Source organism: Anarhichas minor, unplaced genomic scaffold (assembly GCF_050575085.1).
Source record: "Anarhichas minor isolate MPS153535 unplaced genomic scaffold, ASM5057508v1 ptg000017l, whole genome shotgun sequence".
Classification (NCBI taxonomy): Eukaryota; Metazoa; Chordata; class Actinopteri; order Perciformes; family Anarhichadidae; genus Anarhichas; species Anarhichas minor.
This window is the reverse complement of record NW_027466463.1, coordinates 4,296,659-4,440,837: the sequence shown is the minus strand read 5'-3', so window position 1 is coordinate 4,440,837 and position 144,179 is coordinate 4,296,659. Positions and strand designations below refer to the sequence as shown.

General features: G+C 41.7%; 1 protein-coding gene across 1 annotated transcript; it reads right to left on the bottom strand.

The window, feature by feature from the left end:
• Positions 1–27,379: 27,379 nt before the first annotated feature.
• On the bottom strand, positions 27,380–89,008 carry LOC142951484 (protein shisa-6-like). Its single transcript, XM_076093043.1, has 9 exons — positions 88,482–89,008; positions 86,606–86,766; positions 80,422–80,523; positions 47,126–47,164; positions 36,797–36,859; positions 35,574–35,594; positions 30,722–30,874; positions 28,452–28,555; positions 27,380–28,225 (listed from the first exon to the last, which is right to left on the bottom strand). The coding sequence occupies exons 1-9, from the start codon at positions 89,006–89,008 to the stop codon at positions 27,380–27,382; spliced, it is 2,016 nt and encodes a 671-aa protein (XP_075949158.1).
• Positions 89,009–144,179: the final 55,171 nt, after the last annotated feature.

Below are 144,179 nucleotides of genomic sequence, written 5' to 3'. Positions count from 1 at the left end.
CCTAGACAGAATCACAAAGTTATAGCTATTTTATAATTTAATAATTTTTCATAAATCCACTATGTATTATAATATTTTTCCCATTATCTTATTTTCTCCTACTGTCTTCTTCAGTTGCTCTGCTTCCAGTGCAGCTTGTTTTAAGTAGAGCTTTTATCCAATCAGATTTCACCTCTGTGTCTCTAGGTAAGAATAGAGGCCCGAGGCCTGCAGACTCACAAGTGAATCCCTTTGCAGTTTAAGTGAATGGGGACGATATTGTTGATTGTCATAGTGTTCAACCAATCAGATCTTTAGTTTGACGTGTTGGGCGTATTCTTTGACATGTCAGAGCCTTCTAGCTGGCCTAGCCATACGTGATTGGTCAGTGGGCTAGCGTGACATGTTGGGCGGTGACAATCCCAATATCTGCTGCCTCTGTCGAGCGGACATTTTCAGCCCTCAAACGCATTAAAACATATTCAAGAAATACAACTGGGGAGGCTTGACTGTCTTCACTGGCGTCCATGAATGGAGAAGGACTACTTACTGGAACTAAAACGCACGGATGTACTGAGCAACCGCGAGATTAAACTCTTTATTAACAAAGAAAGGAGGATGGACTTTGTCTTTAAATAGTGAACAGCAGCTTTGGTAAGTGAACTGCTTTTGTTTTTACATCTGCAGTAGCTTTAATATGCTTGTTTATATATTATTATTTGTACAACTTGTTTTTATGAAGATGGATTTTTGTTTGGTTTTATATGTGATAGGAACTATTGTTACGTCCAATGTTGCTCTGGGGACATATTTAGCCGGTGCCAGTGTTGCCAACTTGGCAACTTTCTCGCTAAATCTGGCGACTTTCCAAACCCTCATGGTGACTTTTTTTGTCAAAAGCTATAGCGACAAATCTAGCGACTTGTTCTGGTGTTGTTGGAAACTTTTGTGGTGTTTTGACTCTGACCTGAAAGCGCGTACGTTCTGCACTGTCATGAACGAGCAGCGGGTGCTGCCGTGGGCCGCCCCAAAGCACTCACAGGCGGTCACTCTCACAGCAGCCTCACGCAGCAGTCCCAGCTGCAGTCAGAGCAGAGAGGAGACGCACTCTCGGCGTATTCATGTATCTGCACTCTGCAGTTAGTGTATTTATAGGTGTTGAGCTTCATTTTTACACGAAACAAATAATAACCGTAGCTGTGGCGTCATAATGAGGTGTTTCAGCTGCAGGACAGTAGTGAAGGCCCAGGTATAAAATGACATTCCTTTCCAAATTTATAGAAATCTGCATTTCATGGTTGAAAATGGCTCAAAACTGTTTTAAATCGGCCCTAATCTTTAAGGCCAATTCTGAGATAGAGTCGACCATTTGAGACTAATCTATGTCATGAAATAAAAGAATGCTAGCTCCCTGTAATCAAAGCCCTCTCCCCGCTTCTCTCCATACAGCCTGGAGGAGAGCAGACGGAGACGGAGATGCTGGGTTCACGCTGACTAAATTTCGAGTTGCTACGATCAGTCTCGGAAGCTGGTGCCTGCTCTCCTCCTTGAAAAGTAATCTCTGTGATGGAAGATTTCTATGTTAATCAGGAGAAGAGAGAGTTGTTCACAAATCAATAACAAAGTCTTCAAAAGATTCAAAGTTGTCTTTGTCCATTTATTTGCTTGCAAGGGAAGAGTGCACCACAGATACTCATTCAGCTGTCTGTGGTGTGAGCTTCAACGAGATACAACATTCAACATCCTTTTATACCTACAGAGGCCTCCGCCTCCCATGACTCCCATGAAGGAAGTGTCTAGTCTAGTCTTATCTGGTTCATGCAGGTAGCTCAACTGTGAGTCAGTTGTGGTTTCTATGTTCCTGTTTTAAACTACCCTTCCGAGAAGCTGTTCCTGTTTCAAACGACCCTTCCAAGAAACAGAGTATGTGAACATGTCTTCAGTTAAGAAACCGGGTCTTTAGGTGCTGACATATGTGTCTTGCAGGGCCTGTTTTACTTCTCCATTATACCAAGATGTCACACTATGTTCTTTAAAAAATTTCCATAATGCTAATACATATTTTACCATTACATCTCACAGTGGCAGGAAGTGAGGCCTGATACCTGATACCTTAAACCTGGACAAATGGTTTAAAATGTTTGTATACTGTCCATGGACAGTATAAAGGCTGATCAAACCAGATAGCCCAGTAAAGTTAATCCACGCATGCTAGCAAAAACAGTTGGTTTTAAAACCTGACTTCCTTCTGCGCTCCATCTTGAAGGACATCCCAATTCCTAAAATGCAATTCGACGAGTGAGGAGACTTGCCGGAGGAGCTATGTGATGGCCATCCTCAAAGAATTATCTGCTGATTTCCAGCCATTTATTTCGCAATGTTAGTCCATGGGGAAAAAGTATTTTGGGGGCATCATGCGACGGACCCGGAAGTATTAATGGCATGGTTTGGCCACTACGTCCGTCAAAGCCCAGCACTGTTCCTGTATCCAGGTCTCTTTATGCATCCCTGTGCTGTTCCCTTAAAGGTAAACACTATTGATCGACGTCGCAAATTGTTGTGTCAGAGTTCGACAAGGTTGAAATCAATGTGAAAAATGTTCAGCAGTCAATCTGCTGATCCCAATTCCATTGATTTCAACCCCACAATTCGTTTTGTAAATGCTGAAATGACTGTAAAACCTAATGTTATTCTTCATGAAGCTTGTAAGACATTCTATTTAATTTCATCAATCCCTGTGTGGAATGTCTCTTTTTTTTCCTGCCACAAAGGAGGTCAAAGGTTAGAGTTAAGTGTCTTGCTCAACGACCCTTCAGCAGGGCAGAGGACAGTGTTTTTAATCAGTTGACTACACAATGCCCTCAAACCAACCCCTGTTGTCAACATAATGTTAAAGATATTGTTCTGTTAGACATGATTTTAGGTTTCTAGATTTCTGGCAGATGCAGGGTGGGCTGAGTTGTTCCGTGGAGGAAGAAGGTGAGAGAAAGAGAGCGATGGAGACAGAGTGAAAGGGAGAGTAAAATGGATGCCAGTGGCGGATTTGTGAGAAAGAAGATGGGGAGATTCCTTCTTATCTTTCACAACAGTTACACTTTGTGGATTCTTATCTCAGCTGGCAAAGAGACACGTGAGGCTCTCTTCATCTAGTCTTTAACTGATTATCTATTTGTCAACATTTCTCACCATTTCCCATTTCAAAGCACCGGGGAGGTCTGGGAATGTTGACTTCCACTCCTATAGAATGTAAAGTTGGATTCCGAGTTGGGTTCCTCCCCTCCTGCCAGGCTTGATTCCATACCTTCAAGTGTACACCAAGGCTCTAAATCAGCTGACGATTTAAAGATCGACCCTACACACAAGAGCACTGTGTCAATTACCAGACATTTCATGTATAACATGCTGGGAACAGCTTGTGATTGAGGAGAAATGCTGGCAGCAGAAGCACACCCAGCTTTCTGTTGATTTTCCATGGGTTGGTTATTAGCCAAAGTATCATGTCTCTGTCCTCCCAGAGACAATGTTTCTGGATGATTTGAAACAAACAATTTAACCAGCTGAAAGGCTTAATATGATTAAAAAACTATCAGTGACATCGGTGGCAGGAGCCAGTTTGCCTAATTGGATTACTAATGGAGAACACAAATGCATAGTGGCTGGGACTAGATCTCTGGACAGACCTGGATGAAGTGTTATTTCTATTCTGAAGCAGTGGGCATATTGTGGTGAGATCTATAAATCATGTCACTGTCCCAGATATAAGCAATTTTTTCAAATGAGTGAATTTCACATGAACTCATGTGCATGTCGCTTTACAAATGACTTCTAGGACAATAAGGCCATGTCTCATTAATTTGATGAAATTAACTATTGTCCAGTGGGGACAGTCCATTGCTGTGACCGCGGCAAAAATGTTAAGGGGTCAGCTCACATGAATTACAAAAATAATATTTTACCCCTAGCTGCATATAGCGATGCCGATAGTTTTGGGTTGATCTGGCCAGGTTTGATGCATTTGTCTCTGTGATTTCTGTCTCCTCTCCAATACAAGTGAATGGAATTCTGTTTGTAGTGCTCACAGCACTGAAAAATGAGGTTTAAAAATTCAACAGTGTCATGTCTTTTCAGAATTACATTACATTACATTAGTCATTTAGCAGACGCTTTTATCCAAAGCGACTTACAATAAGTGTATTCAACATCGGTTTTCGAGAGAACAACTAGTCACCAGAAGTAATAAGTGCATGTCCTTTCCTCAAACAAGCATCTAAGAGCATAAACCAGAGCCAACGTACAGTGCAGAAACAAACTAATGCAATAAGTGCCACAAACTAATATAAAAACAATAAGTGCAATAAGCTAGTATGAATACAATAGATGCTAAGTAAGTGCTAAGCGGAAGGGTAGGCCTTCTTGAAGAGGTGAGTTTTCAGCCTGCGCCGAAAGATGGGCAGCGACTCTGCCGTCCTGACGTCAGTGGGGAGTTCATTCCACCACTGTGGGGCCAGGACAGAAAACAGCCGCGACCGGGTCGATCAGCCGCAGGGACCTCTGAGCGACGGGACAACCAGTCGCCCAGAGGTAGCAGAGCGAAGTGGTCGGGCCGGGGTGTAGGGCTTGACCATGGCCTGGAGATAGGAAGGAGCTGTTCCTTTCACTGCCCTGTAGGCTAGCACCAGAGTCTTAAACTGGATGCGGGCTCTTACAGGTAGCCAGTGTAGAGGACGGAGAAGGCAAGTTGTGTGGGAGAACTTGGGGCGATTGAACACCAGGCGAGCTGCAGCTTTCTGGACAAGCTCCAGAGGTCTGATGGCCGACGCCGGGGCTCCGGCAAGTAGTGAGTTGCAGTAGTCCAGGCGGGAGATGACAAGTGCCTGGATTAGCACCTGCGCCGTCTCATCAGTGAGGAAGGGGCGAATCCTCCTGATGTTGTAGAGCATGAATCTGCAGGAGCGTGTAACTGATGCAATGTTTGCTGAGAACGACAGTTGGTCATCCAGGGTCACACCCAGGTTTCTCGCAGTCCGAGTTGGCGTCACCACGGTATCATCAATGGTGATGGACAGGTCTCGGTGCGGGCAACCCTTCCCCGGGAGGAACAGTAGCTTGGTTTTGTCCAGGTTGAGCTTGAGGTGGTGTGTCATCATCCACTTCGAGATGTCAGCCAAGCACGCAGCGATGCGTGCCTCCACTTGAGTGTCCCCGGGGGGAAATGACAAGACCAGCTGGGTGTCATCGGCATAACAATGGTAGGAGAAGTCATGCGAGCGAATAACAGAACCCAGAGATGTTGTGTAGAGCGAGAAGAGAAGGGGGCCCAGGACTGAGCCTTGTGGAACCCCGTAGTCAGCATGCGTGGTTTCGACACAGAGCCCCTCCATGACACCTGGTAGGATCGACCTGTCAGGTAGGATGCAAACAGGGAGAGTGCAGAGCCTGAAACGCCCATCCCCTCGAGCGTGGATAGGAGGATCTGGTGGTTAACAGTGTCAAACGCCGCAGACAGGTCCAGGAGAATCAGAACAGAGGAGAGAGAGTTAGATCTCGCTGCGTGAAGCGACTCCGTCACCGCAAGGAGGGCTGTCTCAGTCGAGTGACCCACTTTGAACCCGGACTGGTGAGGGTCCAAGAGGTTGTTTTGGTGGAGATAGGAGGATAGTTGAGTAAAGACAGCACGTTCAAGTGTTTTGGAAAGAAAGGGTAGAAGAGACACCGGTCTGAAGTTCTTGACATCAGAGGGGTCAAGTGATGGTTTCTTCAGAAGGGGGGGTGACTCTAGCAGTCTTCTTGAAAGCCGTGGGAAAGCATCCTGAAACAAGAGATGTGTTCATGAGGTGGGTGAGAAAAGGAAGGAGTTCAGTCGCAATAGACTGAAGAAGAGGGGAGGGGATCAGGTCAAGCGAGCACGTGGTGGGGCGGTTAGATGTAACAAGGTTGAGGACTTCGTTAGGGGAGAGGGGAGCAAGATAGGGTAAGATGGGGCATGGAGAGGGGAGGGAGAGCTGTGGGGGAAGAGCTGGAGATGGTAGAGAGGGAGAGGGTGGACAGGGAGAGAGTGGACAGGGGGGCTGAGAGAAGGAGGATCTGATATCGTTTACCTTCTTGTCAAAGAAGTTGGCGAAATCGTCAGGGAGAAGGGAGGAAGTAGGAGGAGGGGGTGGGGGTTGGAGGAGAAGAGTTTTTTAGGATTGGAAGCAGAGGTTAGGATTTTGGAGTGAAAGAAAGCAGCTTTAGCAGTAGATAGAGTGGTGGAAAAAGTGGAAAGAAGAGCTTGGAAGTTAAGAAGGTCCCCCGGGAGTTTGCCTTTTCTCCATTTACGCTCAGCCTCTCTTAGGCTCCGTCTGTCATTACGCACTGAGTCCGACAGCCATGGGGCAGGTGGGGTTGGCCGTGCAGGCCTGGAGGTGAAGGGACAGAGGTTGTCCAAAGAAGAGGAAAGGGTGGAGAGGAGAAGATCAGTAGCAATATCAGGGGATAGGAGAGAGAAGGCTTCAGGGTCAGGGAGAGCAGAGGTAACAGAAGATGAAAGATCAGCCGGGGAGAGGGAGCGGAGATGACTACGGGTAGAAACCATGTGGGTAGGTGGTGGAAGTACAGGGGCAGAGGAGAGGGAGAGGGAGTAAGACATGAAATAGTGGTCAGAGAGCTGGAGGGGAGTGACGGAGAGGTTAGCAGTAGAACAGTGTCTAGTGAAGATAAGATCCAGCTGGTTGCCAGCCTTGTGGGTAGGAGGAGAAGAGGCGGGGTAAAGGTCAAAAGAGGAGAGGAAGGAAAGAAGCGGTTCTAATTTATCAGTCTGGATGTTAAAGTCTCCGAGCAGGATGAGTGCGGAGCCATCATCATGGAAGTGTGAGACTAATGTGTCGAGATCTTCCAAGAACTCACCAAGAGGGCCTGGTGGGCGATACACAACAGCAATGGTGAGCTTGACCGGATAAGTGACAGTAACCGCATTAAATTCGAAAGAGGACGGGGAGAACTGAGGAACCGAGACAAGAGTGTATTTCCATTTTGGGGAAATTAGCAAGCCAGTACCACCACCCCGCCTCGCAGCTCTGGGAGTGTGAGAGAAAGAGTACACTTCTGACAGAGCTGCAGGCATGGTGGTATTTTCTGGCGTGATCCAGGTCTCAGTTAGAGCAAGAAAGCTGAGAGAGAGCAAGGAAGCGTAGCCCGAGATAAACTCAGCTTTCGGCACTGATACTAAGATACTCTTATCTTTGCAACATACATCCAATGCACACATTTCATACTTGAGCCATCATTGTTCTGCTGGTGTTATCATGTGTGTTACCACACGCTGCTGTTCTTCACATTTAAAAAGCCCCAGCACCCACCTGAAGGCTCTGGGTCCACGTTCCCTCAGAGGGACAGTTCTTCTTGTCACCCGCCACAGTGCTGAGCTGTGGTCCAGAGAAAAGATAATATGTGGACACTGAGTTAAGAAATCAAATTTTCCAGTACCATGTGGTGTATTGGCCCAACTCAAGCCATGCAGATAATGGAGAGACCTTGCTGTTTTCACTACTTTCTACTGAGGAAATAGTGCCTATGGAAAACAGCTCATCTCATGTCCTGGTGATTATCCTGACTAATGGGGAAACCGTTTCTTGCTTTTTAAAATTCTAAAGGTTATTTGACAGTGCTGTGAGAATCAAAATTCCATTCACCCATCTATTTGGGAAGCAGCAGAAACATGAAAAATACCAAGGCATGGATTACACATGTATGAAATACCCTCTTGAATTCAAAAGTGCAATATACTAGGCCACTACCTTTACTCCTGAATGGAAGCTCTATTCTATTTACTGTTCTCTTCGCAGAGGACAACACTGGCTATATTAGATGGTAGCTTATGTGTTTGGGGACCGGATATATGCTATCCTTATATCAACTGGGCTTTGTCTGCTGTAGGTTCCTTTTTTTTGGCCAGAAAGTGGAGATCTGTCTCCGCTCCCTCTGATTCGCTGTGCCTGCAGGCAGTAATAAACTACAGACATGTTTCATCGGCTCAAACTCCACCTTCACTGCCCCCTCTCTGCGACATAGGCCACGTCATTATCCTCACAAGCAACAAAAATGCCTCTGCAATCTTGGTGTTGGAGGAATTTTTCCTCCTGCCTTCTGTCAGCTGGCTCTATCAGGCATTTCTGCGGTCCAGACTTACACTGAATGCACAAAATCACAGAAAATCCACACTTGTGATGAATGAGCTGGTGTTTTTTTTTTTCCCTGTGAGGAAGAAGAGAGGATGAGAACATGTGAGGATTTACTGGGAGCTGACTGATACCATAAAGCTGGTTGAAAGTGTTTGTATTGAGAATGATCCTGTTGCCCAAAAAGAAAATACAGCCAGTATAGAACCCAGTATAACATGAGTATAGTGACACAGGTAGTGAGTGCAGACTATAGTGAGGATACAAGTGTCTCTGGCTGCGGCCACAGAAAGCTTTTGATCCTAGATGTTCTGTGCTATAGATTTCTGCAGTGCTTGTGTGCATCTGTTTGTCTGGCTGTGGACCAGATCAGGAAACAGACATGGCGACGATGACAGTGTAGTGTACAGTGAGCAGTCTGAAGGCACTTCTCTGGGTCTTTCATCCTTTGCACCTCCTGATTGCTCGTCTGCAGGCATCAGCCTCAACAACACTAGATGGCAGTGTTTATTCTGAGTAGGGAGCTTCACTTCCCATGCAAAATAAAAGTTGCACTCCCCCACACACAATTAACTAATAAATGCTCTTAGTTCAAATGCTGGTTACCTTTAGTGTTTAAGTAGCACAGTGTTTTTATGTATTGATTTTAGATTGAGTCTACATTGGGATAAGCGTTTTTCAGTTCTTATACAAACAGCAGAACCTTTGGAGGGGGTGTGATGGAGCGTCTTCGGCTGCTATTAGACAGACAAAGGAATGCAGACGGAGCTCGTCCTGCCAAGTTAAGCGAACCATTGATATGCTATTGCCTGGCAACAATGATCCGCTCGCATAAAGTGAAAATGGAATGCAGGACTTGTGATGAGAGTCTCTCTGTTCCTGCTATCACCAAGGTGTTACTGAGCGTGTTTAGGCTCTCAGCATCGCCGTGCTTGTGGGAACTTTCAGAACAAACACAGCCATACACACTCTGATAAGTGTCAACACGCTAATTTATGCCCAAGGGGGCGGGGTGTGTGTGTGTGTGTGTGTGTGGGGGGGGGGGGGGGGGGGGTAGGTTTGGTGTTGCTGTGGGTGTTAGTGTGTGTGTGTGTTGTCTGCTGTTATAGGAAGGGTCAAAGAGGAATGCGTGGGTTTGATTATTGGCCAGATACAGACAGAGTCCTGCTCTTACCCGCGAAGCACCTTAGCAGAACAAAATGCAATGCATGGCTTTCTATTGACAGCATCTCCAACTCTTGTTTGTCAGAGGAAGGCACTGGACCAGTTCTCAATCACTTTCTATGTATCGATCAGAGCAAATGGAATGACTTGAGTGGAACACAGTGCCCAGGCTTAATGTGATTCTGATATGCGTGTGTGTGTGTGTGTGTGCATATGTGTATGACAGGCATGTTGACGTGAAGCCTGGGGAAACCTGATTACACCTGACCTCTGTCCCTGTATAAGACAGGGATTCTGGCCTCGTAGCAGGTCCTTGATAAAGCTGTCACATCCACTGCACACACACACAAACATTGTTCACATTCGAGATTGGAGAACCACTGGTCCAACTCTAAATGTTATCCTGAGCTTGGAAATTCTGTAGAGCACCTTGTGACAAAAAGATAGAATTGTCTCCATCCTGTTGTCACGCTAAAGGACAGTTATCCTTCGTAAAAATTTTGGTCTTATTTTTGTAATTTTGTCCATGATTTATACTGTCTATGATAACACTGTACTCACCAACTAATTGCTAAGATGTATGAACACTAAGAACCAACATCTTTTAAACCATCCAACAGGTTAGCCAGATGATCTTAATCATGTTATTTGGTGTTCAGACACAAATAAGGTTTGTAGGGTAATCTTATTTGGCTTGTTTAAAACCTGTCTGATCATCAGACTGCTCATGTTTCTTGATCCATCTGACTTCTTTTTAGTGATATTGATAAAAGCTCGTCCTATTTCTCAGGGAGATTACGTACAGGATTGATCTGGTGTTCTTATGAGTCTGGTGCACCGGTGTGTTCACATACTGATGCTTTCTGGCCCACAACTACTGTTTTGATTCACTCTCACTGCTCTCAGAGCTACTTTTTTGGCAGCAACACATGGCTGTTTTCAGTGAAAACGCTCTTATAAAGCCACTGTACACCAGTTGCTCACTAACAGATTAGCTGGTGAACATTGTGAAGCAGTAAGCTGCTGAAAAGACAAATGTTTCTCTCAGGGTTTGGTGGACACTAAAAAGAGGGCTTAAAGAGAGAGAATATTGGACTTACATTAATCAGATGGTCAAACGTTCCAAACTAATGCTGCTGTTGTTCTGTAACTGCTGGATGTGTGAATAAGCAACCGTTTGCCGACATTCGGCCATATTAACTTTGTTGGAGCTATTTATTTGATACTAGTATTTTGTTATAAGTAGTATTGTTTAATTATTCTAGGTGTTTGATATATTAAGATAGCTTTTTCTCTTTAATAGTAATTTGTTTAGTTATATTATTTGTTGTTGTTTGGGTAATTACTGTGGTGACCTGTGGCTATATATACGAGATGGATAGGACCAGCATGCACCAGGGTGGGCTTATAGTTTTTACCAGCACAGGAGAGACAGCATGACAGGAGTTTTCTTTGTTCTTTTTGTTTGTTTGCTTGTTTTGTTTGCTTTACTAAATAAATAAGAAAATTGGAATCCTGCATGGACAATCTACTCTCTTCTCCCTGCGTAAAATACCGACCACGGTGCATCAGTGGCCTTTGATTATCGTTTGTTTTATTTTGATTTATACGACAAATGGCCACTACAAAGTTAAAAGGTGATGATATGTCAGTGTTGTGTTCACAAAGTGTTGTGTCTCTGCTGTGTACAAGTCCTTAAAATAATCAGCTACTGTAGGTTTAATGAAGCAGAGTGCTAAATCTGTCAACAAAGTGTTCAGATAGTTCAACAAGTGGTTTAATCATATATGTACACCTTCATTAGCAGAATGGTTGCAGAGCATTCAACAAGTGGAGCATTAAGTGAAGAACACCATCCTAATAATACATATCTAATATACAACAATGGCTCAAACCACTGAAATAATAGGCCAATGCTAAGATGCTTGCTCACAATAGATATTCTTTCCCTGCAACTGCAGGTGGTAATAACTTCAGACCAGTACTTGACAGTATAGATGGTCATGTGCTCACATACTCTATAACTGTAATGTGAAACTGGTAGGAGCACATACTAAAGAAATGTGATGTATAGATGTCTAGCACTGTGCCTTTTCCACCTTCAAGATTGTAAACTTACAACTACACAAGAAATATTGTTCTACAAAAAACTAGTGCACAATGTTACTTTAGTATTAATTATCCACAGGTCTGTTGTTATGGTCAAACTTTGAGATGAGAGAAATCCTGGGAGGTGATCTTTTTGAAATCTCTTTTGAAAAGTGTCAACACTGTTACCATGAGGAGACGAATAAGAACCCGGGAACTATCTTTCAACAGCACACCAAAGATAGGCAAGACACTCACACAAGCAAGCCAAGACCCCCCCCCCCCCCCCCCCTCATGAAGGGTAGTTATTATGAAGACAGTGATGCGGCCACACATTTCACCTCTGCCATGTGTTATAGGCAGACCGACATGGGCACGGCATCTCATTCTACTACCTCTGACCTCACGTCAGCTCCGCCAAGGTGGGTGTCACCTCATTCAGAAATGAGCTCACCAGAGGCAGAGGTAAGCGAGTGATAACTATAAAGAGGAAGTGCAGAAAGGAAGACGGGGGTGTAGAGGTGAAGGAGCACATCAACGCCCTCTGTCTCATCTCAGCATGACTGCAGCCTTGTTCAACCTAAGACAGCAGAAAATAGGCAGAGCCATTTATTTGTGTGTAGAACTGCGGAGACCAGATGAGCAAACCCGTAAACCCTGATCCGAGGTCAGTTTTTTGCTGTGAATGGCTGAGTTCAGAGGCGACAGATTGGAAAAGCTTCAACAAACAATGAAGACGATGCGTTGAGTCATTGGGGTTTCCGAATCATGGCTCAGCAAATCATAAAAATGATGTTCTAACAAAAAGAGAAAAATGTCACTATCAGCAGCATCTGTTTAACATCATTGTACACAAACAAGAAGAGTGGTTCCCCTTAAAGTGACAAAATCCTTCTATCAACATTACCTGACACTCTCTGTTTTTGTCCACAAACTACTGGATGTAAGTCTCAGTACACAACAAGTGACAAACTGAAAGTGATGCATATTTTATGATTGTCAGCCTTAAAAGGAAAATGTTTTCACTCTCATGAGCCATAGTTGCATCTCTTTACTTTTATATATTTTGAGAAAGGCTTTGCTAATCATAAATATGTTGTGTGCAGTTTACTGATCACATTCACGTCATGTAGGAGTTATAATACAAGTGCTAATTATGATGGGAAAACTGACCGTGAAAGGTATACTGGGCTAGACAGCTGGGGTCACTTTGAAAGCCATGGCAAACAACCTATTTCATTTAATAGTAGTAGGTAATGAAGAGTGTCTGCACACCCAAACTTATCATTTACAAACATTGAAGAGCGTGGTTTAAAGGTTATAGTAATGGAGGTGCAACAGGGCCAGCAGTTAATTAATCATTTACTGAATTTAAAGTGTATTATAGTCTGAATCCTTTCCTCTGAGTTTTGGATTCAAGCAAGTCACTGTATTTCTAATTATAAGTTATTCAAGGTACAAAATTCACATTTTTTGTCGGTACGCTACAACTAGAACTATGACTTTACCTTATTGCATTAAGAAGAAATACAACAAAGACAGATGAGCAAAAAAACACATTATTTGAACTATTACAAATGGAGTAAGAATATGAGCTGCTTACATTCAAGTTTTCCTATAGATCTCCCCCTCTGTCACCCTCTCAACACACACTTATCAGTTTCCATCCTTTTATAAACTACAAAAAGAGCCAACAATGTGGGACTGTGTCAACTATGTTCATCAGAAGTTAGCGAGGGAGAGCGAGAGCATGGGAGAGGCAGGGAAACAAACCAATTACAGGCATTGATTTACTTCCAGGCTGCCTTATGGGTGGCTTAGCTTGCCGGTCAGGTTCCAGGTAATTCAGGGGATTGCATACAATGCCATGTACTTCAGTTATCGCTGCAATCCTATCTCAGCCTCCATGAAAGCATGTGGTGAGACAGGAATATTAATAAGCAGCTGTGCCATTCAAAGTCTGGGCCCATAGATTCTTATATGATCCACAGTGACACCTTTTCCCTCTTTCTCCTCTGCGAAGGCCACCGTTTCACTCTTTATATTCTCCCCGTGTGTGTGGTGAGTTGAATACAAAGAGTAGCATGTTTCTTTTATACCTCAGAAACCTCCAGATGAAATGCTTTCAAACATGCCACAGCGCACTCCCTCTCAATACACAACTGATTAAGTGCCACACTCTCTAATCATTCATGTGAAGGACTTTTTTTGTTGGGCGTATCTAATTGTCGAGAACTGAGAAGACCTCATTCTCCTCATTCTGTTTGATGGTTGAACGCTCCCGTTAGGAAAAGCACTTTATACAGTTCTTCCATTTCAGAAGCTGAAGGACAAGATCCGAAGGACAAGATCCGAAGGACAAGAGACAAAAGACAGGCTTGTGCGTCTATTATGACCCCCTCCAGGCCAACTCAAACACATTCAAATGCTCTCTTCCCATGTCAGCCATCCACTTTTACACATTCCGTCTTCATCTTTCAAACTCGTCCGCTCACCTCTTGACTTTCTCTTATTTTTCTGTCCACCATCCCCTCCTCTGACACTTCAGTCACAAGTGTTTGGCTACCAGTGGGATCAAGCCACAGCGAGATGTATGAGCGGGGATGAAAATGGATGGCTAATTCAATCAGGTCTATTATTCCTGAGACAGCGCCGTGTTATCAGCGGCACTGCAAAGGCTTTTTGATGCATTGCCTTCATATTCAGCCTCGCCCCCTCCCCACTCCCACAGAAATCAAAGTTGTTGTGGTCCGGGTTGGGGGGGGGGGATGAGTTCACAGTTATCGGAGACCAGAGAGGGCTTGTTTCAGCGGGGCGACACGCAGCAGGGAGCCATTTACCTTCACCACAAGGTAGCTGCAGTCAGAAGTCGAGTGTCAGGTGTCAACATCATGTGCAAACAAGGAGTGAAGTCGTATCAGTCAGTGTTCAGCATCATCAAGTAAGCAGCTTGATGATTAGTTCAGTAAAAAGCATAAAACCAATGAACATAGTCTTTTAACAGCATAGATCATTTATGATTTTTGTATGGTAATTGACTGAAATTAATTGAATTCATCTTTTGCTTTGTATCTAACACTCTGACTCTACTCTAAACACTTCAACTAAATCATATGTTTATTCAGAGTTAAATACAGTTAATTCTAAACAAGACAATGTGTAGACGTTATTCTTCTGACCTGGACTAGAATTTAGTTTTTTTCATTGTTCAGGTGCACGGGATAGTGCCAATACTCCCATACAGCCTCCTGCTCACAATACCCATAATCTGTATCTGCTGTGTTGGCTCATTCACTGTGTGAAAGCATACAGAGGTACAAAACATCTAAAGCTAAGTATTTCAGGGGGTAGGTAGCTGCTGTAAGTCTCACAGATGAAAGCAGGGAGTATAAAGGAGGAAACACAATGAGATGTAAGGCTGTGTGAATGCAAGATGGGAAAACCTATGACTCTCCATGTCAATGTATTTTCAGCATGTTGATGAAAGATGTATGCAGCTACAGTCTAATGTTAATGACTGACAATAGATAGCATAGCGAACATATACAAAATACATATACTGTCTACAGTTTAAACAGAAGGTTGTTTGTAATGCTTTGAACTGCATGTGCAGTCATTTAAAGATATTACTTGGAGGAAAGCTTGACTCTGACTATAAACTTTGTCTAAAATCCGTAGACTCCATCTTATAAGTGCTTGCATCCTGCTTGTGGAAAACTGCAACTTGAAAATATATTTTCCCCTAATAGCCAATTTCAAAAGGAAAACATAGAGAAAAGAAAGTAATCAAAGTAATAGTTCAATATTTCGTGAAACTCGTTTATTTGCTTTCTTTTAAAAACTGAGAAGAGAAGATTGATACTTAACTCTTATATCTGTGTATTAAGTACAACGTGGAGCCGGGAAGTGATTAGCCTAGCTTAGCATAAAGACTAAAGGCAGTGGGAAAGACCTAGCCTGGCTCTGCCAAATGATAACAACACACCCTCTAACACCTTAAACTCACCATTTAATACACTGTATCTCTGTTTAATCCACACATAAACAGAACACACACCAATTTCAAGTACTGAGCATGTTGTGGATTTAACGTTCAAACTGGAGCCACACACCACCAGGAAACAAGTTTTCAATCACTTTGCCATTTATTTTGCCAGGACATTATTGTGAGGTGATTGTATCTGATTCCCACGGTTCTACATAAAAGAAGGAAAAGAGATTACAACATTTAATATGTTATAATAATAAAGTCAGCCTTAAAATCATAACAAACTAATTAAATCATATATAATCCACTAATTATCTAAAATACATCATAATATGGATCAAAGAAATAAAGTACTTACATTGAAATCATTCCAAAAGACACATGGAAACAGAACAAACACTCATTCCAGGATAAAGATGAAGAAGGCCTCAGCTAGGCCTCTATTTATAATGTGGGAGGTCCTACCATAAGTGGTGTAGTGAATCACCACTTGGGGCCTCCTGTGGGAAGGAGGGCAAACAGCATGCAGCCACAACACGTCCCCCGAAACCACAAATTATTGTTTAACCTGTACGCAAACAGAAGTGAAACAAATTAGATCCAGCTATTTTCACCTACTTCCAGTCTTTATGCTAAGCTAGGCTAACATCCTGATTACAGAGTCTCACGCTCAAAAAGAAAGTATTAAAATATAATTCCCATGATTTCTTCAAGTGAAATGATTAAAAACATATATTGTAATTTACTATTTGTGCACAGTGGAATAGAAAAACCTCAAGGTGTTGGACTGAACATTCCCCAGACAACAACCAAATGACAAGCTTAAACACATTGGATAACTGTACGTAAATGCCAGCAGTGTCAAGACAGTTGGGAATGAATTGACGGGTGAGCAACGTGAATGAAGAGACAATATGATTGTAAATAGTTTTGGACAGGGTAAGAATTGAGACTGGAGATGAACAGTAAGTGAAATATAGACTGATGGCTGAGTAAAAACAGAGAGGAAATCAAAAGAACAAAAAGACAGAGACGGGATGAGTGGAAGGGCGGTGACGTGCAAGTTCATAAACGATTTAAAAAAAGAAAATGATAAAAGAGTGAGAGAGACAGAGAAGACAAAGGGAGGAGAGAGCAGTAGATAGAATCTCATTTTCCCTCACGTCCAAACTGTGTTTCACTTAGGCCATTAATCACAGCTATAATGGAGAGTTGAGCCCCTACACACTCTCTCCTGACATCACACACACATTAATATGCATCAACCCAAACATGTTCTCACTGGCAGATGCGATTTATATTTATTTATTTATGTCTAGTTGAATATATGCTTCACAAAACTACACCAAAAATAGAAATATTGATTGTATATATATTTTCAAAAGGTGTCAAAAGTGAGGTTAGTTTCCTCACCTGCACACAAAACAGAGGCATTAAGAATTCATATTGTTACTGCTGTTACATAATACTAAAGGGGTTTATTTGAAAAGCATCTTCCATGATCAAATTTACTTTAGCTATTGACATACAGTAATAAGAAACCTTACATGGAGCTTTATGTAAATCCTGCATGTGTGCACCTTTTTTGTCATACCATCATGAAATTTCATGTTTTAAACTGCGTGCAAACATTAAAAATAATACTCACATTCACATTTAATACACAAAAGCGTATGAGTTGTGATCCAAAATGGTTTTCAGGATCCATACTACCCAAGCCTGAAGCATTGGCGTAGGGTCACAAAGAGCTCGCAAGTTCACAGGCTGCAATAAAGACGATGCAATTTTTTCATTGTAGTCTGCTCCCCCGTTGGATAGTGTTTTCCTCCCGATGATAGCGCCATGGTTAGGTTAGGGTAAAATGTGGTAATGAAATCGAATGTCACGAGGGAAACGGGCGTACAGGGAGCATCTGTCTAAAATAGTTTTGGAGGTTCCTTTTTAAAAAACAACAACATTGTAATGATTAAAATCCCTAACAAAAAAAAAAAAGAGAAATGATTGATAAGAGTTGGTTCAGGTTTAGGTCAGGGGACCAGGTCTTTGATACAACACTAGTTGTACATGCTGCCGTTGGTGAAGAGCATTGCTGTGCCCGCTGCTGACGGGCGGACAACTCGCTGACCAGGCATCCTTCATCAGAGGACTCAAGGTGGTTCTTCTTGACCTGTCACCTCTCCAGTATTTTGGCTACATGGTACACCTTATGTTCAGTTTGAGAGTGCGATGTTTCACATTCCTCCGATTGTCTGGAAGAGGTTGACTGCCTGATAACAGCCAGTGTGTGGTTGACCTCCTTGGCCACGTCCTCTGCAACTAACTGCAGCTGTTCAGAGACATCTCCTCTTCGACGCTTCTCCAAAAGTGAATATCCAAGGCTGGCTTGGATATCCTCCTCTGTCACTGTGTGATAGTCTCACTCTGTATGTGGACATTCAATCCCGTCCTTTAAGAAGAGTCATACTTTAGTCAACGGATTTGCTCTGGGTAGTGACATTTAAACAGTTCCCACTGGTATCACCCTCTGAAATTTTCCAGAACTTAAGGCGACCAAACTCAACACTGATCAACAGAAACACTAGAATCTGGAAAAAAAGGTTTCAAGAAGCAACATTGATCAATATCTGTATTTTATGGTGACTCAAGGTTACAAAATGGGAGTTGACATACAGTTATGATGTTTGAGATGAAGATGTAGGTTAATAACAGAGATACTGGGCAAGCTTCTGACTTACATTGTGACAGAAGTCCTGCAATACACCTGAGGCGCCACAACATCCAGGACCAAGATGCAGACCGTCTCTACAACCAAGTGACATACATTACATTACATTTCATTACAGTTATTTAGCAGACGCTTTTATCTATGGGGTCAGATCAGTCTCAATAATTGCAAATGCACACAGAAAGACTCACAAATGCAAACAGAAAGATTCACAAATGCGCACAGAACAATTCACAAATATATTCGATTTACAAATGCACGCAGAACGATTCACAAATACATTCCAATGCACATGTAAAAATCACAAATATATCACAAATATATTTATGCATTTGTATGTATTTCTGTGTGGATTTTCTATTTGTTTGCGGATCGCTACACATTTATTTGTGGGTTTTATGAGACTCCCCTGACGTCGTTGGATTCGCAAATGCGTTTTTTTCAACATTCTCATTTTCAACCAATCACATGAGCGCAGCTCCCCCCTCCCCTCCCCACGAGGCTGCCAGCGTTAAGGTTTCGCAATTTGCGGAGGCGACAGGTCAGAAGTCAAGAAACGGCAAGCTCAAATCGTGGCAGCGGCAGCTAGTAGAGGCCCTTCCTGTTGCAAGCTGCCACTGTTTTGGTGCGGATTCCGCGGTAGTTTAGCCTTTATTTGTCGTTATTTGACATTATGTGACAATACATTAAAGTCCTTGAAGGTATGACTGTTGGTAGTTGTAATTAGTTCACTTCACTTCCTGTCCTGCTACAATTATGCCCCCATAGAAAATAGTTATTTTTTAACCAAACCAGACCAATGTTATAGCTTTCTATGAGAAAGACGAAATTCAAGCTGCATTGCTTCTTTGTTAGTCAAAACTACATCCTCGTAATGTTACTGCAAAACTTTCTGAGCATCCGAACTAAAACAATTTCTTTTTATTTCCGATCCAGACATGACTCTCTGACGGCACCGCCTGGACTGTTAAAGCAAGGGACAAATGGTAAACTAAGGAGGGTGCAAATAAAATTTTCAACCAACAAAATAAGCCTCCGGATCATGTTTGCTTTAAAAGTGGAGGAGACGGGTAATGAAATACATTGTTGAAGAAATGTGTGCAATATGAGAAGAAGAAAAACAGTTTGAAAGCTGCTAGTTATTTTATGGAAAGCCCTGTTCTTGGCCAGTTTCCTCCTCCTCCCCCCGCTAGAGTTGCAGTGCTTTTCCCATGCTACTGTAGCCATCTTACCTCTCATGCCTCAGCTGTTCTCCCATCTATAGATTACTTTTGATTGCAGAGTCATATTTTCATTTAAATGCTGATGGGCTTGACGATCAGTGTAAATTGGAAGCCCAAACATATTGCAGGCGCCATTGCAGGCGCCATTGTTTGCTGTGAGAATTGTCGTTCGCACTCTTCTATTTCCATGAATTTTAAGAAGGTCTGAAATTGCACTGACCAGCATTAAAGTCAAGCACGGTGCCACATATCATGGTGAAACTGTAATTGAAAAATGTGGTACTGGCTGTGACATCCTGTCAGATAAGGTGTGTTACGCCCCCTGACTTAACGAAGCCTCTTTTCTAGAAGAGAGCTCTGTTTGTCTTTGCAGGTCTGCCACGCCCCTTGAGGATCACGGAAGCACCCACACCTGAGAGTCCTCATCTCGTCAGTGGAGCTGGATATCAACCCCCGAATCCAGTGTTTCCATCCCCTAGTTTGTTCACTCTGGGCCTGTGGTGCTGTGGGTTGGCTGCTGCTGCTACAAGAGCATTTGTGCTGCCCTACCTGGGTTTTTCAAACTTAGTGGAAGCTTGTAGGGGTTCTCTGCCTTTTATTTTGTAACGTTTTCTCCTGTTTTTGACTTGTTTGGTCGTAGTTCAGCTGATCTCTTCTTTTCCAGTTAGCATGGGGGTTTTGTTTATTATGTTGGCCTTAGAGACCCTGACGGCTACGCTTCCTTATTTAGTTGGTTTGTTTCTGCTCATCCATAATGTTAATAAATGTGTCTAATTGCCACTGCCTTATCCTCTTGGTTTTTGGTAAACTTTTGCCAAGGTTTTCTATCACCTTTTATGTTACTTCCTGTGTACCCCTAGGCACACTATATAGGCCGTAACAAGGTGTATGACCTCCCACTTCTGTAAAATCAAACCTTTGCAGTTGGCGGACTGGAGATGTAATTACATAAACATTTTTCTGAGAACTGTTCTAGAGGCAGAGATAATGGTTAATGATAAATGGACTGTACTTGTATAGCGCTTTTCTAATCTTTCCGACCACTCAAAGCGCTTTAACACTACATGTCATCATTCACCTATTGTGGAGGTGTGATTTAGTCTCAGCTGCTGACTAGCTTTGCTAATTGCAAGGGAGGAGCCTGCACTCCTGGCAGACAATCAGTGGATTACTGTCCTTAAGCACTTCTGTAGGTTGGAAGCGTCAGGCAAACGAAGGCAACAGGGTGACTTTTTCAAGCCCGACTTCGTCAAGCTCAGACTTGTCGAATGTGTAGCACTCAGTGCGTACTGACAGACCGGTTTCTCTTCTAACCTTTCTTTCCAAAACACTTGAACGCGCTGTCTTTACTCAACTGTCTTCCTATCTCCACCAAAACAACCTCTTGGACCCCCACCAGTCTGGGTTCAAAGTCGGTCACTTGACTGAGACAGCCCTCCTTGCGGTGACGGAGTCGCTTCACGCAGCGAGAGCTAACTCTCTCTCCTCTGTCCTGATTCTCCTGGACCTGTCTGCAGCGTTTGACACTGTGAACCACCAGATCCTCCTCTCCAACCTAGAGGGGATGGGCGTCTCAGGCTCTGCACTCTCCCTGTTTGCATCCTACCTGTCAGGTCGATCCTACCAGGTGACGTGGAGGGGGGCCATGTTGGAACCACGCATGCTAACTACGGGGGTTCCACAAGGCTCAGTCCTGGGCCCCCTTCTGTTCTCGCTCTACACAACATCTCTGGGTTGTGTTATTCGCTCGCATGACTTCTCTTACCATTGTTATGACGATGACACCCAGCTGGTCTTGTCATTTCCCCCGGGGACACTCAAGTGGAGGCACGCATCGTTGCGTGCTTGGCTGACATCTCGAAGTGGATGACGACACACCACCTCAAGCTCAACCTGGAGAAAACCGAGCTACTGTTCCTCCCGGGGAAGGGTTGCCCGCACAGAGACCTGTCCATTGTTAGGTTCATGGAACCTCTAGACTGTGTGGAAACCGCATGTAATCCAGCCTCTTACACAAAGAGAACCGGTTTCAATTATAAACAAAGCATTTAATACCTCTCATGCTAAAACAATTGCATAGTGGAGTACATCATTTACAGTTACACCGAATATGACCTGCTCACCCCCATAGTCGTTACCACCCACTCAGTGGTACAGGAGCAAGAGGCCGGACTCGCTTTCTTCCCCGCCTTACATAGTTCAAAAAAAATCCCCTCGTGTCCGTAGTTCCTATTGGCTAAATCCAGTTGGCTCCTCCTCCTCGCAGGACCCTCGCACGGGTATGACCTGTAATTGCCTATCTAGAAATCTATCTGTCCCTTACTCCCAACATACTATTCTTTACAGTTTAAAACATTCAATGACTGTATTTTATGGCTTAACACTTCTATGGTAAACATTCTATATAAAGATAAGGATTTGCAACTTTTGGCAAAAACCTTCACAAGCAAATATAAAGGTGCTACTAAGATACACTTCTAACTACAAATTCTAAAACTACAAATCCTAAAACACTTCTACAATTATGAATCTTCTAATTATGTATTCCAAGACACTTCTAATTATGATTTCTTAATTATGAATTATTAAACACTATTATAATTTCTTAAAGCACAGTTCTAAACCCAAATTTCCTACACCATCACCATTGACGATACCGTGGTGACCCCAACTCAGACTGCGAGGAACCTGGGTGTGACCCTGGACGACCAATTGTCCTTCTCAGCAAACATTGCATCGGTTACACGCTCCTGCAGATTCATGCTCTACAACATCAGGAGGATTCGCCCCTTCCTCACTGATGAGACGGCGCAGGTGCTAATCCAGGCACTTGTCATCTCCCGCCTGGACTACTGCAACTCACTACTTGCCGGAGCCCCGGCGTCGGCCATCAGACCTCTGGAGCTTGTCCAGAAAGCTGCAGCTCGCCTGGTGTTAAATCGCCCAAAGTTCTCCCACACAACTTGCCTTCTCCGTTCTCTACACTGGCTACCTGTAAGAGCTCGCATCCAGTTTAAGACTCTGGTGCTAGCCTACAGGGCAGTGAAAGGAACAGCTCCTTCCTATCTCCAGGCCATGGTCGAGCCCTACACCCCCGCCCGACCACTTTGCTCTGCTGCCTTGGGGCGATTGGTTGCCCCGTCGCTCAGAGGTCCCTGCGGCCGATCGACCCGGTCATGGCTGTTTTCTGTCCTGGCCCCACAGTGGTGGAATGAACTCCCCACTGACGTCAGGACAGCAGAGTCGCTGCCCATCTTTCGGCGCAGGCTGAAAACTCACCTCTTCAAAAAGGCCTACCCTGAGCCTTGCACTTAGCATTTACTTAGCATCTATTGTGTTCATACTAGCTTATTGCACTTATTGTTTTCTTATTAGTTTGTGGCACTTATTGCATTCGTTTGTTTCTGCACTCTACGTTGGCTCTGGTTTATGCTCTTGGATGCTTGTTTGAAGAAGGGAGATGCACTTATTACTTCTGGTGACTAGTAGTTCTCTCGAAAACCGATGTTGAATACACATATTGTAAGTCGCTTTGGATAAAAGCGTCTGCTAAATGACTGTAATGTAATATTCACACCCATTCATACCTTGATGGAAGGGACTACCATCAGGTCTAACTGACATTCACACATCGTAGGCACAGCTAAGGGAGCAATTTTGGGGTTGCCCATCGACATACCACTAGCGGAGCCGGGGATCGAACCGCCGATCCTCTGATTGAAGCACAACCACAGATCCACAGTCGCCTCTCTCTCATTGGCTGTGTTACACCTCAGTCGGTAGGGACAAAAAGGATTTTAACAGCTTGTTAACTGGAGGTTATGAACTATCTTTGTAACTATCCTCAATAAAAAAAACATCAGTCAAACTGCTTAAAAGTGCAAAATCCAAGCTAGGGCACATTTTGATTGCCTCTCAACGGTTCTCAACATGTCAAGTATTTTATGTAATGCCGTCGCTTTCCTGTTCTAATTCTGTTTTCTTTTCATTTGTTGATTTTACTAAATTATTTTGCTAAATGCAGTTGCACTCGATTGTTCGGTCCCGATTGCGGGTTGGGTTTGTTGGCGGGATTTGGAGGCTTTCGGCTGTTTCCGGTGAACGGCTCGGACGGGAGCAGTTTGAGTGGCTGGGCACGGCTGGTGTTGCAGGTGGTTTCTGCAGGTTCGGTGCGGAGTGCCGCTTTTGGTGACTGCAGTGGTCTCTGAGTTGTTCGGTCCCTTCATGGCGGGCGTCTTTGGTGCTTGGTGGAGCGCCCCTTTTGCTGTTGTGGCCTAGTGCGGGTGTGGGTCGTGGCCGGACGCCGGGTTCTGGCGGCGTTCATGGGGGATCTTAACCCATTAGTCCCGGGGTGGGCTGAGATTCCTCGGGGGCGCTGTCGGGGCCTGGTGTCTGGCTGTTTGCATCAGGTCGTGGAAACGGAGGGGTGTTCTGCCGGGTACTGGAGGTGCTTGTCATGGGGGGGTTGAGTGGTTTTGTGACTGCGATGTTCATTGGTGGTGGCACTTTGTGTTGGATTTGGGGAGACCGCTTGTGGCATTGGTTGTGTTGAGCTATTTGGGTTGTCCTTGTTTGGGTTGTTTTTTGGGAGCGGCTGGAGATTTGTAGATTTTGCAGATGGACCTGATTTGCAGTGGGGGTTGAAACATTTTGAGTGCAACTGTATGTGTGTGTGTGTATGTGTGTGTACGCATGTATGTGTATATATATTTTTATTTTTTTATTTTATTCCATTCATTTCTTAGTTTATTTTTAACGTATCCAACGGTCTCACAGAGCTTTCTGTTACTATTGCCTTGTTTTTGCTGCTTTGATGTAACATCCCGTTAGTCATGTGTGTCCTCCTGTGTTTCTGTGTCTGTGTGTGGCTCCGCCCTAGTCTCCTCCCGGCTCCCTGATTTTTGGAATTTTGCCTGCACCTTCTCGTTTTTGTTTGCTTTACGAACTGACTTCCTGAGTTTGACTGTTTTGGGTTCCAAGTAAAAAACCTTGTTTCTACCCCACCTTGCCTCCAGTGTCTATCTCTGCGCTTGAATCTCTGCTCTGTTCCAGAACCGTTATATTTGACTGTCAAAGCACTTTGTGAACTGTTTCTAAAGGTGCTATATAAATAAAGTTATTATTATAAGTCAAGCCAGTGGCTCATAGCTAATGGTGCTAATAGTGCTAACAGTGCAATCTACAGCTAAAGTGCTGACAGAGCAAAAGTGTTTACCTAAGGGAGACAGGTCTGTCAGTCAGGACAGTGTTATCAGCTGTAATCACCTAATGAGAGCAGTGCAGAGCAGCAGTTGTGTGATAACTTTACTTCTATGTCAAACAAAACCTACATACTGACGACCTGCAACTTCTGAATGTTAAACACAGAAAAAATATATTTTTTAAGTTATTGTACTAGGCCCCAAACAGCTTTGAAACACATTATCTGAAGACATTGTTACTCTGGATGGCATTGCCCTGGCCTGCAGCACCACAGGAAGGGATCCCTGAGTTATCTTTGATCAGGATATGTCCTTCAACTCCAACATAAAATAGACTGCAACAACTGCCTTCTTTCACTTAGGTAGCATTGCAAAAATATGGTGCATCCTGTCTCAAAAAGATTGAGAAAGACTAGTCCATCTATTTGTTACTTCTAGACCAAATTATTGCGATTCCTTATCAGGCTGCTCTAATAAGTCTCTTACATCTCTCCAGTTGATCCAAAATGCTGCAGCATGTGTACAAACAAAAACTAAGAAAATAGATCATATTACTCCTGTATTAGCTTCTCTGCACTGGCTCCCTGTAAAATCAGGATCACCTACAAAGCCCTTAAAGGTCCTGCACCATCATATCTTAGAACTCCACATTACCCCACTAGAGAGCTGCTCTCCTAGAATGCAGGGTTACTTGTGGTTCCTAGAGTCTTAAAAAGTAGAAAGGGAACCAGAGCCATCAGTTATCAAGCTCCTCTTCTGTGGAACCAGCTTCCACAGAAGAGGAGCTTCCTTTCAGTCCGGAGGGCAGACACACTCACACTAGGCTTAAGACTTTCCTCTTTTATAGCTAGGGCTGGCTCAGGTGAGCCCTGAACCATCCCTTAGTTATGTTGCTAAGACTTGATGCACTGATCTCCTCTCTCATCCTCTCCCTCTCTATACGCATTCTCATCCCATTAATGCATGTTAGAAACTTGTCTCCCATAGTTTTGTGCTTTCTCATCTCTCTCCTCTACCTGCTGTGGCTCTCTCTGTGCAGGTATTTCTACTTCTGGAGCTGTAGAGTCTAGCTCTCTGATTGCAAGTTCTTGCTCAACACCCTCTACAATGTGTCACGGACCTCTAAAAACCCTAACTTTAACCTTAAGTTCAGCCTGTAAACCTTTTGGCCTGTAAAGGACCAAATCAGTGGTTAAAAAAACACGCTAACTTGTGTCCAACCAACAGTTAACTTTGATTACTTATAGCCATGATGACAATGTTTCCCTTATCTTAACAAAGCAGTTTTTGTTGGCCAAGGTTGCTGGTGTGTCTTTATCTTACTAATGGGACACCAGGTCAGTGAAACACTGGTAAGTTGGTTGCTTACCTAGACCCCAACACCATTAGGTTGTGTAATTATTTACCTTATTTACAGTGACTCAGTCTGATTTCACTTTCTGCAGGAATACTGGTTCTTACTCCACATGCACAAATTGACTCAACCAATGAAGTTCTTTGACCTGCCACTTCAAAACATCTAACTGTGATTGTCTACCTAAAACCTAAATTGGAAATGAAGTGTATCAGTCTTTTGAAGTAAAAACAGACACAGAAATCTCTCAAGGAACCATGTTGAATGTTTAGAAAAATATGGATGGTTTATTTGACCCTACTATAACAAGCATTATAATCCATTTCTATGAATAATTTGTTGTTCAACTTCTCTGATGTCAATGGAACACAGTCTACATCCAAATATGAACAGTGGTAGAACAGTGGTAGATCTGTTATCAACAACACATTCATTCACTTCTCTTCCTACAAAGACACACACAGTATAGTATTCATTTATCCTGTCAAATACTTGGTTAAGTGGGTTTCTATTCTGAACTCACGAAATGGTGATGATTTATAGTTGTTTTTAAGAATCTATTGAAAACAAATCTAATACAAAGTCCATCCATCACAGTCTTGTCCATAATACTGCTTCTAGAATAGCTTATTTACAATCTACTAATCTACTGGAAGCAAAAAAAACAACTGCCATTGCTTTAAGGACAAAACAAGCTAGCCGTGACTATTCAAACTCAAAAGGAATCATAAACGGAACAGAATATTTTTTATTGATTGTGCTTTGTAACCCACAAAACCAGTTCATTTTTAGAAATGGAACATCTGTCAGTGGCACCAAATAGAAGTGCTAACAACATCCATTTCAATTTCTCTCATTGAGATTCACAACAGCTATGAGTAGGACAGGGAGTACAAATGGTAGCTTTTTATTCATTTATTTATATATTTATAAAGTTATTACAGGCTCAACCTAGTTCATCTCCTGTGATGGCGTTGTGTTGCACAACAGAAGTCACGGAAGAGTCGTGTTTGTTTAACCATGCAAAAGCCCTTTAAGATTTGCCAGAATAGGTCACAGGATAGATTTGTTGGACAAAGGGTGGCGATAAAGGCTTTAACAGACAGTCAGTGTTTTCTCACTAAAAAATACAAAGAATGAGGCCGTAGCCTGTGGATGAATAGGGTAATCAAGACAGTGTAAATAATAGGCAAGTTAGCTGGATAACACCAGACCCCCCACACCCGACCCCCCCCCTTATCCACGACCCTCTCTGGCTTCAGATCTAACTGGGCCAGTGTCTGCAGTGTACAGTGTAGCGCGTTTTCCCGGTCTCTCACTGTAAGCTAGTGGATGTTCTTGGTCCTGGAATCTCTGACTTTACCAGAGCAGTCAAAGACAGTGATATCACCACCATCCTACTCTAAAAGAAAGCCAGTGTACCCTTGTACCTCTATTAACCACACCCCCTTGCACACAACAGTGCTGCTTCTAGTGCAGTTCAGGAAGTCCTTTGCTGCCCCTACACAGTCACCTCAGTCTTGCTACCCGTGCGGTAGTGCTGTGGGTGTTGTTGTTGCTGGTGGTGTGGTGGGATGTAGTGGAGCTGTTCCATTGTGTGAGTCCGTCTGGAGGCAAACGCCTGCCTCTTTGTTGTTGTCTGGTTCATGGCTAAAGTGTTGGAGTGCCCGGTGGTTCCCGCTCCCGGCGCTCCATTGCCACCACCATTGTTTGAGGCACTGGGATGGGAATGCATTTTGGTCATCTTGTAGCGATCCATAAGAGGTGTGGTGGGTACGAACACATCTGTGTGCGAGATGGCGCGTGACATTGACTTGTCGCTGCCACGAAACCCGCCAGAGATGCTGCTCACCATGCCGCGCTTCAGCGACATCATCAGCTTGTCCGGCGAGAGCAGAGGATCGTGGGATAGGAGGTGGTCTTGTGAGTACAGGCGATCTTGTGAATAGAGGCGGTCTTGAGAGTAGTGGCGGTCTTTTGAGTACAGGTGATCCTGGGACATGAGTCGATCCTTAGAGTATATGCGGTCCTTGGAGTACAGCCGATCTTGGGAGGTGTGGCGGTCCTGTGGAAGAAGACGCTCCTGGGATCGAAGACGTTCAGCAGACAGGAGCTGCTCATCTGAGAGGATCCTGCCTCCGTAGGGGGACATACCATTAGAAGACATGCTGTAATCCTCCTGTGGGGCTCTCTCTGGGGACAGGACGCGGTCCTGGGACATGGCCCTCTGGACGCGACGGGGCCTCTGCCTTTGCTGAGACTGTTGCTGTGAGGATTGTGACTGGGGAGCGACTTGGGAGATGGAGGACTGTGGGGGCTGACTCTGGAGCTGCTGCTGTTCCCGGTGCTGTTGAGCAAAAGATGAATGAGGTGAGTTATTCACAAGCTGAGGGGTAAACGGCTCTGCCACCCACCACTGGCGGAAGAAAAGAAAGACCAGCTATAGCTTCTAACAAATTAAAATCTGGAGACTCAGAGATAGCACACTTGCTTTGCCTCTTAGATGCATGAAAAGCAAAGAACATGAACTTGTTTAGACACAGCACACTTAAATCAAGCACTTATGTACCCACCTGGTCTTGACCAACTTTGAGAACATGCAACGGAAGAGTGCCTCTTGCTGCCAGGTCGGGCAGGTGGCGCTTACGAGTGTAGTAGTCGTCGACGTCTTTATCTGCTGCAGAGGGGACGGGAATAAAAAACAGAAGCAAGAGGTGAAGAAGAGATTCAGGGAGTGAATGCAAGAGAAAACATGGGTAGGTGTTAGAATGCAAGGGAAGAAATCAGATAAAGCGGAATTTAAAAACATTGCACACAATGCAGAGAATAGTGTTGGCAGACCCATCTGTGTTTCACCTTTCCAAGCTCACAGAGGGGAATAGAAAATAGAGAGCGACAGAGGAACAGTCAGACTGTATTACATGCTAGGCACATAACATCCACACATCCAGGCTTCATCAGGGATTCTACAGGCAGCTCTGGCTGTGGAGGCAAACTTTTCAAAGGTCATGTGAAAGTCTATAAACATCACATAATACAGATATGGAGGGAAGCCCGCAGACACTTCGTATGTACATGCTGGAAAGCTAATTCTATTATTGAGCTCATTCTCACGTCACACCAAGAACTGTGTCTTAATGTTCTTGAGAGGATGTTTTATCGTTATTACATTCATGTGTACAAACAACTTCAACATGCATTTAGAAGCAGATCCCAAAGACAACAGTACATTTCCAGAGAGTGTGTAGGAGTGAATGTAGCATCAACTGCATGCCACAACAAACACATGCAGAAAGACTTGTCTTTGAGTACAAAACCACACACACAGTGACGTACATTCACAAAAACTCACATTTTACAAGTCCATTGTTATGAATACACTAAATCTTTTTCTTTTCTGAACACCAGCATCAATGTTTTACCATCATACTAAGTCAAGGTGTCATTTATATGGTGGTAATAAATCAGTGGCGAGCAGACCTCTCCACCTCGTTCACAATTTGTAGATGGCTCTGAGCCTGTCTTTGTCAATAATGGGTGCCACAGCGTTCACACCACCTGTCAAGATTACACTCAGCCAAAATCCCCTTCAGCAGCGAGTCATGGGTGCTTGCTGCAAATCAATTCATTATGAGAGATAATACAAACAAGATGTTCCTTTCTCAAGCATAACAGTCTTCAGGATTTGGGCAGGAGATTGCAAGCTCATCAACTATATTACCATGGAGTGAAGGAATATCTTGTGATGTATACTGTCCTGTGCTGCAATGAGCTAAACGCTTTTCTTCAGTTTGATACCAATTTGCATTAATAAGCAGGAGCATTCTTCTCTTTTATTATCCCGACAATGGAAACGCTGCTCTATCTTCCCTCCAGCACAATCCAACATGATCTATCAGTGTACAGACTCTAGTTGAGCAACAAAAAGAAACTGCAGAGCCTTTTGGCTATTTGCTGCAACAAATAATTTGCTCTGGAAGCAGAAAGAAAGTTGGGAAGACTGAAGGACACTGCTTAAGGATATTTTTCCTGTGGGCTTCTATCTCTGACAATTTAATTCATTTGGTTTGTTTTACAGCCGAAACTATTACGTTAATTCTTCCCGCAAAAACACGGTAATGTTTTTATGCTTTTTCCCCCCAATTCAACTGAGGACCAGTAAATAGCTCTGCATCCTACAAATGTTTTGCCATTTAGTTCGAAATGGTGCCTGGCAGCTACGAGTGGGAGCCAGTGTGGAGTGAGCCCTGACGGGATGAGTTGTAGATCGTCATCCTTCACTTTGACTGCACGCCAGCAGTGAAGTGGGGCAGTCATGATGATATTACACAAGCCGTAAGGAATATTTGCGTTCCACTCTGAGAATATCATCAGATGAGACCTCATTACGCAGCAGAAATCCAGCGTAGCATCACTAAATCAATACGGAGTTGGGCCGGGCGCAAGAAGCTGCTTAATGTACTTATACGCTCCAAGAGGAATAGTGGCTGCAGCCTTTAAGTGGAGACAAGGGGAGCATGGAATATCAATGTCTCATACTTCCTTGAGATGACTAGGCTGATATCATGAAGGATCAGAGTTGAGAAATTGGTATTCTCTGATTCTGATTCAAGGCCCTCTCCATCCACTGAAACGATCAATGGGGAGCGGCCAGAATCTCCCAAAAAATGTATAGGAGGACGTTTGATGTCCTTTGTACAGCAAGCAAATCCTTTTCACAGCTGAAACACTCAGTAAGTCCCAGTCAGGAGTAAGGAAAGCAGACTTAATGCAGTGTTTTTGTCATGCAGGGCATCAGGGCAGGGAGCCTACTCTTGCATTAGTGCAGTGAACTTGGACCTACTGAGTTTCTTCAGGGATGAGAACCGGTTGAGGTCGGCTTTGATGGCCGCCTCATAGGAGGGCGGCAGGTGTGACAGGCTCTGGAAGGAGCGTGAGAAAGACAGGTCGTAGGGCTCCGTCTGCGAGGTCAGGATGCCGCTTATCCGATTGTTTTCTGGAGACACAAACATACATATACAGACACAGAAGAGGTAAAAGAAAAAATAGGCAGGCTGGCTTCTCCTCCTACCCTCCTCCCCACAAAAAGCTAGCCAGGATCAGGTCATCATGGAAGACCACCTGCTGAGGTAGAGAGGGAAGGATTTGAGCTGGAGCTTTAGTGTTACAAATATTTCCTGCAGTCAGAGGTGCTCTGAACAAATATCAGAAAAAAAGCCTAATTGGTCTAAATGAGAAATCTCGGTGGTTGGAATTGAGGAAGTATACTTTTTGTTATGCAAGTAAATTCAGGTAAAATTATTTTAAAATGCAGAGACCAGAATTTCTTCAGACCTCTGTCAGGTTAAATAATTCATTGTTGTTGTCAGGGCTGTAGCTCTCATTGAGGGCACAGAGGACATGTCCTTGGTAGTATCTCTAGTGTTGTCAGGGTTAGGGTTTAACAGCATTTAATCTTAATTTTTGCACACATTATTTTCCAGGAGTTATTTGCTCTAAATACTGGACGTATTATTTTTGAACTATTAAGATGATTACTGATATAATATACAACTTGGAGATACCGATTCCTGAAATTCACTTGAAAGATCAGTTAGATCATTTCACTGGGGAAAACTCAACACGTTTGTCTGAACTACAAAAACACACTGTGATGTTATAGAGTAGTGCTTCATTTTCTAAAAGGATATTTGGCTGACCCAGTAACTACAAGTTGGCTACTTACAGTATTAATGTTAATGAGCCTCAGCATATTTTAGCACTGTCACGTTTTATTAGAAAAATTAAATATTCATCACCGTTCAACCGTTCAACCGATGCAGCATTGGGTTCAGCAGCATACATGGAAACATGGATCGAGATACTGTAAGGCTGTTTTTTAAAAACACAACTTACAGTAACGTTAGCTTGTCATTCAAGTGAGGCAGCAGAGGAACACCAGAAATGAACAGAACAATGTTAATTCTCCTAAGTATTTTAGAATAGGCTGGCTGGATTCGATTTTTTTTAACTACTAATAGCCCTAATTGACATAACAATATTCTGCCACTGCAAAACATTCTCCCCCCTTACTCGTCAAATACAGCAGCTTGGTCTGTGGCCCTGCACTTCAGACTATGACGCTCTAGTTACACCCAGTGTCAGTTTTGCCCGTTTGTAAGTATCACCTCATTAATTGCATACACTGTAGTCTCACAGGGAACCACGTGATTAGGGTTTGGTGTTGACAAGTTTAGAGTGAGAACGGACTGGCCGCAACACATGTCTGTCTTTTTGACATCCCTTAATGATCCCTGTTCTGCAAAACAGAACAGGGATCATTATTATTAGCCTAGAACTGTATCCAAAATGGGACTGGCAAAATTCAGTTTTTTGACAGTTTTTAGAATTAAAAACGAATTAAAAAAGGGACTTGGTACAGCCCCAACATAATTATATCCTTGCATTGTGGGCCTTGAAAATGCATTTAGACACATCATGCAGGAAGGCAGCATTTACAGACCTCAGTATTTCTAAAAGTTTGGCTCATCGTTCAGGTTGTTGGCTTTATATACAGTCTAAAGTTAGTCACAAGCACTAGTAATCTTGGTCGCTTTCCTCTTGCCTTCTAATTTTAACTTAATTTAATCAAAACAAAAAGTATTTGCCTGAGCTTTAACTCAACCAGTGAGTTGAGAGTGTCAGCCTTTGAGAAATGGTTGCATATCTAAAACTCCAACTTGCCGGTGGCAGCGATGGGGGGTAAAGGCAGTCACATCAGGCACCCAGTGACCGTTTGTTGTTGGACTGACTTGACAGGTGACGTGGTGTTTTGACGGGAGGAAACAGTGGTCCAAAAAAGAAAAGGAAAAAAACAAGACAACACACTAAACAACAGATGTGTTCTGCAGAGTGACCCTACTCGTGGCAGTGCTGGGGTGTGATCTGGAGCCGGGCGGGGGGCAATCGTCTGTCGTTGATTTGACATGATATGATGCCAGGAAGATGCACAAGGGGGGTGACTGGACCAAAGCCCTCTTTTATTTTGTGTCTACTCTTTATCTCCCTTTCTCACACATGCACACAAACATCAGCAGTGTGTCCCATTCACTGCGGTCTTCCTTGCGCCGTCAATCTTATCTGTCCTACCATGCTGCCACCCACTTTCCTTCACTCCTTAATTCTCTCTTGTCCATTCAGTATTCCCCTCTCTCATTTTTTTCCTCACTTCTGCTCTATCTCACTTTCCCCAGTGGGCTGTGAGTCTGTCACGCAGTGCAGAGCAATGGGCATGGGTGCGGCTCCACACCAGCCTCCCATGGACCGAGAAAAATAGAGCTTTAGTGACTGCTGCAGGATGGAGAGAAGGAAATTAAAGAGGAAAAGAGATGGAGATAAGAGAATCTAAAAGGGAAAAAAGGAGAGTGAAATACAAGGAGGAAAGAATATGGAGATGAAACGAGGAGGGAACTTTGGGCGAGTAGAATGGAGGGGTGGTGGCAGGGCTGGGCGACAGCTGAGGGTCCTGGGAGCTGCAGGGAGGGAGTTTGAAGGATGTGAAAGATCTGTGACTGGACTGTCTGCCACACACATCAGTGAGGGGGCTCACACTGTAGCATGCTGTTAGCTATCTCAGCAGAAAACACATTTCACTGCTTCATTACGATGGACATTACAACCACACAGACCTGACTCAAGAAGTCTTTGCATAACTCTATGTTCCTATGGTTCCTAAATTAAGATGAACATACACCTATCCTGATGATCAGACTGAATTGCCACGGTCGCTCCAAATTTGTACAATTTGGGGCGTCCGTGGCTCACTGGGTTAAGAGGGTTCTCTGGTAACCGCAAGGTCAACGGTTCAATCCTTGACTGGGACGTGTCGAAGTGTCCCTGAACAACACACTGAACCCCTAACGGCTCCCCAGGCACCTGTCATTGGCAGCCCACTGCTCCCTATATACAGGGATGGGTCAAATGCAGAGACAAATTTCCCCTTCTCGGATCAATATAGTATAATAATGCATTTTTTTTTGCTTTACTTCATTCATGCTGCCTGACATGAATGAAAAGAGGGGGTTCATTTGTTTTGTTTGGCCCTAACCTATCAGCACGTGACATATGATTCAGTCGTCATGGAAGCGCATGAGCAGTCGCTCGTACCAGTTCATGTTTGTCATGACAACTGAAGAAATAAGTCCACTCGAGGGTTTTCTATTCTTTATGTTGGCTGGAAGAAATCTACGCTCTACGATTTCATCCAGGGGAGTGCCGATATATATATATTATAGATAAGTAACATTTTTTGTAGAAATGTCAATTTAAAAGATAACGTTGCAGACAGTAACTAATTGTTGTTGTGATCAATCAATACCACGTCTTTATTTGTACAAATGTGGAATGACTTCGGTATAATTTGACTTTGAACAGAGGTAGCGCATTGTTACTAACGGTATTCACTTGAATGTTTAAATTATTCTTGTTTTTATTAGAAATTGCTGACAATGCCCTTGTTAATATGTAATTGCAAACATATTATGTCCTTTATCTTAATAAAAGATTATAAAATGTAGTTTGACAACAACAGTAGGGACAGTTTAACTGTCAAAGAAAACAACAGTAGGCCTACAACAGTGATTTAGTTTCAATAATACACACAGCTTTCATCCTAGGTATTCCAATTAAAAACATACTGTGGAAGTTTGACGGAAAAATTTCCACTTTAAAACCACAGGTCCAGAGCGGCTTCCCACGTAAAACAATGCGACGGTATGATGCATCAACAGCATTTTCCACAGTGCTGGTAAGTGTTGTCTGCTGTACGTGCTTGCCGAGTTAGGCATGTCAGACTTGTGTGGGCTCGGACCCTGCTTGTTGCCATTTCGTTCTGTCACTATTTTTCATGGTTTTAGCCAGGTAACTAGCAAGCCAGGAATGTTGACTCTTTACAGCAAAGCTCTGACTGGTCGACTGTTTCTCCATTCAGGGAAAACAGACGTCAGTGAGCACAACACATTTCTGAACTGCAGAGGTGGGCAACCATTCAAAAGTTGTACCAGGCTAATCTATACAGTCCTGGTGCCTTTAATTCTTACTAGTGCATGGAATGTGTATTCATCCAAGGCTAAATATAGTCCCGACAAGTGCACTATTTCCTCCTGTTTAGGTAAGGTTGGCTAAAAACTACAGTGCCCAGCTGGTTTAGGACATTTTTTAGCATTTTTGTTAAAAAATTAAACTATGTTCGTGACCCCTGTTCAAAGATTGAGTCTTCATAAGGAACCAATGGGCTTGGGTCTGAGTGCCACGGATGGGTAGGGAAGTCAGAAAGTGGTGAGACACTTGTTTTTTGGCTTTTTTGTGGGATTGTTTAAAATAAGAAAACTATAGAATAATAATAATTAAACTTTGTCGTGTCTTTCACATAAAAAAAAAAAAAAAATGACAATTTACTTTTATATACTTTCATGGCTCAGGAGGATTTTTAATTTTTTTCCACACATGACAAACTGAAACAAATTTTCTTGTTCAAACAAATTATTAGCAATAAACGAATTATTAGCAAATGCTACTTAAATCAGGTCTGAAAGCACACCAATTCAGGTGGAAGACAGGAAGCCACAAACAAAGGGATCGGTTTGTGGTGCTTGAGTACACAATGTGCTGGAATGTGATGATTGAGTTTTTTCACTTGTTGTATGTGTATGACTTACCACGTCTCAATGATCGGTGAGCTACCAACCCAAGTGAAAAAAATACATTTCAGAGACACGTTGATGATGAGAACAACAAAACCTACAAAGACCTTCTTCATATTCAGCATGCCTGCCCCCCCTCCCCCCACAACGAAAACAAAATCCCCAAAATTACCTCCTGAGGCATGTGGTGTAAACTTGTGTCTGTGATAGTGCAGTTTTTCTGTAACTGCATCTCCTGTTTGTTTAAGTCACAAATGGTGGGGGGGCTGGAGTCAGGGCGTTATCTAGAAAATACACTGCGTGCTGAAATTGGAAGCCTTTCAGGGGGCCTGTGATCAAAGTATTTGTGTTAGATGTGTTGTTGAAATATATTTTTTATGTTTTCCTTAGATCTCCAAGGCATATCTCCATAGTTGCAATTTGCTTATCTCTCTGTGTCTGTGTGTGTGTGTGTGTGTTTGTGTGTGTGTGTGTGTTTGTGTGTGTGTGTGTGTGTGAATGGATCACATGATCAATTCTGTCCAGAAACGGGGGTCATTCTTGCTGCAGTATTCAAGCTTAGCCCTTGAATGCCTGAAAGCAAGCAAGTCCTTTTATATTTGTGGCTGAAACAAACAGAATATAAATCAAACGGCAAGATCAGAGTGATTTCATAAATACAGAAGGTAGTGAATATTCAGTGTATGGCCTCCTTTCTTTCCTTTTATCTCTGCTGTCTTTCCTCTCCCCAGCCTCCACCTTGCATCCTTATAGAACCTTGACTCTCCACATCTGCCAGTCTGCAACCTCGGGCGAGCCTCGGCTCGCTCAAAAGAACTGTTCAAACAAACGGCTGCATGACATCAGTAATAAAAACCGATTCACGGTAATTCTCCTTACGAGGTTACGGTGATAACTTTCACATGTTTTGTCAACCAGAGGACTGAATGACCCCGACAGCACATTAACTTGGTACGCCAATTGTATTCCCTTTATAAAAAGAGTAGGCCAGCGACTGTGGTTTGATCCCACTCAGAAAAATGTTCATGACTATGGGAAGTGACACTTCTACGATTTAATGTTCAACAAAAAGCTTAATTTTCAATAACAGAATGGATTTGCGGTGGGGCGAATTGAAAAGGTGGACCGTGTCAAGCATTTTTTCACACATCCATATCAAACACTAAATTCAAGTTAATGCCCCGGTCCAGGCTTCATCTACAACACTGAACGCAGCTGTAAATTCTAGCTTGTCTTACCATTCTTAGGTGTGCGTGTAGGGCTACCTAGAGCCACATGGTTATAGTTGTGCTGATGAGTACCTGCAATGACAAAAGCAATGAAAGATCTGATCAGTGTCCATGAGGACGGCTCTGTATCAGATCAAATACAGTCTGTCAGCAGTGTGAGGGTGACAATTAAAGAGATCATTCACCAATTTAGAGATATGCTTTTCATATAATTCACAAAATACAGATTCATGTAAAGAATATTGTCCATTTTAAAATACCTTTTATACTGTACACAAGTCACAAAACCACATTACTTATATTACTGACAAACTTAATTGTGGGTAAAATATCCTTTTAATTTAATATTTGATCCAATAAAGTGAATGGACATAAAAGAGATGAGAGACATTTTAGGATGGGTGAAAGTCCGCTCAGTGTTACCCTGCAACACCTGTTCATATCATAGAGAATCCATAAAGTCATGAGGCTACAGCAGAAGCCTTACAGAAAACAAAAACAGGTCTGTTTACAATAGTTATGACATCCTGTTCTGGAACACAGAGTAATTCTACTGTGGCCAACAGAATTCAGCTGACGAAACCACAAGCAAACGTCAAAACAAAGGCAAATGATACACATATGTATCACATTGGCAACACACAGAAATTATTTTAAGAAAGATGACATCCACACATTGGCGGCAAACAGAGATGCATTGAAAATGAAGTTGCAAAGTGGATAATAGAAGTATTCATATTATTTTGCCAGCTCATTTGTTTTGCAGACACATCCTCTCCTCAGAGCTGTAGCCCAAAAAAAGCTGATCCAGAATCCGAAAGTCTCAGAACAGAATTTCAAGGTCACTGATTGGATGGTTGTTATCCAGATGCACCTTGGGAGACGTAAACTTCTCTATCAAGCTTTCACCTTCCACTTTTGTTCAGAACCATGGAGTATAGGTATTTCAGATGCTAAGATAAACATCTCGGTGTGAAAAATAACTCAACGTTTAAAACAGCAGTTTGACGAAACAAATCTGTATTTGATGTTTGCATTTGTTTGAATGTGATTGGTGGATGTGTTTCTACATGTGCTGGTATTTCACTTATATGCAGCATTTTTCTCTGGTCATTGCCCTTTCTTCTCTGGCTCTCTGTGTGCATGAGGATGGTCTAATCAGCAGTAACAGTCTTCTGTGTTGTCATCTGGGAGAGCAGAGCCATTTTAATTTCCAACTCAGGGAATAAACAACAGTTTCACCCAATCATCTCTCCATCCTACTGTGCACGAGTGTTTGCGGTTGACAGGGAATGTGATGAGGTGGTACAGAGCTCTGCTGGGCACCGTAGTGTGGCGGTGATTTAGTTGAAAGATGGGACCTTTACTGAGCCCATTGTACTGAGAAAGTTGATGAATGACAGCTATTCTCAGCAGTGTGTAGGACCGTGTATGTCTGTGTGTAAGTGGGTTTGTATGTTTGTATGTGAGGAGGAGGCAGCAATAGATTGAGACCCAGTTGTAGAGTGTTGCCGTCGCGACACGTTCATTTGCTGTCTGCTGCTGTGCCTGTTTAAAAATGCATTAGAGCCAACTGCTGAAACATCCATTTACATCTGTCACAGAAGTGAAGGAGGAAAGGGAGGTCCTCAAATCACGGGTTTCAATATTTGCTCGGGTTATGGAGATAGATGGGATGTGTCTTCTGTGTGTTCCTTCACTGGCTTTCTCTGCTCTCATATTAATGCTTAACAGTGATTCTCACAGAAGAGATGATTCAAAGGGGGGAATTCATAGTGATCTGAGACTGTCTCCTGAATACATGAAATGAACAGCATAGTGATATAAATGTCTGTTTAGTTATATATGTTGTTAAGAAGACATGTACAAGCTTTTAGTTGCTGTTCCTGCAACACACGTGTTTTAGGTTTCCAACAGAAATAAACTTTTGCTAAAAGTGCTGAAAAGGTAGTTACACTACAACCCAACTACTATCTCCATCAAAATAGATTTAGATATTAGTTGGATGAAATGTAATCGTTGTAATGGATTGTATTTGAGTTTATTTTATTTTATTGTATATTTTTCAAGGAACAGCACACAAATATAAGTAATTGCACCAGTGTTGTTCCTGGGTAGGAGTCAAGTTGTGTGCATCAAGAAGCAGCAGACTACAAACATCCATCTAAATCCCAGAGTTTTCAGAAAAATACACACTAGTCTCTCCTCATCTCCCACTGCATTCACTGTGAACCTTAGAGCAAGAAAGCCTTCCTCATATTTTCTTCTTAACTCATTTATTGGTTAATTACCATCGGCTGAGCAGGTTGTGTTCGCCTCTGAAGCAACTACCCGAACCCAACCTGACCCGCAAACCGCCGACTCATTATTATAGCAGCACAATTATCAGAACTGACAGACGACTGAGCACCGCGGCACGAGGTGTTGCACAAGATGTAACACCTCGTGCCGCGATTGCTTGCCCCGTCGCTCAGAGGTCCCTGCGGCCGATCGACCCGGTCACGGCTTTTTTCTGTCCTGGCCCCACAGTGGTGGAGTGAACTCCCCACTGACGTCAGGACAGCAGAGTCGCTGCCCATCTTTCATCAGGCTGAAAACTCACCTCTTCAAGAAGTACTACCCTGAGCCTTCCATCTAGCACTTATTGTATTCATACTAGTTTGTTGCACTTATTGTTTGTATTAGTTTGTTTCTGCACTGTACTTTTGCTCTGGTTTATGCTCTTAGATGCCTGTTTAAAATGGAGATGCACTTATGACTTCTGGTGAATAGTAGTTCTCTTCAATACCTATGTTGAATACACTTATTGTAAGTCGCTTTGTATAAAAGCGATGTAATATATGAATATATATTACCAGTTATGTACAAGTATATACATACAAGTATATACATATGTGATGATTACCTTCAGTGCCACTAATATTTGAAGGAAAACAAATCCTACATTATGAAAATACATAAACTGTAAATAGACTGTACTTGTATAGCGCTTTTCTAGTCTTTCCGACAACTCAAAGCGCTTTCACACTACATGTCATCATTCACCCATTCATACACTGATAACAGGGGCAACCATCTACCTGCCCATCAGGACTATCTAACATTCACAGTCACACACCGTAGGCACAGCTACAGGAGCACTTTTGGGGTTAAGGGTCTTGCCCATGGACACATCGACATGCGGGAGAGAGCCGGGAAAGAGCCGGGGGACAGCCGGGGGACATCCAGGGATCGAACCGCCAATCCTCTGATCCCACGCAAACTGTGACGTGCCGGTAGCATAAACAAATTTAGTTGATGTACTTATTGTGCAACTTGTAGCTTCTCTGAAACCACTGAAAGACAGACTTCACAAAAACTTTACAGTCATTTAGCAGACGCTTTTATCCAAAGCGACTTACAATTCAGAGTCTATCACATTTCTACACCGTAGGCACAGCTACGGGAGCAATTTTGGGGTTAAGTGTCTTGCTCAAGGACACATCGACATGCAACTAGCGGAGCCGGGGTTCGAACCGCCGACCCTCTGATTGAAAGACGGCCCTGCTATCCACTTAGCCACAATCGCCCCCAAAAACAAAAAATAAGTCACGAGAACTGGCAAGTGAATCTCCCAGACTTGATCATTAATAGATATTATCAGCACAGCTCCCTGCCTTTCACTTAACCTTGACATGGACCGATACTATGCAATGTTCTCCATCTGAAGTTTTGTCTCAATCTGGTGGTTTCCACTTGAAGCCCGGTCTGAGGGGCCCAGAGAGACGGGCCGAGCTGAGTAGCCCACTGAGGAGAAGCAGAAGACTAAAGCTAATTAAGAACCTGGACAGCCATGCTCAGTTCTCCCCCTGCAATCTGGGGACCAATTAATCGCATTCAAGAAAAGAGTCCCAGTACAACCAGCAACCCCAACCTCTCAGAGCCACGAGGCTGCTTATCGGCTCGGACCACCCCACCGCACTACCACCAGCCTCGCTTCTTAGAGCTGACATCGCAAAATAGCCTCGACACACATGTTACAATGAAGCAGCTCCTGAAAATGCCGGTCAGTGATGAAGGGAGTTTACAGTGAGGGTGAGACCCCCCAGATACACTTTTGACTTTCATTATTGCTTTCATCGCCTTAAATTGGCATATTGGAATAGATGCAGAGCCAGTGCTGTTGTCTAATCACACAGTGGGTTGATTATTTATGATTGACATGCTCGCCAGATTGTTGGGTTAAACAGGGTTCCTATCTAAATTGCTAAATGGATGTTTTTCTGTCAGTATGTTGATGACACAGCTGTGTGTTTGTCAGATGGTGTCAGTCAGATTTAGTGTCTGAATCAACCATGTAACTACGATGGTCTTAGACACATTCTTCTGTATACAGTGGCCCTCACCTCCGCGGGAACTCACATTATATTTCCCTTCGTTTATAATCAATCTCCGGAGAATACCTCCGTGGCGAGTTTGCATAATAGCATCCAGATGGCACACAAGTGACTCAGTTAACTGACATTTGGTGTGGCATTTTGTTTCACATCACACTTCCAAACATCACATCTACATACAGCACACAGGGGAGGCAAGATAAGGAATGCTGAGCCGGCCAAAAAACACCTTCAACCCAGTGCCACGGTTAAATGAGCATTTGCAGAATCAATCGCAAGTGATTGGTAGATTAGAGATGAGGCAAGTCTTTATGAGAACTACATGGGAGCAAAAGAAAACTAGAAACAGACAAACAAGGTCTTCATAGTATTTGCTTGAACAACTGATCAACCTCCAGATGTGACCTCTCAAATGTCAGACATGCCAAAATCAACACAATAGGCCACATACATGTACAGACAGGAAACCGCAGAATAAATGAGTGGTGAAATGAAGAATGCAGATGCTTGAATAACATATTCCACACGTCGTGATTCACACATTTTGAAAATGTTAAGAATGCGACTGTGGCGACTGTGGCTAAGTGGATAGCAGGGCCGTCTTTCAATCAGAGGGTCGGCGGTTCAATCCCCGGCTCCGCTAGTCGCATGTCGATGTGTCCTTGAGCAAGACACTTAACCCCAAAATTGCTCCCGTAGTTGTGCCTACGGTGTAGAAATGTGATAGACTCTGAATTGTAAGTCGCTTTGGATAAAAGCGTCTGCTAAATGACTGTAATGTAATGTAATGAATGTATACAGGGTTCTGCAGAACTGTTTCACATCAATATTCTTGTCTGGTGACAGGATTGTTCATGTGAGGACTCACTGATTGGTTGATGAGTATAAAGCCCTTATAGTCATGGATGCAATATTATTGAACACTTTTTGGAGCTACGTGCTCGAGAGCACTCTCCACCACCATCATCAAAACACCAAATTAATCCAGGAATCCTGTGCACTTGGCTAAGCAGCATGAAGTGGTTGTGTTTGATGCACTCCCCCCAACTCTGATGTTGGGAAGGTGTGGAGGGGTTCATTTTGTTGGAAGTATACTGGCCCTTTAAGAAACGTTATGTTGTTCCCTTTGATTTGACGCCAATGTGTTGCTTTTTCTTACAAGCCATTACCTCAAATCTTAGGCATTATGTTTTAACATGAGTATTCTTACTTTTATGATTTTATACTTGTTTATTTAAGTTCATAAAATAAAAATAAAATTAAAACACTTCATGCACCAGATGTGACTAAGCATATCAAGGCAGAAAAACTCTTCCTCTGCTACGAAACTGCAAACTGTTAGTAGATATGGTGGAAATCGAGGTGGACACAGACAGACCTCAAAACACTGACAATACAGACAGACAAGCACAACTTAATGGAACCCTAAAGGCTCAGGCTACATCCACACTAATACGACTTTTAAAACAAAAACATCTCCGACCACATGGCGTTTCAGCATCGTTTTCGAAATGATCTCCATCCAGACTAAAACGCCTGAAAACGAATATCACGTGACTATTCACGTACACTGGTCATGCGGGTGGGTGCCGGTGTAAACGGGAAGTAGATTGGTTGCTAAGCCGCTCGCTAATCGCTTCATTAACAGCTGCTTCCTCCGCAGAAATGCAGACTAATTGAACAACAGCCGCTATTAAAGACAACAAGGTCAGCAACACCTGTAATCAGTTGTCCATGTTGAATTAACCTGGTAGATGATCGGTAATCAAGACTGTTGTTGTTTGTGAATTACAAGTACAGTCACACAGACAGCAGATAAGAGGAGGAAAAGCATGAAAATGGAGGCTGTGTTGGGGCAGTGGGATGAAAAGAGGAGAGAGAAACAGCAACACGGGCCAGTGGTCACAAGGCAGCCCTCCACCCCCAGACTCCACACCGCCCACCCCAGATCTATTAGAGAGCCATCCTCAGCTCTCTGCTCCACTCTCCTCACGACATCCCTCTCTAAAACCAACAGCCCTGCTATCCCATTAGCCCTGCCAGGAGGAACTACTGGAGTCATAAAAGGCCCAGAAGAGGTGGAGGTGGTGGCAGTGGGGGTCCAGAGTGCATGTGTGCAAAATGTGTGTGACAGGTATGAATGTGGATGTCTCTATCCTATTGGCTGTGTTGACAGCCCAGTGCTACCAATACGTCCCGGTCCTCCTCTCGCAGCAAAGGAAGCGGAGGAAAGGGAAGCAACCGTGGGCTTGACATTTAACAACTGACAAAGAGTGTTCACATTTAATCGCTAAATGTTAACTGCCATAATAGCCCCACTTCACTCGGTTACTAGGGGACAAAGCTTGCCCCTGGACAGATGTATCTCCCACCTCCTCATTGATTTTACTGGCAGAGCAGGAGGCTTAACTCTGCCCCAATTGCAGCACTGCTGATAATGCTTATAAGCTATATTTATAGCACTTCTAGCTCTGCTATTTTTAGCTGCCAGTGCTCATTACAAACTGACTGACTACTGTGAGTCAGAGTTTGGACTTAGCTAAAAACATGAATTAACCCTGAGAAAAAGTTGAACATGTATCTTTAAATAAAGGTCTCACTTCCATCATAAAAATCTACTTTGTTGCTCTTAATGTTTGACATGAATCAACCTATAGCTATTTCAGAGAAGAGTGTGTCATGGCAACTTGTTTGGAAGACGTAACTGGGCAGTCAATGATCAGCAATAGCTGCCATGACAACAAAAAGGATGCCACCCACAGAAACTCAAAGTCATCAGCAGATATGACACAGCACTGTAAACCCTGCACAACCTGCTCCGGCAATACTGTATTTAACTAGAGCAACACTAATATAGAAAAATTGATATCTATATATCTATATATACCAAGCGATATCTGTAAGTGTAGTACGAAACTACTGTGGCATAGCACTGACTGCTTGTTACCAAAGGTGTCAATAATATCAAATGAAATACTACTCAATACTTAATACGTGCTATGAGAATGGAAAACAAGAATTAAGAAACTACTCAGCTACAACATCAGACCGTATGCAACTGCAAGACTGAAAAGACCCTCAAGTCACTTCCACATTCTTAACTCAGCATGTTGTCCGGCTCCTCAAAATTACAGTTTAAAGCCAGTGAACTTTTTTGTGTTTTTATTGCATTTTTAAAAATTATTCTGATGGCATTGTTTTTGTCTTTCGAAACAAATTAATTTGTGAAAATTGGCACAGCGTTTGTGTTGATTTCAGCGTGTTCATGTCAGGGTCTTTTTGTAAATAGAGCTAGGGACCAATGGGTTAAACAAGTGTGAGATTATCACATCCTGAACTCATCTAGGCAGGTTGGTGATGATCCTCTGTAGGCTCATCACTCAACCTTTTGCATAAAATCCAATTGTAGTTCATGTAAAAATATTGATTGGTGCAGCTTATCCAGTTTCCCCAAATCTTATTGTGCATAGCATTTAGTAGGACTGCAGGAAGATGGAAAGAATGTACTGAAACATAAGAAATACGCCAAAAAATACAGTTAAGACTTTATTATTATATTGTTTTGTATGCTGCCTAACCATTTGTATACATAAAGTCTGCATAGAGCAGACAGTACACTGCTAAATGGCTGTGCTTGTCGGTTCATCTACATCTCATGTCTGCTAATGAGTGAAAACGAATTAACATACATTTTGAATTGGTTGAAATGAATAGCTGAACACTGAACTACGGAGATATCATTATGCATTCCTAGATAACTCCAATAATGACACTCACTAGAGCTGCAGATTGCAAAGCTCCTGAGTTCTTCCAAGTGCAATACTATCCCAGTCCAGACTGTTTCTATCTATATTGCCAGTAAGTATCGCTCTTTATCTCATAACTCACGATCACCCCCAAGACACCAAAGACCAAGTACTTGACATGTCACTGCCTCTGCAGCTTGACAAATGTGTTGCGATAGTCTCAGCAGGAATGAGGAAGGGCCGGAGGATGAGATGGACTTCATATCCAGTTCATTTTGAAGTGTGATAGACAGTAAACCCACCATGGTCTATGGTGACCCTGTGTTTTAAAAGGCAATAACAGATCCATTTTATTGAAGTAATGCTTCATGATGTTTCTACAGAGCTCATCTGGTTTCACTCTGTTCTCTCACTACAAAGCCGAGGTGACTCTGGCTTTAAAGGTAATAATCTGTCCTGAAAATCAAACAGTGGAACAGTATGGCATTTTCATGGGATGTAACATCGAAGGAATAAAAAAGCCATTTCGCTCAACAGTTGAAAGACATACCAACCGACTCCATTTGTGGGCTGTTGAAAAGCAGACTTCCTTTGAGAGGAGGCAGAAGACGAGGAAGAGGTAGAGGAGGAAGAGGAGGGTCCGTATATCTTAAGCAAGGATAAGCACAGATTTATCTGATGTCTTCTTAAAATAGAAGAAGTAACATCATCAAAACTGCCTTTATCCATGCCTTTATAGACCAGCCCTCCTCTTTACTGAGACGGACACAGTCGAAGACCACGCACACCATAGAGGTTAGGACATTCATTTCAGTAAAGTGGGCAACACAGAAAAAGCTTCAGTGAAACAGTTCAACACATACATTTCAAAGGGCAGGGATTAGAACAGAGGAGTGAAATGGGACCAGTTTGGTTTTAAGGCACAACACGATGAAAAAAACAATAATGTAGGCCAGCTGCAACAAACATCAAGAGGTACAGAATATCTCATTTACATTCAGTATGTCCTAGTTTGGTTAGTTTGTCAATAAGTAGGCCCAAACTCATTCTATAGTAGAATGGAATTTTTGCTGAATACAGAACTCTAGTACAACTCTTTAGAATGTTTCCTTATAGGCGAGCCCACATCTCCACATCAATGATTAGAACAGAACCAGATAGGGGTGCAACGGTTCATGTATTCACCCAGAATTGTGGTTTGGTTCAGTGTAATGTTGAATAAGCTTAAAACCATTTCATTTGGTTTGAGTACATCGGAACTACAAATTCTGAAGAGCAAGGGTCTGACTGTGATGTTTGTCAGCTAGACCATGCTAGTTGGGTTAGCTGCTGGATGTAAAGCTCATAACATAAATTAGTTTATATTTAAGGCTAAGTTTCTCACTAAGCTACAGCAACACTGGACAAAGCTGGATTGGACACAAACTGTGTGTGGTACTGAAGTTGAGTGACATGCTAGCCTAAACTATTTGCAATGGCATTAGGCCATTGCAGGGCTAAATGCTCCTTGTAATATTCCTTAACATGTGCATTAGTCAGTCCGTCGTGCCTGCTCTGAAAACAAGCACGAGCTAAATTCATCCAGGAAATGTCCTCTACCTGGGCGTCACTCAACAGAGAGTGCATAAAAACAGTGACGTAGTGTAACTAATTCTTGACAAACAGTTTATAGACCTAGCCCTTGCAACCTCATTGTGACATTGCAACAGCTGTTGTTTGTTGTTGTAGCTCTTCGTAAAACCACGGCGTTGTTTTTACATTTAATTTTGTGTTTGTGTGAATTAAACATGAGGTCACTGTAATCAGTGTGCTTTAGAGGTGAATTTTTCTACTTGACGGACCCAAGCTGAGCCAATTGCGTTAAGTGTAATTTCTTCAAAAACCTGCAACGCTTGTCTTAACAAAACAGTTTTTACTAAACCGCAATGTTTGTGTACCATTACACACCTACAACCAGCGCACACAAACCAGTCTGCACACATGTATCATCACACAGACAGGAGAGCTAAATGTCAGAGGGAAAATACACAGGTTAGGTATATACAGTGTGAGGAAGGCACTGTACTACAATTAACAGCCCAGGTGAAAGCTGCCCCCAAACACTGATCAGATATTACTTTAGATTACCACTATTAAGGCTCACAAGAGAAATATAGAAATCAAAAGAAGTGGTAAGAGGCAACTTTGACCCTTTAACAAAGAACAGCCATCCCTACCATGGTGACTCTGGGAGCAGACCGGCCAATGTTTTTCTCCTAGAAAACAGAACCAAGTGGTTGTTTATTAGATTGTGCTGTTTGTAATAAAACAGAAAAATACAGTCAAAGAGCAACCGGCAGTTATTGTATTTGCACTGAAAAGCAGGGACAGGTTAAATGAAAATTGTCTATTTTTGTGAAAATGGGAAATTATGACACTAAAATATTCGACAATAAAGCTGAACAATAGCTTGATTTTATGCATAATATGTCTTTCATGCGTCAAATATGGTCCATGTGTCATTAACAGATGTGTGGAAACGTAGTACAGAATGCAGCTGGGAAAGAGAACAATTTTAATGTTTGGATATTTGTGTTACATTTTATCTTCCCATCAACTACTGGCTGATGCCACCTGACACCATGACACAAAGCATCAAATCCCAAGTGTGGGGTAAGTGAGAGGAGTTTCAAGATAAAAAGAGAGAATTGGAGTAGGAGGAGAGGATAAGAAGAAGAAGGGGTGAGAAGTATGAAGTCGCCGTTGTTCCCCACACCCTGACACCGCAGGACTCCAGCCATGCGGCACTTTGATCCATCACTATCGATTTACCATCAGCTTCTCATCGCCGCTGCCTCCCACACGGCTACACACAGCTACAGGGATGCGTTTCCCGGCTCTGGGTCTAAACGATACGCACACCAGTTTTGACCTTAAACCCAGGGACCACATAAATCTTTATAGTTTGGAGTACATTCATGATAAGCGGTGGGAGTGCTGCTGTAGATACACTGATGAGCATGAATTGCAGATTTTTCCACAACAGCGTACTGACAGCAGCCGAAGGTTTACATGAAATCCCCTGCGAGAGACATATGCAAACAGATCACATCTCTGTACCAGCATGCTACGGTACACATAACATCAGTAGTAGAAGAGTGAGGGCGCACAGATGAACACTGCAATGTTTTATTCCATTCACTATAGTTCACACTGTTTTCTAAACAAGAATATATTTTGTACATTAAAGTGAGAGCCTTTACAAGAAGAAATAACACATCTGCTTTCATATAATAATATTAATAATAATATAAAGTGATTTCAAGGCATACGTAAGCTCCTGAGAAGAAAATGCTTGCTCCTAAATATTGCAGTGAGTCTTCTTTTTTATTCTTGTTTGATCTTCATTTAAAAAAATATATAAAATTGCATTTAACACTATATGTATCATATATTTGCTGTTTGAGCATTTGTTGTCATTTTGTCTTTACCTGTTTTTATATCTCTAAAACACGTTGGCATGATTTTGTTGAAAGATAGCAATGATTGATTCATTTAATGGTTTTATTTTAATAACTTTGTCACACATTTTGAACACACAAATCTCAAATGAAACTCAAATTGACACAATTATTTTATTTCAATATTGGCAGCCGTGATCTTCCGCACATCAATATTGATTCATAGATCTTGATAACCCCTCCTAGATTTATTATGGTCGTTTTGACCTCATGAAGCAGTGAAATCTGTACTCATTGCACATTAGAGGAATAGGAAAGACCACTGACATGAACACTGTATGTGAAGCGGGGCTAATGGAGATTCCTACAAGATAACCTTGAGCATTATTCTAGCCAATAACTTATCGATGACATGATAAATCCATCAGACATGTAATGCAAGGCTGACATATAATGGAGTTTTTCCTCCAGAGGACACTCTCTGTCATCTCTTGCATCCTTTGTGTGATCCGAATGCCTGGTGAGGGGAGACGATGAGGATGATGCAGCTGTCCTCCTGTAGTGTAGGTCTTGGTGGACCCAGTGAACCCTACAGGCTTAAGGCTTGGGGAAAATCTGTGGCTGCCATAAACCCGCAACTTTAATAGTGGCATCTTCTTTGCTTTGGTTGAGGCAATGCAGGTAATTCATTTGTTAATGATCTTGTTACATGAGGTGCAAAATACCTGCTGTGACTCACTGGACTAGGCTAGGCTGTAGAATGTGGGTCAACCCTGCCTTTGGCTGCCTATTTCAGCCACTATCTGCTATTTTGCACTGTTGTGATTGGTGTTAAGAAATACAAACAACCCAGAGAGTTTTCCCCCTATAGCAGAGTGACAATGTGTGGAGCCAGACCTTCCTTTAGCACTGACATGGCGCTGTGTACACTGACATGTCTCGCTATGCAAGACCACAAATGACAAAGCCATCCATTTGTGGCCTGAATGTTCCCACGTGGTTATTTAGAACTAAAATATGACAAGAAACCTTGATGCCAACACATTAGTTCTCCTAACTCAACATTATGCTGTATATTTATGGTTTGTGCAGTATTTCATCCAACAGAAACGTGTAAGGTTGAAGAGTTCTCCAGGAAGATTCAGCATTTCCTTCAGCGCTGCACAAGAAAACAATTGTCTCATTTCACAGTGTTGCCATATAAAGCAGTCAGTTATTCTGATGCACAATTTTCTTGTAATGCAGGGAGAGGAGGAAAATCCAACTGTGTCAGTGTACGGATGAAATTGATCGAGATGAGACTTTTAAAGCTGGGCTACAAGTGACATAAAAGTGAAGTTAGCAGCTCAACTGTAAACAGCATTGGTTTTGCTCCTTAATTGGAATAGGACTGTGTTTTTACACTGCTACACCTCCATATAGTCAGCAGTGATGTTGGCAGTAACAGGCAGAAATCCCTGACTTTCTGGTATAGCACTACGAAGAGCTCTGCTGCATTTCCTTGATGTATCAGCAGGGCTATCACCTGAAATCAATGATACGGACTCAGCCCACTAAAATCTCAGCCGCAAATGGGTCATGTGTTCACAATATAGACAGAGCCAAGGTAAGAGTCTTCAACAACCAAATTCAGTCAGAAAGACTGAGGGAAAAACTTTGCTCTCTTGTAGGAATGTGTGTCCGAAACCTACCACTCTGATCTTTATTATTGAGCAGTATGCCTATCTAATTTGCAAATTACCTGAAAGAAAATCTATTTTTGCTAAAACTAACAATCCTAGCTGTGAGTTTTATTGATAATAATGCGCATTTTCGTTAAGTTTAGGATACATGTTGGGAAAAGTGACTCCAGGGGCTGCTGCCATGCTGTAATGTATGTCTTCAATGAAGCTAAATGCTATTTTATGATTCTAAGACTTCACATACTCAACACATAATGTCGCATATGTAATACCTCATAAACCATGTTTGATAATGGCTAATGCATTCAGCTCATGAGTCTGGCAGCTGAAACCGCATTCAAACAAACTGCTCATTAGCTCATAGCCACAAATGTATCATTGTAATATGCTAACTCTGAGCTTTCAATGTAGCATGCAAAGTTTCTGTTAGCAAACTTAACTGTTTTCCTGCCTTACTGCTACACAATCTGAGGAGGGAGAATCCCACAGTTGTAATTAAAGGATACTCCCAGTATATTACGGCTTGGGTCTTATTTTTGTAGTTTTTGGCCATCATTTCTCTTGGTTGTAATCAAGTTGAAAGAGATTTGAGAATATGACGTAATCACTAAAACAAGGTCAGAAAGGGAACAAAAAATATCCCAGTGCCTGGTGAACATATGAACATAGTGGAGCGCTTAAAGAGTCAGATATTGCCATCAGGAGTTGGTGGAGACCAAAAACAGAGCTAAAATTTCATCTGAAAAGGTGATGATATATCAATGTTGTGTCCGCTGTCCCCAAGTGCCAAAACAATCAGTTTCTGCAGATTTAAAACTGATATTGTTTGTTGTTAGGGATGCAAGAAGTACAAGCAGTCAGACAATCATACAGGGTTTTAACAAACTCATAAATAAAAGCGTGTTTAGAAGAGAAAATGAAGGCTATTAGTTCAAATGATTCCCACTTAACTGTCATCAATGATCAGAGATTTTGACCTGCTGTACTTGACATGGTTGGACACAGAGCTTTCCTGTGCAGATGACTCTTTCAATGTAGATATGACGTGTGGATTATATTATGATAGACAAAATCTGAATTTATTATTTACCCTTTGGGCTGTAATTACAATAATGAGTTCAAAGCTTTTGATTTCCAAAATGTTCATTTCTTTCTCATCTGCTACCCCAGTTGTTGATTTCTTTCAATCAATACCTCACTGAGCAAAGACACGCTCCGTTCTTGTCTTCGCTAATCATGGGCATTAGCATATTAACATATCAATTGGCACGAAAAAGGTGCCTCTCTCTGTACCTCTGGCAAAACACTGGGTGCAATATTATGTAGCGTACTGAATGTGTGTTTCACCCCTCACCCAACACACACACACACACACACACACACACACACACACACACACACACACACAAACACACTGCCGCTCCCCTGCTGGGTGTGTTGGATTGCTTTCAGTCCCTGAGAAAGCTGCTTACATAACCACGCTGCCAGCACCAGCCCACGTCAGCCTCCATATTAGATGATAGCATCTTAAATGGCTCTTTGACAATGTTGCATCTCACTTGAAGTTTATGAACACAAGGCCACTTATGAGCGAGGGCTGTGCAACTGCTAGTTTTGTAAATGAGTAAAGAAGATGGTGTATAATTATTAGGAATAAAAGGGGATTTTGCTCGGACAACTTTAGGAGCAGAAAATAGTTTGGATTCATTTGTGTTGAAGCTCTATTTTCAGGGGCTTGAAAATAAATGTTAAATATGTATGCTTAAGTGGTTCAGGGCTTGGGATTGTAAAGCATGAAAGCCGATCGAGACGCGATTAACAAAAGCAGAGTACAAAGTTGCCAGAGTTTACCAGGCTTCTTGCAGGGGAGAAAAAAAAGCTTTCTTCATTAACTCTCCATCTCATACAGCAATCCCCCAAGCTCAGATAGAGCAGGGCGAGTGAGCAAGGGAACGATTAAGAGAGGGAAAACAAGAGAAAATATTCGATAAATAAGGGGAGAGTCTTATTTCAGTGCTTCACACACTGCTGGATGATCAAAGTAGAAAATGCTGTTTTAATTCCAATAATCATATCTCATCTCCTGTCCACAAGCTCATTATGGAGAATAATGCTCCAGGACAGAGGAAGAGAAGAAGAGCAGGAGGGATACACGAGGCACACAGTGAACTCTCCCAAAGAACTCCCCCAAAATCCAGCTAGTCTACTACAGTGAACTTAATACAATTCTGCCAAGCACTGTACAGCTAACCTTTCTCCACCTGTTGTGAACGGGTAATGGTGACATTTGCTTCAACCCTGATACATTTCCCATTGGAGCAGCCCCAGCAGAGGGCCAACCTTGAATAGAACATAATTTGAAATGGACATCGTTATAGTAAGCTGAAGTAATAAGCTACTTTAGTCATTTCATTGCTCAGCAACCACACCCACACAAAGTGGTGCAACGGATCATAAAACCCGAGGTTCAGATGGTGTCACGGATCAGAGTCATGGATTGGATCACAGATTGGATCTGCACAAAAATAGGGAGCAAATATAACTTTTAGAGATCCCTGATCACGTTGTTTTACCGCCAATACTAATTGATGATCATTGATGATCCATATTGGCAGATACAGATCCCTTTGTTGTTTGATTATACAGCTTGTCCAAAAGGCTGCAGACAAATTTTTGGTTTTGCCTCAACCGCTGTCAGTGTAAACCATCAAAAACACAGAAGACTGTTTCAGCTGATTATGCCAACATGACACCAAAGATTAGTCTACTGTTTAATGAATGTATCCACATCTACAATGTTTTAATGACGTGTAAATGTCACATGGATTAGTTTGGACAGTCTAATGCCCCCAGCTGACTGAGGCCACAGCTTTACCAGCTGATGTCTGCCTGATGTAAAAAAATCACACTAAAACCAATCCCCTAAAGTAGATGAATGGCCACAGGACAAAACCTAATGTCAGGTTGTAAAGCAGCAACGAGCATTGAGGCATGACCGTCCCCGAAATCCACCCTCACAGTTTTGACACGGCACAGATATCTGCACACCGTGTGCAGATCCATCCATACTTTACTTCTCCAGCTCCCCATTCAACAGCACAATCAGGCTCAGCAGGGGCTCCTGTCTCCAGTCATTACAGCCAGTTAATTCTAAACTCATTAACAACGGAGCCATAACAATAGTGCGCACAAAAGCAGAAGGTGTGGGTGGACTGCCTTCACGTCGCAGAAAAAAAGAGAAGAAATGTTGGGTTTTTCATAATCAACTGCCAGTCATTAACTAAGATAAAGGCTTCTTTAAGTCTGCATAGGGGACAGAAGCCCACAGTTGCAATTTAATTACCATTTTGCTGGAGTTTTACAAAAGAAACATAAGTATGCAGTGTCATGACAATGGAGGATTGGCTTCATGAATAGAAATGTTTCTACAAAAGACAGAGGAGAGAGTTGAATTAAAACCCTGACATATTCATTGAAAGTTACGTTTTTTCCATCTCCTCTGGCCTCCTGGTTGAATTAGGAATAAAAAGACAAAAGATTGGATGAATATTAACCAGTCTTCTGTGTACTGTCGGGAAATCTTGGTGACCTTTAACGCCCTCTAGGATTTTTTTCACCGAGTACCACTTGGATTAGCTTTGGGTAATTTTTCAATTATCATAAGTCAAAAAGTGAATTCTTTTGGAGCTTGAAAATTCAAAAAAAATCTTCAGAGGCACCTCATATTCCTGATGTGACAGACATGATATCCTGCATCAACAGCAGCATGCTGCACAGCCTGAAGCACAAAAGCCGACAGCAATTGACAAGGTGTGCAAAACTTGCTTCAGTCGCGAGTGAGACAAATCTGAATATTGATTGAGTCCATTTAATCCACCTCGGTGCCTATTGATATGTCAATCAGTCTCACGAGCAGAACAGTGGCCCAAGGACACGCTCCTTTCTGCCGTGTTTTAATTGCTGTTGGCACTGCACGCCGTGACTCATGGTAATGAGTTAATGAAGTCATTGAGATTTACTGAGCAGCCACAGGCTACGGACTTCCTGCAGAGAATAGTGCTCTATTCAATATGGCTTTATTAACATTTCAGAAAGGTGCCTATAGTCATGATCACAGCAATTGTGATTAATTTCGTAGCCTGCCAGATCGGACCAGAGGGGGCTAGTTGGGTCGGGTAACTTGGGATGAGGTTTATGGCATATTATTGGTATGTTAATATTTCATCATGATTGAATCCCACAGAGAAGTAGATCCCTTTCTCTTTTTGCTATTTTCTTTCTTTTTGAATTCAACAATACATACCATATTCACTGCCAATAATAAGTACTTACCCTCCTCGGAAGTTTTCGTGTTTCATCCACCACTTTGATCTGGATTGAAATATCTCTATTTTTGCATAGATATCCATGATACCTAGACGATGAATCCTAAAGACCTTACTAATCCCCTGAATCTTGATCTAGCATCACCATCAGGTCAAAAAGAGAAGATGTATAGTACTTTACCTTATAACCAAATACCTGCAAAACTAATGGCATTCCCATCAGCCTCAGCTGCACTTGGTGCTTAATGCTAATTACCAAAAGTCAGCACGCTACAAGGCTAAACTAAGAGGGTGAACATGGTAAATATTATACCTGCTAAACATTGTGAACAAGTTAGCATATTCATGTTATTAGCACAAAGCACAGCTGTGCCTCAGTAGCCTCATAGAACTGCTAGCATGGCTGTAGACTCTTGTTTGACACTGATCAACCAAAAAAGATCACTACCGTGATCTAATTAATTACAAATATAAAATACAAGATCCATGTGTGCATATTTAATCCTTCCCTTTAGTAGAATCATCTCTGATGCAGACAATTGGTTTTAGAAGTCACATAATTAATTAAATGGAGATCACCTGTGTGTAGTCTATTGATTGTAAATACGGCTGTATCTAGAAAAAATGGGTGATTGAAAATTCATTGGATGGATTCCAGAACACCTCCAAGGTACAGAACATCCCTTGGACTCCAGTTAAACGAATAGTTAAGAAATAAAAAGAGTGTGGCACCGCTGTAAATCTACAGGATGTCCTTAAAACACATTGAGTGTGCATGAAGACTAGTGTGGGAGGACACCAAGAGACCTATGGCAACTCAAAACTGTCCTCTCAAGAAAAACCATCAATCATTTCAGCAGATGCCCCACAAAAACAAATGTTTATGTTTAAGTGGCAAAGCCCTCTGCAGCCGTAGGAATCACGACATGTGAGACCACTGCTACCGGTTTCCAACTGCGAGACGAAAACCTCAACACAATCGTTCCCTAACCTTAACTAAGTTGTTATTATTGCAACCATGACGACAAAGATACCTTCAAAAATGTTTCCCTAAATCTTCATATTGAACACAAACCTAGGCAAACCCATGCTACATTTTGTGGGAGAACTGAGCCTTTTGGCCAGAGCTAGACCCTGACATGAAAACTTGGAAAGAGGAGTGATTACTTCTTATAGTTTCTCCAAACTTGGAATAATTGTTCTTGAAATTCAGTGATCACTCACAGTAGTTGTGGATGATACTTTAGTACACTTTCTGTTCTGATAGAGCACTCTGTTCCAAAATTAATCTGCACACTTTCAGAACATCATGAGCATGCCATGAAGTGCAGGGGGATCCTTCCTTTGTTATGAAACAGTTTTATTTTTGATTGCTGTATTCTCTAATGAGCTGTAAAACTTGAAGATTTAAATTCCATCTAACCTTGCAAAACAGTGACTCACCCCACAGCAACAAGGGAATAAAGGTAAAAACAGGTTTTGTGGAAATGTATTCATGTACTATATCAGATTTGATGTCAGGTAATTGGCTAAAGCATCTGCCGAGCGATCAGTATTCTATGTGAGCGACTGAGGTAAGGCAGGCGGATATCTGACAGAGCCTTCCTCCGATCTAATTAAGTAATAACCTCGCTGAGAAAACCAGAATGAAGCAGAGAGGAAAATATATAGAATTAATTTCCAGAGATGCTGTAGCAATTTGTTTCAAAGTGACAAATATTGTATTCGTTAGATGTACAAAAACATAAATCATCATCTGAATTTGTTATGGGGTGAAGGACCACGTTTGCCATTGGTCATTTTGCTTTGCTAAATTGGTGCATTAGCGCTTGCTGAAAGTAAGCTTGTCTGTTTTCACTCCAGCTCTGCCTTGATGTTTTCGTCCAGCTTTAGTTTTCTCCTGAACTAGCACATCTAGGGCTCCTTGCGCAAATATGTTTGGGCACCTGTTGAGATTAACAACATGCAGCATCATGGAGAGGCACTTTGGAGAAGAGGCCAGTCTGCTGATTGCAAGGTGATGGGACTGAGGACTCCTGTGGTTGGAGAGGAAACGTTCCCCACTGTGTGAAATTACATGTGCACAACCAAAACTGCAACACAAACACCTTAAAATCTCCCAGATTTGAAAAGCAAACCAGGGAATCTGTCATGTTCCCCTTCATAATGCAAATCTTCAAAAGGATGGGTTAGTGGAGGAAACACATCAAACTCTCTGACAAATAGTTTTTTGATAGTGTGCAAGTTAGGCATTTATTTTGTCTGCTACCATTACTCTGTTGATATCATGTGGGGAAACAAATTGAAAGATGACTGAAGTGGAAAATGACTGTTAGTAGGCCTACATTGTAATTCTGTATAAACTGGTGAAGCATTGTAATTATGTACTGGAGCCAAGGATGAAATGTTTACCCAGGGAAACATCTTTAGAAATGTGCAACACGTACGTGTCAATGGATGAAATACAATGGATGGGCCTTTATTGGTGTGCTTAATTATTACATTCTGCAGCTCTGGAGCCAACGTGCTCCCTCTGCCTTTGACAAAGTGTCATATTTTACATCGGCATGCGTTTCAGTTAAATGAGAGTGAGTCGGGTTGATAGATCGAGGGTCTGTAGAGATGATGCATTTCCCCTGTGATTGCTTTCATAGCCATTACTCACAGCACAGGGTGATTAGTAGGCCGGCGGCTGACACCTTTGCTTGTGCTTGGAGCCGTCTCAAAGGAGGGTCCGGTTACCTCTGCCACAACACTGATCTTTGATTGCTGGGCTCAATCAATGGGCCAAAATAATGGATTATACGCATGACTATCAATCAGTCTGCCAGGGGAAGGACAGACAGACAGCAGCCGTGCTATTTATGAAAGAGCCTGCAGGACTTTTGGAAATATCATTCACATTCTGTCCTCCTGGATGTCATTGTGTTAGCTGTCAAAGGCATTTTGGGAGGAATATGTCTGTGCTGACCTTGACTAGCCTCTGCACGCGATGAGAGAGAGCAACAGTGACAAAGTGCTAGCTTCACCCTTTAACTGAGGTAATGTCCACTGATACCAGCCTGTGTGAGAGATTTATTCAACTGGGGCTGTCACTTTTTTAAGAGAGCAAGTTGGAGCGAATGACATTTAACACATACAATATACCATAGAGATTAATTTGTATGCAACCCATGTAGCCTTATTCTGAACTTGTTCATTCATAGAGCTTCTGCTCTATGAATGAACAGAAGCTTCTGACAGATTTCTTTTTTTTAAAACTTTTTTATTCTTACTGGTTTGTATGTGTGGGGGGCTCAGTTGGAAAGAGGTGATATCACTTACATCCGTGCACCAATCCGCATTTAACATTTGAATCAGACGACAGTTGAAGGGTTTTTTGGACAAGTCCCTATCAGGCAGATTACCTTTTGAGTGTAAAATAAGAAATAAATACAACCTGATTATGTTTTTTTCCATCTTTGATTGTTTCTTATATAGACTGTAATGGCTTATAAGTAAAACATAAATATAGACATGGGATAAAATACCATACACAATATACGTAAGTCTGCACATCTGTTTTTTTAAGTGCAATGAGGTGGAGCCAGTGAGGATAATTTAACAAAAACTCACAATTTAACAACATAATTGTTAACTCCAGCATGAAAACAAACTATCACTCCTGTTCTGATACTGCAGCTCTATTTTTTTTGCACATCATAATCATTAGATGGTGTAGGGACATGATAGTGTAAAAGAGTAGTTTTTCACTGCTCATCTGCTCCAATCAAATTGCATAGTCTAATTGAAATAGAACAAATTAGAGTACATTAATGATGCCCTATTAAATGATTAGGGGGAGTTACTTCAAAGAACACTTACATAAGACCTGTTTTTTAAAATAAATATATACTTTAGATCTTTTGGCATGCAAATGTGTGGCCTATCAAACTGAGAAGATTTAATTCTCTTAAGTTAATGGAAACATAACATTTCCTCAGTTAGCATTCTTTAACCTGTTACCACTCTTGTAAAATTTGCCTAAAACGCCTATCCAAGGCATACCCAAAGTAAATTGAAAGCTGTTCTTGAACCATTTGGAGTACATGCATGGTTTTGGTCTCTTTTGAAAGGTAACACTGAAGTTTTTTCTCCAACAGTCAGAATCATTGTAAGTGCTACTGGTATTGAGTAATAGGAGTTTGAACACACTGAAGTAGAAGGTTTGTATTTCCGCCTGAATATTTCTTTGCAAACAGATGCCTGCAGATGACTATAGCTGAGACTTATTAGCTGGAAAACCCAATGGGACCACAGCATGAAGCCTTACCTAGTCCAAGTTCAAATTTGATAACAATACCACAGAAAATGAATATTTTACACATGATTTACTAAGGGTATGTCTAGGCACTTTCCATAAAAGCCCATTTGGAGACCCATGGTAACCATGGTCACATACCTAGGCCTAGGCTGCGAAGTAATGTGTATTCATAATTCAATCTAAAGCTTATTTATGTCTAAATACAGTTATCTATAAGTTTTTTCACCATTATTTACTCTCACAAATTCCTCAAAACTCTCAAAAACCACACTTTGCATTTACCGCACGGACACAGCGACCTGACTCGTGGTTACGCAGGTTACTTCCTCGTTCTGCCTCTAAATCTAACCCCTGAATCTGCATATCGTTATTTTCGAAATTTCATTGGCTATACGAAGCGTCAGTCATCAGAACGATCGGTTGCAATTGGCTCGAGCGTTACACGAAAGAAGGGGGGCAGGCACTGTCCTTCAACGCGGACTCTCGTTAGCTGTGGAGAGGACATGGAAGCTCCTAATAGGTCAAATGAGGTGTCAATCGAAACGTCAGACTGCAGCCGCCATTTTGAGATACAGAGACCGGCAATATTTACATGTGAACTGAAGTTATGTTGGAATATACATAGAGAGTTAGGCATATCTGCCGGCTAATTTGAAATGATGCAACATCAGTCCGTGGGTATTTATGGATGTAATAATGTGTTTTGGACTAAATATTTGACTGGATTGGATCGTCTGGACCTTTGGCAATGTAACAAGACCATTTTTGTTGGAATATTATCCATGGGTGAAATACTATCAAGCTTTATTGGTGAGTTGCCTCGATTTTCTAATCGTTTATTTTTGGGTTGGTGGTCTGACAGAGGCGTTGAGTGTACCTGCTGTTGTGATTGTATCTTGGTTTGCATAAATCGAATTACAAGAATCTTAGCTTTCCAAAGAGATGTCGCATTAGTACCTACCTTTTACATAGCAGTTGTGTACATGACACAGATGTACACTAAACACTCCAACGGCCGCGGGCAGGCCGTCGGAGTGGTAACAGGTTTTAAATAGAGTCCAAGATGGCAGCCTTGGGTTATTGCATTGGATGACATTGTTAGACAGTTTAGCCGCAACGTTCAAAAAATAGGCCGTGCCCTTAGGTCCCTTTGCTCTGGTGGCTCAACAGAAACAACCCATGAAGTCATGTGACCCATGTGCATTAATCACTATCAAATTCCATTCTGTGTCACAACAATACACACTGTGGGTTTTGAGATCTTTTTTTCAGACCATTCATTAAAAGCAGGATAGTTTAACATCAGCACAACTATAGAGCCACCAGGATGCAGTCAGTAATCGCTAAAAGGCAAATGAGCTAGCTAAAAGGCTTGAAGTCAATGAGCTGCTGGCACCATAGATACAGTATCATCTTCTATTAACACTTTCCATCTTTTACTATATTTCCCAGAGGGCATCATGGCAGCTGCATGGCTAATTCCTCCTGGTTTAATTTAATATTGTCATGCTTCCCTAGATTGCTGTGTCTGCCAGATAAATCACCATACTCAAAGAGGAGATGGAGGAGGGAACAATGAAAAGTCAGGTGGAGTTTGGGACAAAATCTGGTCCAATTGTGTTCCAGACGACAGAGCTGGACGGCATCAACTCCCTTTGCTGCTCAGGTGGGTTGGAGTGCTCGGAGGTAATTCTTGAGATAATTCAATTTAACTTCCGGCGAGCAAATATTGACTCACTCTCTTGTAAACATTAAATTTTCTCAGAGCAACTCATTCCGGTTGATGAAAGGACCGAACACTAATTACCGAGGATTACTAATTAATGTTTTAGGCAATTAATAATGCAAAAGTCACTTTTTGCACAACCCAAGAGTATCATTTCCTCACCTCTTGGCACAAACAGAAAGCATCGGATTTCTTCTGTCCCCTGGTGTACAAAATAGAGCTATAAGGTGAGATCAGCTGCCATGTGACTGTCCTCGCCGAGGGTATGAAGACAGGCAAGGTTTTTATTACTTCTCCCTGGATGGACTGCAAAAGAGTTCTAAGCTGTTTAGACTGAACCTGATGCAATATTGATGGTGCTGGTCAGGCTGGCACAGACAATGCTCTGAGTAGACAGATCAATGCCACATCAAGGGAATAGAGGCAGTTTAGTGAAGGGAGTCAAATTGAAGTGGAGGAACTGTGTGGTTTAAAATGGACAGAAATTATACACGGTGGGCTACAACATAGAGCCTCAGTAGACTATGTATTATCAGGAGAACTCAGAGCCTTTGCAATGACACTGAGCTGACATGACTGAAAAGTCTCCTTTACATCCACCACCAGTCCAGTTGTTTATGTGGACAACTAAATTTTGCAACATCATAACATCTCACATCAGTGTCATGTTCCTGCTGTCTCCCTGCATTGTTTACCCACAATCAGCTGACCATTATAATTAAAAGACTGAGCAAGCAAACATGGGTTTGAGTAGCGGAGTGCTGTAGCATGGACACAGAAACAGTTGTTACACTAACACCTCGGGTGCTTTGCTGTCAGCCTTTGCGGTCCATTGCCCGCACCTGCAGGAGTCAATTCTCTCTGCTGGGTCTTTTTGTGCTTTTCCACTATCAACTAACTCAGAGAAAACACTGGCTGAATTAGTCTTTTATTTTAAGTTTCTACCTAACCGGAGTAATTAAATCGGTAGCACTTTATAATAACTACACACTATGAAGCATTAGTTAAGTATGAGTAAACACTTAATTCATCATTTATAAAGCATTGTTCCTACATTAATAATTCATTAGTATGCAGTTCATAACAACAGTTATAAATGTTTCATTCTTGATTAATAAGCCCGTCTATTATGTGCTTCATTATTGTGTTTTCATACTTATTATCCATTATTCATGCATTTATATATATAATGGTTAGGGACTATGTTAATATATGCTTTATAAACGCATATTAATACTGCAATTCATGATTAATTCCCGATTTATTAAGGTAGTTACTACTCGTTAGTAAAGTGTTTTATGTGACCTCATCTAAAGTGAGGACTATTTATGCCTTATAAAGCATTTATTAAGTATTTTGTGTGACCTCATCTAAAGTGAGGACTATCTATGGCTTACAAAGCATTTATAAATGACATTGAAAGGCCAGCAGTGAAATGTATTTCACTCAATTGTCCTTCACCTTTAAAACTCCTTTAACCCGACCGCGGACCATTTGGGGTTCTATTGAGAAAGTTTAGCGTACAGAGTGTCGTACAATGCACTTTTTAGGAACTAATAAAATGATGTTACACACATGTTGTATACCCAGTTAAAGAAAAAAGTCTGGGCTACAAGATCCCGTAAGCCATTTTTACACACTCCAAACACAATTCTACACAACTAAAACAAACAACTAAAAGAATGACCAAATTATCAGTCATATTTCGCCATGAGGGAGCCAATTCCACGCTCCGGTCGTAGCTACCAAGACAAAGCTAGAAGCTAACACGGAAAACCGAGATACCAGAAAGCAAGAGAATTCTACACAGATTACGGAGATATCTTCAATATATCGCTCCGTGAAACCATTTCAGATATATGAGCCAACAAGCACCAGAACCACAAACCGCTTTATTGATAATTATCAGAAAGGCAGCTCACCTTTTCGCTGTTTTCGTGGAGACAAAGGATAAAATCCGCGGGTATTGTTGCAAATATCTGTTCTACGGATGTTCTGTTTCCGTGAGGACAGGGGTTGAATTTGAGCCCGAGCGAGCTGGGGGTAGGGATTTTACTTTCAGCGTATCGGATTTTACACTTCGCGAGAGACGCCGCGTTTTGGATTCTGACTGGCTAAGAGTGCTGTCAATCTTTCCCTCGTGGTGTTGGCTCAATTCTATTGACTCTAACGCGTCGAACGAGGGGTCATCCATTTAAATCGACCAATGGGCTGGTGACTTACAGGTCTGCATAGACACAGAGCAACAGGATTCAGCCAAGCTCCATGATGACAGAGACACACAGAGAAGGCTCATAGAGGATTTTGGCTCCCAAAATAAAGCCAAACTGCTGTATTTGGATGTATTGAACACCATTAGTGATAAAACAAGAGAAATATATAGTTTAAAATGGAACAGATGTTTCCAAAATGACCATTTTGGAGACCTCGCCTGACCTCTCTGTACTAAAACCTCTCTAATTTTGTTCTGCTTCACTTTATCAAAGTCAAACTTTGCACAGATACTGTTCACATATTGTGCTATTATTTGGTTTTAGACTTGCAGCTGCATCATTAAAAGAAATAATAACAATAAAAGTGCTTTTTTTTCAGGCGAACCTGAAACTTTTCAATTTGAGCTATGTGTCATCTTCATTTACTCTTAACCAGTAACATATACACTGATATTTACATATCTGAACAAATCTCACAAGTGTTACCTTGATTATAACATCAAAATTAGTAAAATAGAACTTGTAGTTGCAGAAATACACTCTTTTTAGTATGGGTATGCAATTTCTGAGCAGAGGCCTAAAAATAGGGCTAGTGTTAAGAAGGCTAATTCAGGTGGGAAGTGATGTCAACTAAAAAACATATTATATTTTTCTCATCTTCTAAAAAGAGAAATGTGTGAGCAGGGACTTTATCTGTGGTAATTAAACCACTTGTTTCAGCTCTACTCCTCTCTGTTAACGTCATTGTTGTGAAGTGAATTCATGTTAGGATTCTGATCATATTGGGCTCTTAGATCGTTTATTTTTTGTGCTTTCATATCAGATGTGAGTGGGTACGTTTGCTAAAAAGAGTTGTGCTTTGTCTCGTAGTGGCGCTTCACATTAACGCTTTTAATAATCGCCACGGTCTCTGAACATATGAGACACACTGGTTTTAAAACTGCCTGTGTGAAGAATTAACCTTTACGAGTCTGTGACCCCTGACCTACATCATCAGTGGTCCCACAAAGTCATGGTAATGAAGGGATTGCTTTCAATGAAGGAAAATTATACAGTACAGTGAAGTATACATTTCTTCTTTTTAATAATTACATTTTGACCAAATAAGTAAACAAGCAGCAGCAACATGCATAAATGTGTGTGTGCATTAGGTAAATGTTGGTATGTAGTGTAAATATACAGAATATATATATAGAGAGAGAGAGTGAGAGAGAGAGATATGTTGGTATGTAATGTAAAAAAAGTTCGATAGTAGCCTATATTCTATAGCTCCATCTGAACACTGACCATGATATTGTAGTCCCAGTCTAGAGCTTCCCTGTTTTCCTGGGGGGGTTGGAGTTGTGTTCAAAAGCAGCCAGTTCACAATATCTCCAAAGAAAATAGGGAGCGAGAGACTGAAAGCATCTCCACACTGAATACCTTCTGTTTTACGCCGGCGTATGGATGTATTAATTCTGCCATGTATGTGCCTGGGGGGAATTCTCCCTTGAGCTAGCTCTTCCTCTTTCTTCTGCTTCTCCTCGGGGATCTCTGTCCCCCTCCACCACCTCTCCTGTCATCCCAGGCATGCTAGCTGGAAGCCTTTTCACCACTGCATCCTCCCCTGGCTTCTGTCACCAACCGCTGTCTGAGTGTCTCAGCTGAGTCCCTAACTCCCCGCGGCTCCCGCTAGCTCTGCAGTGCACTGTGCCAAATGTGAGGTAATTAAGACACAGAAAACTCCTCCACTCAGTTGGGAAGAGGATTGAAAAGCTCATGTCTGTCAGAAGCGGCAGCATGCTGCTAATTTGGCCTGATTTGAAAGCGCTTCAAGGGTGTGCCAATTACTATGTGCATATTCTATAGGCAGCGGCATGTGACGTGCAAGGCAGGAACATGCAATAGTCTGGGGAAAAGAAAAGCTGTTTTGCATCTTGATTATGTTCCTCATCTGCCACAAACCAGTGCACTACATACAGGTTACAGTTAGATATTTACCTTTTTACTGAACATCCGATAGCAGCCAGTCATGATGTCTATATCTTATTAGATCTAAGATATCAGCCATCATGTTGCCCATATCTGATAAGATGAAGGTTTCTCCCTGACAATACATAAAAAATGAAATGAATAAAAATGCAATTGAAAGATTTTATTTCTATTTAAATACCTCATGCATCCCACAGACGTCCTTAACAGAGAATAGATAGGGTGGGTCACTCTGATTTATGAGCTTTCTAAACCCTGAATAGAATTTCTTAAGCGTAGGTAATTTTAGTATTTTAGTGTCACATGATGAACTATTGTTGGAATAAAATTTGACAGAAATGTTGAAAATACTTTTATTTTAAAGGACCATACCAGTGTGACACATTTTAGCCCTTTAACTGCAAATTATGTATATACTTATAATACAGTACAATACATACAGTGATTGATTTGTGGATGTCCTTCTACCCTTTTAGGCAGCCATTGGTCTATATGCATTTATGTACAGTATTATTTTCAATAAGCAGGCTTTTAAAACTTTGTTGAGTTGTGTATTTTCATTCATTTGAAAAATCTGCATTTCAATACTGACAAATTTACGTTAGTGCTTGATGTTTACGGTGATTACATAATTGAAGCAAGGTTCAGCAGTCTGGTTAAACTGTCAGATAATGAATCCAGTCATTTCTGTATGGTATAAATTATAATTTTTAGGCTCTTGAATTTTAACTTGACTTGTGTAGTCTGTTACAGTGGACATAAAGTTTTCAGTATTTGGGACAGATGGCTGAATAGTGACCATTGGTTTCCATACATTTTTCTTACAATATGAATGAAAACAAATTGTTGGAATGGTAGGGAAAAAAACATTCAGATTTTATTGACCGTGTTTTAAAAAATTACTTATATATACTTTGTAGTACATGGGCTATAACAAACAAAACCACTGGTATGGTCCTTTAATTCTTAACTCATGACTGAAATTACAATGTCAGTAAACCTTAACACCTTAGCTCACAGAAATACCAGAGTTATGTCAGGCAAAGACTTGTTCATGATTCATAATGAAGCAGTGTGAGTGACTCCCTCTCCCTGGTTTTCACACCTGTATCATATTCCCTCCATGCCTCACTCAGCGTGGAGTTAACAGGCTGGCTCGATATATGTGAGAACACCTCCCTTTATCCGACACTCTCCTTTCCCCAACCCCTTATGGCCTCTAGGGAAACTTCATTATTTATAGTTATTGAAGGGGCCTTTCAATTATAATAGCTCAGCCCCCCTGTCTATTACCCCACAGTCGGGGCGTGTAGATTGAATGCTGGTAGCCTCTATTATCGATAATTCAAGCGACCCACCATGGGAAAAGTTCACAGAACCTGCAGACAATGTGGAGTAATGTGTGGTGGGGGAATGGAGTCAGTGACAGCCAGTGGTGTATAGTAACAAAGTAGAAATACTTCGTTACTGTACTTAAGTCGTTTTTTTGGATATCTGTACTTTACTTTACTATTTATATTTCTGTTGACTTTTACTTTTACTTCACTACATTTTGCAAAGAAAACTGATACTTTTACTCCGATACATTTCCCCCTGAAACCTTCGTTACTCGCTACAAAATCAAATCTATCTTAAGAAAAAAATGAATCATGAGACCAACGTCGGGGACTGTGGTAGAACACAGACTGCAAGCAAGCAGGTTTGGCGAATCAGTGGTCCTAGCTTGCAAGTTAAATCATTGGTTAATCACGTTAATGCGCAATTGCAAACAAGTGCTCTCAAAGCCGCGGTGTTTTGATTCCCAGTGATGCCCAGGATGCTATATGCTATAGCTAGCGAGCGACTATGAGTAGAATTCCACTCTACGATGACTGATTTCATGATGGAAGCAGAAATGGAAGCACCTGCTACTCCCGCAACAAACGACGGTGGTGACGAAGACCAACACCCGTGGCCATATTTGCGAGGAATGTTTTCTTATGTTGGAGTGAAAGATTCTTCGTACCGGATGAAGTGCCTCTTATGCTTACCCAAAGCTACTGAAATATTGGCATTCAAAAACTCCCCATCCAACCCAAGAAACACATTGAGGTAAATTAAGATGAATCCCATGAGCCGCAACGTTAATGTTTAGTTATCATAATTAGCATAAACCTGTTAAGATATCTACCAGTGTTTCCCACAGGATTGGAGTATATCTTTGGCAGGGGAGACAGGTGTCTGATCTTCTAATTTAGATATACATGGTGTATGTTAGGCTAACGTTCGCTAGCTATCGTAAATCAAATGAGACAATTAGTGTAGTAGACAGATCGCTGGCGAGTTAGTGAGCTGAGGAAGTGTTGACGGTTGTGAGATTTTGTTGATTTGAGTCATCTTAGCTATAATCATTGCAGCACTAGTTGGCTAACGTTAGCTAACTTAACGTTAGCTAGCCACCACACCATAGGATTGACAGGAGCCGCAAGAGCGCAGCATTACGATTTGAACCGCGTCGGAGTTGAAGATGCATGCAAGTGTGTAGCAAGTGGGGCTAGCTAAAGTTGTTATGATGGTAGCAGTCGCCCAATTGCAGATTCAGCTTGAGCAAAACCTTTGCCTATTGTGTTCAAATCAGGCCCATAGGAGTTTACAAGGCAGGTGTCCTTTCTCAAAACACTGACCTGATGCATCAAGTTGATATTTTTTGCTGAACACAATATTATGCATTTGCCCTCTACATCCTCTAGTCGGAATGAGCATACTTATAAACGCACTGTTACAACTCCTTCATAGTGTCATATTGCTTTTCGGAGAATTATGATGATAAGTTCATAGTAGATGCAAAAGTATACTTATGTACAATATATTATGTTGAACATTGTTGCTCCTGGATGGATCACAGCCAACACAATTATTTTCAACACAGCTCCATGTCCTTGGTGATGGTGGCCACAGCACTTAAAAGAATAAACTTCATAATTCTCAAAATTCTGACCCTTTGCTTTTTTATTAACAGCATTTACTTGTACTTTTACTTTCAATACTTAAGTACATTTAATATCAGAAAATTACTTTTGATACTTAAGTACAATAAATATCAGATACTTTAAGACTCAAGTAGTATTCTAATAGGTGACTTTTACTTTTACTAGAGTCATTTTCCAGTAAAGTATCTTTACTTTTACTCAAGTATGGCTTTTGGGTACTTTATACACCACTGGTGACAGCAGAGAGACATGTACACATGGCTCTGATTCCTCTCTTCAACCAGCAGCTCATGGAACAGAGCTCCTCTCAGCATGTCAAGTCTCTCACGTATCAAGTGAGTTTTCAAATTGGAGCTGAATGCTAAGCTTCACAAAATGGTGGTCCCTCATTCGTGCAGGGATAATAAAAAGGTATGTTTAAAAGTTTGGTCATCCCAGTTCAGGAAATTGCATTACCCAAGACTAATTTACTGAGGATAACAAGCAAAAGATGTCCTGTAATGGTTTACCATCTGTGAATGTGAAATTAGCCAATAGTTAGCCAAAGAAACAATTGCCCACTGTAAATTGATAATGATTGCTGATTATCACAATAACAGGAAACATTTATCAGCCTATACAATAAGAGCAGGGCTGCTAAACATGTTGTTAGTCTTTGCAATTGTGGGGGGGGGGGGGGGGGGGGGGGGGGTTGTTGCTTTGCGTGTAGGTGGGTGTGTACTTACTATGTATTACCCATAGTAAAGTGCTAGGGTTGTGGTTGTGGTCAGGGCATGTACTAGAAAATGGTTTCAGTAACTCTAGAGAGATTCAAAGAAAGCCTTTCAAATGTGCATGTCTTAACTGAAGAGATGGAGTCAACATTAAAATCACTACCTCTGCCCCAACAGACTCACTACTAACTACTCACATTTGGCCAAAATCATTCAAAAAATGAGAAAGGCTGATGGTGCAAATAAACACCGAACCTGAAACACACGCTCCCCCCCTTGCCTTTTCAATTTTTCATCTGCTGAAAATAGATTTGGAGATGGATCCCAACCCGGAGCTGATACATTTTAATTTGATCCCTCCCATGCATCATTATTTGCACAATGCAACTGGCAGTCATAGCTTGTGTGCTTTGAATAGCAAGTCTACATTCAAATTCTGCATAGAATGCAAAATTACCCCCCCCCCCCCCACACACACACACACCATACAACAAAAGGCAATCATTCCGTTTGTTTTCTTACACAATGGCCTCTGGATAATAGTAATACGGGGATGGGGGTGGATGGAGTTATCTGCCTTTCCCAGTATTCGTCTCTGCATCTTTGTTAAGAATAATAGATAATACAGATGAGAGCGGGAGTTTGCCTTGCAGGGAGGTGCTTGAGGTCAGCACTGCAAAGCCAACATCAGCCTCTGACTAGGCCTTTCCAAAACACTTGGAAGAAATATCCTTAAAACACCCTCAGCAGAACTATTTATATCGACTGTTTTGTCACTCAAAGCAACTCTGTGAAGGACATGGCTGCTCAAAACACAATGTCATGCTTTTCAATATGATAAACAGGGTGGGCCTGCTATTTATGGTGCTTCTGTTCCTAAACATTCCCTCCTGTTCTGGTCTTTATGCTTGCTATGTTGGATTCTCAGCTGATGGGGAGCGACAATGGCTGATGACCAGGTTAGAGGTACTCAGACTAAACACAAATGCAAATAACTGCCACCGTGTAGCTTAATAAATGTAGCCAGGACTGAGAGGCATGTTAAATAGGAAAGGCTGAAAGGAAAAGGCTGTTTGATCCAAAGGCTCTACACTTTCCTTTTAGCAGTGGATTAACAGCTCTCAGATCTGCACCCATGTCTCTAATCAGAAAGGGTGTTCACTGTTCGGTCATAAAAAATCAATTCAAACTAAACATTGGATTCAATTCCCAGTGCATACGCTGTGAAGCAGAAGAGGAAGAACGGGGGGGGGGGGGGGGGACCAGGGGTACATCCCAAGTCTCTTAATTGTCGTTTCCTCGATCCTCGCTTGAACCGGAAGTTGTTCTGCTCCGCCATATTGACGGCCGTCCCAAAGCTCTTATTTAGCTCGGAGGAGCGAGGATCGAGGAGTGAGGAGGGATCTCCGAGGAGCCATGAGCGAGGACCCACGAGAACAGACTTCCAGGAAGTGTTTTAACGGCCGACACGCCCCCTCATTGTTCATCAGTTATGTGATTGGATGCTGCAGCCGATCGGACTGACTGACTGGAGTTTCATACCAGAGTGAAGACAGATCACAGAATAAACTCTAGTTTTATATTTGATTAGTTTTCTGATTCAACATCTGGTTTAAATATATGTTCATTGTAGTCTGAACAACAAAACGACCACAAACAACTTTCTGCCAGCCTCCACCTGCCAGTGGATCACAAACTTCCTGATTGTCAGGACGCAGCAGGTGAGGCTGGGAAAAATTACATCCAGTACTCGGACTATCAGCACTGGCGCCCCCCAGGGATGTGTGCTCTCCCCACTGGTCTTCTCCCTCTACACTAATGACTGCACCTCAGAGGACCCAACGGTTAAACTCCTGAATTTCGCAGACGACACAACGGTCATCGGCCTCATCAGGGACGGTGATGAGTCTGCGTACAGACGGGAGGTTGAACAGCTGGTCCTCTGGTGTGGTCAGAACAACCTGGAGCTAAACAGGCTCAAAACTGTGGAGATGACAGTGGACTTCAGGAGGAGCCCCCCAACACTATCCCCCCCCCCCCTCACCATACTCAACAACACTGTATCCGCTGTGGAGACCTTCAAGTTTCTGGGATCCACAATTTCCCAGGACCTGAAGTGGGCTCCCAACATCAACACCATCCGGAAAAAGGCACAGCAGAGGTTGTACTTCCTGCGCCAGCTCAAGAAGTTCAACCTGCCTCAGGCGCTGCTGATTCTGTTCTACTCAGCCATCATCCAGTCTGTTCTCTGCTCCTCTATCACTGTGTGGTTTGGATCAGCCACCAAACAGGACAGGAACAGACTGCAACGGATTGTCAGGTCTGCAGAGAGGATCATTGGTTCCAGCCTGCCGTCCATCCTGGACTTGTTCACCTCCAGAGTCAGGAAACGGGCAGGAAAGATCACTGCAGACCCCTCACACCCTGGACACAAGCTGTTCCAACTCCTCCCCTCTGGTAGGCGCTACAGGGCTCTGTACGCCAAAACCACCAGACACAGGAACAGCTTCTTTCCACTGGCCATCACTCTCATGAACAATAAATAAGTTATACTAACTACACTATTACCACCACTTACAATTCATGCCATTGTCTATAGGTTTATGTTCACATGTATACACTTTTTCTCTTGGATATATATTTATACTTATATTGTATATAGCTAAATGTTTATACCTACATCCGTTCTACTTTTTTTGCTGCCCTTTTTTATTCTTTATACATATATTTTCTTGTTTATTGTAAATTTGTGTTTGTACATTGAGAGCGGAGTGGAAACCGGAGACAAATTCCATGTATGCGTAAGCTGATTTTGATTCTTCATTTATTAGAAATATTTGTCTTTTCATGATCTGATATTTCCCTCAATAACGTTTATTATGATACAATTAAAGTGAGAGAGAGCTGGAGAGACGAAACACTTTTTACATCATTTCATTCTGTCACGTGAGGCTGATCATTCCTGAGTGTCGGGTTTGATGAGTTTCATCATTTGAATTTAACCTGAAACATGGAGCCTAATACATTTATTCCAGTATTCAAGAGCAACCATAATCATATTTTGGGTTGATGACGTCACAATCTGAATTTCAAAACGTACAGACGCATTCTGCCGGTAGAAATCGATCCTGTGCTCATAAACAGTACAGTTTGTTAAAGAGGTAACAGGCTACAGAGAGAAACACCTCTACAGTGATGATAACTGTGTGGAATTCACGTGACGCAACTGAGGAAAGGACGTCTCGTGTCTCTTAAAACATATTTCCTCGTTTCCTCGCTCCTCGCATGGTTTCCTCCATGCATCCCTGGTGGGAGGGACTAAGACGCAAGGAAAGGACCCAAGTGAGGGAAACGGGGATGCAATTAAGAGACTTGGGACCAAAACACAATTCAGCAGCTCATGACAACCTCCTTTCATCTGCTAATGCATTCTCAAGGGAGGCAAAATGGTCCTCAAGGATGGATATTTCGGCCAAAGTTCACAAGTTAATTTTATTTCAGAGAAGACAATGGCATTCTAAGTCATGTTATCAGTTTTGGGTGGACATGCAGAAGTGAGTATGACGGTGGGGAAGCAGGGGGCAAAGAAGGTGTGGATTCAAAGTTTTTAAATGTTCTTTCCATCAGGGAATTGTCTCGGAGGAAGACCTGGAGGATAGAAACACACTGTTTGTTCTCCACTCTAAAGAACGATAGATATTCTTTTGTAGAATGGAGTTAATGTTACACTTCTTTAATTCAACTTTAAAGGAAAGTCTTGTTAAACAACTGGAGGACGGTTTGATATATTATACAGTTTTCATTATTCCTGAGCTTGCTAAATAAACTTAAGCTGCAGTAGCAATCCATAGATGTGATGCTTCAGCACATGGCGGCTTCCAGATTCATCAGGTCCACAGACTCCACTTTATTTGTATACAGGACCCCGTTGATCAAAGATGATGAATAACGAATCTATAGGAGGGAAATTAGCATGAAAAAGTCCTTGCATTCCAACTGATGCATAAAATATCTGCACTTACTTTAATGAGCAGCGATAAAAGTTGCCATGCTGTGCGATGGGCAGCATCTTGATTGATGCTGCACATTAAGAGTATGCTTCCGTGCCCAAGCAAACATCACAGCAGCATTGTCAAGCTATTGTCCCCGACTACCTGCCTGCTAGGACTTTCTATCTCTTCTCTGCCATTTTACCTGTAAAACTCCTGCTCCCAGAATCCCTTTTCTTGTTTTACTCTCTCACTTTTTACCTCTCAGATATTCTGTCTGCGCTACATTTCTTGCATATTCCCCTTCTCCTGTCTCTCTCCAAGATAAAAGCCCTCCTTCTCTTCCCTCCAGCATACCTCGCTGCCAGACAAATAGCTCCACTTGTTTCAAAGTGGCCACAACAGAAGGACAATGATAAGAGAGCTGTCTCCCAACTGTCATTTCCTCTGTCTGCCCCCACATCTCACATCACTGTAATTGACTGCAGTGAATCTGGAGGTGCTATTGTTCCTCAGGATACCCAAGAGTCTTGTCAGGAATTATAGGGTAGCTTGTCATTCACTGACCTCAACATATTTGAGTTCTGATGGTATTTTGAGAAATGCTACAAGGTGTTTGTCGCATGTGTTAATTTCTCAATACCCAGACAGTCATAAATTCAGTCCTCGGGATGCAAAGGACCTCTACTGGGTTGTTTGAATGAGAGTGAAGAATAATGCTATTAACTGTCAGTCACTCTTTACCAATTTCTTTTCCACTCCTCTCTGCTCAAAAGTGAATGATAAAATAGGCATGTTAACACCCTGTTAATCAAACTCATCAGACAGTTGTTTAGACCCTGCTCCTTTCCTCTTTCACATACAGAAGCACACTTCGTCACCTCTGTCCCTGGCATGGCACAGCCTGCATATTCAGTAGAGAAAACTCCAGCAACAGGGCGTGGGATAGAGATGTCCAGCCATCTCTCCATATCGTGTGCGAGAGAAATCTGTCTTGATCTGTCTTTTCGCTAATGAGTGCCCCGTTCCGTCCCTGCTCTCTCCAGGACCTTATTAACACTTCCTTATTGGTTATTCCGCAGAGTGCTTGGCCAGCAGGTCAGCCGGGCCACCTCCCCTAAACCTCACCATCAATTTGTATCGAGCAAGTACACTTGTGCCCGATAGGAGCGAGCTGCCAATCAAAAACAGCCAGCGAGCGAAAAGTGAGCAGCCTGGCCAGATTTTTAGCCACTAAATCTGATTTGGGGGCACAGATTGCTCCCTGAAGTGGGACCTGGTTTCAAAGTGTTTAGAGGGGAAGTTTTGTCAGTGAGGGAAGAGAAGAACTCTTTGTTCGGAGAACAAACAGTGATTTAAATGTAACTTATTTCCCAACTCTTCTTATCATCACAGACCAATGCCAATATCTTTTAAGATAGAGGATTCTATAATCTTATGGGAGACTTCTGATGGACTTCTATGACGTGTAAGGTGTTCGGCGGAGGCTACTTTTCAGCAGCCTTGCTAGCTTGACTACTTGTTCTTTAAAAAAGTAATAATGGGAGAAGCATACAATGCAACTCATCCTGAAATGTCAAATTCAGCAACTATTTGTGCAAGAAAAGGAAAATATTGTAATATGTGTTTTGTTTTTCCTAAATTTAGTTTTTGCATACAAATCAATGCCCCTTCTCTTTAATATAATCAAATGTAATCTTCACTTTTCATTTGCAAATGTTGTATTGTCATTATGAGAGAAACAAAGATGGCTGAATGTGAAATATCACCCTTCATGGATAGTTACGCTAACATAACCTCTACGTGTTCTGATTTTAAAAGCCTATAGATTCCTACTGTACATAATGTTTTAATCTTCAAACAAGCCGCCATCACTGTGGTGGTGTGTCGATTGTAAATAAAGGACTTTAGTTTTCACCAGTTACATGATGAAAACATAATTACTGAAGAAAATGACAATCCATAATATTCAGCCCAGTTTTAATAGACCTGCCTGTGCTGATATCAACTCCTCTAACAGTAACTTAGAAAAGAAGACCAAAATCAAATTAATTTCACTTTAATTTATCTTCATTGAATCCTTTGGTTCTGTCTTCTCTCTGTGTTTCATGGCTAAAATACATCGTTTTTCATGTGTGTTAGTGTGTTTTATTAAATGATCTGTGTACAATGATTACAATGCAAGAATGCATGGATTGCATGTTTGTTCATATGCAATCATAAGCCAGCAAGTAATGTTCACATTCAGATTGTGGAGGTCGGACAAAATTGTGTGTCATCAGCAGTTACACACTCTTATAGACTGAACTTCCACAATCAGCCAGGTTCCAGTGCTCCAGTGTCTGTTAGATGGTATTACTGACCATGATCAGGTCAGGTGGTTATTCTCTGCGGGTTTCTCATTACAAGCAACCACTTGCACATTACACAAAGTGCTTTTTTCCATTGTTCTTATAACAGTGAAAATCAATGCAGCCTTATCGTAATAATCTTAAAGACTTTCGTTTATATAAATGTCTGTTAAGTAATATAAACATGAGGTAACCCAACCTACTGAAGAAAGTATTTTATCTTCATTTATGTTTAGAGTAATATGAACTGGGTGTCTGTGGCAACATTCCCAGTAAAAATGTTTTATTAAGTTACTGCTAATGCAAACCCAACACATCCTACTGCTGCAGCTTTACAACTACTCAGACACCAGTTGGCTTTATTATATTAAGTAGTCACAGGAAAGGCAATGTGTTTGTCAGTGGGCTTGACACTGACCACTATGCGTCTTAAAAACAAGACAACGGTCATTTTGGTAATTCTGTGAAGTTTGAAAAATGTCAGGGAGTAATGGAGAGACAGAAGCAGCCATAGTGAGCTGCTAGAAGAAGAGCTGCAGAGAAGGTAACCCAACTACTTGCATTGTCAACCGCTTGTGCTTTCAGTGCATGTTAGTGCATGTGAGCGTGCCCCACTGGTTAGCTAACAACCGCCACTCTGCACTGCTCTCCTACAGCGGTTACAGCTGTTAACGCCACTGGCTCGTTGTCCACATGTTGAGAGCCGTTGAGAGGCAATCCAAATGCTCCCAGTCTGGGATAATGCAGCTGAACTCGGCATTATGTTGCTATAGTTAACTGGCACTAGCGGTAGCTCAGCAATCTCCATCTGCCAAATGACTCATGCAGCTGTCCTTCGACACTCTTCTGTATAGTATTATATAGTATACAATAATAATGTTGACATAACTTAGTATCATGTATACTGTAGTTTTATTTCATAGATATTTGTCAGTGTGAAGTCGAGGGTAAAAGGCTTTGCAAGTCTCAATAATGCAGCTAAAACCTGGCACATTCTCACACAGTCCTGGACAAATGCACAAACCATCATTGAGTCAATAGCAGCTGACAAAGTGAACAGAATGTTGAAGTGAGTGACTGGTACACATTTGATTTGCTGGAAAATGTGAGTTCTGCATGAGAGATTTCATTTTCTATCTCTGGTTTTATGAGGCGTAGGAGCTTTTGGTGGTCACCGTATGAATCAGTTCCTGTCTGGGCTTGTTTTTCCTTGTGTACCTTAAACAACACCAAAGGTTTTCACGGGCGGATGTTTTCATCTTCTGCCTCATCAGCCTGGAGTGTTGATTACACGGGCTGGAAATGATGATACTGCCTGTGGGCTTGTTGTTCAGGCATCTGATTCATTCAGAGAAACAGGAGATGACTGTTTCACAATCAGAGGGAAGTACTGAGACGCAGAGTGGAGCTTTTTATACCCTGTCATCAAGTTATTCACAAAAGGTAAACAGAAAGGACAAATTAGAGGCAACAGCTGTTAGCAGGCAACAGCAGAACCAAATGATCGGTGTGTGCTTTGTTAGATCCTTTCTCCTGATAGTCCCTACGGCCTCTTAGTACTGCACTGTTGTACAGTAAACTTGCTACATAAGGAGCACACCAATTAGTGGCTCTTGCACTCTTTAATGTGCTGAAATTGCACAGTAAATAAAAGTTCTCTGAGAACACTAATTCTGCTGCTACATCACCATATATCCACCATTCCAGACACATCATATTCATAAAAACAATAATTGCCTGCCATGAAAACCAATTTGACTTTTTGCACAGGGCAGAATTAAAAGTTGGGCTTAGCAAGGTAATAAAGTACGGCACACGCTAAGTCAAGGAAGGAGGCTTTGTCTGAAGTAATCACTTCTCCGGATGCTGTGGCTTTCATATCAACAAGACTGACATATGGAAAAATAATTAAAATGGACACATTCAACCAATAACAGCTGGCAAGCTGCATTTTAATACACTATTGAATTTGCATGATGGCTGTCAATCCACTCTCCTGTCTGAGGAAGAACATTCCAATCAATCAAGGTGTTAGAGTTGTAATCCAGCTACATCAACGGCAGGAATTCTCAATCCGAACCGCCTGTCGCTGAGCTTCGCTCTTCTTAAACATACAGAAATATGTGTGACAATGTGACAGTGATTTACTGAGCACAGTTCTGCTCCTGACATCGAGTGAATAGAAAAGTCCACCGCAGTTCTTCTGTGACAGGAACAATTAATGTAAGCCTGTGATTGGGCTTCAGTGGACGAAGGCTACAGGCCATGATGTGGTGTAGCATTGCATCACCAAAGCTGCTCCGGCTCCCTCTTGTTTATCTTCCACACAACTGTTATACAATCACTGGCAACTCTGAAGCTTAAAAACTGAGTTCTGCAGTTTTTACACCCAAGGCAGTGTAACAGTGCAGTCCCATCTGACAGCAGCACACACACACACACACACACACACACACACACACACACACACACACACACACACACACACACACACACAAACAGATCAGTGAGCATCCTCATTAGTTTGGCTCAGTTTGATAGAAACCTCAACATTACTGACTCCTGATTTTGGACAAGAAGACAACAGAATGCACAGGAGCAAAGGAATGTGTGAGGCGGTGCATCGATCTGGACAGATGGCTGAGGGGACAGGAGCAAGGTAAGCAGCTGTGCATGCTGAATAAAGTTTAGCATTACTAAAAGATTGTCACGCTGGGAAAAAAGAAATCAAGGCTGGAGTTAAAACATTTGGAGGAATAAAAAAAATGAAACATAATTTACAAACAACAGTGACCCCATGTGTTTGTGCCATTAAATCTCCCCTTAAAAATGAAGCACTCACATCCAAATACCAAATCAAAACCACCTCTGCAGCCAGGATTTCGAGATGTTCATCACTGTATGGACAGACCTGGGACATTGAGTAAAGGGAAACAATGCAGGGAACAGATGGCCACCCACCCTCACGCTGCACCTGACTCTTTACAGAAGGAGTCATGAAATTGTGAAAAATTAAATATTCTTGCACAAAAAGCTTGTCTGTGCTGGAGGATTGGTTCTCCCTCACGTTAATGGTCTTGGTCTCCTTCCATATAACATTGCACATAGTGATGATTCATTCAGAATGACTTGTTCTTGAAGAGTTGCGTTTTAAAAAAAGCATGTTACGTTTTCACATGTGCTCTTATATTTTACGTGATATCTCCGAAAATCATGTGAGCCTATTCAGCATATCTATGATTGTATCACATGTGAAATTCATGTTTCCACATCATCTACAGTGCTGTGTCCTAATTCCTAACTCCATTCTATAATTACAAAGAGTTCACTGTCTTCTACACACGTGCTGTAGTTTTAGAAGAGAGACAGATGATCATCACAGTCCCTTCAACGTGTATTCAGAATGAAGCGTTTTACAATGATTTCTTACTTTTTGGTCCAACATGATTGAACTACACACTATATATACCAGTTATTCTTATTATAGTATGTCAATTTTATACTTTGCTTAGATTATATTTATTGCAATGAAAGATTGTAGCTAGCGTCTTCTTCCTGAACTTAACTACTTTGTATGTTGCATTGTGGGATAATTTGAGTGCACTAGAGTGGACAACAATTCTTACTATTCATATTTAGACAACACTGCTCCATTGCTCTTGGTGACATTGCATTTCCTATAGCTGCTTCACAATAAAAGCTTAGTTTTGTCACTTTTCCAGTGTGAACACACACCGTGTTTAGAATCAGAATGCAGTAAGACAGGATGCAGATTAAAAGATGTTCAAGACAAGTTCATGACCCTTCTCTAAAGGTTGCTGAAAGGCATTTTGGAAAATCTAGGACACTACTAACTAAAGAAAAAGTATGCAGGGTAAGCTGAGGGGAAGGTTAGTTTACCAAAAGATACAGACAACAAACTCTCGTACTGCAATACGAGCAGATCTCATTTAGAGTTCAGGACAGGGTTGTTTTGTACCCGCCACACAGATGTGAAGCATCCAGCTGCTCTGACGCTAAGCAGCACTCATTGACCTCACCTGTTCTCCCCAAGGGCTGCACTGCAACACACACACAAACACACACACACACACACAGCTTGCCATATAATTAACAACCAAACACACTTTCCGCCTGTATAATTAAGCACCGTAAGAGACGGCATGCTTACCCAGGCCGGAGGACTACATCGTGACTCCTAAACCTTGTTCTGTCAGTGTGGCAAAAAAACATATAGAAAACAAGTGAGAAGAAGACAACATCTGTCTCCAGATTCATGTGGAAACTGACTGTTTGCACTCTTTTTTTCCAGTGTCGTTACTCTCTGCCAGAGCAAACCAAGCTGTGCAAACCTCTTCAAAAATAATGAGGCTCAGTATGATTTTTATTCAACTGGACTGTTTACTTGCTGTTAACCTTAATGTGACTCCATTTCATCACTGCCAGTTAACATCAGCTCACAGGTTCGCCGTGCTGCACATTAAAATCCATCCACAGATTTCAAATAAATTCATAAATCATTCAACTGGAAACATAAATGACAGTGTGTTGTCAAAAACACTGAATTTACTGTAGGTAGAAGCAAGTTATATCCTCCAATTAATCAGGGAGAGAAGTGCAATATAATGTAATTGAAGCCATTCTGCTTTTGTGCATATGAAGAGTGCTTGTGAAGAGACTATGAGAGAGCGGGGGAGGCTTGGTTAAACTGTTCGTTTCCCTCCACGACCCTGAAGTGATTGTACACTTGTGAAGCTAAAGATAATACCAAGCAGCAACAATACCCAAACCAAACCTCAGACCAGGGTTTTATTGATTTTAGGATTCAATAATACCTGCCTCTGGGCACAAGGCAGACGAACAGAGACGTTGGAAAGAAGAATAGTGTTAAGGAAGTGAGACCCTTGCACATGCTTTACATACTTTTTTTTGCAATAAATCTTAGCATCAGCAGACTTTTCCAAGATCTCAATCTGTCACGTTTCATTTGTTTTGCTGCAGAGGAATCAAAGGCTACCCGCTGCAAGAAAACACAGATTTCACTGCACAGATGCTGAACGCCAAACGCCAGATGCTGTTGTTGAGACAAGTGTATAGCCGGAGATGCTGTTGTGATCTTTGTACGGAGGGGGAAATCTATTTAAAAGAATCAGCATTCATAGAACCTAATCATTTTTTCTTTTCTCTGGTCGAGATTGTGGGGTATGGGGGGGGGGGGGAATGCTGCAAATTACATTTAAATCATGTAGATTTTACCAAAGAAGTCAGCCACCATGAAACATTACAAGCATTCTCAATCTGGCACACACACATTCAATTAAACTTTCGAAAGCAGTATCAGGTAGAGGAGTTCACCTCACAACCCCCGCGTGGTGACAGACACACACACACACACTCTCTGATTTGTGGAGCCAAAATGGATGGGAATAAATCACAAGAGCTCAGCCAACATCGCTGCATACTAATCAATGTATTACCCATGGGAAAACTCTGCCCCCTGACTAATGGCTGCATGTGTGTGTGTGTTTGTGTGTTGTGTGTGTGAGTTTGGAGTCACCTTCTCCCATCAGCAGCAGTAATTGTGTGTTTGCTTGCATTTAATTGCAAAACGCAGAGGCAGGAGATCATTTGAATTGTTTGGGAATTAACATATTATAACACATTTCACCTCTGTCGGTGTCTTGTTGATCACCAGTGTTGCAAGTGGAACAGTATGTTGGTCGCTTTAGCATTCAGCAAGTATATGGCACAGTGTTCGTAGATAAGTGGAGTTAATTCAATCTCCTGGGAGAGAAAGGAGAGGAAAGGATAGGAAGAAAGGGTACTTCACCTTTCTGATGGCCTCGACCCAATGTCACAAAGCCAGAGGAGATGAAGTTGTGAAGGTCAGCGCCTCCACTGCTGCGGATGCTCTCCTTCCCATAGTGGAGACCTGCTCTCACACGCACACACACACACACATACATAGGCATGCAGGGCAACCACATACACATGGGATTCGATCAGTCAGGCAGACATATGCACACAGTATCAGTATTATTATTATTATCATTAGCAACATTAGCAGAAGCTGAATCGGTGGTTCCCAAAGTGGGGGTCGGGACCCTCACAAGCAGTCACAACATAAATCTGAGGGTTCACAAGCAACAGAAACATGTATGCTGTTTTTTCATAAAACAGGGATGTCATGTTGCACTGTTCAGATTATTATTATTATAATTTATCAATAATATATTTATTTAATTTAACCTTTGTTAAAGAGTGTCCAGAATAGGATAGGCAGCAATAACAACGGGTAACAGACAAAAGACTGATAACACAAAAATATCATAAAATCATTCCATTAATATTTCTAATCCAATCGTGTAAATGTTTCCATCCTAAAAATACACAACAACCCAAGAGCTCCACAAAACCATCACAATAACTAAGATTAATTTGACACAATAACCTTTAGATCAGGGGTCTTCAACGTTTTTCAGGCCAAGGACCCCCAAACTGATAGAGAGATGGAGCAGGCACCCCCGACTATATATATTGTATAAAATTGTGTTTTATATTAAATGGGCCTAGTACCGTGTATACCTCTTTATTGTGCATTCAATACTAAGCTATTCAAATAATACACAGGTTCATATATTCATGTTTTTATTTTAAACATGTGCAAGGTACAGTGAGTAGGGTGGTCGTGTCACTGACATTTATAAACAGCTGATACCAATGCCAATATCAATATTGTCTGTCAATTGCATGATAATCATGCATACAAGCTATTCAAATTGACCTTTTCATTTTAAACATAAATGTGGAAACGAAAATGAGTGATGGCCTATTAGTGCCACTGCCATGCATAAACATACCTGTTATCTTACATACAATACTGAACTATTACAAATAATGGACAGATTCATGTTTAGAGAAAAAAAATTTAATTCTTTTTTTTATTTTTTAAATTATCTAATCAACCAAAAATTTCGCAGACCCCCTGTTGAAGACCTCTGCTCTAGAGCCAGAGAGACAAACCCCATCACAGGACGACCACCACCCACGACTCAAGACTCTTAATTCTGATGTCCTCTCTGCTCGGAGATAACCGGTTGCATGTTTGTTGATTCCCTTCAGAAATGGAGGCATGCTTAAACAACATGGAGGAGAAGCTGAGTGTCTCGGTCTACAGCTTTTATCAACAAATAGCGCAAAGCATCTAATCTGAACAACTAATTGGTTGTTTGACAGAAAATGTATCAGCCACTATTTTGACAATCAATTCATCCACTAACTGTTCCAGCTGTAATCACAGAATTCACCTTTAAAGGTGTTCTCGGTGGCCCCAGTCATATCTGTTTCATGGTGTCACAGAAAACTTCTCTGCGGTGTCTTTCCCCTCAGGCACAGATAAGAGGGAAAATGGTGGCAAAGTGAACCATACAAGCAAACACTGTGCAACGATCCTCAGAAAAAAAAGCAATATGTTTCAGCCACCCACATACCAATGCACTCTGAACTCAATCACACCTCTCCCTGCTCTGCTGTCACGGCTGCAGATAGAGGATCTGCTGGGGTTATTTTCCTATTCAATCATTCCAGCAATTTCGTGTGTGACACACGCTATTGTTGTCTTCCTCTGTCAACTCTGTCATTGGGAGGCCACGACCCACTGCGACAACCCTAGAATGTAAGAGACCCTTCAAAAGCAATCCCCTCCTTTCCTCCTGCTCCGGTTCCCAGCTCATTAAGGTGAGGGAGCATGAAGAGCCTGCAGGGGGAAGGCTATGCATTGTGAATTTATCGTCCTTGATACAAAGAAAATCGTGACTGTCACCTCAACGATGTGCCATGGAAATGAACGGGCGCCGCCGAGGATTCATATCGTCATACTTTTTAATCGGACTTCTTCACTGGACACCTACACCTCTGAATTACCTCTGAGAGTGGGAAAATATGAATAAAAGATAATTATGTGATGAACTGAGCTGGATGTGGTACTGTGTGACTGGCGTCAGGGAGGTCACCCGACTCCAATGTCGATTAAGCGTTAAAGCAGCCAGGCAGAAGTAATTTACATAATACACTAAGTTTATAGCATTAGCAGATGCCGATCAGCTGGAGTGGACATAGAGCTGTGTTCATCATGTGGATAAAGTCATTCAGCTCGCCATCACATACAGTATCTTATCATATCTTCTTATCTTCATCTTCCTCTCAGTCGGAGATACACACTGGAGCTTTTTAAATGCCATCTTGGCAAATGCATACCGCTTTTCTTTTAACCCTGCCTCTGCCCTCTCATGAAACTAATGGTGCAGTGCAATAAGTCCGGATCCACATCGGCCCATAATTAACTGGTACTGCTGATGGATCCCTGCCTCCACACCTGAAACCTCTTCACACACACACACACACACACACACACACACACACACACACACACACACACACACAGTCAGGGGCCGAAGGTCCAGCTGTATAATAAGGGGCAATAATGAGATCTAGGGCAGGAGACAATTAGGAGGGGTCTCTCAGATGCTGAGGTTTAACACAGGTGACCTCGGGAGGGAGCTTGTATTAAGCATGTTGATGCAGTCAGCATAGAGATGTTGTTTTAACATGTGGGTGATGATTATCTGGCCAATGGGGAGCCAGCGAGGTCACAGTGGAGATGTTATACCTGCACACTTTAACAATTAATAGGAGGGAAATTACAGGCAGAAGAGGGAGGTGTGTGTGTGTGTGTGTGTGTGTGTGTGTGTGTGTGTGTGTGTGTGTGTGTGTGTGTGTTTGTTTGTGTTGGGGCAGGAGGGCTCACTGAATATGATTTAAAATTGCCTTTTGGCGAAAAATTTGAGTATTAAATCACTTTTTAGTTTTTTAGGTAAAACTTCTTGTTCGGGCAACTCACTTCTCTCACACACACACACACACACACACACACACACACACACACACACACACACACACACACACAAAGATTCATGCTTTAAAATATCTGAAGGTCATGTCAAAGCTGCTACATAGCTGGAAATGTTATTCTATCATCACAACCTCTAATTGTCCACAGCAGCTGACCTTTAAGCACAGAGGCCACTCATCTCAAACCAGATCCCTCAAGTGCTGTATTGGAGCTCAGATACTGGCTCTGTCTGAGCACACACTGTAACATCGTCACTCTTCTTATTCTGCCTGCTCTCATTTTTCTGGTACAGTAAACACAGACCCATAACTAGTAATATAATTCTTTTTTTTTTTTGCAGAAGTGCTGTATGGGAGTAATTGTTTTTCTTTGCTTTCTGTTGAGTAAACTGAGACAAAGAAAATACAGCTACTCTCTTCACCACCTGAAAGCTATATTTCATCATTCTGCGCATTAAGAGGAAACCAAGCAACACTCTTTAAAAATAAAAAGGCAAATCTATGCTTGTGGTGTGCAATAAATAAATCAACTTCATCTGAAGAGAGCTGTGGGGCAAACTGCATTACTCAGAGAAGCAGTTATTGTTTGCTTTAACCGAAGGCGAACTCCTGTAAAGGTATCTACTCCTCCCTTTCAAGGTCTGCTCCTTGTTGTGGCCGTGGGGCGCTCTGTGTTTACACCCCGACCTAAAACAGGATCTGAGCCCACAACAATGCAGAGCGGTTGGGAATAAAAATAGCAGCATTTGCGCTGGTATCATATTATGCTGTCTGTACTGTTTGCCTTTAGGCTCTGTTTTTTTTAAAAGGAATATGTTGTTCTAAAAATGCAGGGACGTTTTGCAATGCACCAAGGGTACCATGTCACTACACAAGGCCTGCAATGGGAGAAAAAAATAATTAGCATGTATTTTTTGAATTGAGCCAAAACAAAGCATGAAATAAATGACTTTGGTAAGGAAGTGATTACTGCTGAGAGCAAGTGGGCATCATTGCATGTTGAGGATCAAAGGAGAAATGGATGTTATTCCCACTCTTGACATACGTTGATAGGATCCTCTTGGGCCCTTTAGCCACTTGCTTTATGTGGTCTCTCCACCTGATTTAAAAGTGTTTGGAAAAAGCCTCAAGATGTGAAGTAACATTCTTAGCAGTGATGACTCCAGCCGAGGACCCTCTCCTTAAGAGGCCTGCCTTCTTACTCTGTGACAAATGCCCATTTAGGCGCAGATGAATATGCATGTTCCATGAGAGCGTGTGCGCTCCCTCTCCACAGCACATTGGAGCCTGTTAAGGCATCGAGCGGAGCTCCCAATTTATACACACACGTTAACCATGCTTTGGCCTGTGCTGTCACCGCCTTTCATGTCCAACCCTATCAGGACTGGTCCCCTGATGAAGGGGGGCTTGGCTGTGGTACACTGAAGTGAGCCGGCCTGAGTTCTGTTCTTGTTGCAATGAATGATTGTGTGCACGCAGGCAAAGTAGTCTCAGCCGAGACAGATCGACAGATAAAGTGACGCTCGTCCTTTAATGAATAGAAATACCTGCAAGGTCGTTGTGAAGGCAGCCTGCCACGTGCAGCTGCGTAGAAGCCGTGTCCCCTGCATGGCCGGCTAGTGACCAGTAGGAATCGTCTGATGCAACAAATGAGTTGGGGGGACACTAAGTGAATGAAGGTAGAATGTGGTCGCAACCAACACTGAGCTGTAGGAAAATGTTCCCAGCAAGTATATGATGGACGGCGATGTGGCAGAAAGAGGCCAACTTTACATGACACACAAGAGTCTGCAGACCCGAACAGAGCTGAAAGTACGCACAATCTATTATTTAGAGAAGAAAAATATTTTTGTTGTCCTGTAGCTCCAATCAACTGTAACAACTATATGTACTGTATCAGGCGCTGTGATGTTTGGGTTCCAGAACTGGCTGCAGTTCAGATATAACCAGTAAAGCCTTTTAAAATATCTAAATATGTACACGTCTGATTAATCAAATAAGGAGCTGAAGTGGATATAATGTTACATTTTATGGGGGGGATAGCCCCTTATTCCCAAATGTGGCACACCGCCAGAAAGATAAATGCAACTATTTCACATCTTACATTAAGGTCACTAATTGTACTCAAGTATGTGTATGGATCTCTACAGGAGCAGGATTGTTGGTTGAAAGACATCGTTTATGTTATATATATATTTCTTAACGGTTTCCATTTGGCAATGATGTTCAATTACATCAATTATAGGCTGATGAATAGCATGCTCAATGATGGAGATGTATTACAATGTATGATGTCTACTGACAAAGATACATTTTATGGTCTACAGGGGAGGACGGAACCAGATCAGGTGGTTTTGGTCTTTTTAGAGTCATGAGAGTGAACAGACCCACTAATCAGGGTTCAGAGGCCCTTCTAGGTGTCACCGTAGTGCCAACTAAGTAGGGCTCACTACACACATATAGTATTGGCACTTTAACGGCTGCAAAATCAACACCTAAAGTTTTACCATTGGATTATTTATTTAGTTAGCCTGTTTGTCTTTCTATCACACCGATTAAATTGTGCTTCTAATATCTCATTATTTTAGAGTGTGTCTGCCTCCTTCCATCTGATAACACCTGCTTTGTTGAGGAACCTGCCGGCCCTGACTGACTTCCCCTGGACGCCTATTTTTCCTGCACAGTTTTCAGTAATTTCTACGGATTTATGCTCCCTGCCTCTTCTCTGAATTGTGGGGTTAAATCACGCCCCCTGATTCACCCACTGAGCGACTGAGAGGCCATCACTTCCAGCCTGTCAGAGACTGCAGGGCCGCGCTACTTTGCCAGCCTGTAATTATCTCCAGCAGGCCCCTGTTTCTCTCTGTCGCTCTCTCCCTCGCACTCTCTTGTTCAAATCGGATGATTACTGGATGTTAACATTGGAGATTACACATTCTGAAAGGTTGAGCATAGTGGGGGCTCTTCGGAGGGGAATGCACAATTTTGCTCAGAAATAATCAATGTATCGCAAATGCGACACACTGAGAGTGATGTGGGTAGGACCAACAGTCATGACACATGAACTAGTGAATGCTTGTGGGTGGAGAGAGGAGAACTCTTACCGTGGTTGGACTTGGAGGTGTGAACAGGGGTGTAGTGGTTCTTGGATGAGGTTCTGACTGGTGTGTTGTCTTTGGGTGAGCCGTTCATCGCTGCAAAATTCTCACAGTCATATTGCGATATGGGGATGGGCCCCTGCTGCCTCAGGATGTCTGCAAGGGCTCTGGAAACCGAAAACACAAGAGTGGCTGTGAATACTGCACCATGTTTCTTTTGTTGTACAGTTTTTCTCTCTTAGTGCAGCTGAACTCAGTTAAAAATGAAGTGATATCCCGTCTGTTGTCTGCACGCCGAATGGCTGCTAATTGTTAAGACAGTGTTGTGCTATTATGAGTAATTCAGGGCTGCTCTGTTTCTTCTTTTATTTTCACGTCTGGGAACATGATGAATGTTCATTTGCAAGAGAAACAACATTGGATGTGTGAGTATCTTGTCTAATTGGGTTGAATTTGAATGTTTTTCAGACCGCACCAGGTGCATATGGAAGGATGGAGCCCTTGAGGGGAGGAGAGTGGAAGAGAGGGAGAAGCAATCATGGTGAAAGAAAGTTCAAAAAGTGTTTGTTTGCTTTTTCTGGCATTGCTTTTGAAAAAGGAAATCAAATTACTTTTGCACCGCTGCAGCAGCTCAAAGCTTTTGTACGACAAATGTATCGCAGACTGTAACCTTTGCTTTTAAATTAATATTTTAGCTTCACCCCCTCCTTCCTGCTCCTTATTGAATGTGCAGTGGTGCATGTTTGTCACACGACCTTGATACAGCCAACGTTAACACTATCCATTATTCACAATCTTAAGATTGCTCAAGTGTTGAATAATGCATCCAATAAAAAAAGCTATTCAATCTTGAAGAAATAATGTGTCAGCATTTGTTCACTGATGTTGGTACAGTCTACAACATGTGATCCACTCTTGTGTGATAATTCTCATATGGTGAAGCCCCAGGAGGAAAAAGGAGCCAGCAGAGGAGGAGAGATTCAATCATTTGCCACGTTATCCCATCTCTGCTAAAGAATCTTGTCAAATTTCCACCTGAACAAAGCAGAAAGCCATGTGCTGATGTGAAGAGAGTGGGATTGGGGGAGGAGGACTGGGAGTAGGTCGCGAAGTACAATGTTTGACAGCTAGCTGCCTTGACTTGTGTTCGCCTCATGAGCCAAATATCTGGGCTGATTCTAACAATGTGAGACGCAATTTTTATAAAAAGAAAGATTGTGTCTTATTAACTAACAAAGCTCCAGTATAAATGTTGGGCATCAGTCCTTCTCACTCCAACACATAACAGATGCACACACACACACACACACACACACACACACACACACACACACACACACACACACACACACACACACACACACACACACACACACACTACCACAATCACTGTAGTTCTCTCTCAACTCCTCCGTAATTATTGTTATCTTTCATTCCGATACACTTCTTTTGGATTGAACATCTGCTGGAAGTCTAATAGAATCTGATCTGAAACGTGCTCATCAGTTTGGCTTTCAAACACATTGTCAGCCTGGTTTCTAGTTCATCATTTCTGATATATGGAAATAAACACTCAACATAAGATATAAATATAATTAGCCATAACTTTTTATGATACATTGCAAAGTACTGCATTTAACATGACCATGCTTGTTTCTAACATGAGGGTTGACCTTTGAATCCTGTCTGCTCAGAGGTCTATCTGTTTCATAGTCTGTCATAGTCTCTACATTCAGAAATGATGACCTCTTAGTAGGCTATGGGACTTTATATCTTCTTCTATCTTACATTTTAAAGAAGTGATTGAATACATATTTGTGCTGCAAATTCATTGCATGGATTCAGAAGTCATTCTCACACAACATGTCTTCTACCCACTCACCTATGTATGTTCATTTCCTGAGGCGGCTCTGTAGCTTTGTCGTACGCAACTTTGACCGACACTCCCAGCACTATGATGAAGGCTATGATCCCACAGGTGATATAGACGGCCGTGCTGGTCTGATCCATGCTCAGATCGTACGTTTCACCGGTCGGGATGGGCGACGGGGCGGCCGTCTGCACCCACACTGGCTTGTGGTAATTCGTACAGGCTTTCTGGTCCAGCCGATCTTTCTTGTACTCGCAGCAGAAGCGCAGGTAGCAAGTCCCGCAGCAGTACCGATGGTTCGTGTTGTTGCACTCGAACAGTTTGTCATACTGCCCGCTCACGTCGTAGTAGCCCTGGCATGTGTCGTGGTTGCTGGTGGGCGCGGGTTGCGGGGTCTTCTGCGGGACGACCGTGGGGACCGCCGTGGCTTTGGGAGCCTTCCTAGGCGCCGGTTTGGGCTTTTTGCCGCCTGTAGCGGCGCTCAGCACGCATAGCGGGTCCAAGTATATCAGCAGCAACAAAATGTGCCTTATCCCCATGGTGGTGTGAATAACTCAAGTCTTACGTTTTGGCAAAGACACTTCAACTCTGGTCAAACATGCAAGGCTTTAGTCTTGTGCAAGTTTCTCCACCGAGTCTTCCCTTACTCGCTCAGTCTCCTGTGCCGCCGTCATGCTGAGTACAACTCTGTGTAGACTGTTGTCAAAGGGCATTTCTCGGCTGGTATTATGCAGTGGACAAACTAAAGCCCATTGTGACCCACCGAGGAGCCGTGGCAGGAGGGCACCATGTCCTGACAGGGATGAGAGCTGATGGGTGCCCGGGCTCTGCGCGCTCTCTCCCTCGGCTGAGCGGTGTGTGAGAGCCGCGGTGCGTCGCTCTCCGAGGTGCTGAGTCCCAGTCAGTTATGCTCAAGTCAAAGTTAGGCTGGAGAAACAAATAAGGCAAACGGCTCATTAGCTATTATCCTCACGTCAGAGCCACGTCATTTATTCATTAGTAGGCTTCTACACGTCCAAATACCTTAACAGATTTTAGCCTTGAAACATCACGTTTGAAGACATTCCTGCAGTTTGCACGACGCATTATTTGGACCACCCACACAATACTAATATCTTCCAAATTAATGCTGTATTTTATCTTTATGTTAAGCATCACACAGTAACATCGCAGCACTCAACTGAATGTAGATACAGGAAAAAATCCGTGAATGTTTCCAAATCAAATTCAAATGGACTGTTTAATTTTTCTTGATTTATTCAAAGAGTGGGAGTAAGAAAAGCCAGCCTACCTCAGTTAGGATACCCGCTGGGGAGTTGCTCTCTGTCTGGGTCTCCGAAAGTGAGGAGAATATCAGAGCTGTGAACGCCCCCCAACTCCGCTCCCTGCTCTCTCTCCCTCTCTCTCTCTCTCTCCTCCTTCTCGGCTTTCTCCCTCCCCCCGTCTCTTACATCATGTCAGTGCTGGCGTCAGAACTCAGTCAAGTATCGGTAAATTTCTCCCCCCTTCTTTCCTTCTGCTCCTCCAAGCAAGAAAGCAAGCCTGGTTATTGGCACTAACACTTCTAAATTAAATGACTGCACGGACAGGATTGCAGGCTGTCTCCGGCGTCCATCTCCCCTCTCTGAGCGTCTTAACACTCGCATGTTTATTTGCATTCACAGCAGCTCGACCTTTTGTACAGCTGGCTGTTATCATGTTGTGGCTACATGCCCATAAACCAGCATGGTGTTCAGGATGAAACGGTAATTGGCTGTGCCCTCGACGTTAATACACTCATTATTTCAGATAAAGTCGTTCATATTGGTCTGTAGCCAAGCCATGGCACCTGTGGGGATTATGGAGAACTGATATGTTCAACACTGCTACCCTGAAATGAGCCAGAGCTGTATACCACACTCCTACACACAGTTCTGTCCTTGTTACACATGCCTGTTATTCTCCTTCTGTGGCCATTTATATCCATGGCCACCAATGAAACCATGTATATTTATGTGTAGGTCTTTCCAAATAAACCAATGAACACACCTGTCACCAGATGGGAAGACCAAAGCAGTAGTGCCAAAGTTGTGGCTTTAACATGAGCACATCAAAGGATTACTTGACTAAAAAACAAATTGCTCAATTTGGAGTGATTTCAGCTGCCAAGTTTATACATGCAACTGATAACCACTCTGCTGGATTTCAAATCAGTACTGAGGACATGATCTTTGCGTCGTGCTCCCCTCAAACAGTTACTAAACATCTTTGCGGTGAGGCAGTTTGCATTTGAACTGGAGAGCCAGCACTCAGCAGGTCAGGAGGTGAGAACACACTCATTAAAGCTGCTATGCGCCAACTGTCCATGATGAATAAGTGCAGACTCACCACAATCTTGAAAATCTGGTTATTTAGCCTTAAGGGTAGTGACCTGGTGTCGACCAATCACAACACAGTATTGCAACCATTCTATATTCTATAATATTCCTGTTCAGGCTTACATGTCATGTTAAAAGAAAAAAACCTGGTTGTATTCTTTATTTTCGTCATTGTCAATAAATTCCATGAAAAGCACAAAAACACCAAAGAATGTGTCTTTTATAGTGTGTATGGAAGCCTGACATATTTGTGACATAGAGCTCCATTGATGTCCACAGACTATTAACAACACATCAGTGAGCCACATTGTTGCACTGGGTGACATGTTCTTTCATTACCAGGAACACTGTATCCCACATACACTGTCCCGCTGCTACGAATACTGACTAGAGCACCGAATGTGGATTAATCCGCTGCTGAAAATAGTCCCCAAACAAATGCATTATATCCTCCTGGTTGTTTGCTACAGTGTCCAGCTGTTTTAGGAAATTACAGTTTGAAACTTTATATTTGTGCGCCTCTTTTAAAAATCCTCATTCTCCAGAGGAACCAGTGGGATTGGGGATGAGTGCCAAAGAAAGATTGTGAAATAGAAAAACATTTTTTTTTTTCGTGGTATATGCTTAGAATAGTAAAGAAATTGAGTAAATGTAGTCTAATCCTTAAAATAGTATTACTTACATTTATATTAAAAATATATGGGGAAAATGATTCTTATTGAGCTGTTGTACAATTGAAAACAAAAGAAAATTATTATTACTTGGCATTTAAAAGTTGCTTGAATCCACCTCCATCAGCACCGCCTGTCAAAGCTTTGCAGGAATAGCCAGCGGTGCCAGATCAGATATCGCTACTGCAGATGGAGGTCGCACAGCTGACCGCCGCCTTGCAATCATATGACATTGTCGATAAAACAGAGAAATCTCAAACCCAAGTACGACTTTTCTATAAGCTGAGAGCAGAGGACTTTTCCTGACTGTGGCACTTTCACTGCTGTCATCCTTCAGTCGCTAACCCTCCCTGTTTCCCCTCTGGAGGAAATACTGAACGAAGGTGGAATGTCAGTTCTCATTAGAAAATGGATTTCAAAAGCTCCCTGACAGGAACAGTAGGGGGAAAATGCTTTGCATAAGCATCTTTTTTCACTATCACCACTGGTGTGACTGGCAGCGGTTTAGGGTACCAAAAGATCCTAATTTAAAGTCTAAGCCTTCCCTATAAAACTTACAGTATCTCCTGAAAGGCTGATACACCTTCAGCACATCTGGCTGAAGTTGATAGACTGAATTAGAAAATAAATGAGTCCTTAAGGAGCCTTAGTTGAAAGACGTTTTGATTGAAAAGCATCTTTTCTTTTAATACTAAATGAATCCATTCAATAAAGGTTTTTAACACTGAGTAACATGCAGAGGAGGAAAAGAGAGTGTGATGATTGTCTGAATCTCAAACCAACAACACCGCTGATTGGGAGGCTGAGAAGCAGTTGCTTGGTAACCACGTTTTACGATGCCATCCATAGTCGTTGTGATAAAAAATTTAAACTCCTTACTACTGAAGTGTTCTCTGGGATTTCACCATGAGATACATATAGATGTGCTCTGAGACATATGGACCAGGATCAGCGAGGATGAAATAAGAGCACACAGTGGCCACGTTTCATGATTCATGTTACTGTATCTCCAAATACATACATGGCCTGCTGGTGTATAAGCAGCCAAAATGCATAAAAAGAAGAGAATGTTTTAGCCTGAGTCCTCTACATCTGTGTGCTGTGGTTTGTGACCGAGTGGGACGATGTTCCATTAATGTTTTAGATCCATTTCTGTTCCTGCAATAAACATGATTGAGGATGCATCCTGTATGAGGCTGCATTCGGTGTTATAACTACATCCTGTTTTTATCGTGTTGTATTATTGTATTGATTAACATGTATTTTTCTTGCATTATTTACATCACATATTCTATTCAACACTTTATGTTTACCCCCTCATTAGTTATCATTCAAAAGCATGATAGACACCAATTATAAGTGGGTTAAAACATACTATAAAGGTAGTAGTCAGAAAATAAAAGGACATTTGTAAAGAAACACAATGAAACTTTTCAAAGCCAAAGATCACATTCATCCTGCTTCAAATAAAAAGTTGCTCAGTGCTTGTGCTATTGTTTCACTACATGTTGCTATTATCCTGAAATTTGAATGGGCTTAGATTTGTAATTTGCTGACTAACCCCAGTAGCGTTGCTTATACTCTGACATTTGAAGGTTGGCTTGTTGGCTGTCTTACAGGAAGTTGAATGGAGGATTGATGGTTGATGTCAGTGGACACACTGGCCCAGCTTGGTGCAGCGGCAGGAGGGGGTGGTGAGCCTCCACCAGAAGATGAGAAACCTCACCCCTGGTTGTCACGTCAGTTATGTGATCCGTTAGTCATTCATAAGTACTGTGACTCACAGGAGTCGCTAATCAGTCAAGTGAACGTCAACTTTGCTCTTTTCCTGACTCACTAAGTGGTTTTCTTACCTAAACCTAACTTCCTGTGAAAACAGATGTTTACTTTAATGTAAACTCATCAAAGTTGTCTGCTTCACATGTTGTGTAGCTGGCTTTCTTCTATATTTTGTTAACAGTTGGAGAGTGTGTGACTCCCACAGCTGAGGTCAGGACTTCTGGAGAGCTGTGTGCAGTCACTGAGGCTAAGCTAGCTGCTGGATGGTCAGTAAATCCCTCTAAAATGTAAATTGTAAAACCAAAATGGTTTTCTATTTCTCTACTTCAAATACAAAAGATGTGACGTGTGGGTGGAGTTGTTTAGAGGGGTCTTTGATGAAGCTGGAATGAGGACGTAAAGGTAACACATTGCTTTTACTGCTTAGTAATTAGTAAAGTAGGGTAATAACCTTTTCAATGAGTATTTGATTACAGTTTTTAAGTAACTTGTCAAACTCTGGTCTATTTATAAACATTTTAAACCTGCCTATGCAAGATTTATACAGTTCACACATGCTCTATAACACACTTTAAGGATTTGTTCACGTTAGTAATCATGTATAAGAATGTTTCTTTGCTTTCTTTGTTACCCCATTCTGTTCTGCTCTATCCTCCATACAGGCAGGCGCTTTTCAGAATTTTGTAACATCAAGTTAAAGAGTAAATGATTCAAGGCACTACAGTTAAAAAGTTTCATTATTTCTGTTTGTGTAGTCATAACTGCAAGTTCAGAAGTAACCAGCTGAGCAGAATAAAGGCTTTTTAACTGATTTGAGTGCCTTAGATCTCCTTTTTGCCTGTGTAATTTTAAGCATGCAATTATGACTAGCCATGCAGAATAAAGGCTTCAGACACGTTTTCGGAGTGCCTTGGATTTGTTTTTTCCACATGAACACCAAAAGACCACTTTTCATCCAAAAAGACTCTGAACTTCACAATCATTAGATGCTAAGACACATTTTCAGCTTCTTATTTGTTTATCAAATGACCCAGGATCAGTGGCATGCGCCCTTGCTGCCCTGAGATGATGCAAATTACCTAAATGGGGGGGACATAAAGGCAGGCAGAGGAATACCAGCCTTTCAGCGGACAAGACTTTACTGTTGTGCCACTGACAAAGCAATAAAGCGTGGCCCCATCTGAGCCCGCCACCATTGTTCTTGACTCCTCTTGGTCTTTCTCCAGGGTCCAATCCTTTATACATGCCATGTTCTTCTGCCATTACTATGACCCAATTCCTTTTGAAAACTGTGTTTCTCAAATTGCAGAAAGAGCCGAGGCTGGTACAAGAGCTTTTAAGAGAAACTGTCCCCTTGAGTTTAACTATGCGTGCTGCTTAGTCCTACTGCAGAAAGTGCTTTGTCAAGAATTTCTGAAAATGCTCCATTTTTTGCCCACCGGGCAACAAGATTGAGCCACAGGCTTTGGGCTGGTGGAGTGTCGAGCTGGGCAGAGAATTTAAACCTAGACAGCCTATCTAATATGGAAACAGAGCACTTCCCAAAAAGGGTCAGTCACGTATGCTGTCCATAAAACTGAGTCATACACACATTCTACTCTCTGGATGGTGTGTTAATGTTCAGTAAGTACAATCATTTATTGGGTGTAATGTAAGAGTTTATTATGTTTCCTATGTGTTTATGAGGAGGAAGTGTTCATTGTAGTTCAAATTTAGGTTACAGCGTTATTTATCAGCAGCTACATTTGTAGGCAGTAGATCCAGTGGATTGCCAGTAGGTGTCAGTGTTGCGACATGAGCAGTGTCTGTGAAGTCTCGCGTGAATACGCGAGAGGATGAGAATCTCTGTGTACATGATGGAAGCAGAAAACGCTGTGGAGCGACTGTATATCTAAACGCATACTTTTGTATTTTGCAGGTAAGCTGGTGATGTTATTTATTTACCCCGGTAGTACAATGTTATACTGTACGTTGGTGGCACTGTGTTAGGTCTTGTAAATGTTTAATTGTAACAGTATTGTAAGTTTAGCTAGCTAGCAGCTAATGCAAGATTCCCGACCGCTGTTAGGTTCGAAAACCTCTCGAAACTGTGGGAGAGCCGCACGTCTTCCAGCCGTGCCAAAATGTCAGCCGGCTCCAATTATGATCAAAAGTATTTAATACTACAGAAGCTAAAACAATTGCAAAGTGAAGTACACTTTTTACAGAATACATAGAAATATTTACAGTATCGATATAGAAATATGATCCGCGGAAAAGAGCTCACACACGCTCCAACCAGGAAGCTTATTACCTGCTGGATGAAATGTGACGGAACTGACCGAATTCTACCTTTGAATTTCCTTTTATGGTCCGTAAAGCATCCACAAAATGTCTGTCTCGATTACAATTGGCTTAAATCCAGCTGACTCCACCTCCTGGCTTCAGTCAGCTGACCGCCCTCGATGGTCCATTGGCGCTGGTCTTGACGATCCTTCTGCACGTCCCTTAAATGCCTGTCTAAAAATCCCTGTCTGTCCCTTGGCTATTTTTCACAGTTTAATACATTCAATGATTGTCTTTTATGCCTTAACACTTAACACTTCTATGGTAAACATACTGTAAACATACTATACATTCGATAAGTATTTGCAACGTTTCAAACACTTTGACATATTTTACAAGCATATATGGCATTCCAAGTACTTGCTAACATTTTACTATCCACCTCTAGGGGTGCTATAAATCCTACTGAAAAACACTTCTGAACCTAAATTTCCTACACCGCCATTGTAGTAGTAGGGGCGCGGGGCGGCAGCCGTGGTAATGAGCCCTCGTGTGAGGGAGACCCCGTCGTTCATATCATAATTGTGTAATTGTTAATTTTGTGCATTTGTGATATTTTGAAACTGTAAATATGAGAGAGAATGAGAATCTCTGTGTTCAAGATAGAAGCAGAAAACGCTGTGGAGCGACTGTATACCTAAAGGAATATTTTTGTATTTTGCAGAACATTTTCATTAAATGTGTAGCACCAGATTGAGCCTGTGTGACATCATTATGTGCACCGCTACACTTATGCCAAATGAAACCAAGTGAATGGATTCCATCACTTTTGCGATTACCAAAACATTTGAACCCTGTCAATATTTCTCTAAGCTTTTAGTCGTTTGCCAGCTGCCTCAGAATGAATAGTGTGTCACGTCTGGAGTAATGACACTTGCCAGCATGCTGTCATCACTTCCCATAACTGTGTTGTTAGTCTAAAACCCTGTCCCTGCTCCTGTCCCTGGCACCGGCGTTGGCACGCTATAATTTGTCACTAATTTACAGCCCGACTTACAACTGAATGAGCCCGTTTGATGTTCAGTGTTGGCTTCTGATCAGGGCCATATATTCAGAGAGCTCAGTGGTTGGGGTTATAAATGATTATTACTGTAGTGATGATTTCTAGGATATAGTGAAAGGGAGTTGATGGGTGTAGTATGGGTGCCTGAGGAATGGTACCCTCATATAGGAATTAACAGCTTTTAAACTGTGATCAGTTATATAATATGTGTCTACGCTGTAAAAACATTACAAACAAAGGGTTTGTGGGATTGTCGTTGTGACAAGACATTTTTAGCCACAAAATTCAAATTTGGGCCACAGGATGGATTCAGGGTTAGATGAGGAAGTCAGAGCTGAATGGCAGGCTGGGCTACCTTTCAAACATCCAAATTAAACTTTTCTAGCAGCTTCAGAAATATTTCTTTTTATATTAACATGGGATCAAATGGCTATGTATTATGAAAGGGGTCGCCTGTAGTGATGGACCCACTGAGAAATATAAGCCAACCCTGCCGTTCCGCTAAAACACACAACGACACTAAAAAGCTCTACAGAGCGAAATTTCCTACAATACTCAACATAAGGGAGTGAGTCTGTAGTTTACTAAGTCTGTCCTTTTTCTTTAGTTTAAATTGTATTTCAGCATTTTTTGTTCTGGTGAATTATTGTGTTTATTATATGTATTTTTTTCCAACAGAAGGAATGGAGTTAGCTTTCGTGAGTTTACTCACATATGTACAACTTGTGAACTGCATAATCAGTTTGTTCTTCAGGCTTCACTTGGCAGCCCTGCATTTCAACCCTAACAGTAAATGGTAAATAGACTCTACTTGTATAGCACTTTTCTAGTCTTTCCGACCACTCAAAGTGCTCTAACACTAGATTTCATCATTCCTGTTCACACACTGATGGCAGGATGCCACCTGCCTATCAGACTAATTCATTCACACACTGTAGGAACAGATACAGGAGCAATTTAGGGGTTAAGTGTCTTGCTCAAGGACACATCGACATGCGACTAGCGGAGCCGGGGACATTTAGCCACAGTCACCCCCATATTGACAACATGGCAACATAATGGCAGCTGAGAGGTTGACCAACCAGTGATGGTAAGGTCTGTTATGTAGGTTGCTACCCAAGATTTCCCAAAGGCGTCTAGGTAATCAGCCCAATCAAGAAAAAGCCTTCGTACTGTTAGCAGTTTTACTCAGTCATTTAATATGTTCTATTATGAGTGCTGTCTCACTGTCCCCTTTTTCACATCTTGCCAGATGATTACTGGGGCAGCTGTCCTGTATCTTACACAGCCTTCACAGTTTAACACAGGACATTAGTGTGAAACCAGCACAGATGCTATGCCTCCAGTTTACAGGTTGAGATGATCCATTATTATTTGTAATTCTAAATTAATATTGATATTAACCTGGGATAATATACCTCGAGGTTGCGTAGTTATGTTTGTTTATTTGTGAGATTTCTCAAAATGATATTTTGATCAAATCAATTAGACCACAGACCAAGGATCGAGTAAATGTTTTCTCAACAGAGCAAGATAGAGCCTTTTGGAACATTTTCATTATTCACTTATGCTTATCATCCTCAGTTGAAAAAAAGAATCTACATCCCTTGATTGTCTATGTGTGTGTTTTGTTGGAAAGCCAGATGCAAATAAAAACATTTTCTATTAATAAAAACGGCTAATAGAGGACTGCACAGCTTCATTAGGAAGTATGCACCCCGAGTACATTCTAGTTTAAATGGGTCACATTTGGTACATCCATTTGCCTGCTCTCCCTTATGTGACCTCACGTCCAATTTGACTTTGTTGAGGTGAATATATAACTCCCTTACAAAAATGACTGTAGTGTAAATAGATGGTGTTTTCATTGAAAATCTGGTTTCTACATAGTTTCCCTGCACATTGATTCACTGGGGAAGTCAACCTGCTTGTTGCTCTTTAAACATATTTTCCTTTAATTCTTTTCCAGAAAGTTTGGGTTTTATTGGAGATAACATCTAGTGTTGATTTGAGGAATTCATGCTAATACAGTACCTCAGCATATTCTCATTACTTTTACTCACCCTTGAATGGGTTTGCTCCTAAATACGGCAAACAATTTAACAAGTTCACTCATTGACCGCCAGACAGAGAAAGCTGGACGGATCAATGTCACATCTTTTCCCTCTCCAACACTTTCTCGCTCCCAACTCATCAAATACGACACTTGGTCAGTGGTCCTACGCATCAAACGGTGAAGCTCTACGTGCCCCTCTAGCTTCAGTTTTGGGCAGAGAGTGACAGAGAGCGTCAGTTTCTGCTCATCACATGCATAGTGACTTTTTAAAGTAAACATCTGTCTTCACAGGAAGTTAAGTTAAGTAAGAAAATCACTTGGTGAGGGTCAGGAAAAGAGCAAGGTTGACGTTAACTTGACTGATTAGCGACTCCCATGAGTCACAATACTTATGAATGACTAACGGATCACATGACTGATGTGACAAAATATATCAACCTCTACTTTTTGTTTCACATGGGACAAACAGCGGTTTGGTGGGTGAACGTCCTGTGTTTGTTTGACCCATCCTTGACCTCCACTCCCAGTCACCCTGCATGGACCATCTTGCTCTTTATACTACGTCAGTTGTTCGGAGCGACAATAATCAGGTTTATGGTGGAGTTAGTTGAAAGCCTGGTAAGACTCATACAGATACTAAAGACCCAGAGGGACACGGACCAAGCCTCAGTATTTGATGAGTTGTGAGTGAGACACTTTGCACCCTTTGATATAAAGCATCACAGGGTTGGTAATCATCACCTCGCTGTGTGTACTTCACTGACATCACATTAGGAACTGAAAATCACATTTTTCAGTACTGTGGGAACTCTGGCCCCCTCATGGAGGCACCAGCATGTGAAGCACACTTTTAAATGGATAATTCATTCCCATTTATAAACTGCACTGACAGAGAGACTTATTAAGCATCTGTGATCTCGCTGGTTTACAGCTGGTGTTTGCAGTCAGATTAATGTCATCATCCTATTTCATGTCTTCTCTTCCTTCGTCACCTTTCTCACACGTACCGCCATGTCATTTCTAATACTACCACTGGGCGCACCAGAATCACACAATTTTTTATCTGACACATTTAAAACGCCATCACGAATGTGTGCATTGAAATGTGATTTCTTTCTTCGTGAGCACTTTATGCAACCATAACCTGAGCTTGCAGAATATGTTAGGGAATTTAAAAAAAACATCTAAAACCACAAAGTCCACCACAACTTGGATGACGTTTGTCGACTCAGCTGAGTCTCAAAAATCTTAAACGCCCCCCCCCCCCCCTCACTCCTGAGGAGACACTTAAACTAGAGTTAAACATTAATGTGCAATTATTTATACATTGTGTGGTCTCACATGCCTCCTTACATTACGGTACAGTACGTTCCTCAGCTCCCTATGCAGGTCTGCTTATGTGTTTCACCAATTAGCTGTGCAGCCATCAGTTACCACGGTGAACGCACTGGGAAGTCACCGAGCAGAGCACTGCACTACCAAAGTTATGGGAAACGCAGTGAGCCCCCGCAAATCATGTCAATGCCTCCCAACGGACAACTTTTCCAGATGCCTGTTTTCCTCTTCACTGATGCGTGTGGGTGTGTGTATGTGTGTGAGTGTGCTATCGTAGCTCGAGTATGAATGTGTAGAAGTGGGTCACAGCTGCCAATATAAGACCATTCTCTCATAGCAATGCTTTCCCAGAGCAGAGAGGAGAAATAAAACAAGTGCTTCAACCTTGTCCAGCCCGGTTTCTCACCGCATGCTCTTTCCCATGGAAGTGAGAGGAACATGGAGGCAATAATAGAGCGTAGACTTTCCAAATAGGCTGTCGTACTGATGTGCATTCTTCCCTTTATCTCTGACAGGCCTTTCAACTATCCCTCCATTTCTCTCTGATATCTGCTCTGTCTCCCAACCCCCAGCAAAGCTCGTTTCCCAGGTTGGCCTTATCTTTGTTGTTGAGGAAAATCCATTTCAGAGTCTTGCATTTTCAATTTCTGCTTTAGATCATTGGGCTGAGAATATTTTCGGAATATTCTGCTTGTTTCTCTTTTTCTTCAAACACCCTCCTGCTAATAAAAACCAAGAGGTGTTTTTTAAAAAACATTCTCCGTCTCCATTTGAAGATTAAACATTGTTACAAGATGTACCTCAGATGGGTATTCTTGCTCATTTCTTTTAGTTTGTTAATGGTGAATTTTTCACTTCATTACACAACACAGGCATCAAGATAAAAAGGAAGTGAAAGAACCCTCCTTTCTGTCAGCTCACTCTCTGCCTCTCCCGACTCTCTGACTGTAAGTTTGCATACAAACAGCCTCAGTGAGGTATAAACAAGTGAAAGGGTCAGCATCCACAAAACTGAGGCCGCAGTGCATACACTATTTATCCAGCCTGACACATTCACATCAGGGTGGCGAGTGACCGTCAACATTATCAAGGCAGTTTTCCAGCTCATTACCCAGAGTTCTCCTGGGAGATGTTTCCATGTGCTTTAGTGTATCTCTCGAGCTGTAGAACAACACAGCAGATGGATTGAGCAACATTGTGGACATTGATAAGAATTAGAAAACAAACAGTAGCTGACACTGAAAGTAAAAAGCTTTCATGTGTTATGGTTTGTAGGATACTAATGAGCGCTCCAGGCTCTCTATCTCTGCATCATCCATATGTCCAGGGCCGTATTCACATGTAAACTGTCTCAGATACTGTATTTCCCATCAACTGCTTCTGTCTCGCTGCTGTGGGAATTGAAATCTGCCCGAGGGCTGCCAGAAAAATAAAGCTGTTCGGCCACTGGTCTTTCTCTGTGCTCCAAACATATTTTAATTTTTCCTGAGCCTCAATCTTACGTTGTTATTCAAGCTGATGAAAAGATATGGCCCATCCAAAGTTTTTTTTGGTCTAAACCCAACCGGAAGTCAGCCATTTTGAATTTTGTATGAATTTCTAGTGTCGTTTTTGCAATTTCCAGGTGCTGTGTATGATGGTCACAGAAATGCATGGCCGCGTCAACCAGAGTCCTGCCAGTACCCTCCACTTGCGTGAAGTTTGCGAGGGCCCGATCAATGCTGCTTGCAGCTATAATTTAACCATTATTATTCTCAGTTATCAAATTGAACTGGATGGATTATAAATAATACATAGAAATAGATAAATAAATGTTCTTCTCATTTCAAGTAAAATAATGGCTGGATTAAAAAATAACTGACGTAACAGAAAGCTTTGAAAAATGTGCATCTTAAAATAAAGTAATTCATTTTAGAAAAATGTATTTCACTGAATTGTCCTGCAGCGTTAAATTCAGTTCATTCAGGTGTGAAGTGATGTCAATCAAAAAAGCCATGATTATATATTTTTCTCATCTTCTAATAAGTGCAGAGACTTTACTTGTGGTTATTAAACCACTTGTTTCAGCTCTACTCCTCTCTGTTAACATCATTGTTGGACAGTTAATTAATGTGTCAGGATTCTTATCATTTTGGGCTCTTAGGTTTACTTTCTGTGTCTTAATTTCAGATGTGAGTGGGTACTTTTGCTCCAAAAGAGACGTACTGTATTTAAACTGCCTATGGGAAGAATTCCCCTATGCGAGACGGTCCATCTTTGGTTAAATTAAAGACTGGTCTCTCAGAACACTTTTCTCTATTTGGAGATCGACATGTGAAATACCTTCTCTGACTAACGTAATATGTTGCCTGCTCTGCTATATCTTTCCTCGTCTCTCCCCCGTGTGTCACGGTGCGTGTACATCTCACTTGAGTCAGGAAACTCATATTTGATTGGCTGAGCTGCATCACGTGATGTGATTTACAACGCATTGGTCGATGTGTTTCCTGCACCGCTGAACAAGTGCCGTAAATGCTGGAAAAGCTGCGCCGGTTAAAATAGAAGCGATCCGTCAACATTTAGAAATTCTCAATTCTCTATCGGTTTTAGGTCCTGGGTCCGGATACAACGGCGTCTGGGTCCGGATCCGGACCCCTGTTCTAGAGCATAGAGATCTGGAAATCATTGTAAAGACTATTCATCTTTTTTTCCAAGATAGAATCAGTGTCAAAAAGGAATAAATGTACTGTATATTTTGTATTATGTGGTTTTATAATGGTGCCCAGTCTGTGTTTCTACCAGTTGGTAGAATGTTGGCTGTGTACTGTTATTGGCATTTTTAGTCTTTTTAGTGTGGGAATGACATGTATGTACTACATTAGGCCCTGAAAAGTGGACACTACTTTTTGCTCACAATGCAATGTGTGGCATGTTGTAGGTGTGAAAATTACATTCATTTATGATGCAACTTTACAATGATTTGTTGGTCTAAGATCTCAATTCACTGCTCACTTCAGAGAAAACAATTGACTGTATTATATACAGAGCAGTAAGTTCTGTCATTGGCTGCTGATGACAAGGCTCTCACCATGTGCCCTTAACCTCTTAATCTCGGAGCCGATTTTGAGGAAAGGGCTCTGGCCTGTTGTTCAACAGAAGGCCTGAACCTCGTAAGATAAGGCACCCAGAGCCAAGGAATGTGCCACACCTCCGATCAAAGAAATCATCTCATAGAGTTTAACTGGTGTCTGGGCTTAGTTAGGTCATTTAGTGTGTTATTCCCTTAGCTTGTTTTGTTTAAGTTACTGTAGTGTTTATAACGTGTTATTGTGTAGGTAGACCGCTGAGTCCCGCTATACTGTGTATTTTCTGCTGCTGTAACCGTGTTGCATCAGATCAGTCACTGTGGGAGTAGGGGATTGTGATCTTCTCACTTGAAAGACCAGAACCACGGCGGGCCGAACCTCGAGTTTTAAGTGCAGTTTTGAAAGTGGCGAGTGACGGAGAATGTCTGAGGTGCTTGGACAGAGTAGGGGGGGTAAGGAGGTTGGCGTCGACACATCTGAGGTTGCGGGTGTGAGTGTGTCGGGTGCAGGAGGTCTGAAAGCTATGAAAGGTTTTGATATGAGGAGAATTGAAGGGGCCAGTTTGTTGTAGATGGTCTCAGTTTTGTGTTGTTTCAATGTTGGGATCTATCAGGAGCGTGTTTGGTTGTCAGTAAATATGAAAACTAAACTATTAACATCAATAAGCTTATTAACAATTACTAATAATAACGGGGCACCACCCTGAGAACAGGGACCAATAACCAAACTATAAATTGGTAGCTACGTACGTGACCACGTGGACCTACGCACGATGTGGGTTGAGACAATAGACCACGTTCACCCATGTGTCTGAGATGGTCAGCTATATCAGGATGTGTGTATAACTATGTGTGTGTGGTTAGTCGAAAGAGGGAGAGAGAAAGAAAAGGAAAAACAGAACTCTAAGCAAGGCACTTAACTCGGCGATCGGATTCGAATCCGGCCAGCCATGTCTCTAATGTTTATACAGTGATAGTTACAGTTCTAAATCAGACTCACGGGGCCGATTTAAAGAAGAGAAAAAAACGCTGAACAAAACAAAATAATCCCCAAAACAAAGCAGATCTTTATCACCGCCGTGATATAAGAAAATTGCTTTCCTATCATTCCAGAACCCGGTTAATGAAGACTATATGACTAAATAAATAAGTCAACTACTTTTCTTTTTGCGATCATGACCAGACTGCACCAATATCATGAAACACACACTCTGTTGACTATAACGGCAGCACACAATGAACATAGTCAGGAGGATTCACTTAAAGGCCAAGTGTGTAAGATTTAGTGGCATCTAATGGTGTGTTGCAGATTGCAAACATAAAAATACCCCTCTGCTCATACCTCCCTTTCCAAGCGTGCTGGAGAACTACAGTGGCCTACAGGTAGGGATAGCTATCTTTAGGATTTTAGTACAATTAGAAGCTACTCTTATCAATCTCTGCTCTTATTCATGACCAAATAATTGCTTTTGAAAACATAAATAGAATTTGAACGAATAAATTCAGAACAGAATTAGAATTAATATTTAAAATATATCTAAATATTGTTTATAGAGCAGCAACAGCTAATGTTTACAACAGCAAAGTCAATATATAAAGTCATTAATATCTCACTGGAAACAAATGTAAAATGTTAACAAAATAAATAACACTTCTTAGTGAAGTTTATAAAGAATGAAGAACAGTCATTCCTCCTGTCCTCCTATCTCTGTCCTCTATCCTCCTGTCCTCTGTCTTCTGTCCTCCTGTCCTCTGTTTTCTGTCTTCTATCCTCCTGTCCTCTGTCCTCCTGTCCTCTGTCCTGTTCTCCTGTCTCCTGTCCTCTGCCCTCCTGTTTTCTGTCCTCCTGTCATCTGTCCTCCTGTCTTATGTCCTTCTTTCCCCTGTCCTCCTGTCTTATGTCCTCTGCCCTCCTGTCTTCTGCCCTCCTGTCTTCTCTCCTCCTGTCATCTGTCCTCCTGTTATCTGTCTTCTGCCCTCCTGTCCTCCGGGCTGCATTGTCTCAGCCAGCAGAGAAGTTTAAAAGCTTTTGGCCGATCGTGCGTGCTGTGCTTGTAAATACTGTATAACGGCGATGACTGATTGCATTAGGTTTCACTTTCGTTTACAAGTTCACAGAAATATTATTAATAAAGTATTGGCTTGCAAATATTTTATTGCACGTACAGTAATAAGCTCAAGTATCCTTCACTTCACCTGGTTCCCTTCACCACAGCGGCATAAATGCTCATGCTTTGAATGTGTGAATGTATCTATGTGTGTGTGTTTGTGTCTATGTGTAAATAGTAAATGGTAAATAGACTGTTCTTGTACAGAGATTTCTTCCGACCAGCGCTTTGTGTGTGTGTAGTTGGAGGAGGTCAGCCCGACAAGGAGAGCTGAGATGTGCACTGCAGCGTGATAATAAATTACATCAAAACATTCAAAAGTAAAAAGAAAACTCCAGTAACGTCGGGGTTTATTAATATTCCGGTAATTTAGCAACGGGGCCTGTTTAATATCGGGTTTTGGATGCATCACTACCTTCAGATGACGTTAAACATGAATGGCTCTCGCCAAAGCCAGTGTCCGTTCAGGGCTGCTGTAGAAACATGACGGTGCTAGATAGCAGATTCCATGGAAGACGACCAACTCCATGTAGATATAAATGGCTTTTTCTAAGCTAACGAAAACACTACGATCCTTAGTTTTTAGGTGATTATACACTGATTAAAATATAGTTATGAATAGTATATTCAATTGTTGCCAATTCATCCTCCTAAAGAAGCCATGGGACATTTTATCTAGACTAAATTGACTGAAATATAAAATATAATGTGATGTGAAGAGAAGACTTAAATGGCCAGACTATAAGTCAAGTAAAGCTTGACAGAAAAAACAAGATGAGGTTGACCAAATACGATAAAAACAAGGACATTTGACACAGGACTAAATAAAAAAATAATAGCTGACAATATTGACCCTAGTGCGACTAGACATAAGGCCAGCAGTGAGACATTAAGGCCAGCAGTGGACCATGTTGGAATAATGCCCAAATCCTCAAAAGTCAGAGTAACAGGTTTTCCTTTTCTTCCTATTGCTTCCTATTAAGTGTGCAGCATAGGCTACAGGTGCAAGCGAGAGCTTTTGTACATTGTGTCTTGGTCTGCGTCCTGACTTAGTGTCAATCAAAGACATGAACATGCTCTGGCTCACTCGGAGGCTTTAAGGCTAACAAAGCATTTTGATATATATCAAAAGGCCTTTTAATTCTCTTTCAATAATTCAAAAATTAAAAACCATTTCACTGACTAGTTCTGAATATATTTGGACTTTAAAAAGGGTTTGGCTTTAACGTATTGAACTCTACATTTAGCCATTATGGGATCCTGATTGAGGCACTAACAGAAGCTCCTGGAAAGGCAGAAAGAGAAAGAGAGGCAGAGAAAGAGACAAACACAGAAAGAGAGATGAGATCAAAGGTTGTACCCATGAGTGATGCTGGGAAACGACCTCTTCTGCCTGAATGGCAATGATCACATCAAGCCGAGCCACAGCTGTGCTGAGCTGGCTTTGTGTCACTGGGAATGTGTATGTGTCTGCATGCACGCATCATTGTTTGTTCCATCTGCATACTTTTGCGTGTGTGTACTTGCATAATTGTATGCGTTTGGGAGTATATATAGTATATATACTATATATACTATATATATAGTATATATAGTATATATATAGTATATATATAGTATATATAGTATATATATATGTGCAGTAGGTGTGTGTTTTCCTTGTGTGTGTGTGTGTGTGTGTGTGTGTGTGTGTGTGACATGTCGGGGACAAATAGTAGCTCCCTGTTGAGGCTCCAGAGAATGACGACCACAGATTGACCTTCATTATGAGTCCATGTAAAGAGGGTGTCTGCTCACTGACACTGCCTGTTATGGGGAAACAATGAAATGACAGGTGTTTGTGCTGCACAGTGGCACCATAAAGACTCTACACTGCAGTTATCCCACACCAGAATACTGTATACATACAGGGGTATACGACATCCATTACACAAATTATAGTCTCTCAAGTTTGTTATGTATGTTCAAACAAAATTGAACTCTAATTGACATTAAAATGCTGCATTCTAGCTGTTTGGAATACAGTTTTATTCAAAGCAAGGAAGCAAATACAAAGGACAGTGTTTCAAGCACTTTTTGTGCCAGCTCTTTAAAATAGCAAACTGCAGCTAAATGGAATCCAGCCAACATCCAAATGTCAAAACGTCTTCTTTGAAAAAGTCTGATTTCTAATGAGTAAGAAAAATAAATACTTGAAATACTCTCAAAAAGTACAGAAAAGCAGAGTCGGCATAATTACCTCCCTCTGCAAGTATTGCAACAGCAACTAAATACTGTTTCTTTCTCCATGTAAAAAAAGACTAATTCTGATTATTCTGGAAAGCGTTTGTATGCAGTAAAATAAACATTGGTAACAAAGTGCGTGTGTGCTAAATATTGTATCAAGTAGAAAATGGATAATTCAATGTGATGAAATAATAATAACTGCTCACACACATGTAAGGCCGTACATGAAATTGTTTCAAGCCTGCGGGTCCTTGCAGCGAGAGCCAGGGCGCATTGTGATTCAAGGACTGGTAGAACATTGCACCCAGGGGTCCTTGGGGGATGTCCTGGGAACAGCAAAGGGTCCTTTTTTGGATCACTGCTACACAACACAATAAAGGACCCTTTCTCTGGTCCCCAGCCTGCTCTGCTGCTGTTTTAAAACTGAAGGACACAGAAATGGGCCACTCATCCGAAATACCGCCCAGCTCATCAAAACAGCCCTGAGACGACTTGATGTTGAAACTTTTCTTACCAGAATAGAAAATGTGCATATGGCCGCCTCAGCATTCTTACAGGCCCTGCTTAGGGATCAATGTCATTGGTATGTATGGGCTGCCGTACCCCTCCCCCCCCGCCCATCCCGTTCTGTAAGCCCCCAGGCATCATCTTCAGCACTTTTCTATGTGGAATCATCAGAAAGAAAAGTAAAATCTCCATATTTTTTTAATTCATTGTGTTTCTGCATGGGAGATGAGGATGAAGACATATTCCAGTCCATCAGAGTTTTATCTTACCTCTGTCACAGCTCTGCTCATACTATCTAGTTTTTTCCACCTCTCACTCACCTAAATCAGTTCATTCAGTGCACCTGCCAGTCACACTCGCCTCATCAGCTCATTACTCTCACCTGCTCACTCTGCCTCCTCCACTATTTAAACCCCTCCCTCACACACACTCACTGCCAGATCGTTCTCCGCTTCCATGCAAGACTTTCCCGCATTCACCCTTGAACTGATTCCCTGTTACCGACCCTGCCTGTTTCGGACTACCTCGCCTTGCCTCTGCCCTGGTAACTCGCTCAGCCTTCTGTCCTCGACCACGATAACCTGTCGCTGTTTTCCTGAAGATATTCTTCCTGACGTGTGTGTCGAAGAAAATAAAGATTTCAAGTCAAACTATTCCTGGTGTTTGTCGTACTGCTCCTGGGTCCTTACTACACCCGTAACAACCTCATCATTATTCTATCCAGTCTAAACTCTAATAAATGTTGTTTGTAAAGATAATCAGAGGGCTTGGTTTGGATGCATTCATGTGATGGATAATAAGGCTGTTGCACTTTACAGTGCAGAGGACACCTTCAGCAGAGTTTTTGTCCTCAGATTAACTGCATCTTCCTTCCCAAATTATCCTGCTAAAAGCTCTGATGCGGGACTTGAAGGAGGATGTTTTTTTGTGGAGTTGAAATTGCCTTGGGTCTCTTGGCTACACATAAGCAGACTGAAGGAACTAAATTGGAAAACAAACTCGCTGCAGAAAAGGGATTTGTTTCTCTCTCTGTATCTTCTGTGGCAGATACATTTCCATTCTCACATTTACAGGGTGAAAGATCTTGAGGGTTTGATGTCATTAAATGTAGATGTAAAGCTTGTGGGTTTGGGTTCAAGGGAACAGATATCAAATAGTATTTTGTTCTCATACGTTTAAAACAGTGAGCCACATTAAACACTAATAATGCAATAAGCTTAATTGTCGGTGGGTTTCTTGTTCAGGATTCTTGGATGATCATATGTTTTACAATGTTTCTATTGAGTCAGGGACTGCAAGTATCACACATTACAGTCATTTAGCAGACACTTTTATCCAAAGCGACTTACAATAAGTGTATTCAACATAGATATTCAAGAGAACTACTAGTCACCAGAAGTCATAAGTGCATCTCCTTTTTTAAACAAGCATCTAAGAGCATAAACCAGAGCAAAAGTACAGTGCAGAAACAAACTAATACAAGCAATAAGTGCAACAAACTAATACGAATACAATAAGTGCTAAGTGGAAGTACTTCTTGAAGAGGTAAGTTTTCAGTCTGATGAAAGATGGGCAGCAACTCTGCTGTCCTGACGTCAGTGGGGAATTCATTCCACCACTGTGGGCCCAGGACAGAAAAAAGCCGTGACCGGGTCGATCGGCCGCAGGGACCTCTGAGCGACGGGGCAACCAGTCGCCCCGAGGCAGCAGAGCGAAGTGGTCGGGCGGGGGTGTAGGGCTTGACCATGGCCTGGAGATAGGAAGGAGCTGTTCCTTTCACTGCCCTGTAGGCTAGCACCAGAGTCACTGGATGCGAGCTCTTACAGGGAGCCAGTTTAGAGAGCGGAGAAGGGGAAGTTGTGTGGGAGAACTTGGGGCGATTGAACACCAGTTGAGCTGCAGCTTTCTGAACAAGCTCCAGATGTCTGATGGTCGACGCCGGGGCTCTGGCAAGTAGTGAGTTGCAGTAGTCCAGGCGGGATATGACAAGAGCCTGGATGAGCACCTGCGCCGTCTCGTCAGTGAGGAAGGGGCGAATCCTCCTGATGTTGTAGACACACACATACACATGTACATACGTGTATGTATATGTGTGAGAACAGACAACAACAAATTCACTGCATCCTCCACCTGGTTATTCTCTCTTGGGAAATGGAGGCTATTCTTTTCCTGAGCTTCCAATTACAATTATTGGTGTCCCTTACAGACACCAATTCTAAGAGAGGATGCAGGAGAGCTTTAATTAGAAGCATGGCAGAGCCCGACCTGTAATTAAGAGGACATTTGGGGTCATAAAGGCACAGTGGCAGGCCACCTTATTCAAGGTGCTGGAGGTTAGGCCAAAGTTTTGATAAAAGTTATATATTATATTATATTATAATCCATCCCAGCTCTGTTGCCATTGATGTCAATATGTCTACAGAGGTTCTGCCCACGTAGAGTTACAGGAGGTGTGTTGGGTCACTGGCTATATTTCAGACACTGGCACATTGCTCAAAGTTTGCTCAGAGGGCCACTCCAACATGAGTGATCTCGCACTCGAGATGGGATGCAATCTGTCTTCTCCCAGGGCTCTTTGTCTAATACTGCTAATTAGAGAAAGAGAGAGAAGAGTGTCAATCCTCTCTGTGTGTGTTCTCTCTCTCTTTGTCTTGCTCATTCTCTCTACCAATTACTGGATTAGAAGGCACACTAGCAGGAGTCACTTAGAAACCCGGGCTGTCACTACCAATATAGGGCTAATGGTGACTGTAACACAGCCTTAAAGAGCCCTGTGGTTTGTGCCCAAATTTGGCCATTAGCTGATTACTGCAGTTCATGTAGAACAGCAGGCAAATAAAAGCTTTTATCTTTATTCAGATTTACTCCTAAAACTAAGATACCACTAATAAACACAGACACAGCATGTTTGTCTAAATGGTCTAAAAAGCTAAACCTGACACTGGCTCTGACTTTTAAAGAGATTTCTTAGAAGTGCAGTCAAACCTGAACAACCAAATGAACAACCCAGATGGTGTATAAGACTTTGCATACATAGCAATGTATATTTTGGCTCTGCTTCTGTGCTTCTTTTTATGCTGTTTGCTCTCTACACATATTTTTTTAGACATGTAAAAGAATAGGCATCTCAATCCAAGGGTGTTTTCCAGCCAACAAAATGCTGCCAAAACTCACCATCTGTTCCTATTTGGGGGCAGAGGTAGTAGTACAATGTATTAAAGCAACTCCAGCAACCTTTCCTTGGCTGGTGTCAGTAGAAGTTGTTCCTAGCCACTCGATCAATCACATGGCCGTGAAACCTCAACGTTAACCTTCCGAACACTTTTGCTTAAGATTAGCACCTATCTACATTGATGTGGTTTACTGGTACGTATGAAACACCTACAGGTAACAGATGGTTGAAAAACGTCATAGAATATACAAGGTGTGATAGAAGTGTGAAATGCAAGCTGCAGCGTGATCTTCCTGTAGATTCAATCGAGAGGCGGGAGGATGATTCTGCATGCTCTAATCATGTTGGCATCTGCTGTTCAGATACAAGATCTTGAAGTCTCAACCTTTATACAGTATCAAGCCATGAGATGATGGCACTATATCCCCTGGCAACGATTGGAACCACAGAGATACTAGACAGGACAGAACTCCGCTTAGAGAAACTGACTTTCCTGGTGGTTACAACTGTAGTAATGCAAACTGAACACTCGTGAGTAACGGCATGATGACTCAAGCATGGGACGATTTTTACGAGAAGATAGTCCTCTGGGTGTTGATATTCTGGCTGAGCTTTTTTATGTTTTCCCTCTCATTTTGCAACACAAACAGCCTTAGAATTTCCCACTCATCCTACAAAATGCACCCTAACTTTTGCCTGAATAAGTTGTGAGCCTAATCACAGCAAATCAAGCCTCTTTTGAAGAGGAAAGGCCTATCCCCCCTCCCTTCTGCTTGTTAGCCAGCCAGCGACTTGACAGTGTTTAATTGATTAAACTATGAATGCCTTCGAAGGCTCAGCTCCATCAAGAGATGCAGTGCACAGACACCATATGGGTGGCAGGCAACAGCAGAGAGCCCCAAATCTCCAAAATGACTCACAAGTGCAAGAGAATATGGTGTTGATTATATAATTGTGTGCATGCCTACTCCAGTAAGTCTCATTGACTCAAGCTTTCATGCAGCACTCCTATCGTCAAAAGCATATTTACGTTCCCACGATGTGTGTGTGTGTGTGCATATGATTGTGTGTCTTACTAGCAACCTCCTTCGTATGAAACTTTTCTGTTTGCCTGATTTCATTTGATCTGCCAACACTGTTGTGTATATTTGTGCCAGAGGAGGCGTGTTAGCTGGGATTGTTTATTGCCCTTATTGGCCCAGTTTTGTTGTTGCGTTTCTCAACAACTCAGCAGCTGCCGAGTGGCTTCGTGATAAATTGACCTAAATGATGTATGCTTTCTTGAGCCAGTGCATAGTGTCTGTGACGTCAGGGGGTCCCTTTGTCAGAACAGGAGTCAAAAACATTCTATTGTTTTACAGCAAAGTAGATTTTTGACAGTGATCAACAGAAAAAGACCTTCTAATGTAAATGAAGAGTGTCAGGTTCTATAGGGGTCATGGCTTTGGGATAAGAAAAAAAAAGTTGTCAGCTGTTGTGAGTTGATTTGATATTGTATGTTTGTGTGAGTGAAAGAGTGAAAGTGTAAAAAGTTACAATAATAATAATGATGATAATAATAATGATAATAACAATTATAATGATAATAATAAATAAATCAAATGTAAACGATTTACAGCAATGCATACATCTTACCATTACTACCACCAAAGCTACTATAAAAAACAAGAAGATCAATCCTAACGATTTTGGTGATCCAAACTCGTGTATTCTTCTTGTGATGGTGTGTCTTGAGGCTCATACGTGCCGTCATTCGTTGCGATCCTAAAGGTGCGTTCACACCAAACGCGACGCGAACACACCTTGAGAACGTTCCTCAGACCGACATCTTCCACAATACTAACCGGCTGCAGTTTGTATCCACTTCTCTGTAGCATTTGTTAGCTTGTCTTGCTTTTGTTTATCTATACTTCTCCCAGATGCTGCATCAACGTAGTCTGCCGAAGACTTCCTCCACTGTTTGTTTGGGTGATTTGCTGGCATCAACGGTGTGTATTGCATTTAAGTGATACTTCAGACTCGAAGTACTCCGGTGATAAGAAAATTCGCCTTTGCAGTGGATACAAATAACTTTGGTTCTATCAACTCCGCCGTCTGGAAGAGATTTATAATGAAAATGCCCATGTAAGAGTTCGGTACCTTTCTCCATTTTTCTGTCCCCGCCAGTTATTTTCTCTTCCCGGTTCATGTGAGCGCTGCAGCAGTCTTAGGCCCACCCCAAATGCTCTCATTGGTTGAGACGCGTGATGACGCCCATCCCAAGCCAATACTGATCAACATCCCACCCCTCCTGTGACCCATGGTCTGTCTGTATGTGTTTTCAGAGCCAGTGAGCAACGGACTTTCAAAATAATAATAATTTTTTAAAAAAATGCGTTAACTCGCGATAAAATTATTCTCGGCGTTAATTAATTAATGCGTTAACGCGATAATAACGCGTTAACTTAACCGGCACTAATTTATAATGAGTAATACTTGACTACTTGTTTGACTTCTAAAACTCATTGGCTGCACCAAAGATAATTTAGGTGTATTCTGTATTTTCCTTGAGATCTCTTTTCATTTTGACATTCAGCATCAAAAAAGTTACATAAAATCTACTTTGCTTCAATGTTGTATAACTGTTACGGTTGGTTATACTGGACCCATAAGCTGACACAGAGACGGCAGAGTAGGTGATGGAATGGGTTTTTAATAGGTTACTCGTAGAGCAGGGGGAGAATGCAGGTAGGGAGGTGAGGCGGCGTGAGTGGCGGCGGTGTGAGTGGCGGCGGCTGGGCTGCGACGTAGGCACGGAGATCTTGAGACACAGGAAAAAGAGGTTAGTCATAATTTCAAAAACAGAAGCACAAGAAAATACTCTAGTCGAGAAAAAGACACAGAGCGGCCAAGGTTCTAGCTACCACTGAGCTGACGAAACAATCTGGCGATGAGAGGGAAGGAAGCTGGGGTACTTGAGCTGCATGATTGAGCTTGATGGTCTGATTGCCAGCAGGTGCGGAGATGAGCCCAGGTTCCAGGTGATGGAAGCTGCGCCCATGCCACACATGCACACACAGAGAGAACAGAGGGCAGACACCAGGAAAGGGCTGGAGTCACGGCAGGGAATCTCTCCAAGGCCCGTATTGGACTAAACTCCACATACACAGTAGATGGAGTATGTGGCCAAGCCAACTAGGACAATCAGAATTTGATGAAGTACTGTATACATGCAAAACAATTTCTTTCCTCTCGTTCCTGGCTGACGGGGGCGAGTGTTGGAAGGATGCCACAGCAGAGAATCTTTAGAGGGATTACCAAATAGTGCTTAATAAAAAATTTAGATAATTAGTTTCATCAATGGCAATCGGCAATTGTTATTTATATAATTTCGGACAACCTTGATTAACAGATGCAGGTTCCACATAATCCATTTATATGCACGCCAGCCGCTTTGCAAGCTCCCGCTGACAGTTTGACTCCTGGTTTACAATTCTAATCAGAAAGGCGGAACTCATTTCTCAAAAGAAATCGCAGAGGAGTCGACCCTCTGTCAAAGCTGTCACATGATTTTTCATACCGCCGGGGTTGCTAGCATATATTCTGCCACCAATTAAAGTGCCCATTTGATAATGAATAACCAGTGTTTACACTGATTCAATACCACCCATTCATCCAGCGTGGGTTTATACCTCATTTATTTTCATTCTCCCCTTTTTCTCCCTAGTTTGATTCTTCAAAGTTTATGATGCATGGCTGGGATATTTTCTGTTAGCCCACACGCCTGTACATTTACCTGCTCAGATTGGAGCAGAGGCAGTTTGTGTTTGTGAAAGGGGTGGATGAGAGAGGCTTTTACCTCTTACGACAAGGTTTAAGGAGAGTGGGTTGAGTACAGTTCAGGCTGCAAGATCCTGAATGTTCACATCTTCAATCTGTGCTCTTTAGTCTGAATCAAAGTGGAGAGAGTTGACTTTGTTGCACTTGTGTCGATGCTTTAGGTTCACTCAATATAAGCAAATATCTTTCACTACAAAGTCCAAAAAACATCTTAATAAATCTAATTTCTGCTCTTACAGTATTTCTTGTAGAATCCTACTGACTTTTGTGATTAACTAACCTTTCCTTTAGTAAAACCAGCAGGCCAAAGTTTTCACTTATCCAGTGAAATATCTTAACATCTACTGGACCAGTGATCTTTCATGAATTCCATGATATCCATAATTGAAAAGATTCTGTAATCACATACAAATTACCTTAAAGTCTGTTGGTAAGTTAGAATTGTTGATCTTTTAGACCTTTAAATGACTAGGCTGGAACTCATTCTAACATCATAACTAATTGATTCATGTTACCTCCTCTCCTAATTATCTGCACTTCAGCTCACTTGAAAGGTGGTCACGGTCTTCTTTCATTTTCCAAGCGTCTCAGTGTAAGTGTTTGGTGGTCTCTGAGATTGAATTGCCATGTTCTCAACAACAATCTTAAGAAAAGGGGTAAACACTCAAGAGTTTAAAGAATGATGAAATGCACAAGAAACTGCTCTCAGACACTGATGGAAATGGTCTGTAGATAAATATAGTTCTAATTCAATGATACACCAAAGATAGCGAGTCGTTTCCCTTCTCCGAGAGCAGCGCTGATTCAGTGGAACAGACGAGAGTTGAGCTGAAAGAAAATGGAGTTAGATTCCACTCAGAGAAAGGTAGCCCTGGAGATTTAGGGGCGAGAATTTGCTGCACGCATCGTTTGTTTCTTTAATTTAAGGATCCTAACAGGAAGAGTGGTGCTGTATGGCTGAGCAATTCCATCCCTCATTATAAAATGGCTTGTCTCCGTCCATAGGCTCGGTCCTACTACTTCCACTGTTGCAGACTCAGGTTATTATAAAGGTCTGCAACTTATTCACAACAGGACTGTCTTTGGGGAGTGGCTTCTAGTTTGGTAATTTGAAAAGTTCGACAAGGAGTATGACACAGGTTCTTTGTATGTGTCCATCTATGTCTGTGAAAAAGTGGGCTGCCTTGATGTTAGCCTGACAGCGTTTAAACCTGTGGGTGGAATGTGTTTGTATTGAGCGAGATACCACTCTGCCATGTAAACCATCCTCATTTCATCATCCTAAATCATTTTATGCTTTTCCTCTCAGTCTTTTCACTTTGTGCACGTAGGGTACTTATAAAGAATATTTATCTGCTCTCATCTCTTGACATCCAAGTGGAGTGAAACTGCTGTATTTTATCATATATCACTGGTTCAGCTCACTCGCCCCATGCCTGCTTCCTCTTGCTTTTCAATCACTCTGCGTCGGGATCCGATCCAAGCCCAGGCCGCAGCCAGAGGGAGATAATGCAACCAGATAATGCATCCAGACAGTCTATTACTCTGATGGCCAGCACAATGATGCCTCTGAGATTTCTGACCAATTTCAAGCTTTCATAACTGATTTGTTCTGTAGGCTCACAGAAACAACGGCGCAATGAAGAATGAACAGCATGTAAGTGTCCAAAAACAAAATGGACTACCTGTGTTTGTTGCTGCATGTTTTCATCAGCCTGTAAACACAGTGATGAAACTACCAGTCTAGCAGTCCTGCTTCTGTCCAGCTGACAGCTGTCAATAAACCACAGACTGTCTATAAGAAGTGTAAGTAGACATCGTGACTGTTAGAAACATTCACGCGAGACTGGTGTAAAAATCATTCATCAATGGACATTTATTCTTGCAAGAAGGAGACAGGGTTGATTCACATACAGAATGTACATCAAGACCACTCGAAGATCTGTCTCCGGGTCTCTGGTATTTATACTAAGTAAACAACATGCAGTGGGCTGGCACAGGGTAACACACACACATTTTGCGTTTCACACAGGCGTCTACGTATCTGGACACTTTAACAATTCGTTCTAGTACAAAGGTCACTTTCTCGTAAATCATGGTCGCAAATCAGCCCTACGTAAGTATTGACGCTTTCTACAAGTTTATTATCATTCTTATTCAGGACAAACAGCTGAAGTGTTCTTTCGGCAATCAACTGCTTCTTAATAGACTAAACATCTGCTGAAGATGCCTGGTGTCCCAGCAGTGGTGTATAGTAACGAAGTAGAAATACTTCGTTACTGTACTTAAGTCGTTTTTTTGGATATCTGTACTTTACTTTACTATTAATATTTCTGTTGACTTTTACTTTTACTTCACTACATTTTGCAAAGAAAACTGATACTTTTACTCCGATACATTTCCCCTGAAACCTTCGTTACTCGCTACAAAATCAAATCTATCTTGAGAAAAAAATGAATCATGAGACCAACGTCGGGGACTGTGGTGGAACACAGACTGCGAGCAAGCAGGTTTGGCGAATCAGTGGTCCTAGCTTGCAAGTTAAATCATTGGTTAATCACGTTAATGCGCAATTGCAAACAAGTGCTCTCAAAGCCGCGGTGTTTTGATTCCCAGTGATGCCCAGGATGCTATATGCTATAGCTAGCGAGCGACTATGAGTAGAATTCCACTCTACAATGACTGATTTCATGATGGAAGCAGAAATGGAAGCAGAAATGGAAGCACCTGCTACTCCCGCAACAAACGACGGTGGTGACGAAGACCAACACCCGTGGCCATATTTGCGAGGAATGTTTTCTTATGTTGGAGTGAAAGATTCTTCGTACCGGATGAAGTGCCTCTTATGCTTACCCAAAGCTACTGAAATATTGGCATTCAAAAACTCCCCATCCAACCCAAGAAACACATTGAGGTAAATTAAGATGAATCCCATGAGCCGCAACGTTAATGTTTAGTTATCATAATTAGCATAAACCTGTTAAGATATCTACCAGTGTTTCCCACAGGATTGGAGTATATATTTGGCAGGGGAGACAGGTGTCTGATCTTCTAATTTAGATATACATGGTGTATGTTAGGCTAACGCTCGCTAGCTATCGTAAATCAAATGAGACAATTAGTGTAGTAGACAGATCGCTGGCGAGTTAGTGAGCTGAGGAAGTGTTGACAGTTGTGAGATTTTGTTGATTTGAGTCATCTTAGCTATAATCATTGCAGCACTAGTTGGCTAACGTTAGCTAACTTAACGTTAGCTAACTTAACGTTAGCTAGCCACCACACCATAGGATTGACAGGAGCCGCGAGAGCGCAGCATTACGATTTGAACCGCGTCGGAGTTGAAGATGCATGCAAGTGTGTAGCAAGTGGGGCTAGCTAAAGTTGTTATGATGGTAGCAGTCGCCCAATTGCAGATTCAGCTTGAGCAAAACCTTTGCCTATTGTGTTCAAATCAGGCCCATAGGAGTTTACAAGGCAGGTGTCCTTTCTCAAAACACTGACCTGATGCATCAAGTTGATATTTTTTGCTGAACACAATATTATGCATTTGCCCTCTACATCCTCTAGTCAGAATGAGCATACTTATAAACGCACTGTTACAACTCCTTCATAGTGTCATATTGCTTTTCGGAGAATTATGATGATAAGTTCATAGTAGATGCAAAAGTATACTTATGTGCAATATATTATGTTGAACATTGTTGCTCCTGGATGGATCACAGCCAACCCAATTATTTTCAACACAGCTCCATGTCCTTGGTCATGGTGGCCACAGCACTTAAAAGAATAAACTTCATAATTCTCAAAATTCTGACCCTTTGCTTTTTTATTAACAGCATTTACTTGTACTTTTACTTTCAATACTTAAGTACATTTATTATCAGAAAATTACTTTTGATACTTAAGTACAATAAATATCAGATACTTTAAGACTTTTACTCAAGTAGTATTCTAATAGGTGACTTTTACTTTTACTGGAGTCATTTTCCAGTAAAGTATCTTTACTTTTACTCAAGTATGGCTTTTGGGTACTTTATACACCACTGTGTCCCAGATAGTTCACACAAGGACACAGGCCTTAAAAACACTACAGAGGACATGAGCTTCTGTTAAATGTATAACATTCACTAATTATTAAATGCATATAAATTTGTCATTTAGATTTTTCCCAACAGTGACGTCACCCATTGGTTAGTGAACTGCTGTTATGAAGCCCCTAGTTCGGTGATTTTGTCGTCGCCATCTTGACTTTTTGCAACCGGTGAACGGAAGTTACCACATTTGGAATGTAGAGGAGTGATGTAGACGCCATATACAGCTCTGGTAGCGGCAGCAACCTGTCAATCACAGTAAGCCCGCCCTAAAGCATACTCTGCTTTATGGTCTATTTGACTGTAAATGGACCATCATTTACTAAATGAACAGAATACTTGAAACTAGAGATTGAGAACATAAACTCATGTTTACAATGTTTATTGAGGTAATAAATCAAGAGAGAAGTAGAGTCATTTTCAAGTTTTAAGACACTTCCGCATTGGCTTCACTGGGCAGAACCGGAAGTTGCCACCTGCATTAAAATTAACAGCCTCTCTTGAACAGTGTTATAGTGAAATACTGTGAACAGAACTCCCATTTCCTACAGATTTTTTCCAATAAAATTCTCCCAACCTTCCCATTGCCAAAAAGAGCTGTATTCACCATTTGGATCATTAATATAGCAGCAAGCAGCTATCATCTATGTAAAGCTATAGAGGAGTAATATCTACCTGAGCAGAGAGTGAGGTCTTTCTCCATCTGTGTGTGTTGATATCAGAGCTTCTCCTTGATTTGTTGCCATAGCCGAGCCTGGCAGGCCTCGCATGCTTTCAGTGCATGTGAGCGTGCCCCACTGGTTAGCAAACAACCGCCACTCTGCACTGCTCTCATACAGCGTCGTCGTGGAAGCATAGCACCCACCCTCTGCTTCCCCCTCAGGTAAACACTGTTAGCTCCGTCAGCACTTTCACTATAGTTTGCACTGATAGTGCTGTTAGCAACGTTAGCTGTGAGCCACTAGTTCGCCTTTGCCCTATTGAGAGCCATTGAGAGTCTATCGAAATGCTCCCAATCTCATATTGTGCACCATTAAAGTAAAAAAAGAAAGTCTGCCTTGAGTTTTATTTTATTTGAGGTTTTACTGTCAGTAGCTTAACACTGATTGAGAACAACAGCAAAATGGAAAGACTGGAATAAAATTTCTCCTAATTTCTGCCATAAAGGTGAAACCATTTGAGTCATCTGAATTATTGTCATGACAAATTGCGGTAACACTTTATTATAACTACACACTATAAAGCAATATTGTATGAGTAAACACTTAATTCATCATTTATAAAGCATTGTTCCTACATTAACACTCATTAGTATGCAGTTATAAATGTTTAATTCTTGATTAATAAGCTCGTCTATTGTGTGTTTCATCATTGTGTTTTCATACTTTATAAAAGATGACTTTCCCATTTGTAAATTAAGTATTATATATATTAAAAAACAATTATTAAGGAGTTGTAGATGATTAATAAAATCATTTATAATGTTAGGTTTTTATTATCATATACATATACAAAATTTGACTTCTGCATTTAACCCATCCCTAGCTTATTGGGAGCAGTGGGCTGCTGAGAAGCGCCTGGGAAGCAGTTAGGGGTTCAGTGTCTTGCTCAGGGACACTTCGGCATAGGACATGTAGCAGCCAAGGATCGAACCGCCGACTTTGCAGTTACCGGACAACCCTCTCTACCCATTGAGTCACAGCCACCCCATAAAGTGCAGAAAGTGTAAGTAAATTATTTAGATATGCACCAAGTGTTGGGGACTATGTTAATATATGCTTTATAAACACGTATTAATACTGCAATTCTTGATAAATTCAGGTAGTTACTAGTTTCTCACATTTCTTCTAATAGATAGAGACAAGAGCAGGACTGGCCTCTTTAAAACCTGGTTGCTATTTTCAGGTCAGAGCTGAGTCTTGTCACTTGTCTTCACTCTTGCTGCTTTTAACCTACCTGTTCTTGTCATTGGGAATTAAGGGCACCAGCGGAGGGCAAGCAGCGTAAGGTGGCTGGACTGAGGAGGGGAAGAGAGAGTGTACGAACGAGTACCATGGAAATGTAGGGAAACAGCAGTCCTGACAGGTAGTAATGCATACACATGAAAATGGACAATAAACATATCATCCATGGCCATTGATAATTTTAGTGGATGGTTTTATTTGGAAGACCTGACTGGACATGCAAATGTCAGTTTTATTCAAATATAATTTAGAGCTGCAAGTAATAATGTTTAGATTTGCATTATATCAAACCCCATTGTAATGTTTATGCAATAGCCATTTAATGTATTTAAATTCAAAAGTAGTTTTCATTGATAGTGGCGGAGTCCACCACTAACAATGCACGCACAAGGGATTCACAGGAAACAATGTATGTACTCCAGAGTTTAAAACCCCATTTGCTAAATAACAGCCTACCTGTTTACTGATAGCTCTAGCTAATGCAAACCAAACAACACTCTTGCTGCTGCTTCACATTTAAAAGGACGGACAGGCAAATATACTTTTGAGGGCCTTTCTCGTCCTCCGACCACTCAAAGCATCAACACTATGTCAACATTCAACCATTAACACGCACATTCATACACTGATGATAGAGGCTGCCATACAAAGTGCCACCTGTTCATCAGGAGATAAACTAATGCATATTCACACACACACACACACACCAATGGCACAGTCTTCAGGAGCAATTTGGGATTCAGTATCTTGCCCAAGCACACTTCGACATGCGCACTTGAGGAACTGTGAACAAACCGCCGATCTTCCATTTAGTGGACAACCCACTCTTCCTCCTGAGCCACAACGTTCAACTGTCAAACGATGGAGTGGCTTCTATTGTGAAGCAGCCACACGATATTCAATCTATTCGTCACCAAGATTAGTTGTACTATTGCCAGTGTTATTGTTGGTTAACTCTAGGGGTGCATAATGATTCTTTTTAGAATCTACCGATTATTTTCTTGATTGCTCAATTAATTAATTAACATGTTTATCATGATTTCCCAAAGCCCAAGTTGACATATTAAAATTGCTTGTTTTGTTGGACTTAACAGTCCAAACCCCAAATATTATCCCATTATTCATAGAAGGAAACAAAAAAACAGGAAATATTCAGATTTGAGAAGCTGGAAACCGTTAACGTTTGGCGTGTTTTCATCAAAAATTACTTGAATGATTAATGGATAGGCAAAATTGTTGCAGACCAATTTTGACCAACAGTTCCAGAGCAGTACAAGAAGAAACTGTTACATTGAGCTGTTGCTGTAGATGAAGAGCTGCAGACAACAGCTGCCTAGTTATATGAAAAAGCATGTGACCTGATCACAATGGCTGATGGAGTCGCGTCAGCGTGGGGAACCCAGTCCAACGACTTACTGTCCTTTACTGAAACAATCTAACAAAATGGATCCTCTCAACCCTGTTGTGGAAAAAAATCCTATACCCGCTTTGTGTGAGTCTTTTACTGCTGAAATAAATAATACCGAAAACCAGGTTGTCTTTTTTAGTATTTATTCTCTGCGCAGAGAAGGTTCAATCATCACAACAGAATGCGTACAGTCTCAGGGAGGAAGAACCCAGCAAAAAAGTAAACGCACTTTCTTTATACAGAATGAGCAAAGGTGGGGGCCGATGGCCAATGTTGCAAACATTTTGGTCTCAGACTGATAGGAACAACAATGGAAAACAAACGGCCAGCAACCAAAACAAGCGGCCAAAAGGCCTTGGTGGTGGAACATTCTCATACAACACAGTTAATTATCTTTGTGAACATCGCAAGGGAGAATTCTTCTTTTGCACAACAGAGACATGGTGAAGTTCAACAAAGTTCAGAGCAAAATTACTTATTCATGAATACAATATACTGAGTAGAAATATATACTAAGTATATATACTGACATGGATGTTTTTTAGTGTCTAACAATTGCAGCATATGCAGCACTATGTTAAAATAGAAACATGGACTAAAGACAATATTGTCTTTAGTCCATGTTTCTATTTTAACACAGTTATCCCTCATTGTATTTGCTTTGTGTGTGTTGACTTTGAGAGCCTCTGTGTTGCATGTCTTGTTAGTACTTGACAATGTATATGAGTGTCCTGAGTGATGATACTACGTATATTAATATTCTCACTTTTTTTCATTGTTTGTGCATGCATTGTAAATCGTCAATATTGTATAACCTTTTAAATTGTATCTTACATTCTGTTTTAGGTTTATTTTGTAACATCTGCCTCTTGGGACTACAGATGAAAAATAACCTTTTGGTATGGTGCATTTACAGAAATGTTTTTATTAATGTGCACTGTCCCTTATCAAATAAACCAATAAATACAAATAAGTAAGTAGAAATATATACTACGTAAAAAATGACCATTACATTCCTCCCCTTGATCATTATACATTAGATCACTACAATAGTATATATTCACCGCTAGAACATAAGTCAATACTATTTCATAACGGTTTTAGTTAAGGACATCATTAACCCCTAGCGTAGGAAAGTGTTGATGGGCTGTTTTTGTGTCGTGAAAACACCAATCCTGTGGAAGAAACAAAAATCTTTACACACTCGCCTCATCATCGCTAAAGTCTGTCAGGGATGAGTCTGTATCATACTTGGGAAAAGTGTCTAATGGTGCAATCGTTTGAACAGAGTGCTCAGGGGAATACAGGAGGAGTTGTTGTGGCACTGATTTGTTGATGGCTCGCACTAAAGGACAGTCTAACAGGCAGACAGGTTTACCTGAAAAGGATTAACACGTACCATCATCTGGATATTTCACTAGTTCATTTGGTTAACATTAGCAGGTGACACTAGAGAAATTTACTGACGTGCGGACAGAATAATTAAGGTGTTGAAACCACAGATTTCATGTAGCTTGTCGTCAATTAGGGGCATATCAAAACATTAACACATAATACCCAAAATGGTTTACATATGCACATCATATTCTGTATACGTCTCCCTTATTACTGAAATGAGTTAAGTCTTACTGTACAGCCAGTCAGACATGTCCTTCCACCTCCAATTATAGGCCTCGTGCATAGGACACACGTGTGAACTCACCCTTAAACAACTCAGAATGTGGGAGACAGAGAAACAGAGACAGCAGCAGTATTTTCTGTCCAATAAATGTCCATGATACATAATTTCTCTAACCAATACTAAATTTATAGGACAGTGATCAGACAGCAGAAATTAATGTTTGTCTGTGATGTTATCTAATATACAGGACAAGGGCTTTGTGTACGTTTCACTAATTGGTATGTAACATTTAACCTTTAATAGTTATCGTGTCTTGTGGTAACTTTCTAAAACCTTAATTTTTGTTCGAGTACATCTGGTATGTGTGTGTGAGTGGTGTTTGTATGGTTTCTAATGTGTGTATTGAATGTACAAGTTTGTCATAGGCAGAGTCTAAAGTTAGCTCACCCTCTGTTGTAATGTGTGTGCATCCATTGGTCCATCACTGAGGTCCGCCCCGGCGCATGCTCCTCCCCTCAGTCTGATGACTGATCTTGAGCCCTCCCACCAGTCCTGTTTCCATGGAGATTGTGGGCAGTCTCTTCTCCAATGTCCAAGTTGCCACATTGATGGCACACAAAGTTTTCAGCTGGTGTGTGTCTCAAAGTCTCTGCCCCTCAATTTTCCTCTTCCTGTCATGGCCTGATACATTGTTAGCTGGGCATCTTCGAGTTTGCGCTGACGAAAGTCTTTTCTTGTTCTCTGTCGTTGTACTGTTCCTCAGCATGTTGCAGTCTTCCATATCACACAACTCTCTTTAGTGTGATGTTTTCCAGGCTCATGGATGGCAGAAAAGCCTTCTTATAAAGTTCAGTCAGGGCTTTCACTGCATAACCATGCTGTTGTATACATTATAGTCAACACATTCCAGGTTGATTACGGCTCGTGTGAATGCCGCAGATATTTTATGATAACGCACAAAGGAGGTCAAGGTTCTCTTGAATTCTGTGAAGTTCCACATGAATCATGGCTTCTTCTTCTCCACATCTTCCAATGTCCTCTTTGTCTCGCGTTCAGATAATCCAGATTTATATTGTCATGAGATTTCCTTGACGGGGCTGTAGTTTTGAACGTTGACATGGTGCCTGTAGATTTGATGAGTCTCGTTCTTTTTCCTCATCCTGTGTGGTGGGTGGTGTTGGTTGTCATGTTAATTGTGCCTGGGGAGCATACAGCAGTGGCGTTGCGGAGACCAGATCAGGATCCACTCGACCATGTAAAAAACAATACAAACAAAAAACAAAGTTCAGCAGTATATTTTCCTTTTATATCAGTTGCATATGTCTTATTCAAATACATCTGTTTCTTTCTTTACCTTTTGGACATTACTTCATCTGTTTCTGCTTTGCCTTTTCCTCTCTGCTCCAGACACGGTTTGAGTTGATCAAATTTTTGTCATAGGCTAAAACTGACTTTTTCAGGGAACCCCAATTTTATCCGTTCTTCCAATTGTTTGGCCTTCTGATTATCTTTGTCCCACATGTATTTTATTATTGCTCATTTCATTCATTCTATGTCTTTTATCATTTCCAAATGTTTCACCTTTATTATATTTTATTTATTTTCATATTATTCTCTTTTTTCCCCAACTCTGTGTGTAATTTCTGTATCAGATGGAGACTGAATAAACCTTCCGCAGGAAAACCACATTCATGTGGTTTAAAGTTTACGTGGACATTAATAGTCAGAGCACAACAACGCCACCTTAGGAATTTCACCTAAAGATTAAGTTTTAAAAAAGCGGGATTTCGCTCGATTTCGCTTATTGCAAACAATGAGCAGATTCCGCCAGCTGCCATCGGGACATGCAACTGAAGAAAAGTGCGAACAGTGGAGATCGATATGCTCGGTTAAAATGAATAATTAATTAAGTAAATGTAAACTAATATGCAAAGCTCCTGGTTAGCTCTAGTCGTATATTTACAAATGTTTTATATCCAGCCATGTTCTCCTGAAGGAGAATGTCTTTGTTTGTTTGTTTCTCACATGAATGAATGGCTCAGAGGTTTGTATTTAACAGTATATTGTTTGCATCTTGCAATAAATATTGATATGTTCTTGATCACTTTGTGTTGGGTCTATTTGCCTGTTCTGTTAAAAAACTATGGGTTTTGAGGCACTGCTGGCCTTTCAATGTCATTTATAAATGCTTTGTAAGGCATAAATAGTCCTCACTTTAGATGAGGTCACACAAACTACTTCACTAAGGATTAGTAACTAGCTTAATAAATCATGAATTAATCATGAATTGCAGTATTAATACGCGTTTATAAAGCATATATCAACATAGTCCCTAACCATTAGTGCATATCTAAATCATTATATATATAAATGCATGAATAATGTACATCTAAATAAGTTATTAATCATTTACTAACACTTTATAAATGATCTTATTAATTACCTACAACTCCTTAATAATTGGTTTGTAAAATATATAATACTTCATTTACAAATGGGGAATCCATCATTTATAAAGTATGAAAACACAATCATGAAACACATAATAGACGAGCTTATTAATCAAGAATAAAACATGTATAACTGTTGTTATGAACTGCATACTAATGAATTATTAATGTAGGAACAATGCAATAAATTATGAATTAAGCGTTTACTCATACTTAACTAATGCTTCATAGTGTGTAGTTATTATAAAGTTTTACCCAAACATTGGATGTTTATCACTGTCCCGGTGTAGAACTAGTAATAATTTGTCACTAATTGAGTGGACTTGTCGAGTGAACTCGACTTATTATTGCTCTCTAAATTGGGACCTTTTGACTTTGTATTGAAACCAAAGTGTTCACAACTTAAGAGTCAAGCGAGGATGACTCGGTCACATTGCTGGTGTCAGCACTCTGCCCACATAAGTGTTTCAGGCATTCATGCAGTCCCAACTAATTGATATGTGTTAGAGAGTGGGATATGCTGATGTGCCAAAGTCATTAGCTGAAATGTGAGGAATAATCATTTTGTTTCAGGGCCATGCCACAGCAAAAGAGAGAGGAGCCTCATTTTAATTCTCCAGCCAACTGAGCCACAAAGTGAAGTCAGCTCACCTGGACGAGATCCAATATTCCAGCTCTCCTTAGTTTATCAGAGACGGGCATCAATATCCTCCAGGCTGATTTCAATAGGTACACAGATCATTAAGCGAGGTCTCATGAGGGACTTCAAATGAATCTACAATCAGTGTGATGAAATGCTTCAGAACATATTGCTCTCTGCCCATCTGCTTTGCAAAGTTTTCCCAAAAAACTGCATTTGGATCAGTATGAGTATACATTATGTGTTCATATGACTCTCTTGGTTTCATGTCCAAGAGTCTTGGTGGTGCATGCATAGATGTAAATCCTCCTTTTAGTTTTGATATTGAAATAATTTGTGACTTTGTAAACTCTACCCTCACCACAGTTAGCTAGGATTTGCAAATCCCTTGCTTTTCCAGTTAGTCATTTACCTTGGGTAAATGTGACTGTACGTGCAGTAGGCTACAGTACCTGAGAAATACAGCCACTGTGGATTACCACAATCAACTCTTACATGATTGTGTGATACAACTGGGCTCAATTCACATGGCACTGGTGATTACATTACAGCAATTGTGTGACCCTTTTCCACTTGCACAATTTGTCTCATATGAAAAGGCTCTAAGCCCTGTGAAAAATTGCCTTTGTGCCTCATCTTTTTATGCTGCCTAAACCATAAAAATTGGGTCACAGCAAAATATGAATGAAACAGAGAGAGAGAGAGAGAGAGCGTATTTGGTTGCCAAGGAGTCCCTATGATGTGTGGCCTCATAGAGATAAGCCAGCACACAGAAGGTGGAAGAGGTCTTACATGGAGGTAGGGGGGCATTTTAAAGTATGATCTAAGCTTCATAGTGGTAGACCATGAGGGACTGAGCCTGGATGTCAGTTTGATGGATCTCAGCTCTGCCCAAATTCTGATTTGACCCACCGTGCCCAATAATTTCGAACATTGCTTAAAAATAATTTCTGGCTTACGTGACTTTAAAAACCAAAATGATTATGGCCGGATTAACCCCCCCGGGCCCACAAGGGGCAACGTGCCTGCTCCGCTCAGACTATATTACTTTACTTCAGACAATTTTGCACCCATCACTTGGCGTTCTTGTCACATACAACGGATAGACACTTTTGACATGCAAAATTGATTTCGATCCGGACAACAACAAACAACAACAAAGAACATGCCGGCCTGACGGAAGGCATGGGTGGAAACAATCAGGCTTCAGGAACAGGCTGAGGACATGGTCTACCCTCGCGCAGTATCCTACTAACCATCGTCTAGTCTCTAGAGAACAAGCCGGATGACCTCAATGCCAGCATAAAGCACCATAGAGACAAATGGGAATCTGACATCATCTGCCTCACGGAAACATGGCTGACCCTTAATACCAGACCACGCCATCCAACCAGTGGAGCCCAACAGTGAACTCTGGAAAATCAAGAGAAAAGGTGGTATGTCTCTTTGAACATTTTAGAACTTTATAACTAACTAATAACGAATATTGTGTCTAATAGTTGCCGCGCCATCTGCGGAAGCCGGCGCCACAGTTCCATGAGCGAGTACAAACAAAGCTTTGGGGACTTCAGGCTGCCCCTCAAGGTGCTAAAGACTTTCTACACCTGTACAGTAGAGAGCGTCCTGACGGGCAGCATCTCCGCCTGGTTCGGGGAAAATCACCAAGAGGGACTACCTGGCCCTGCAGATGGTAGTGCGGTCAGCTGAACATATCACATCCAATGTCAACTCTCAGCCCTACTAGACATTTACACCATGAGGTCCAGGACGAGGATCATAAAAGACCTCCATCACCCCAACAAAAGACTCTCTGCAGTGGTCAATGAAGTTTCTTCCCTCAGGCCATACAAGTGCTAGACCAGTGCCTTTTATTTTCTTTACCCTTATATTTCATACACCTTCACCAGTATAATTCATCCATTATACATTGCATATAATATAAAAAATCTTTATATTGTTTCAATTTTCTGAAACTCATTCATGGTTATCATGTTTCATTATTCCACTGTTTTGTTTCTTGAAACTTCCTGATATATTGTTTTATTGCTTCTTAACATTGTAATGAAAAACGATTATATTTTGAATAGCATTCTCTTCTATGTTTCCTATTTGTTAGTTTCTTTTTGGAGTTAGGCACAAAACAATTTCACTACATGTGGTATTGTGCATGGTTGTCTTCAAGTGCCCATCATGCACACAGCAGACGGCAGCTTCATTTCATTTTGGCTGGAGCCCTAAATCACAACGTTTTACAGTAAATTCCCATTTCAGTGTAACTCAACATAGAAATGTGAAAGTTTCCTGCATAAGCTAATAACGCTATAGATTTATGTCATGGCTATCAGTTTTAATGATTACAATTTTGTTTGAGGAAATATTTTCTGTGAGTTTTTATTGATGGATTATCAGAGCTGTAGCTAATTCAAAATGCTTCTTGGGACCAAAACACGGCTCCACTGTGATAGTGAATTTATTTCAAGGAAGTTTGTGAAGTTTTGTTGTTCTGTTTACATTTTAAAAAAATCAACAAAATACATACAATGCATATCCCCAAGCCAATTTGCACATCGTATGATTATCACAAACAACTGACACACAGCTAGCCTTGGGCTTTAGGAACCCTGGAAGTCTGGGCCAGTTAATCCCAACCCATTCTCATTCACCTCATCACATCCGGGCACTATATTAATGTTCAGAATGTTAAATACAGCTCCTTTAAGTATGTTATATGATAACTTTCGTAGGTAATGAGTCAACTTTGAGTTTGGTTTCACACAGAACAGGAAAAGCAGGGTGAAAGTCCTGTGTTTGATTGACCCATCCAAATAGACCTCCTCCCTCCTCGGACAGAGTGATTGGATTGCCAGTTGCTCTGAGTATCAATAATTTGACAAATATCCTCTTAACTCAACACTTACTTACAATCTTTCTTCAATTATATCTCTTAGTCTTCCTCTATTTGCAAGATTTTTTCATTAAACTAATCTAGATCGCTTTAGGGTGAAAATAGCAAACAAGATTGCAACTGCAGCCACTTGTTACTATTTTAATTAATTATACAGAAAACATCACATTTTTAACAATTGCAACTCGAAAGAGGGCCTACTGTCAGCTGTGTGATTTTTTTTTTCTAAAAGAGGGTAAGTACAGCAGTCACACACAATTGCAATCACACATCCCAGTAAACAGAATAAAAAGACTATACTGAAAGCTATCACATTTTTTAGAATGTTCAAAGTATAACAGAGTAAGCCTGTACACATGGACACTGCTAAACTGCAGCATTTCATCAGTAATCCTCTTCCCAGTTGAATTTAATCTATAGTTACGGTTGTAGAGCCCAAATACAGCTCACACACACAGAGGCGGTGGACAGCAGATTGCAGGGTGATGGTGTAGTCCTTCTCTTTGAATACCCCCCTATCACTTAGCAGAGATTGCCTGCAGTGGCTTGATAACAGGATGAATCCATTTCATCTTTTTTCATGATCCTCTCATTGGTGTTTCCATTGCTGTCATTCTTAAATTCTATTGTTGCTGCCCAGGGGTGAAGGAAACAAAACGTATATATATTCCCTTTTCTACTTTCTAAACTTTGTAAGATAAAGACAAGTGTGTCTGCAAAAAGAGAATAGTTGCCTGTGCTTCTGACAGAACGTGAATGCAGTGTTTTTAGCCTCACTAATACCTTCATCTCTTCAGCTCACTACATATATCTTGTCTGTTTAATCAGATCACAAACAGAAATATAAAAAAATATGTGGTAGTATTTATCTTTTTTCTTGGCGAACAAAATGTGTTAATTAGTGAGTTTTAGAGGTGTTAGTAGTGTTTGAAAGCTGTTAACTGTTTGTCCTTGTATCAATGCTAAGCTAGGCTAACCACGTCCTAACTCCAGCACCATAAGGCAGACGCATGAGATTGGTATCAATCATTCCATCTCAGTCTCAAAAAGAAAGCAAGTAAATTCCCCAAAATGTGGACATATTGCTTTAAATTTCATTTGGTACCTCCTATGCACAGAGATTTCACAGCGACAAGAATATTAAAACTGAAACGTCCTCACAGTTACCATTTTAGCACGTACAAATCCAACCATTATCTAAACATCATGATAATTTGTTAAATTCCACGATTAATGTCATCAAAATTCAATAGCTGTTAACATTATGCCTAGGTTACATTTACATGATACAAAACATATTACTAACATTAGCATGCTAATGCTAATTTCATTCACCACGGATGTCATTCAGTAGCTCTTTATTTATTTCTACTGTAAATATTGAAAGGATTCTGTCACTTTTCAGCGATAGTGTTTGTACAAAAAACATACTTTCACCAAAATGTAAGATCAACAGACCACGTTGCCATCCATGAAGTTACAGCGCTAGTGTAGCCGAAGCTGTGCCACAAAAGCTGCTGTATCTCATCTACTTACAGTGTAGGCCTACATCGTGGGAGGGTGACTGGTATATTGACACTGACGAGAGACCCACTCAGAAACATCACATGGACAAGGTGAACTTAGACAGCAGCCAACTGCTTCCCCAAGCCTCAAAAAACATTTTGCACATATCCTCCTGTCCCAGCTGAGGAATGACTTTGTTGCAACAGCGAGACAGTGATAAATAGAAGTGCCCAGGTGACTCATAGGGAAGCCTCTAACAGCTTAGAGCAGGGTGGAAGTGCAGCACAACCACTTTAAAGAGCCTTTCTTTGTCGGTCTTAGTTTGTACTGTCTCTGGGGCCTTTGTGGTTGTTTCTGAGTCATTCCAACGTGGAACAAAGCTTACAGATAAGTGCATCAGTTGTACTGGTACTGGTCTCCAAGAAATATATTTTTGTTGTGTCTTGTGAAGAGGGATAAGTCAAAATGTGGCTCGTAGCAGAGCTTCCTTTGCAAACAAGTGATAGAAATTCCAAGAAACAGCACTAAAGTATTTAAGGTGAAGCCTAAAGTTGGATATCTTTGGTCTTAAACCACAGGAAAAAAGTTAACTTGTATTTTAGAATTTGGAGATTACTACGAAATTACGAGAAAAAGAGAAAAAAAGACGGATTGACGTGTATTCCTGCATGGGTTGAGATTTTGTGAGCTAACAAGCGCTAAATTACAAGCAGTCGGGACTGTTTTATTCATTCATTGAAGTTTGGTTTGCTGGCACCAGCAATGATTTTTTTAAATGTTCTTGTGATGGCTACCCTGTCCCTCCTGCATTCCTTCAGAGCATCTATTGCGTCTTAAAGGTGTAGTCTTGCACCTACATGAAGTTGGGGTGCTTGTGAGTCTACAGCTTTGTTGTTGACTGAGGGGTTATACAACGATGCTTTGAGCTAAAAGCGAATATCAGCATGCTAACATGTTCACAATGACAATGCTAACAGGCTGATGTTCAGCAGTAATAATTTTCACCAAGTTCTTAGTTGACTGTGTCTTAGGTTAGCATGCTATATATTAGTTAGTAATGCTGATTTATATTTGTTCAAACTGTCACTATATGATAGTAGTATATGACACAGATAATGTGTGGAGAGTATCGGGTTCCTCTGCCTCCTTTTAGGCATCAAGTTTCTACTGCGCCCGAAGTACAACAACTAATCAGAGGCGAGGAGTCTCTCACGCTGTGTGAGTCACAGCTCCTGAAGCTTGTGAACTCTTGTTAAGGCTAGACACCTGTCAGATGCAATGAAGCACATGAACAGTAGGAGCATTTGGTCGGGATGTAAAGTGGGGTCAGCACCAGACTCAAACGCAAGACAAAAACCACACTGGCAGAAGATTTTTTTAGAGAAGCTCATGGATAAAACCCTAACATAGAATCTACACCGGCACATCTGGTGCTTTTACTGCTGCAATCTCAACATCAACAGTAGAGTGGCACCATGTGTATTTTACTTTGGGTGCTATAGGAAAGAAATGACATGTTACCATTTACTCCTGTTCTGAGCAACCTTGTCTCCTTGAAATTACAGTTTAAATACAACTAATTTGTAAAAGCAAGTCGTGAAAATACTGAATATTTCATTAAAATGCTCACTTTTCTGCCAAAAGTTCACTTCTTGCAAAACAGCTGCTTGTAGTGACTGCCACATTTGTATGGTTATGTTTAATCACGTGGTTAAGGATTGGTAAAGATCATGTTCTAACTGAACTAGTCAACCTTGACTAGAAACACAATATATTTATTAACATTTAACCAGAACCATGATCTTTCCCGCAGCCTAAACCTGAATACAGATGGAGTCTGTATGTCAAAGAACCCCAGTCTCTGGTATACTTTGTAGTCCAGAGATACAGATAAATGTAGCGCTTCTTTCACCCCAAAAAACATCGTCCCTGAAGATAATCGATTACATAGTCAATTCAATTCAATTCAATTCATTTTTGTATAGCACAAAATCACAAATTCCAAATTTGCCTCAGAGGGCTTTACAATCTGTACACATGCGACATCCTCTGTCCCGGAACCCTCACATCAGTACAGGAAAAACTCCCCCAAAAAACCCTATAATGGGGAGAAAAGAGGGAGAGACCTGTGGGAGAGCAACAGAGGGATCTCTCTCCCAGGATGGACAGAATTGCAATAGATGTCATGTGTACAGAATGAACAGCATAACAGAGTTACAACACATTCAATGTATATGACAGAACCACGGCAGGAGGCAAGACCAGGGTCCAGGTATAACCAGGATCCACAGGAACCTGTGAGGTGAGAAAGCACAGAGACTCAAAGTCAGTAATTTGCATTAATGGTATCGTAATATAAAATAGTAATGTGAGTAATAATAAAAGTGATATTGGCAGTGGGAGTCAGAAGGGCCATGGCGAGAGGAAGGACCAGGGTCCAGATAAAACCACGATCATGGAACCTGTGAGGCGAGAAAGCACAAAGACTCAGGGGAAGAAGCAAAGTTAGTAATGTACATTAATGGGACATGAATTCATACAGAAAGAGATGAAGAAGAGGAGAGAGGAGCTCAGTGTATCCTAGGAAGTCCCCCAGTAGTCTAAGCCTATACCAGCTTATCTAAGGGCTGGTCTAAGGGAAACCTGAGCCAGCCCTAACTATCAGCACTATCAAAAAGGAAAGTATTAAGCCTACTCTTAAATGTGGTGAGTGTGTCTGCCCCCCGGACTGAAATGGGAAGTTTGTTCCAAAAAAGAGGAGCTTGATAACTGAAGGGTCTGGCTCCCATCCTACTTTTTAAACTCTGGGAACCACAAGTAACTCTGAATTTAGGGAGCGCAGCTCTCTAGTAGGATAATATGGTACTATAAGCTCTTTAAGATATGATGGTGCCTGACCAATTAGGGCTTTGTAGGTAAGTAAAATGATTTTTAATTCTATTCTTGATTTTACAGGGAGCCAGTGCAGAGAAGCTAATACAGGAGTAATATGATCTCTTTTCTTAGTTTTTGTTAGTACACGAGCTGCAGCATTCTGAATCAACTGGAGAGATTTAAGAGACTTATTAGAGCAGCCTGATAATAAGGAATTACAGTAATCTAGTCTAGAGGTAACAAATGCATGAACTAAATTCTCTGCATCGCTTTGAGACAGGATGTGCCTGATTTTTGAAACGTTACATATGTGACAAAAGGCAGTCCTAGAAATTTGTTTTATCTGAGAGTTAAAAGACATATTCTGATCAAAGGTAACACTGAGATTCTTTACGGTGCTGCTGGAGGCCAGCGCAATGCCATCTAGAGAAACTATATCATTAGATAACTGATTTCGGAGGTGTTCTGTGTCTAATAGAATAACTTCAGTTTTGTCTGAGTTTAACATCAGGAAGTTGCAGGTCATCCAGGTTTTTATCTCCTTAAGACATGTTTGCAGTTTAGCGAGCTGGTTGGTTTCATCTGGTTTGATCGATAGATATAATTGAGTATCATCTGCATAACAATGAAAGTTTATAGAGTGTTTTCTGATAATATTGCCTAAAGGAAGCATATATAAGGTGAACAAGATTGGTCCAAGCACAGAACCTTGTGGAACTCCCTGACTTACGTTGGTCTTCATCGAGGTGTCATCGTTTACATATACAAACTGAGATCGATCTGATAAATAGGATTTATAGCAGTTTAGAGCGGTTCCTTTGATGCCAATATAATGTTCTAGTGTCTGCAACAGGATGTAGTCGTCTATAGTGTCGAACGCAGCACTAAGGTCTAACAAGACAAGAACAGAGACAAGTCCTTTGTCTGATACAATTAGAAGGGCATTAGTTATTTTTACCAGAGCTGTCTCTGTGCTATGATGCTTTCTAAATCCTGACTGAAAATCCTCAAATAAGCGATTGTTTTGTAGAAAGTCACACAACTCACACAATCACAGGAGTCCTCTGTTATATTGAAGCATGGTATTGAGTTAAATATAGATGAATCACTTCTTTCAATTGAGCTACGGCACCATCAGATAGACATCTAGTGTAGTAACTTTTGCTTAATGCTGTAGACTCCATTAGTAGGAATTCAAAAGTTATTAGATAATGGTCCGATAAAAGAGGGTTCTGTGGAAAGACTATTAAATCTTCTATTTTAATGCCATAAGTCAGAACCAGGTCGAGGGTTGAAACAGTGAGTGGGTTTCTGTACACTCTCACAGAAGCCAATCGAATCTAATAATAAGATAAACGCAGTACTAAGGCTAATATTCTCGACATCCACATGAATATTAAAGTCACCTACAACAATTACTTTATCTGTTTTAAGGACTAGATTTGATAAAAACTGAGAAAATTCCGATAGGAATTCAGAATACGGACTTGGGGCCCGGTACACTATAACAAATAGAAACTATTGTTTTCCACGTTGGGTGTAAAAGACTAAGAACCAACTTTTAAAACAAAAACGATCTCTGTCCACACAGGAGTTTCAGCATCGTTTTTGCAATGATCTCCCTCCATACTAACACACCTGAAAACGAATATCACGTGACTATTCACGTACACTGGGCATGCGGGTGGGTGCCGGTGTAAACAGGAAGTAGATTGGTTGCCTAGTTTAAAAAATACGACGTAGTCTTTAACAATGAAGTCGTGCTTGATACTTAAGATCGTTCTCTAAAATCTTCCTCTATAAACTCAAACAGACACATTTTGTGGAAAGTTTTAGAAGTTTTATTTTTCAGACTTAGTTACAACGCTGCGGGTCTTGCTCTATCTGTCACATCAAATTTACTTTAATATTAACACTTGCACATTATGGTTTACTAGATTATGGGTCCATAAATGTGGTCAACACACGTCTCTCGTTTGTTTTGTGTCCGTCGTCCTCCTCAAAGCCGCAAACCGGGACTTATCACCGCTCCGTAGGGCTGATAACGCCACTGGACACGCCGCTCACTAATCGCTCCAGTAACAGCTGCTTCCTCCACAGAAATGCAGAATTTGGGACTTCCGGTGGAGAAGGATATGGAGTAGACGCACGCGTCGCACTCTCCCGTAACTTTTTCAACTATCATTCTTTTTAGACCCAAAAAGTAAATTAGCAGCTTGCACAAAAGCAGGTACTGTCCTTCAACTGCACCATGACCAGCAAAACTAAACTGAACAAGAGGGAAGATGCTAAAAAAGACGAGCCGGCGCCCCAAGCTAGTCAGGTTAGCATGTCTGACCTGACTAGCCTGCTGGAGGAACACCGCAAGTCCATATCATCTGCACTCTCTACCGAACTCAAAACTGCGTTCGCATCTCTCGAAACCAAACTAGATGTGATACAAGCCACAGTGACTGAAAATGGCAAGCGAATCGCAAGTCTTGAGACCAACGCCAACTTAAACGAGGATCGCTTTCAGGCCCTCGAAACATCGTGCTCTACGCTAACCGAGCTATGTGCTAAGCTCAAAGCTAAAAATACCGACTTGGAGGGAAGAAGCCGACGAAACAACCTCAGAATTATCGGGCTGCCGGAATCCATTGAGGGTCCCAGACCCACAAACTTCTTTTCTGATGCCCTGGTGGAAATATTCGGCGACAAAGTGATTCCCCCCCAGAGTTGGACCGGGCTCACCGCACATTTGCAGCTGCACCACGGCAAGGAGACAGACCCAGACCGGTGATTGTGTGCTTTCATCGACATCAAACCAAGGACCTGGTGATCCGAGAAGCCCGAAAGCGAAGGAACGACCTCAAATACAAGGATACTCCGGTACGTATCTATGAGGACTACTGCCCCGACGTCCTGGAACAGAGAGCGGCCTACCGCGACATCATGGCGGAGCTATACAACTTGGGCCTGCGACCAGCTCTGCTGTACCCGGCAAGACTTCAAATTACTGGCAAAGAGGGTAACAAGAGACGTTTCTCATCAGCCGATGAAGCCACCACCTTCGTCAGAACACGACTGGACTCATAATGATGGTAAAAACCCACCAGAAAGAGGCTCAGACCTCGGTTCGCTGGAGCAGCTAGTTAGCCGGCGAAAGTTAGCGTTGTTACACTCAATCAAGCCCGGTTATGGTGGTAAGAGTTTTGTTATTATAACTGTGTTTGGTAATTAGAGGCAAGTTGTCCTCCAAACTTAAGCTCTGATTTTTACTCTGTTATTACCGTATTTTCCGCACTATAAGGCGCACTTAAAAGCCTTTCATTTTCTCAAAAAACGACAGTGCGCCTTGTAATCCGGAGCGCCTTATATATGGATCAAACGTCAAGAGACCGGGTGGCTTTTTCCACACAGCTCCGTCCCTATTGATTTACGACTCCATGCGCGCCCATATCACCGATGGTGTCAAAAAACAAGTGAAGAAAACTAATTCGGAGCTTGCCGTCATTCCGGGTGGATTAACTAAAGAACTCCAGCCGCTAGATATTGGTGTCAACAGGCTGTTCAAAGCTAGACTGCGAGCTGCATGGGAGCAGTGGATGACAGAAGGCGAACACACGTTCACCAAGACGGGGAGACAGCGCCGAGCGACTTATGCCACTATTTGCCAATGGATCGTGGATGCCTGGGCTGATATATCAGTCTCAACTGTGGTCCGAGCTTTCACGAAGGCAGGAATAATCACTGAACTGCCAGGCAATAGCAGCGACACTGACTCGGATAATGACGAGAGGGAGCCGGGCATGTTGGATGCCGTACTCGCCCAGAAGCTACTACTCGACTGTAGTAGCTTCTATTCTATGCGCCTTATAATCCGGTGCGCCCTATATATAAAAACAGTTCTAAAATAGGCCATTCATTGAAGGTGCGCCTTATAATCCGGTGCGCTTTATAGTGCGGAAAATACGATACTTTACACTGTTGTTATTAAATCGTTAATCACTGTAGCGCCTCATGACACTTTGAAACTTTCATTTTTTTATATACCAATAATTTGCCTACAATCTATGCCTGCACCTGCTAAGGGTAACACTGTGAACTATGGAAATTGCGACCAAAGAGACAGGTAGTATTATAAAAACAGGAAGCCTTAGAGGATCTGGGAACTGTTACTGTTCCCTTATTCTATGGGTGTGTTTTATTTTATTTTATTTTTTTATTTCATTTTTTGTGTTCCCCCCCCGGGCATCTCCGTCACACAATTGTCATGACCCATGTGTAGCGCCATGACATCTACAAACAGGGGCTGTCGTCTTGTCTCATGGAATGTTAAGGGAGTCAATGGAGCTGTCAAAAGAGGCCAGGTGTTGTCACACATTCAACAGCTTAAAGGGGACATTATCTTTCTTCAAGAAACTCATCTTAAACCTTCCGATATCTCGCGCATCAGGAGACCGTGGATGAATCTCATATTTCACTCCAAGTTTTCAAATAGATCAAGAGGGACAGCTATTATTATCGGTAAAAATGTAACATTTGAACTATCAAAATTAGTCGAAGACCCTAATGGTCGCTTTGTAGCAGTCTCAGGTAGGCTATTTAATACCCCTGTGATATTAGTATTTATGCACCTGTCTGGGACGACGTTAGATTCATCACCCACCTCTTCTCATCTCTCCCCGACATAGACAGCCATTACTTGATCCTGGGAGGTGACTTTAATCGTACTCAGGATCCCAATCTTGACAGATCTTCCTCCAGACCATACACCATCTCAAACTCTGCAACAGCACTGAAAACATTTACAGAACAACTTGGCCTCAGTGATCCATGGCGATCCGCTAATCCATCGGCACGGGCCTTTTCCTTTTTCTCCCACGTTCATCACACGTATTCAAGAATTGACTTCTTCCTCGTTGACAATAGACTTTTACACTGGACCAACTCCAGTACATACCATAGTATTGTGATCTCAGACCATGCCCCTACTTCAATTGACATATGCTTTCCTAATCATAGCTTTTTATCAAGACAGTGGAGGCTATGTCCCACAATGCTATCTAACACACAATTTAAAAAACTCTTCTCAGAAGAAATTTCAAATTTTTTACAGATCAATGACACTCCCGACATCTCTAGAGGAGTTCTCTGGGAGGCATGTAAAGCATACCTACGGGGCCAAGCTATCTCTTACACCTCATACCTGAGAAGATCACAATCAGCTAAGTTGGTTGAGATATCAGACCGACTTCAGGAGGTTGATGTGGAATATGCTAACACTCCTACCCCTGCACTTTACAATCAACGCCTCAAGCTCCAGGCTGAATATGACCTCCTGTCAACAGCTAAGATCGAAAAGCAATTGCTACACTCAAAGCAACACTACTTTGAAATGGGAGATAAGGCAGGTAAACTTTTGGCTCACCAGACCAGGGCTAGGGCGCTGTCGAGACTGATCCCTAGGATTGAGTCCCCCTCAGGAAATGTGGTTACTGATCCTAAGATGGTGAATGATGTTTTTTTGAGTTATTATTCAGATCTTTACTCATCAGACTGCCCACCTGAAGTGTGGAGGGGACATAATCCCTTTAGAATCAATCCCGTTCCCCAAAATCAGTGAGGACATACCTAATAATCTTGGAGCTCCTATCTCGACTACAGAAGTACAAGAGGCAATTAAACTACTACAGAATGGCAAATCACCAGGCCCGGATGGGTTCATAGTAGAATTTTACAAAACATACTCCAACCTAGTCTCCCCACTGCTGACAAAAGTATATAATGAATCCTTTACAAAAGGACGGCTACCCCCAACACTATCTGAAGCCACCATTTGTCTCCTACTGAAAAAAGACAAAGACCCTCTATTATGCAACAACTACAGGCCAATATCCCTTCTGAATGTTGACCAGAAGATCTTAGCCAAGGTTCTATCTACACGTCTGCAGAAAGCTCTACCATCTCTGATTTCTGCAGACCAAACAGGCTTCATGGCAGGACGGAATTCCTCATTTAACACTAGGCGGCTGCTTAACATAATTAGCTCCCCAAATCACGACACCCCTGAGGCAATATTATCTTTAGATGCTGAGAAGGCCTTCGACAGGGTCGAATGGAAATATCTATACTATATTTTGGGAAGATTTGGCTTTAGCTCAGACTTTATAGCCTGGATCGAGTTGCTCTATAATTCTCCGACTGCTGTTGTGGAATATTTCTATGACTAGTCGGGAGAAGAGTATAAAGGTTTTTTAGTCAATATCAAATGAACAGATTCTTGATGAATGATCAAAGTGTGTAAAGTCAATTTATTGCGTTGCAAGCAAGGAGAGCAGTTTCACAGATACGTATTGCAGTAACCTGTGAGAGTGCCCCCAAGAATCATCTCCGTACATTCTTATTTATACCTTTACAAACAAAGGAGACAGTGAGAAGAAGGAGGGGACATGTGGGGGACAAGTCATACGTGTGCATCAGTGTCTGGTACATGTCCTCTTCATTACAGGAAGGCGCCTCATTCTCTGTCGCTGCCCTATATGGCTTGCATGTTTCTCGTCTTATGCTATTGCCCTATATGGAATGTTTTATGTCACAGCGGGCACTTTCCTCTTACAGAGTCTATGCAGAGAACATGTTAAAACATATTTTACCGTTACACTGCTTCCATTCTCACTAACGGTGTAAAATCCCGCCCTTTCACTTTGTGCCGTGGCACCAGACAAGATTGTCCCCTCTCACCCCTTCTGTTCGCTTTGGCCATTGAGCCTTTAGCCATCTGGCTCCGGGGGGAAGGGGGATTCGAGGGTATTTCCAGGATGGGAATCACACACAAACTGCCACTTTATGCGGATGATCTCTTGTTATACGTCTCCAATCCTGTCTCATCCCTTTCAGTTGTCAAAGATATTCTACTCAAATTTGGAAAATATTCTGGTTACAAATTAAACTTTCATAAAAGTGAACTTCTCCCCATGAATGCGTTAGCCAAGGCACTACCACAATCTCTTTTTCCATTCAAGGTGACCACAGAAGGATTTAGATACCTAGGGGTAGTCATTACACCATCATTTAAAGATCTCTTCGCCAAGAACTTTCGTCCTCTTGTTGACAACTGTAAATCCGATATAACCCGCTGGTCCGCTCTTCCCCTGTCCCTCATTGGCCGCGTCAACCTCATAAAAATGGTAATTCTTCCCAAATTCCTATATCTGTTTCAACATATTCCAATCTTTATGAAAAAATCATTTTTTTGCCAACTAGATCAGACTATCTCTTAATTTCTGTGGGTTAATAAACCCCCTCGCATTAAGAAAGCAATCTTACAACTTCCTAAAAAGTCAGGCGGTTTAGCTCTACCCAATTTAATCCAATATTACTAGGCCTGTAACATCGAAAAGCTACGGCACTGGATGGATGATGGGCTAAGAAATGGCCCCCTGTGGGCCCAAATGGAACTATCCTCCTCCAAGATTTCCCTTCAATCCCTCATCACGGCACGACTGCCACTTAAAACCCACGGGATCTCAGAAAACCCAATAGTTACTAACTCTCTCAACATCTGGATACAATGCCGTAAACATTTTGGACTGGACAAACCTTCTACTTTGGCCCCAGTCTTTAGAAACCACTTATTCTCACCTTCTGTGTCTGACCCTACCTTTTGTATGTGGCGCGACAAAGGCTTACGTAAAATTAAAGACTTTTATAAAGATGGAGACTTTATTGATTTTGCAGGACTGTCTTCTAGATTCGACCTGCCTAAATCAAATTTTTTCCGCTTTCTACAGATTAGGCACTTCATTAAATCCGAATATCCTCACTTTCCTAATCATCCTCCTGGATCTCTGATTGACTCCTTGCTTACTCTAGATACTGCGCAAAAACACTCCATCTCAACTATCTATGGTCTCATTGACTCCCTTAACCCAGACCAGACATCTCACCTGAAGCAGACCTGGGAAAGAGAAATTGGTAAATCAATATCCGATAACCGTTGGGTGCGCATTCTGGCCTTATCCCACTCCTCTATTTGTGCGAGACACGGGCTGCTGCAATGCAAGGTTTTGTTTCGTGTGCACTACACAAATGCCCATCTGATTAAAATCTACCCAAATCTGAATGACAGCTGCAATAGGTGCAAACAGTCACCTGTAAACCATACCCATATGTTTTGGTCGTGTCCAAATTTAAAAGATTTCTGGGATCAAATATTCAATACGCTTGGGAGAGTACTAGGTATAAAACTTGACCCCGAACCCCTTACAGCATTATTTGGAACTCAGCCGCCTGAAGTACTTGATCTGCCATCGGCAGGACGACGCATCCTGGCCTTTACGACACTTCTAGCTAGACGCCTCATACTATTCAAGTGGAAACACGTCCTCCCGCCTTCACATAACAGTTGGTTAATAGAGATCTTAAATCATATAAAACTTGAAAAGATCAGATTCTCACTTAGAGACTCCAGTGAAGCCTTCGAAGAGACCTGGAAACCTTTCTTAAACTATTTGAACGATGCTGCAATCCAAAAAGTGAACTAGCAGACGTCCCCCTCCCCCTCCCTTTTTATTTTCCTTTTGTCGTTTATTTATTTTTGTTTTCTTTGTCTTAATTTCTGTTTATTTTTTGTTGTTATGGTGGTTGTTGTTCTGGGGATTTTTTGTCTCTGGTTGAATCACTCTTTATACCACACCTCCTCAGATTGATGTTTGTTTGTTCGTTGAATTTGTAATTTCTGTATTCAGTGGCAGTTTGTCACAGTTACACTACCTCCAAGAGACTTGCAAATGAATGTAATATCCTGTATATCCCAACTTTTTGGGGGTAGTCCTGTTCTACCTCTGTCTAAAGTATTTGCAAAATCAATAAAAAGATTTGAAAAGAAAGAAATGCAGAATTTAACTGAACAGCTGTTAGTAAAGACAATAAGGTCAGCACCACCTGTAATTAGTTGTCCATGTTGAATTAACCTGGTAGTTGATCCGTAATCAAGGCTGTTATTGTTGGTTTTCTTCTGGAAAAGGGTCACCTGATAGGGGTGTGACGAATCAGGGAAGGACACGTCGTGACTGCTAAGAACCAATGAAGTCGCTAATGCGGGTGTCTACGTCATCATTTCTAAACTTATGCGTTTACAATCATCCAAACAAATAGGTAACCCCGGAGTTTTGAAACTTATCCGTCCTCGGGAGCGTTTTCAAACTTATCCGTTTTCGGTGCTCTGAAACTCCAGCATAGTCGCTCAGTGTAAACGTAGCAAAACATATGCGTTTTCAAATGGATACGGAGTAGTGCGGACTTGGCCTCAGTGATGGCAGGGCTGCAGAACAGGGAGCCCCCTGTGGGGCCTGTGGAGAATTTCAGTATTAAATGCATTAATAGTAGGATTTAATAACACCCCTAGTGGTGAGTAGAAGTGTCACAATAATAAATATGTCAGTCACAATATGTTTCCATATGGAATGTATTATAGGTTTACAATATTCTTACTTATAGAGGATATTATATGTTACAGTATATTAACTCATTGAATGTATTAAATCATAGAAGTATAGTCACTGTAGGTATTAAAACACTAAGAATAGTCTTGAGGGTCAGATAGGGATTCTGAGTGAGGTGTCAGACATGCAGCAGCAAATGGAGGCGACCTCATCGATGGAGGATGGGGCCAGTGGGACGGTCAAATGCCAAACTGACCAGCAGGACAGAGAGGAGGAGTTCAAGATGTTTTGCGAGGAGCCAAGATGTTTTGCTAAGGGATCGATAATGGGAGGGGGCAGAATTCAAATGAAGCCAATCACTAATCGCCACGGAGGGTCATTCACATGTTTTATGACACTTT

Excerpts from the sequence above, each read along its gene's own strand:
- LOC142951484 (XM_076093043.1), bottom strand. The coding sequence starts at position 89,008 with ATGGGGATAAGGCACATTTTGTTGCTGCTGATATACTTGGACCCGCTA. Across the intron at positions 35,595-36,796 it reads TACACGCACACCTAAGAATG|CTCACCGATCATTGAGACGT; the intron begins GTAAGACAAGCT and ends TTGGGTTGGTAG. Across the intron at positions 30,875-35,573 it reads TCACCGATCATTGAGACGTG|AAAACAATCGGATAAGCGGC; the intron begins GTAAGTCATACA and ends TTGTGTCTCCAG.